Raw genomic sequence first — 113,227 nt, forward strand, 5'->3', positions numbered from 1 at the left:
GCTGTGGCCTAGGCATCAACAGCAGCTCCAATTCGACCCCTAGCCTGGGAACTTCCACATAGTGCAGGTGCAGCCCTTAAAAAAAAAAAAAAAAAAAAAAAAGGAAGAGAAAAGAAAAAGAAAGGGGGAACCAGTCCAGTCCAGTGTAAAGAGAAGCGTCCACCTCACAACCAGCTCCAAGTTTCTGCCTCTGCTCAGCTCAGGCTTGACCCAGGTTTGCAGAAGGAGGCGTTGCCCCCTCCCTCCTCTTCCTTCCTCCTTTCCTTCTTGCTTGATCCATCAGAGTTGGAGCAGGGAGAGAGGAAGTTAGGAGAAAAATGACAAAGGTCGATTTCCCTGGTGCAGAAGCAGAATAGCCATGGCAGCCTGTGTGCCGCTAGAAGAAAGTGCAGGCTTTCTGCACTGCATGTCCCGATGTGGGCAACCTATCTCTCAGTTTCTGGGGGTTCACCCCTACCTCCGGAGGTTCACCCCTACCTCTAACTGCGCCGGAAGCCCAGTTCTCTTTCATGGCCTCGACCCCCACCCCCCTCCAGCTGCCTCCTCTCCTGCTTCTGCATCTCAAGCTGTTCCAGCCTCAGCTTCCCACCTGCAAGTGTCTTAGGTGGGCAGTCAGCACCAGGATCAAGAAGCTCTCACCAGGGCCCAGTTTTGCTCTCTCCAGGATGGCAGGCCTGCAGCTGCCCCGTGAGAAGTTCATCCCTCCCCTTGAAGCTTTGCCATGCTCTCAAGAGTCCCTTGACTCTGCCCAGAGATGGGCACCTGTCCCCAGTGGGGAGGGGGGGGGCAGGGTGGAATGGACTGACCTCTGCTCTGGTTTCTATCAGAAAAAAAGAAATCCAGGGGTTTCTATTTCCTCCCATCCACAGGAGACCTGCCCCAGACCTAATTCCCTCCAGGAGCAGCCTCACCAGCAAGCATTTCCTGAGTGCCTGCTTGGTGCCAGGCTCTGTCCAGAGAGACTCAAAACCTTGCCTTTGCGTTTCTATCCTTGAAGAAGTCTCCTAAGGTGTGACATTCAAAATCCACGTGGAGTTTCTGAGTTCCCATGGTGGCTCAGTGGGTTAAGGACCCAGTGTATTCTCCTCGAGGATGCAGGTTCAATCCCTGGCCTTGCTCAGTGCGTTAAGGATCTAGCATTGCCACAAGCTGTGGCATAGGCTACAGACGCAGCTCAGATCCAGTGTTGCTGTGGCTGTGGATACGGTCTCAACTGCAGCTCTAATTCCACCCTTATAGCCAGAGAACTTTTATATACCACAGGTGGAGCTGTTTAAAAACAAACAAACAAACAAACAAAATACCTGTGGAGTTTCTAACCAACCCCAAGCACAAGTGTCTGGAGAGAACTGTATCTAAACACCCCTCCACTCAGTTTGGGGTCTGAAGGATTTTAGCTCTGAAAAAAAAAAAAGGAATAGCAGGCAGAGGCTGCAGCATCACACTTATTTCTGATAGAATTGAAGTGCGAGGTCCTAGCAAAGTGTGAGGCACAGGGGGCCTGCTGGCGGATCCCCAGAGCTAGGTGGCCTTGCTCTGTTGGTTAAGATGTATGCTCAGCTTCATAACAGGGAAACAAACTGCCAAAGTCCTAAACAGAATGGGCAGAATTTCTCCCATAGAAGAGCCAAGAAAAGCAGTTTAGGGACGCAAGCTTCCTTGTCTTGTGACTCTGCCATACCTCCACACGTAGCTTCCACCTGCTGGTTCCAGATGGTTGTTCCAGCTCAAGGCAAACACCCGCAGGCCATCCAGCAGGAAGGAAGAAAAGGCAAATGGATGCACCCTCTCTTTCCCACCAAAGGGACAATCTGAATGTTGAAAGTTGAAATTGTGCCTTTCACTTTTGCAAACATCCCATTGGCCAATGAAATGAAAGTGGGTTCTTTGAAATGAATCACACTAACCTGTCTCTAGCCAGACCGGGAAAAAGTAAACAATACACAAATTACAAGTATCAGGAATGAGAGAACCTGCAGCTATTTAAGGGAAATAAAGGAATAGTATGAACAATTGTGGCCAATAAATCCCGCTACTTAGAGGAAATGAATTTCTTGAAAGTCACCAACTATCAAAATTTATTCTAGAAAAGTAGATATTCCCTCTATCTAGCTACTGTATCAATTTCATATAAAGAAATTGAATTTGGAGTGAAGACCCGCAGAAACCAGCGGCTTAACCAGCCACCAAATGTGTGGGTGTTTTGTCACTGTGTTTCCCTGTGGTTTGTCACGCAGCGACGGATACATTAGTCTCCATTTCCATGCACACATGTATTCACTCTCCAGGAAAATGTTTCCTCTTCTGAGAAATTTTCTCCATATCCCTCCCACCCTGCTGCATCCCAAGCACCGTTGGTGGGTCCTTCCTCTACGACTCCCTTCCCTGTGCACAGCTTTTCAGACCACTCTGGTTAAAAGCCATCTGGATTTATGTAAATCCCTCTGCCCATCTTAGACTGTATTTGTCACTGACAAGAGCTAGGTTTCCTTGAGCCCTGCATATCCTCCACTCTGAACGGCACCTGGTACAGAGTAAGCATCCATAGATTTTTTTCTTTTTTTTTTCTTTTTTTCTTTTTTTTTTTTTAGGGCCTCACTCTCAGCATCTGGAAGTTCCCAGGCTAGGGATCGAATTGAAACTACAGCTGCCGGCCTATAGCACAGTCACAGCAATGCAGGATCCGATCCGCGTCTACAACCTACACCACAGCTCACAGCAATGCCGGATCGATCCTTAACCCCCTCAGCAAAGTCAGAGATCAAACTCGTATCTTCATGGAACCTAGTCGAGTTCGTTAACCGCTGTGCCACGAAGCGAACTCCCAGATCCATAAATATTTACTAAAGACCAAAGAAGTGAATGAAATTGCAGATAAATGAGTGAATGAAAGAATGTGATTACTAAGTGGAAGAACTTTAAAAATGGTAACATTTAACATTTATTAAGAGTGTAAAATCTGTTAGTCACTGTTCTAAGTTTTTTTTTTTTAATTTATTGAGCGGCTATTATGTGCCAGATTCTGTGCTCTATGTTTCACGTCCATTATCTTACTCGTTAGAGTTTTGCAGTTTTCCTTGTATAGATGTTGTACATAGTTTCTCAGAATTACATCCATTTCATTTTGGGGAGGTGATGCTACTGATGTTATTTTTTTTTTATTTGAAATTCCGCTTTTCATTAACAATATGTAAGAAGATGATTGATTTTTGGGGGGGTATTAACCTTAAATCCTGCAACCTTGCTATATTGCTTCTCAGTTCCAGGAGTGTGCTGTTGCTGTTCCTGCTGCTGATTATTTCAGATTTCTGCATAGATGATAACATCATTGGTGAACAAAGACAACTTTATTTCGGAGTTCTCATCGTGGTTCAGTGGTTAACAAGTCTGACTAGGAACCATGAGGTTGCGGGTTCGATCCCTGGCCTTGCTCAGTGGGTTAAGGATCCGGCATTGGCATGAGCTGTGGTGTAGGTTGCAGATGCAGCTCAGATCTCGTGTTGCTGTGGCTCTGGCATAGGCTGGTGGCTACAGCTCTGATTAGACCCCTAGCCTGGGAACCTCCACAGGCTGCAGGAGCAGTCCTAGAAATGGCAAAAACACACACACACACAAAGACAACTTTATTTCCTCCTTCTCAATCCGAATACCTTCCGTTTCCTTTTCTTGTTGCATTAGCTTGGACTTGCAGTACAATATTGAAAAGGAGTGGTGAGAGGGGAAATCTTTGGGGGATGCTTGTTCTTAGTAGGAGAGCTTCTAGTTTGATGCTAGCTATAGGCTTTTTGTAGATGTTCTTTGTCAAGTTGAGGAAGTTCCCCTCTATTCCTGGTTTACTGAAGGTTTGAATTTAGTGTCTCATTGTCAAATGCCTTTTCTGCATCTATTGATATGATCATATGGTTTTTCTTCTTTAGCCTATCAGTGTAATGGCTTACACTAATTTTTTTTTTAATGTAGAAGCAACAGTTCCTACCTAGGATAAATTCTGCTTGGTTATGGTACACAATTCTTTTTACACAATGTGGGATTCATATTGCTGATATTCTGTTGAGGATTTTTGTATCTATGTTCACAAGAGATATTAGTCTGTAGTGTTTTTTTCCTATAATGTCTTTGCCTGGTTTTGGTATTAGGGCAATACTGGCCTCATAGAAAAGTATTAGGAAGTAGTCTCTAGGCTTCTCTAAAGATTGTAGAAAAATGGAATGCACTAGTAAACCACCTGGGCTGGCACTTCTTATTTTGTAAGATTATTCAATATTGATTCAATTTATTTCATAGAAATGTGATCGATATAGACCTTTTCAGATTCTTCTGTGAGTTTTGGCAAATTGTGTCTTCGAGGAATTGGTCCATTTCATCTAGATTATAAAATTTGTGGACATAGAGTTATTCATAATATTCCTTTATTATCTTTTATATGCCCATGGGATCTGTAACGACATCCTCACTTTAATTTCTGATATTAGTAACTTGTGTCCTCTCTCTTTTTCTTATGTAGCCTGACTGAAAGCTTATCAGTTTTATTGGTCTTTTCAAAAAAAAAAAAAAAAAAAAGCTTTTGGTTTTATTGATTTTTCTCTTTTGACTTTTTGTTTTTTCTAAATTTTACTCCTCTTCTTTTGTTTACTTTGGATTTAATTTGCTCTTCTTCTTCTAGTTTCTTAAAGTAAAAAAGTTCAGATTATTAATTTCAGATCTCCCTTCTTTTCTACTATATGCATTCAGTAATATAAATTTTCTTCTAAGTACTACTTTTACTTCATCCCACAAATTTTGACAAGTTGTGTTTTTATTTGCATTTAGTTCAAAATATTTTAAAACTTCCCTTGAAATTTATTTGATCCATGCATTATTTAGAATTATGTTGTTTAATCTCCACGTATCTTGGGATTTTCCAGCTTTCTTTTTTTTTTTCATTAAAAATTTTTATTATAGGAGTTCCCGTCGTGGCGCAGTGGTTAACGAATCCGACTAGGAACCATGAGGTTGCGGGTTCGGTCCCTGCCCTTGCTCAGTGGGTTAACGATCCGGCGTTGCCGTGAGCTGTGGTGTAGGTTGCAGACGCGGCTCGGATCCCGCGGTTGCTGTGGCTCTGGCGTAGGCCGGTGGCTACAGCTCTGATTCAACCCCTAGCCCGGGAACATCCATATGCCGCAGGAGCGGCCCAAGAAATAGCAACAACAACAACAATAATGACAACAACAAAAAGACCAAAAAAAAAAATTTTATTATAATTTATTTACAATGTTGTGTCAATTTCTGCTGCACAGCAAAGTGACCCAGCTATACATCCTTATTTTTTTTTTCACATTATCCTCCATCATGCTCCATCACAAGTAATCCAATATTGTTCCCTGTGCTATATGACAGAATCTCATTGCTTATCCATTCCAAATGCAATAGTTTGCATCCACTGACCCCAAACTCCCAGTCCCCCCCACTCCCTCCCCATCCCTCTAGGCAACCACAAGTCTGTTCTCCATGTCCATGAGTGTATTTCTTTACTGTATCAGCTATCTTTCTGATGTTGATTTCTAGTTTAATTCTAGTGCGGTCTGAGAGCATACATTGAACGATTTCTATTCCTTTAATTTGTTAAGGTATGTTTTGTGGACCAGAATGTGGTCTACATTGGTGAATCTGAGAAAAATGTGACCTTGAGAAAAATGTGCATTCTGCCGTTGTTAGATGTAGTAGTGTCTAAATATTTATTATATCATGCTGATCGATGCCATTGTTGAATTCAGCTGTCATTATTAATTCCCTTCCTGCTAGATGTGCCCATTTCTGATAGTATGTATCGAAGTCTCCAACTAATAGACTATTCATCTATTTCTCCTTACAGTTTTATGAGCTTTTGTCACACATATTTTGATGCTCTGTCGTCAGACATGTGCATGATGAGGATTGCTACATTTCCTTGGAGAAATGACTCTTTTATCATTATGCGATGCCCTCCTTCTCTCTGATAAATTTCCTTGTTCTGTCTGAAAATAACACAGCTTCTCCCACTTTCTTTTGATTAGTATTAACATGGTGTAACTCTCTGTATTCATTTACTTTTAATGTATCCATGTCTCTATATTTGATGTGGGTTTCTTTGAGACAAAATACATTTGAGTCTTGTTTTTGATCAACTCTGACAATCTTTGTCTTCTAACTGGTATATTTAGACCACCGACATTCAAAGTAACTATGTATAGGGAGTTCCTGCGGTGGTGCAGGGGAAACCAATCCGACTAGGAACCATGAGGTTGCAGGTTCGATCCCTGGCCTCGCTCAGTGGGTTACAGATCTGGCTTGCGTGACCTGTGGCGTGTAGGTCGCAGACATGGCTCAGATCCAGCCTCACTGTGGTGTAGACTGGCAGCTGTAGCTCTGATTCGACCCCTAGCCTGGGAAACTCCATATGCCTCGGGTGCAGCCCTAAAAAGCAAAAGAAAAAAAGAAAAAACAGAAACTAGATACAGTCATAATGATATCTACCATATTTATTACTGTTTTGTATTTATTGCCTTTGTTCTGTATCCCTAATTTTGTCTCTCACTATTGTTTGCCTTTTGCAGTTGATTGATCATTTTACATTATTCCACTTTCTCTCCTTTTTATAATAGCATTTGTTCTTTTTTTGTAGTGCAGGTACCTTGTAAAAACCATCCGAATTCCTCCCTCCCGTCCCTTACATCACTGCTGTCCGTCATATCACTTATTATATAAGCGTACAAATATATAAGCACACATAATCAAATCTATTATTGCCATTATCATGTTGAACAAACTATCTTTCAGATCAATTAACAATAAGAAAAAAAAAGATTTTATTTTACCTTCTCTTACCTCTTCCCCAGTGCTCTTTCTTTCTTTACGTGGATCTGAGTTTCTAGCCTGTATCATTTTCCTTTTCACTATTGACCTTCTCTTGACATTTCTCGCAAGGCAGGTATACTGGCAACAAATTCCTTCAACTTTTCTTAGCCTGAAAAAGTCTCTAGTTCTCTGTCACGTTTGAAAGACACTTCACAGGGTAAAAAATTCTAGGTTAACGGATTTTTCTCTCATCATTTTAAACACTTCACTCTACTCCCTTCTTGCTTGTATGGTTTCTGAGGAGAAGGCAGATGTAATCCTTATATTTGCCCCTTTAAATTCCCTGCCCCTCCACCTGGGCTTCTATCAGGATTTTTTTTCTCTATCTTTGATTTTCTGTCTTTGAAAAGGACTTACCTTTGCGCAGATTTTTTAGTATTTATTCTGACTGGTATTTTCAGAGTTCCCTGGATCTCTTTTTTTCCTCCTTCTGGTATTCCCCTTACACAGATGGTACACTTTTTGTAGTCGCCCCGCAATTCTTGCATGTTCTGTTCTACTTTTTTTTTTCCAGTCTTTTTTCTCTTTGCTTTTCAGGTTTGGAGCTTGAGCTAGCTCAAGCTCAGAGACTCTCTCCTTAGCCATGTCCAGTCTACTAATAAGCCCATCAAAAGCATTCTTCATTTCTGCTACTTTTTTTTTTTTTTTTAATGTCTAGCATTTCTTTTTGGCTCTTAGGATTTCTATGCCTCTGCTTATATTGCCCGTCTTTTTTTTTTTTTTTGTCTTTTTGTCTTTTTGCCATTTCTAGGGCTGCTCCCGTGGCACATGGAGGTTCCCAGGCTAGGGTCCAATCGGAGCTGTAGCCACCGGCCTACACCAGGGCCACAGCAATGCGGGATCCGAGCCACGTCTGCAACCTACACCACAGCTCAGGGCAATGCCAGATCCTTAACCCACTGAGCAAGGCCAGGGATCGAACCTGCAACCTCATGGTTCCTAGTCGGATTTGTTAACCGCTGAGCCACAACAGGAACTCCTGCCCATCTGTTCTTGCATGCTGTCCACCTTATCCATTGAAGTCCTTAGCACATTAATCATAGCTGTTTTAAGTTCCTGGTGTGATAACGCCCGCATCCTTGCCGTACCTGAGACTGATTCCAATGCTTGCTCTCCCTCTTTCAATGTGTCTTTTGTCTTTTAGCATGTCTTGTAATTTTTTCTTTATAGCCAAACATGACACACTGGGTGAAATGTACTGCTGTAAGTAAATCTTTAGTAACATGGGGGAAAGTTGTGTTGGGGGGTGCGTTCTCTAGTCTTATGATTAAGTCTGCTCTTCAGTGAGGCTGTTCCTCTGTCATATGAACTTTACACACGTCTTCCAATCCTTTCTCCTCCGCCATAGGTAGGACACCAAGGTTAGAGTGTGCCAGAGCTGGTTTCCCGTCTCCCACGTGGAAGGCTAGGGAAGCTGAACTTGGGTATTTCTTCCAGGCCAGTTGGGCTCTGATTAAATAATTTCTCCTGAGAGAAGACCTTGTTAAGAAGAACAGAAAGGATTTCGTGGCTCAGTGGTTAACGAATCCGACTAGGAACCATGAGGTTGCGGGTTCAATCCCTGGCCTTGCTCGATGGGTTAAGGATCTGGTGTTGCCATGAGGTATGGTGTAGGCTGGCAGCTACAGCTCCAATTAGACCCCTAGCCTGGGAACTTCCATATGCCATAGGAGTGGCCCTAGAAAAGGCAAAAAAAAAAAAAAAAAAAGAGAAGAAGAACAGAAAGCTCAGATGTATTTAAAACTGGTCCTTTTCCCCTTCCCCTGCCTGAAACATGAGGGGATTTTTCTCTGATCTTCCCTGAGAAAACCTGGTATGCCTTCTGGAGGGAAGTGTTGCAGACCCTCCAAGACGGGGTCCTCCTGGAGTTTTTAACTCTTAAACATGTTACACACTGAGCCTCCATAAACAGCCGCTGTCTTTAGAGTAGTCCTGAAAATGGCCTTGTTTAAGATGAGTTTTTTAAATTAATCTTTAAACAAAGTTAAAAAAAAAATTCTTAGCTTTTTAGCCTCTTCGAGGCTGTTGCCTTAAGACACTTTAAGGCTTTCCTACCTCGGCACTCGTGCCCACAAATGCTGCTGTTCGTGGGTTTCTGCTTCTATAAGTTGGAGTTCCCCCTATTCACCTGTCTCCCCAGGCTGGAGGGCAGCCGTTTGCCTTGTGACCTCTCTTCTCTTATGCATCTGAGAAGAGTTGTTGATTTTTCACTTGGTTCACATTTTTACTTAGTGTTAGCACAAAGTGGCAACGTCCACGCTTCTTACACGCCAGACTGGAAGCCAGAAACCTGTTCTAATCATTTTATAGGTACTTGTTTACTTAAGCTTTCCAGCAATCCTTTGAGGAAAGGACAAATGTTACCTTTATTTTACTGATGATGGCACCGAGATGTCAAGAGTTAATTAGGTCACAGGAGAGTGAGTAAATGGCAGCGCTGGTACCCAGGTAGACTGGCTCTAGTGCTAACCTCTCTGTCATGCTGTGCCACCTACACAAATTCTGCAAAGGTATCCAGTGATAAATGCCATCACAGGTTTACAAAGAGACAGGGAGGTGAAAGATGCAGAAACTCCAGGAAGTGTGTCTCTGCCACGGCACCCAGCCCTGGAGAAGCATTCCTGGATGGCTCCTCCCAGATTACTTCCCTGAACTACCCAGTTACTGGCTCTCTCCTTCCTATGCTGAGAAAGTGCCATCAGCAGGGGAGCTCAGAGTCCCTCCTCCCAGAACAGCCTCTTCACCTGCCCTGCCTTTGGCTCCAGGCCACTCCTCCTCCCAGCCTTAATCACAGCTGCCTCGGAAGCCAACCTCAAACAGCTAAATTCAACCACCATTTCCTGGAGCCTACCCTGTAGTGAGGGCTCCCCTGCCACTGTGTCATTTCTCCTCCCTGCAACCTTCAAAGATGAACATTATTTGCCTGCCTTGCCACAGTTGGGGAAATGGGCTGAGAGCAAGTTCCCTCCATGATTTGCTCTCAAACTCGCCTTCACAGACCTTCATGACCCCCTACAGCCCTTTATGGCAATCATTTATTTATCTGTCCATAGTTAGCAATCTACAAGGTAGAAACATGGGCAAATGTGCATAAAGATGATGTATTGATTCCATGGTATAATATATATGTTCAGTTACACTGCATAAGTTCAACACGTTGAATTATTGCACAGCATAGTTGCTTGTGATCTGCAAAACTGCCGTGAGCTTGGAGTGTTAACTCAGCAATTCCATTAGTCCTGCATGCTACCGCATGGATGGCGGCCATGGGTGTTGGGCTGAGAAGTGGCGGAGAAGGCAGAACTCACCAAGCATCTCAATGTCATCACGTGGGATGTGAAGAAAGGAGGCGGGTAACTGACACCATCTATTAGCCTGAGCAATTCAGTGATTCCAGGTCTCAGAGAGCCCAGCTCTCTTGTGCTTCCTCCATCAGGTGAGCCCTGGAGGACCTGAAGATGGAAAACTCTTGACTTCCCCTCCAGGCTCACTCTGAACCCCCAGTGGCTACCTCTCTGTGTCTAACCTCCTTGCTCCTGTGCTGGGACCCTGGCCGAAGCCCACAAAGCATCTTGGGCTTTGGTTGATGTCCCAGGTTTTCAGAGTTCCGCACCGGTCCTGGAAGGAGGAACAGGTTTCAGAGGGAAAAGAAGTTTTGAGGTCTAGCTGGTGACCTGTCAAGCCAAGGCCCGGGCCAGCATGGCACATAGGCACAGCATCCCCACCGACTGAAATTCTCACTCATAAGAACAATAAATGGATGTTTTACACCACGGAGTTTGGAGCTAATTTGTTATGCATCAGTAGTAACTAGAGCAAGCATGTCAGCCTGATGAATGATTTCCCAGTGTCATTAATGTGTCCCTATTATTTCCATAGTTATCAATGTCTAAGTAGGCATTTGCCCAGGCATTAAGCCAGTTACAGCCTTTTATCTAACTATTATCTAATTATTGTACTTGGCTGGTGCCTGTTTGTTGGGAAGGTAGGCACTCCCACCCAGGGTAGGAACAATCCTTGTGGTTTAAGAATAGGGTTTTCTCCGAGTTCCCGTCATGGCTCAGTGGTTAACGAATCCGTCTAGGAACCATGAGGTTGCAGGTTCGATCCCTGGCCTTGCTCAGTGGGTTAAGGATCTGGCGTTGCCGTGAGCTGTGGTGTAGGTCATAGACGCAGCTCGGATCCCACGTTGCTCTGGCTCTAGTGTAGGCCGGCGGCTACAGCTCCGATTGGATCCCTAGCCTGGGAACCTCCATATGCCACACGGGAGTGGACCTAGAAAAGGCAAAAAGACAAGAACAGGGTTTTCTCTAGGAGTTTCTATTGTGGCTCAGCAGTAATGAACTCAACCAGTATCCATGAGGATGTGGGTTTGATCCTTGGCCTCGCTCAGTGGGTTAAGGAGCCAGCATTGCTGTGAGCTGTGGTATAGGCTGGTGGCTACAGCTCCAATTCAGCCCTAGGCTGGGAACTTCCATATGCCACAAGTGTGGCCCTGGAAAAAAAAAAAAAAAAAGAGGAGGGTTTTCTCTTCATGATACTCTCTTGTGGTCAACAACATGCCTGGTCATCACAGAGGACAAGAACTGGGAGACTCAAGGTGACTCCGGAGGAAGGAATGTGACCTGAGCTAAAGGGCTTATCTGCCCATCTGGTTCCTCTCAGGTCAGCTCACCCTAAAACAACCTCTCTGACCATCCCCACATCCACGAGTCATCTAAGCATCTATTTGATTACAGCCATCGTAAACACCTACCTGTGTCAGGCACTGTGCTGCACACGTGAGAACACAATGGTCCATAGTTTCATGCAGTTTACATCCTAAGGAGGAGCCAGACAGAAGCAGGTAAATGAATGAATAAAATACTAACAGTTTGTGAAACACAGGTATTGTCCTGCGCATGATAGGCCACTTCCCCTGTGGCCAGGGGAGGTCTCTCTGAGGAGGTGTTTCATCTCAGACCTGAAGGAACCAAGGAAGGTGGACCTGTCTGCAAGCAAAGCACCCCGACCCTGGATCAAGGAGAGGAGAAAATATTGAAAGGACACAGGGAAGGGAACTCAAACTAAGTGGAGCAGATGGAGGACCAGGGCAAGAAAATGAGCAGAAGCAAAGGGCAGCCACCCAGCCAGCATCACCGTCAAAACTGCATCACAGGGAAGAGGTTCAAGATCGTGACATAGGAAGAGCCTGAGCTCACCTCCTCCCACGGACACACCGAAGCGGCAACTACACGCAGAACAGTTTTCTCAGAAAAGACCTGGAGAGCAGCTCTTCCATAACAAAAGACCCCAAAAAGGCCCATCCAGATGGGTAAGAGAGGCAGAGATGCAGTCTTTCCAGGACACCACCCCCACCCCCAGTGTGGCGATCCACAAGCAGGAGGGATGTCACAATCACAGAGCCCCTCTCTGAGAAGCAAAGAGTTCAGCCCCCCCACACTGGGCACCTCAGCCTGTGGGACCTGCCCCGGAAAAGTGAGCCCCGCCCCCGGCCCCAAATGACTGGCTTTGAGGTCCAGGGAGGTTTATGTCTGGGAGAGCTAGAGGGTGGTAGGAAACCGAGACTCCACTCTGGAAGGGCTTGTGCATGGACTCGCTCACCCCCAATCCTGACACACAGGCAGTAGCTTGAGAAGTACCATGTATGAGGCAGATTCGCTGACTAGTCCTAGGATGTATATTGGAGGGCAAGGGTCTGTTGGCCATCTCTCCAGGGACAGAGGTGCTGGTGGGCGCCCTTTTTCTTACTCTCCTTCTCCCTGGTTAGCTCGGTGCTAGCCGGCATCATTTTTGGCACTCTCACTATCCCTCACTAGCACTGCTTGTCCAGCCGGGTGCTCACCCTCCACAGCCTCCACCCCATGAGACCTAGAGTGTGGCCTGACTCCAGTCCAGCATGCATCCAGCACAGCCCCTGCCCTGCCAGATCCAGCAGATGGGTTTGTCCCTTCCTCGTTCTCATCTACACCTGCCCCACCCACCAGATCTTGAAGGTGCATGCACCATACTCAGGGGACGCTGCTTGAAAAACTGGTGCTGGGAGCTGGCGGGGAGGGGGGTGTATTTCTGGGCCGCAGAGGACTGAAACAAGCAGAGAGACAGAACTTAGCAGGCTACCACCTGTCTTCCAAAGAAGACATGCTGGTGGCCAACTAACACATGAAAGCCATTAATTATTAGAGAAATCCAAATCACAGCCACAATAAGACATCACTTCATACATGGAAAGGTTATCATGGAAAAGACAAGAACAAGCATTGGAGAGGATGTGGAGAAAAGGGAATCTTTGCACACTGTTGGTGGGAATGTAAATCAGAGCAGCTACTATGGAAAAACTGTGTAAAGATCTCTCAAAAAGCAACAAATAGAATGACCATACAATTCAACCATTCCGCTTCTGGGTATATTTATGCAAATAACACAAAAACACTAATTTGATGTTTGTAGCAACATTATTTACTAAGTGTCCACCGAAGGATGAATGGATAAAGAAGACGTGGTATATATACACAATGGAATACTAATCAACCATAAAAAAGAATGAAATCTTGCCTTTTGCAAAACATGAATGGACCTTGAAGGAATTATGTTAAGTGAAATGAGTGAGAATGTGGAAGACAAAAGCCGTGTGATTTCACTCATCTTTAAAAGTAAAAAATTAACAAAAACAAACTCATAGACACAAAGTACAGATTGGTGGTTACAGAGGAGAAGGGGAGTGGGAAATGAGTGAAATGGGTGAAGGGGTCAAGTGTATGGTGAAAGATGGTTACACACTTTTTGGTGATGATCCCTTAATGATGTCAAGTCATAATGTCATATACCTGAAATTTACATAATGTCATATGCTAATTTTACCTCCATAAAAATTTGCATCACTAACCCATAGATTGAGGCCGTCAATGCTTGACCGGAGAATAATATGGCACTATAGCCCATTTTGGCCAAAAGAACCATCACCATTGTCTCCCAGAATGGAGACCCCATTGTCTCTGCTGCTTCTTTTCACCAGTTTCCAAAAATTCCAGGTGACAATTCAAATTTGGCTAAGCCTAAGTCCTGTGACTATCCTCTTGCTGCAACAAGGACTTGGAACTTTGGACCAGATATCTGGGCCTGCAGCAGCCTTCCTCTGACTATAAAGCAAAAAGCGTAAAGAAGAAGAGAGAATGGTCAAGGGTAGCATAACAGAAAGTTTGAAAGAACTAGGTCCTTGATGGCAATGCTGAGCCGCTATCCCAGTCTTGAGACCTTCTAGCTCTGGACATTTTGTTAAATAAATAATAAAGTTCTTTAGAATTTAAGTCACCATTGTCAGAGATTTTGTTACATGCAATCAAAGCATTTTAACCACTATAGGAGGGAAGGAGTTACATGCTGAATTAATTTTTGTCTATGGTGACTGGTAGGATGTGTTCTAATGGGTGGAGCGGGCAGAACAGCAAAGTTTTTCAAGCTTTTGTGTAAATCAGTATCAACTGGAGTGACTGCTAAACTGCAGATTCTCACAGCCCACCCTCCAAAATTGCTGGCTCAGAATCATGAGACATAACGCATTTTTTGGCATCCAGAGGCATCTGGTGTAGGCAGTCCACTGAACACACTTGAAGAATTCTGCCAACACCCATTTCCCACTCCTCTCTGAGTCCCAACTTCTCATCTGCAAAACAAAATGTGATAATGAATGCCAAGTAGCTAACAATACCTGGCCACAGAAACAGTGTAAAAAATAGTATTTCTTGTACCAGACGGCTTGGGAATTCTGGCTCTGTCTCTCAACTGACTGTATGACTTTGGGCAAATCACATAAACTCTCTGAGCCTCAGTTTCTTCATTTGTACAATGCAGATAAAAATAATACCCACCTCATAGTGTTGTGATGATCAGTGAGTTAAATATGTTGAACACTTAGAACAGTGGTTGGCAGAGAGTTTAGTGTTTAGAAAATGTCAGCTTTAATGATTATTGCCAGGGTCAGGCATTTGTCTGAGTCAAAGAAGTTCCCCACCCTGAATCCCACCCCCACCCCCACAGCATCAGCATTTGAAAATACCAGGGAGGACACAATTGCTCTGCCTGCAGGTCATTGGATTTTTGAAGGAGGCAAGATTTGATTCCCTTTTGGGTCAGAAGTGGTCTAATCAGGGCTGAGTCTGTGGCACCACGGAGAGATCGAGGCTGAGGCTCGACTCAGAGCTCTGAGGGCTTGCAGAGGAGAGCAGAGAGTTCCTTCTCTGGAGAATCATAGGGATAGATGCTGAGCGGCAACCTGACTGTTAAGGAAAGATTGAAGGATGCTGAAACTGGGGCGAACTCACTGCAATTTTAAACATCACCAACAGAGGGAGACCTAGACCAGAACCAGCTTCCAGAATTTAGCAACTGGCAAACGCCAGACTCAGGAAAGGAGGTGATTGCAATGTGCCGTCAAGATTGAGAACTAGCATCCTAAAGAGTGGGGAGCTTGCTATAATGATGCATTAATCCAACATGAGAGGGGGAGGCATAGAGAGAGTGGGGTAGAACATGGATGTATATCAGACACTCCAAATTCTCTTGGCCTCACCTGTCACTTGTCCCAGTTACTACTGCAGGAACTGACTCTGGCTTCTGACAATACTTGCCCTCATACCTTTATGTTAGACTCTCTTCCCCTGGCTATGGCTTGCCTTCTATGCTAAGGACCCAACTTAACATCCACTGAAATGTACCCTTAAAAATAGTTAAAATGGGGAGTTCCCATCATGGCTCAGTGGTTAACAAATCCAACTAGGAACCATGAGGTTGCGGGTTCGATCTCTGGCTTTGCTCAGTGGGTTAAGGATCCGGCGTTGCCGTGAGTTGTGGTGTAGGTTTCAGACACGGCTCGGATCCCGTGTTGCTGTGGTTCTGGCGTAGGCTGGCAGCTACAGCTCCATTTCAACCAGGCTAAAATGGTAAACTTTATGTATATTTTTTCTATATGTAATTATTTATTTAAAAATAAATAATTTTGAAACATTATAAAACAATAATAAAATGATGTTGGTGTACTTATAATGTATAAAGATATAATTTATATAATAATAAGTACAAGAAGGATTAGGGAGGAAATGGAACTATATTGGAATAAAGTTTCTATATGCAATTCACATTAAGTTAAAATTAACTCAAATTAGATTGTTTAACATTAAGATGCTAATTGCAACCCCAGAGCAATCATTAAGAATACAACTTAAAAAGTATAGTGAAAGAAACAACAAGGAAATTAAAATGGTACACTAGAAAATATCTATTTGAAACAAAGAAAGTCAAAAATAGAGGCGCAAAGGCAGAAGACAGAAAACAAACAGCAAAATGGCAAATCTAAATCCTGTCTTAATGATAATTACATCAAATGTAAATGGGTTAAACTCTCCAATTAAAAGGCAGAAGTTTTCAGAATGTATTTTTTTAATGACCAAACTACCTGCTGTCTATTTGAAGACACAAACATGTGTAAAATAAAAGGATGGAAAAATACATACCATGCAAAGAGTAACCAAGAGAGGTTAGAGTGGCTACACTGATATCAGACAAAAAGTTTTTTAAGACAAAAACTTTCACTAGAGACAAAATAATGCATGTTCCTGGTTCAAGATCTTTGTAGATGAAGCCAAGAAATACGTATATTTGCTTTCACTCAAGAAGATTCTCCTGAACACTAACATTTAAGAGTCATTGGTGACTGTAGTAAGCCAATGGAAGATTTAATTTGATCTATACAGTGTTGTTTTTTTTAATTACTCAATGAATTTTATTACATTTATAGTTGTACAATGATCATCACAACCCAGTTTTATCGCATTTCCATCCCAAACCCTCAGCGCATCCCCCCACCCCTCAACCTGTCTCCTTTGGTGACCAGAAGTTTTTCTAAGTCTGTAAGTCAGTATCTGTTCTGCAAAGAAGTTCACTGTGTCCTTTTTTTAGATTCCACATGTCAGTGATAGCACCTGACGTTGGTGTCTCACTGTCTGACTGACTTCACTTAGCATGATAATTTCTAGGTCCATCCATGTTGCTGCAAATGCTGTTATTTCTTTCCTTTTGATGGCTGAGTAACATTCCATTGTGTATATGTACCACATCTTCTGGATCCACTCCTCTGTCGATGGACATTTAGATTGTTTCCATGGCTATTTTATATAGTACTGCAAGGAACATTGGGGTACATGTATCTTTTTATACTTTGTTTCAAAGGCGTTTGGATTTACTGCTGATATGTAAAAACCAAGAGACTGACCATAACATTCACGCTTGCTGTGTCTCTTGAAAAGTCTGGCCACACTAGGTCTGCATTTCTGCTTAATAAATGTTGCCTCCAGCTAATACAAGCTTCCTTTATCAATAGGTCTGCTGCCCAATTCCCCATAGTTCCCAGCTGGAAGAGACTTGGAGTTTGGCCAGGCCAACATTCCCACCTACCTTTACTGGCCACTCTCATTTCATAGATGGGGAAACAGACCTAGCAAGGCAAGAGACCAGCCAAGAATCCCACAGGGAGGCTCAGGTGGGAGCAGCTGTACTGCTGCTGGTCACCATCTCCTCCATAGCACTTGCCATACCATAAAGAAGCAGAGATAACTGCCTTTCAACTTTTACCCTCCAAGTTGAGCTTATGAGGGCTCTCCTCCAGGTCTCCCCATTGTCTGGGGTCTCCGGTTCTTTCTCCCCCATAAAAACCATTTTAGGAGACCCCAGCAATCGCAGTAACACTGAGTTGCATGAGAGTAAATCAGGGAGGCTATTCTCAGGGGCTCTTGCCTCTTAACATAGATTCAGTCAAATGGACTGATTGAGATTCTAATGCTAGAATTTCAGGCACCTAACAGGGAACTGGGCTATACATTCATGCACATATTGGAAAGGGGAACACTTAGTAAATTCTCCTACTAGAGCTGAAAATGAAATCAGACTGAAAAAAGAATAGTCTTTTACATGATTTCAGCTCCAAAACACTTTCTTCAAGCCAAACAACTGATGGGACACAAATGTATACAAAATAACCAGGGAAGTTCTATGATTTGGTGGGCATGGGGGCCAGAAGCTGAGTTCACTCCCTCTTGTGGTGGATTCTTATGATGGACCACCTCTTCCTCTCAGCATAGCCGGGGTGGAGTCCTGTGCACCATTGCCAGGCTCTCACAGCAAGCGTGTGCCATGGTCAAGTCTTCGGCTCTGCGTTCAGATGAGTCTCAGAAGGCTGCTCAGCCGTGTGCAGGCACACTCCAGAAATGCGAGGCGTTGACACCTCTGGAGCTGGCCCACCACCAGCAGAGCCTGGACTCCCAGCTCTATCATCTTTTTGGAGGGACGGGTTGAAGGTGTAGTCCCTACAGTTCTTCAGAGAGTGTCCAGCAGGATTAAGCCCCCGTTGTTCATCGTAATGGCCTTAGTCTGTTTGGGCAGCTGCAACAACGTGCCATGGAGTGGATGGCTTATAAACAACAGAAGTGCATTTCTCACAGGACTAGAGGCTGAAGTAAAAGATCAGAATGAGTTTCTGCTAAGAGTCTGCTTCCAGATACAGAGTACTGTCTTCTCATTGCATCCTCACATGGAGGAAAGAGTGAGTGAACTCTCTAGGGTCCCTTTTATAAGGACACTAAACCACCCAATCATGAAGGCGGAGCCTGCTCAGAGGCCCCACCGCTAATATTATCACATCGGGGACTTGGATTTTGACGTATGAATTTGGAGTGGGACACTGACATTCAGTTCATAATGTTAATCCACTTATTAACACAATGACATGTCCAATGACATTCCTCTCTTTACCATTCTTAATGCTCCTTCACTTCTGCCTCCTTGGATCACCTCCCCAATCAACTCTAGGCACCCAAGCTCTTGACTTAGGTTCTGCTTTCAGGGAAATCAAAACTAAGACACCCGTCATCACAGCCCCCGATATGCCTCCCTGACACTTGCCAGGGCGCCTCTGTGTGGTGACAACCACTACCCTAAGCAAATCTAGATCCTGGGCTTCTTGACAACTGTGGCCTTGCTCCCTTCACCTCCAAGAAGCCATCTAGACTCAGAAAAAAGTAGCCCAAAGGAAAAGATCAATGCTATTGACTTGATACAACATTTAAAATTCTTTACATAAAACAAGAACACAAAAGGCCATGGTGACTAGAAGTGGGAATTGAGGAACAGAAGTAGAGGAAAGAGAGCCTCAGGCTTCTTGATGGGTTAGAGGCTGGGAAGAGAGGCCCACAGACTGAGGGGAGATGAAGAGACTGATCTTGGACATGTGTGTTTTGATGCCTGAGGGATAACCTGGTGGGTAGTTTCTAGGAAACTTTGGTTATCAGTTTCTGGAACCCAGGATAGAGATTTGAAAGACATCAAACTGTAAGTGATATTCAAAGTCAAGGGCATGGAGTTCCTGCTGTGGTGCAAAAGGATGGGTGGCAACGTGGGAGCTGGGACGCAGGTTTGATCCTTGGGTTAAGGATCTGGCGCTGCCGCAGCCATGGCTTAGGTCATGTCTGGGACTCAGATCTGATCTCTGGCCCAGGAACTCCATATGCCACCGGGCAGCCAAAAAAGAAAAATAAAAAAGGCATCAGCAAGGAAGAGATCACTCATGGTAACAGTTTAGAAGAGAAAAGAAGCAAAAAATCACTGTTTTAAAAAAGTAATTATGCAAAGAGGACATACAGATGGCCAAAAAAACACATGAAAAGATGTTCAACAGCACTAATTAGAGAAATGCAAATCAAAACTACTATGAAGTACCACCTTACATGGGTCAGAATGGCTGTCATCAAAATTCTACAAACAATAAATGCTGGAGAGGATGTGGAGAAAAGGGAACCCTATTCCACTGTTGGTGGGAATGTAAATTGGTACAACCACTGTGGAAAACAACGCAGAGATTCCTCCAAAAACTACTAATAGAATTACCATTTGATCCAACAATCCCACTCCTGGGCATCTATCCAGAGAAAACCACGACTCGAATAGATACATGTACTCCAATGTTCATTGCTGCACCATATGCAATAACCAAGACATGGAAACAACCTAAATGTCCATCGACAGAGGAGTGGATCCAGAAGATGTGGTACACACAATGGAATATTACTCAGCCATTAAAAGGAAAGAAATAACAGCATTTGCAGCAACATGGATGGACCTAGAAATTATTGTGCTAAGTGAAGTCAGTCAGTGAGACACCAACATCAGGTGCTATCACTGACATGTGGAATCTAAAAAAAGGACGCAGTGAACTTCTTTGCAGAACAGATACTGACTTACAGACTTAGAAAAACTTATGTTTTCCAAAGGAGAAAGGTTGAGGGGTGGGGGGATGCGCTGAGGGTTTGGGATGGAAATGCGATAAAACTGGGTTGTGATGATCATTGTACAACTATAAATGTAAAAAAATTCATTGAGTAAAAAAAATTTTAAGTTAAATAAATAAATAAAAAGTAACTATGGTGACTTATGGAAGGCAAAACTTTAATGGTAGTGGAATAAAGGAACTTCTATTTATAACTTTACACAGTTTTTTTCAGCTCTTACTGAAAATATTTTTGTGTTTATTTTTTGACTTTGTATTTATAATTTGTTATTATAAATAATTCGACTTTATTATTACAAATAATAGTACAAGATATTTAAAGCATACATGGTGGTGATTTGATAAACATATTCATTGTGAAAGGATTCCCCCTTCCCAGTTAACACATCCATCACCTCACACATTTGTCTCTCTCTCTCTTTTTCTGGTGAGAACATTTAAGTTGTGCGTTCTTAGCAAATTTCAATATACAGTACAGGGTTATCAATTATAGCCATCATGTTTTATATTAGATCCTCAGAGCTTGTGAGTCTTATAGCTAAAAATTTGTACACTTTGACGTGCCTCTCCCAATTTGCTCCACCCCCAACCCCTGAAAACCACTTTTCTACTTTCTGTTCCTGTGAGCGTGACTTTTTTTTGTTGTTGTTGTTTTTGTTTTTGTTTTTGGCCATGCCCATGGCCTGCAGATCTTCCTGGGCCAGGGATCAAACCCACACCATAGCAGTTACCTGAACCACAGCAGTGACAATACAAGATCCTTAACCCACTGAGCCATTGGGGAAATCCAGCATGACTTTTTAAATACACTTTTTAAAAAATTTTTATTTTTATTACAGAGTATAGTTGATTTACAGTGCTGTGTTAATTTCTGCTGTACAGCAAAGTGACCCAGTCACACATATAGACACATCCTTTTTCTCAGACTATCTTCCATCATGTTCTATCCCAAGAGACTGGATATAGTTCCCTGTGCTGTACAGTAGGACATTATTGCTTATCCATTCTAAATATAAGCATTTGCATCTAATAACCCCAAACTCCCTGTCATCCCACTTCTTCCCTGCCCCCTGGCAACCACAGTGTCTTCAAGGTTTATCTATATTCCATTCCTTTTCATGGCTGAATAATATTCCATTGTGTGCACCACCCACAGTTTGCTCATCCTTCATCCACTGATGGACAATTAGGTTGCCTCCCCTTTCGTCATTGTGAATTTTGGCACCATAAACTTGATGAATAATGTACATATCTGAGCATCTCTTTTCAATTCTTTTGAATATATTCCTAGGAGTAAAATTGTGAGGTCACAGGGTAATTTTCTCCTTAACCGTAAGGATCTGCCAAGCTGTTTTTCATGGATGTTGTTTTAAGCCACTAAGTTTATGATAATTTATTATGCAGAATTGCAAAACAAATACACTTCCCTTTTTTAACTGTGGTTTTAAAATTTTGCATCCATGTCTCCAAATACTGTGCTCTGAATAATTTAATCACTGCCACTTTATTTTTCAGAAATATAGGGACAACCATCTGGTGACTTCCCTCCATGGAAAATGAGGGTTAAGTCCTCTTAATTTCCATGACTAACACCCGAGTACAGCCTTCCAACCTCATCTTCCCAGGTCACATCATGATTTGGGGTAGATTATCCTGTGCTCTCTAGTTAACACGTGCTCTCTTTTCCTTTCCTGCACAAGCTTCTGTTTTCTCTGGAGTTCATGATTTAAAGTCTAAGCTTCGAATGTTCTTCATTTTCTTTGTATTCCTCACAATTTCAAAACCCAAACACTCTGCCAATTGTTGTAATAGGCTCTCCAGAGTTTCAGACATGACGGATATTCTGTCCAGTTTAACAGGTTGAAGAAGTTTTTCTCAGCACCTTCTGACCTCTGTATCCGGGCCCGGTTGTTTCATATGCCTAACGCCAGCTGGAGTCCTGGGGTTTCCCTTCTGGCTTATCCTGGAATTTGCCTCTCTTCTGTGCTGGAGCTCTTGTTTCCTGTATCAAATGTATTTTCTTCTTACCTAGCTTACTCCCTCTTTATTTACTTATTTATTTATTTATTTGGTCTTTTTAGGGCTGCACCTAAGGCATATGGAAGTTTCCAGGCTAGGGGTCTAATCAGAGCTGCAGCCGTCCGCCTACGTCGCAGCCATAGCAGCACTCCAAGCCGCATCTGTGATCTACACCACAGCTCACAGCAACACCGATCCTTAATCCACTGAGCAAGGCCAGGAATCGAACCCACGTCCTCAAGGATACTAGTTGGGTTCAATACACTGAGCCACGACAGGAACTCCAGCTTACTCCCTCTTTAATATTGGTGGATACCTTTAGCAATTTGCCAAGAAAGTGCCCTAGAGCTAAATCTTTTTGAGAACACACATACCTAAAAATGTTTTTGTTTTCCACTCACATTTGGCTTATGGTTTCCCTGAGTAGAGAATTCTAAAACTGGAAATTATTTTCCCTCCCAGATTTTTTTTTTTTTGGTCTTTTGTCTTTTTAGGGCCACACCCATGGCATATGGAGGTTCCCAGGCTAGGGGTCGAATCAGAGCTGTAGCCAGATCCAAGCTGTGTCTGTGACCTACACCACAGCTCACGGCAACACCGGATCCTTAATCCACTGTGCAAGGCCTGGGATCGAACCCATGTCCTCATGGATACTAGTCAGAGTCATTAACCACTGAGCCACGACCATAACTCCTCCATTTTGTTTAATTTATTTTTTTCTGGAGATAGTTTTGCTTCACATGTATAAGGTCATAATTTTTTCATTAACCACTGAGCCATGACGGAAACGCCTTCCCTCAGAATTTTCTATATTCTAAAATTTTACTTTTAGTACAAAATGACTAGATTTAAAGACTTTGGTTCAAACAAAACATGTACATGAATGTTCAGATCAGCAATATTTACCGTAGTCCCAAAGTGGAAACGACGCAACGTTCATCATTTGATGAACAGATAAACAAAATATGGTCTACCCACGCAGTGGAATATTATTTGGCCATAAAAAGGAATGGGGTGCAACAACAGGACAAAAATGTTCTGGAACTAAATAGTGGTGAAAGTTGTACAACATCGTGAATGTACCAAACACCATGGAATTGTACCATATAAAATTGTTAAAATGATCAATTTTATGCATGTGAGTTTTACCTTAATTTAAAAAAGATAAAGACTTTGGTGTATTTGCCAAAGTTTGGAATGTTACATACCAATGTTTTTACTGAGAAAATTGAAGCCACCTCCATTCCCATGTTTTTGTAGGTGAGCTATTGCTTTCTTCTGGAAGCTTGTAAGATCTTCCTTGTGTCTGGTATTCTGCAACCTCACAAGACTTGGATTATTCACCCATTAACCATTCTACTCAGCATTCAATGAGGCCTTTCAGTCTAGAACAGCTGTGTCCTGAGAAGGTTTCTTTAAATATTTTACTGATAATTTATCTCAACTGCTCTCTCTCCATCACTGTCTCTTTCTTTCTGAAACTCCAATTGGTCAGGTATTTACCTCATGAACTGCCTTTGAGTGTCCTTATTTTTTCCCTCTTGTGCCTACTTCCTTGTTTTTCTTTTTACACTACTTGCTGAGCAATGTCTTTGACTTTATTTTCTAGCACTTACTCAGATTTTTCATTTTCATCTTTGTTCACATTCACTTTCATTTTTGGAGTTCCCTTATAGTGAAGCAGGTTAAGGATCTGGCATTGTCACTGCAGCAGCTTGGGTAGCTGCTGCGTCAGGGTTCAATCCCTGGCCTGGGAATTTCCACATGCCACAGGTATGGCCGAGAAAAAAAAGAAAATATGTTTATTTTCATGTTCATATTTGTAGTCTCCTAGGGCTTTTGGGGAGGTGGATGCAGGCGGAGCTTGTGGACCTAGTGTCGTGCCGGGTGGCTGCTTGGCGCTGTTTCACTGGGGAAACTCCTGCTCAGTATGTTTAGGTCTTTCGTTTTGAGCTGGTCAGCCTCCTGAGAGGTGTCTCCGCCCAGCCACCCACATCATAGGTGGGAAGTATGAGAAGAAGGTAGAGGTGGGGTGGGCCAGCATCTCAGTGATCCCCTACAGAAACGTCCCCTCAGTGCCCCTAGTTTTAGTGAGGGACCCCAGCCTTCAACTGCACTTGCTGTGTGCCAGTCCCCGTGGACCTTCTGCAAGGCATAAAGCTATCTACAGACCAGAAAGAGACTCACAGACACACAGAACAAGACTTGTGGTTGCTGGTGGTGGGGTGGGGGTGGGGAGGGGTAGCGGAACGGACTGAGAGTTTGGGGTTCGTAGATGCAAACTTTTACATTTAGAATGGATAAGCAATGAGGTCCTGCTGCACAGCACAGGGAACTTTATCCAATCCCTTGTGATAGAACATGATAGAAGATAATATGAGAAAAAAAATATATGACTGGGTCACTTTGCTGTACAGCAGAAATTGGCACAACACTGTAAATCAACTATAATTTTAAAAAAGAAAAGAAAAAGCAAAAATGTTCCACTTAAGCCCAAACATATTAATAATGTAAATGGACTACATGCAAAAAGTGGCAGAAAAAAAAAAGGAAAAAGAAACTACCACAAAGAGCGAGTAGAAATATTCTAATGCCTCCCCAAGTAGTCAAACCTTATATGGGATTTTGTTTCTTTTTTAAGGCAAGGTAAATGCGGATTCTAAACAAACAAAGAAGAAAGCCTCAGGCTTTCCTGGGCCAGGAAAGAAGTCATTCAGTCACAGAAGTGGGGAGGCGCTCTGGGGCTACCTGCTTCATAAACAGACTTTCAACCAATTCTTATTTTGTTACCGTAAGCCTTCGCCCCAACCCGCATTTACAGAGGTGTCTGGCGTGTCACTTGCAGAGGCTTTGGGACCCCCTGCAATGACTACTGGGTTGATGTCTACCCAATGGCTTTCTCTGTTGTCAGGTTAGAAATAGTTTTATCAGGAGTTCCCGCTGTGGCTCAGAGGTAACGAATCTGACTAGTATCCATGAGGATGCGGGTTCCATCCCTGGCTCAGCTCAGTGGCTTAAGTATCTGGCATTGCTTTGCCGTGAGCTGTGGTGTAGGTCACAGATGCGGCTCGGATCCCGTGTTGCTGTGGCTGCGGTATAGGTCTGATTTGACCCCTAGCCCTAAAACGCAAAAAAGAAATAGGTTTTTGGTTTGGGTTTTCTTTCTTTTCTTTTTTTTTTTTTTTCAGATCTGCTAGTAATATGCCATTCTCTGTCAGCCAGGGTGCAAAGTTTGACTGCTATTACCTCCTCCCTGCTTCTCCCATCTTTGTGCATTTATGGGTTTTGCATAGAAACTCCTTCCTACCCTTTTAGCGGGGTTTCAGGAAATGACTGCATGGGTTCATTCACTCTCATATCCCTTCCTGGAAGCCCTCCTCTCACACTGCTCTTCTGCAAAGTTCTCCATAAGGTTCTGCGAGGAGACTCCACATCTGACTTGCTGGAGTGACCGGCCTGAGAACCATCCTGAGGTGCCAGCCTGAACACAGGCAGAGCCAGAAGAGTCTCCCTCCTGATTGTTTCATCTTTTTCTTCCTTTTTCATCTCCCTTGAGAGTTTGAAGAGTGCTTTGGGAGAGGAAATTGTGAAAATTGGGTGTGAGAGTATTTTTTTCCAGCGGGCTGGCTCCATTCGAGATTAAATTTTTAAAAAAGCACTCAGGAGTCACAGAGAGAACATCATTTTCCCAGCAGAATGAAATTACTTTTATTCTGTTTCCCATGAAACTCTGGTCTGAGCGAACACATTTTCTGTTTACGCATTTTTTTAGAGATCATTTATTTCTACCCTGTGTTATAGTTATTTTGTGTACTCGTTTTCTCTTTTTTACAGACATTGAGTTTCTTTAAGACTAGAGACGGTGTCTCACCCATTTTCAAAAATGTTTTTAATTGAAGTATTGTTGATTTACAATGTGTTCGTTTCAGATATACAGCAAAGCGATTCAGTTATACACATATATTGATATAATCGATACATTGATATATACATATGTGTGTGTGAGTGTGTGTATACATATACTTTTTCAGATTCTTTTCCCTTATAGCTTATTACAAAATATTGAGTATAGTTTCCTGTGTTATATATACAATAGGTCCTTTCTGGTTGTCTATTTTATATATAGTAGTGAGTCTCTATGAATCCCAAACTCCTAATTTATCTCTCCCCCTTGTCCCCACTGGTAATGCCGTAAGCTTGTTTTCTGTGTCCGTGGGGCTGTTTTGTAAATAAGTTCATTTGTATCATTTTTTTTTAAGATTCCACATATAAGCAATATCATATGGTATTTGTCTTTCTCTTTCCGGCTTACTCCACGTAGTATGATGCTCTCTAGATCCATCCATGTTGCTGAAATAATGGCATCGTTTCATTCTTTTTTATGCATTCCATTGTGTATATGTACCGCTTCTCTATCCAGTCGTCTGTCGATGGATGTTTTGATGGCTTCCATGTCCTCTATTGTAAAGAGCGCTGCAGCGAACTCTTATTTTTATCTCCACCCCAGACCTTTATTATCATTTTGCCAGGAGCAGGTGTTCATGAGCTTTCTGTACATGATTAAGTGAATGAATGAGTTGAAGAATTCTGAACCAGATAACACCTGGTGGCAAGAGTGGGTCTAACTCCTTAACCTTTCCCAGTGCCTCGCCCAGCATAGGCACGAGGACAGGTTCAGTGCCTTCCTTGCAAGAAGAAGTGTGGAATCGTAAACAGTGGTCACTGGACCACAGAGGCAAGAGCACGGCCATCTCCTTGTATTTCTGCTGTATTCTAGCTATGCCTGTTCCTTTCCCAACAAATAGCACCAGCTTTTTGTTGAAGAAATAAAGAAACAAGAGAATTGTAGTGATGCTGGAAATTTAATTCACTGCCTAACACCATAGTTAAGAACATAAGAATGTACATAAACAATAAGGTCCATCTGCGTAGGACGGGAAACTATATTCAATACCCTGTGATAAACCATAATAGAAAAGAATATGAAAAGGAATGTATATATATATGTGTGTGTGTGTGTGTATAACTGAGTCACTTTGCTGTACAGCAGAAATTAGCATAACATTGTAAAACAACTATATTTCAAAAAAAAAAACCTTTTTTTAAAGAACATAGGGAGTTCCCATTGTGGCTCAGCGGAAACAAATCTGACTAGCATCGATGAGGACGCGGGTTTGATCCCTGGCCTCGCTCAGTGGGTTAAGGATCCGGTGTTGCCGTGAGCTGTGATGTCGCTTGCAGACGTGGCTCGGATCTGGTGTTGCTGTGGCTGTGGTGTCGGCCAGAAGCTACGGTTCCGATTCAACCCCTAGCCTGGGAACCTCCGTATACTTTGGGTGTGGCCCTAAAGAAACAAAACAAACAAACAAACCCAAAAAAACAAAAAGCAAACAAAGATAAAAAGAAGAATATAGGCTCTAAATTCAGTTTTCACAGGTTCAAATCCTGATTCCACCAATATTCAACTTTGTGACCCTGGGAAATTTGTGTCCTTTCTGCAGCTCAGTTTCCTCTTCTGAGGAATGGTGCCAAATGATCCATAAGAAGCAGATTAGAGCGGTGGCACACAGGAATCACACAGTAAACGGCGGCTACTATAATTTCTCAAAAGGGTGAAGAACATACAGCTTTGAAATTTTCCATCACTGATCTAATCATTATGAGCCCTGGTCCTGCTGGGTCCCAGGAACAATTTTGAACTTGGGTCCATCGTACATTAAACCGTTGCAGCCCTGTGATCTACAGTGATGATTCAGCCCCTGCTAGAGGGATGCTCAGCCCCCCAGGTCTCTTTCTTCTCTTCCTGTTCCTCTCCAGGACTGCATCTGGGGGTCCTCGAGTGGGGGCTTACGTGAAGGAGTTCTCTGTTATTGAGAGGTTTATCTCATCTGCTCCTTGACTGCTGACTGTTGATGGGTGCTTGACCCCACCTGGTCTTCTGGGAATAAGACCGGCTCCCAGGACTGGTGGCTGTGGTCCCAGCCACGTGCCTCCAGTTGAGAAGTTCTAGCTCTCCATAGGCTCGCTCTCAGTCCTAAGCCTCCTCAGCTCCATCAGCCCCTTCACTTTTCCTATTGTGCTCTCCAAGCTACGGAGATATGTAAGGTGTCTGACCTTACTTCAGGGAAATTCTCATTCGTTATTAGTTCAAATAGTTCTCTGTTCCTCTTCCTCTTTCTTGTATTCTGATGTTCCCATTATGCCTACGTTACACCTTTTGTAGTTGTGCCACAATTCTTGAATATTCTTTTCTCTTCTTTCTCGTCTTTGCTTTTCCATTTTGGAAGTTTCTATTGACACAACCTCAAGCTCACTGAGTCTTCCCTCACCCATGTCCAGTCTAGTAATGAGCCTTCAAAGGTATTCTTCATTCCTGTTTTAGTGTTTCTAACTTTTCTTTTTGATCTTTCTCAGGATTTCCATCCTTCGGCTTACATTGCTAATCTGTTCTTACATGTCGCCTGCTTTTTCTTGCTAGGGCCCTTAACCTATACATCATGGTTATTTTAAATTCCCAGTCTGATAATTCCAACATCTTTGCCATATCCAAGTCTAGGTAATAACGTTTTCTCTGTGTTTTTGCCTTTTAGTATGCCTTGCGATTTTTTCGGTTGAAAGCTGGACTGGGAAAAAGGAACTCTGGCAAATAGGCCTGTAATGATGTGGTGGTAAGGGTGACAGTGAGGGGAGGCATTCTAGAATCCTTTGATTAGATTCGGGTTTTTAGCCGCCTGCATCTCTGGGCTGACTTTCACCAGCACTTCTTAATCCCTCCCCCACCTCTTGGGTGGGTCAGAGTGGCTGGGGGTTGGGGGTGGACGGGGGGCTCGAGTTGGGTATTTCCCTTGGCCCAGATCAGTTAGGTTCTTATAAAACCCTAGTAAGTTAGGGTCTGCTAAAATAGTTTCTTTTAAGGGTAAGTCTTGGGAGTTCCCAGTATGGTTCAGAGGATTTAGACCACTAGGTAGTCTCCATGAGGATGTGGGTTCAATTCCTGGCCTCGCTCAGTGGGTCAAGGATCCAACATTGCTGCAAGGTACAGCATAGGTCACAGATGCAGCTAGGATCTAGTGTTGCTGTAGCTGTGGCACAGGCCTGCAGATGCAGCTCTGGTTCGACCCCTAGCCTAGGAATTTCCACACACCACAGGTGTGGCCATAAAAATAAAAAAGGGAGGCAGGGGTAAGCCTTGTTAAGAATAGAATGCTGGAGTGTATTACAAAATAGTTCCTTGTCCCCTCCCCTCTGCCTGAAGCATGAGAGGATTCTTCTCCAACATTCACTGTAAGAGCCTGGTACAGCTCCTAGAGGTAAAACTCAAAAAAGTACCTGGTCCTTTCTATGAGTGACCTCCCTGGAGTTTTTCTCTCTCGGTCTCATCCGCATTGAGCCTCTAGCAATTCATCCATCACAGTTCAGGCTTTCCTATTCCAGCACTGGAGGTTTCTGCTAGTGGGTTTCTACTCCAGTAAATTGTCATTCTCTGTTCCTACTTGTCTGTTTCTCAAACTTAGGTGGGGGCAGCAATTGGCCATGTAACCTCACTTCTCTGATGGACCTAAGAAAAGCTGTTAATGTTCTATTGTTTACTTATTGTTAGATCAGCATGAAGACAGCCAAGCTCCTTACAGCTGGACCAGGAACCAGAAGTCCTCCTCCACGGGCCCTTTCAGCATCTCCACTTCCCTGGGTCAGGTGAGAGCATCTGGATCCTGCCTGAGAGGGTTATTTCAGGCCTGCATCTCAGGCCTCCTCTTTCTGCAACTGCTGTTTTCAGCAGAAAATGAGTTTGTTAAAGGGATAAGGAGGACCCACAAAATCATCAGAAGTACTCGGCTTCCAGGAATAATATCTGGAACCTCACACCTGGCCTCACAAGAAGAAAGAGTAGCTGCTCTGATGTGCCTACCCCTGCCCTGCAGATAGCACCTCTGGGATAGGAACTCATCCATCTCATTTTTTGGTACATTTCAGAGTAAACTGCAGCCATTGAGGGGTTCCCCTTCCGGCACAGTGGAAGTGAATCCAACTAGTATCCATGAGATTGCAGGGTCAATCCCTGGCCTTACTCAGTGGTCAAGGATCCAGCATTGCTGTGAGCTGTGGTGTAGGTCACAGACATGGCTCAGATTCTGCATTGCTCTGACTGTGGCATAGTCTGGCAGCTGTAGCTTTGATTCAATCCCTGGCCTGGGAACTTCCATATGCTGTTGGTGCAGCCCTAAAAAGCAAAAAAAAAAAAAAAAAAAAATTTGCACACATTGATATACTTCTGTCCAAATCCTTCAGCATGGTTATTATTAACTAGAGTTTGAAATTTGCTTACAGCATTATGCTCTTGGATATTAAATTCACGTAAAACAAAATATACAAATCTTAAGCGTATATGAATGAAAGTTTTAAAAATGTCTGTGCCACCAACGACCCAATCAACTATTCCAATCAAACTATCACACCAGAAAGTTCCTTCATGACCCTTCCCCAGTTTACCAGATAGACCCTGTCCACAATTTACCTCCAAAGGCAACTACTGTTCTGATCTTTTCCCACCAGGAATTTGTTGGCAAAAAACCTTTTTAATTTTTCCTTTTCCCTGAAAGTAGGAGTAACCAGCACTTCTCTGCCCACCTTCATGCCTCTCTGAAGTTTGGTCCAGAGAGGTGAGGTCAGGTGGAGAAATCAACCTGCATCTCCTCCTTTGATCTCCCTCGTCTCTCATAATCAGCAGAGGTGGGCTTTCTTTACTTCTCAGATGGAAAGGACAGCCCTTAAATTGTACATCCAGAGACCCTGGCCTTGGTTTCTAGTAACCTTGAGGGTCAAATCCATTAGGCCTGGCTGCTGATGGAAGTTTATGGAAGTTTAGGGTTTACTAAGCCCTTCTTTGGAAAAGCCTATCTTTAAAGATCATCGCCTTGTAAGAGACAAAACAAAGAGGAACCTGAACACCCAATCGGGCAGCCAATGCTGGACAATAGCCCATGGGGTCCTTGTCCCCTTCCACCTTGGCTTCCATGGCCGGGGAGTCCCAGGGCAACAGACGATTCATCTGAAAATACTCTGAAAACACTGTCCCCGTGGCAGTATGAGTGAATCAATAGGAAGCAAGCAGAGAATCTAGACATTGATAGAAAAAGTACAGCAAAAACTGACGTCTCTGTAGGTGCCACAGTGATTTTCTCTTTGGTGGGAATGAAGAAGTATTTGCTGAATGAATTTGGAAGGAAAAATGAATGTGTAAGTGCATAGTGGACCATGAGCACCCAAAGTAAGAACACAGTAAGCTCTGAATACTATATATCATCATAGCATCTTTTAGGTCCTGATGATATTAAACAGATCGGCAGATGATGCTCAGGGTAACACCTGGACACAGAGGGCCAGGTAAGACCACCTCCAGCCTCCCGGCTTGCCCTGCAGCTTCTGGCCCACACAAAGGGGGCAGTAACAAGGTTGGCTGATGATGGCAGAAGAGAGACTTGCCCTCTGGCTGGGGACAGACACCTCCCTCTGGCTGTCTATGTCACCATGGCTATTACTCTCAGGATGAGGTGATATAGTGATGAGTTAGAGCTTCACTGTCTTTTATTAGTTGCCCAGTGACCTCACGCAGTGGTGGGAGGGGAGCAGCAACATCTTCCGTTTTATAGCCTGGGTCGGCAGGAGCCCCGAGAGGGAAAGAGACAGCCTGTCACCAGACCAGTCCAGGTCTAGCTCTGATGGGTCCCTCTGACTCATTGTCCTATGAGGATCAGTCCCCAAGACAAGTAGGCAACTCCTGTCCTAAGCACACCGGGCATCGTATCTCCAGCTGGCTGCTCAAACCTTTGGGATTCACCCATGGGCAGCACCTGCCTGCGTTTGCTGGGGCCACGGGGCTCTTCAAACAAGGGCTTTCAGCACCAGAGAGTTCTGTGGGCTGCCCCATGCAGAGCACAGCTGCCCCTGGATTCTTCTGGCCTATCACCTCATCTTACTTGAGGCCACAACCTCTGGCCCCTCCTCTGTGATTTGGGTCAGCTTGTGGTTTTCTCTTGAAGGACAGAACTGAAATCCTAGAGAATAATCATTTCTAGATCAGCAATTCTCAAACATTTTGGTCTCAGGAACGTTTTATACTCTTTATTGAAAAAGCAACTTATTTCAAGATAATCATGGGACTGTTGTGATCGCCATAGGTTAAGGGCATTTCCAAAGAATCAAAAGGAAATCCTTTTTAAAAAAGATTTATTATAGTTGATTTACAATGTCTGTCAATTTCTGCTGTACAGCAAAGTGATCCAGTCATATATTTTTTTCTCATATTATCTTCTATCATGTTCTATCACAAGTGATTGGATAAAGCTCCCTGTGCTGTGCAGCAGGGCCTCATTGCTTATCCATTCTAAATGGAATAGTTTTCATCTATGAACCCCAAACTCCCAGTACATCCCAACCCCTCTCCCCTCCCCTTTGGCAACCACATGTCTGTTCTCCCTGTCTGTGAGTCTGCTCTATAGATAGGTTCACCTGTGCCATATTTTAGATTCCACGTTAAGTGATATCATATGGTATTTGTTTTTCTCTTTCGGACTTACCTCACTTAGTGTGAGCATGTGCATCCACGTTGCTACAAATGGAATTATTTTGTCCTTTTCTATTGCTGAGTAGTATTCCATTGTGTACATATGCCACATCTTCCTAATCCATTCATTTGTCAATGGACATTTATGTTTTTTCCATGTCTTGGCTATTGTGAATTGTTCTGCAATGAACATAGAGGTGCATGTATCTTTTGTCTGAATGTATGCCCAGGAGTGGGATTGCTGGGTCATATGGTAATTCTATATTCAGTTTTCTGAGGTGCCTCCATACTGTTTTCCAAAGTGGTTGTACCAATTTACATTCCCACCAACAGTGTAGGAAGGTTCCCCTTTTCTCCACACCATCTCCAGCATTTGTTATTTGTAGTCTTATTAATGATAGTCATTCTGACTGGTATATTCTTATTCTTATTCTGATATTCTTATTCTGGCTGGTATGAAGTGGTACCTCATTACAGCTTTGATTTGCATTTCTCCAATAATTAGTGATGCTGAGCATTTTTTCATGTGTCTGTTGATCGTCCATATGTCTTCTTTGGAGAAATGTCTAAATAGACATTTTAGGTCTTCTGCCCATTTTTCGACTGGGTCTTTTTTTTTTTTTCTGTTGAGTTGTATGTGTTTATACTCTTAAAAATTATTGAGGATTCCAAAGAGGGCTTGCTTATGTGGGAGATTTCTCTGGATAGTTACCAATTTGGAATTTTATGCTGAGAAACTTCCAAAATGTTTATTCATTAGCTCATTTAAAAAACTAATAAAACCCATTGCATCTTAACACAAATAACATGTATTTATGAAAAAAAAATTGCATTTCTAAAACAAAAATCATATTAGTAAAAGTACTGTTTTACTTTTTTTTGCACATCTCTTTAACTAAATAGAAAGATGTATTCTTGGATCTGCTTTTGCATTCAATTTTTTGCAACTTTTTGCAATATCATGTAGCATCTGGAAAACTCTACTGTATACTCATAAGAGAATGAGAGTGAACTAGGCCACCAAAAAGCTTTAATAATATTATGAAAATAGTTTTCACAGACTTCTCCACAAGAGGCTTGGGGACCTAGGCCTTCCTTCAAGAATAGCTGCTCTGAATAGAGCTTCCCTAATTTTTATATGCATGCAAATCACCCAGGGAACTGTTACAATGCAGATTCTGGTTCAGGGGTTCTGGGGTGGGGCCAAGGAGTCTACAGACCATTCTCAGGAACTCACAGCTCTGCTCTGACACTCTCAGAGGCAGGACCAGATCAATGCTCTGAGTCCTGAAAAAGTCATTGCCCTCCCCATTCCTATAATTAAAATTTGAAATTAAACAAATCCAACAAAGTTCTTATTTTTCCCAGGGTAATCACTTTGATTTTTTTTAATTTTTTAAAAATTATTTTTGGTGCTTACATTCTCCTGCTCATATATATCTATATATATATCTATATAAGATATATAGATATATATATATTTTTTAATGGCCATACCTGCAGCATATGGAAGTTTCTGGGCCAGAGACTGAATCCAAGCCACAGCTGTGATCTATGCCAGAACCCTTTAACCCACTGCCGGGCCAGGGATCAAACCCACACCTCCACAGAGCCGCTGCAGTCAGATTCTTAACCCACCGCACCGCAGCAGGAACTCCACTTTCCTCTTCTTAAGCATGTGAATAATCCATTACTGCTCAAAAGGCAGGAACCCTGCCCAGACCTCTACTGCTTTGCCTTCTGGAGAAAGCCCATACCCGCTCCTCCACTGCCCATTGAGAGACCCCTATTTTTCTATATCCCCCCCAACCCAAAGGGCAACTAAACATGACCTGCTAAATCCACCAGATCTAGGGCTTGGTGCTGGGGAGCAGGAATGAGGACGGGAAAGGCCAAAGCCCTCCAGATTTCTTTAGTCGAGGAGACTGAAATAAGAAGTACACAAAAATACTGGCCAAAATAGCACTACAGGGAGTTCCCATCGTGGCTCAGCGGTTAACGAACCCGACTAGTATCCATGAGGAGGCAGTTTCGATCCCTGACCTTGATCAGTGGGTTAAGGATCCAGGGTTGCCATGAGCTGTGGTGTAGGTTACAGATGCGACTCGGATCCCCAGTTGCTGTGGCTGGGGTGTAGGCTGGCAGTTGCAGCTCCGATTCGACCCCTAGCCTGGGAACTTCCATATGCCGCAGGTATGGCCCTAAAAATGACAAAAAAAAAAAAATAGCATTACATTTCTTTATAAAGAGAAAAATACTGGAAACGACCTAAATTTCCATCGATTTGGGAAGGCTTAGCTAAATTATGTAAATTCACACCTGAGATGCTACTATTGATAACAGTACATATCCACAGTCTGTGATTTGAAAAGGGAGCACAAAATGAGCGTAGTACGCAGTTAAGCAAAAAAAAGGCAGGTCACAAACCGGCTTCTCTGTACAATGGGATTTATGTAAATTAATTTACATATGTTTGCAGCAATGCACATGTATGCTTTCTTGTTTCTCTGTATGCTTTCTTGTTTCTACATGAGTATAGTTTATCTTTACAAGCAGAAAAATAATTAAACTATTTTTATTTTTTATTAAAATATAGTTGATTAACAATGTTGTACCAATTTCGGCTATACAGCAAAGTGACCCAGTCATACATACATACATATTCCCTTTCTCTTTTTTTTGTCTTTGTTTTCTTTTTTTTGTCTTTTTCTTTTTTTTTTTTTTTTTTTTGTCTTTTTAGGGCCACAATAGCAGCATAGGAAGGTTCCCAGGCTAGGGGTCTAATCATAGCTGTAGCTGCCAGCCTACACCACAGCCACAGCCACATCCACACCAGATCCAAGCCTCGTCTGCGACCTACACCACAGCTCACAGCAATGCCAGATCCTTAACCCACTGAGCGAGGCCAGGGATCAAACCTGAAACCTCATGGTTCCCAGTCAGATTCGTTTCTGCTGCGCCACGATGGGAATTCCCTCCCTTTCTTATATTATCTTCCATCATGTCTATCCCAAGAGATTGGACATAGTTCCCTGTGCTGTACAGCAGGACCTCATTGCTTATCCATTCTAAATGCAATAGCTTGCATCCACTAACCCCAAACTTCCAGTCCATCCCAGCCCCTCTTCCTCCCCCTTGGCTACCGCAAGTCTGTTCTCTATGTCTGTGAGTCTATTTCGGTTCTGTAGATAGGTTCATTTGTGTCATATTTTAGATTCCACAAATCGGTAGTATCATATGGTATTTGTCTTTCTCCTTCTGACTGACTTCACTTAGTATGATAATCTCTATTTTCATTCATGTTGTTGCAAATGGCATTATTTGGTTCTTTTGATGGCAGAGTAGTATTCCATTACATATATGTACCACATTGTCATTCCATTCATCTGTCAATGGACATTTAGTTTGCTTCCACGTCTTGGCTATTGTGAACGTACAGGTGCATGAATCTTTTGAATTGCAGTCTTGTCCAGATATTTGCCCAGGTTTGGGATTGCTGGATCATATGTTAGTTCTATTTTTAGTTTTCGGAGGTACCTCCACACTGTTTTCCATAGTGGTTGTACCAATTTACATTCCCACCAACAGTGCAGGAGGGTTCCCGTTTCTCTACACCCGCTCCAGCATTTGTTATTTGTAGACTTATTCATGATATGGCCACTCTGACCAGTGTGAGGGGGTACCTCACTGTAGTTTTGATTTGCACAATTAAACTATTTTTAAAACATCTGTTTGTTCTAGGCACAGATTTTAACTTGTGAAGCACCCTTTGCCTGCTGAATATTGGTCCAGTGACACTGGGGTATCCAGAGTTGCCCTGGTCTCTGGCTTCTGTCTGCCATCTCTATCCTGATCATTTAGACTCAGAGAATATTGGCACCAGTAAGACTCAGCCCATACTCTTATTTCATGGATGACGATCCAGAGGTTCAGAGAAAGTAAATGATTTACTGAGGGTCACACAGCCAGTTTCACCCAAAGATACCAGGGCCCAGTCTTCCGGCTCTCATCCCAGTGCTCTACTGCCAGGCTATGCTGCTCTTCCCTAAATCTGAGTATGAACTGTTGTTTAGGGTGGCTGGGGGCATGATTTTGAATGGTTTTCTGGGAGACCCAGTCCAGGCAAACCCAAGATGAAAGATAAAAGGGTCCTGGCTGAGGCTGTCATTAGTGGGGAGGAGTCTGACCCCACACAGGCAGAAGAGCAGCTCCAGTAGGGCCCGGGTGTGCCCAGCCACCGGGGCAGCAGGCTGCAGGGCATGAGGGAAGGGCCAGGTGCCAGATGTCAGTAATTAAAGGCGACGTGAGCCTGCAAATAGCCCATTAAAGATGTTTACCCTGCATCAAACCAGCAAGCAGACCTCAATCCCCTTTGCCACTTTCTATAAGAAAACCAACCACATCAAACACTTTGGGGTTTTTACGCACTTTCCCAAATGCTCGACTGATCACAGGGAGGAAGGGTGCACGGCGTACAGACCACCACCTGCCCCTGCGAGCCGAGGCAGGGAGCGACCTGCCTCCCACCTCCCCTTTTCTCCATGGCCCGCCCCACCCAGCCCCCGATGGCCCCGAGTCATCCTCTCAAGGCACTCCCCGGCAAAGAGAAACCTCCCTCCCAGCTCCCAGGAAAATAAAACTCCCTCCACTTCCTTCCACAGGCTTTAGATGCTTTGAAGTCCAGAGTCTTTGAGTCCTAGCCTCTGAGACTTTGAGCTAGAATGGCCCTTGAGCCTGTCGTAGCCCAGTCCCTTTTTGTTCACAGGGGGAGACTCCAGGCTTCGCAGATGGAGAAGTCTTGCCTGAGATCATGGGGCACCAGAGGCTGCCGGGTCTCTAAGCCGTGGGCTAGAGCCAGCTCACAAAGTTCAGGTGGATTCTCCTTGCCTTTGAACCAGAGAGCCTCTCCCTTCCTTATTATTCATGTAGGTTGACAGCACTCCTGGCCATTGGGTTGTCACAGGGAGGCCCTGCAAGGAGGCAAAGAGATGAAAGACCCCACAGGAAATCAGGCTGAGGGTCTCCTTTCAGTCCCCAGGTAGATGTCTCCCAGGCAGAGGCCAGACGACACACCTTCCCCATCTCCCAACCTCAGAGCTCAGAGGTCCCAAACACTGAAGGGACAGACACACTCAGGAACGGCCCATCCCCCAAAGGAGAGGTCATCTCAAGAGGGGAGCCAGGTGAGCCAGGCTCCCTAAACACTCAGGCCCTGTCCATGAGTTTTCTCATCACCTCCCACTCGCCAAATGAAGAGGGAGCGCTGTCTTCCTTTTCCTGAGGCCCGGGGAGCATCAGAGACCTCGCCAGGCTCAGAGTGACCCTGGGCGGGAGTTGGCCTCAAACCCAGGCAGCTGGGTCTCAAGTTCGTTCCCCTGAACCTGAGGGCTGCTCCACCCAGCCTGAGCCTGTGAGGGGAATGGGCAGGGGAGCGGGAGGGCGTGGCAGGGTGGGGGCATGTCCCTGGGAGAGGACGGTGGTTGCCGCCCCTGCGGGCACCACTGGAGCCCACACAGAAGAGAGAAGAACTGAGGTGCCCAGCCTCTGCTCTTCTCACTAAGGAGGGGAGAAAACAGCCCCAGACAGTGAGGTCTGGTCCCATCCTGGCTCTGCAGCTTGTAACCATGTACCATTAGGGTTCTCTCTCTAAGCTTCTGTTTCCTCATCTGAGATTATTGTTGTTATTGCTGTTTGTCTTTTGTCTTTTTTTGTTGTTTAGGGCCGCACCTGTGGCATACGGAGATTCCCAGACTAGGGGTTGAATCAGACCTGTAGCTGCCAACCTACACCACAGCCACAGCAACACTGGATCCGAGCCGCATCTGCGACCTACATCGGCGGCAGCGGATCCTTAACCACTGAGCAAGGCCAGGGACCGAACCTGCATCCTCATGGCTACTAGTCGGGTTCATTACCACTGCGCCACAACGGGAACTCCACGTGTGAGGTCATTGGGAGGGGTGAGAAGGATTGACCAGAAAAGTGGTTCCCAGCTGCATTCCTCTCCTTGCTCTGCTGTCCTTCAAGGCCCGGGACCCTTCTGGACCTGTTTCTCCCAAAGTCCAGCTGTCGACTCTGCACTTGGAAGGCCCTTTGGCTGGAGCCCCTCCCACATTGGACACCTTCGAGGTGCCAAGCAGGGCAATTACTGGGTGATTAGGTGTCACTGCTGGAGTGAGAAGGGCCACGCCTCCTCTTAAATTCCGACTGTCCTGCCTAGGAGTGTCCGAAGACCTGCCCTGTTAACGTGGGTCTGGCTGGCTGCTCAGAAACGCCATCCGGACAATCCACACACCCGGGTGCAGAGGAAACAAGGAGCTGGGCGGCCCTGGCATGGCAGGTGAGTGGGCACGGCCTGGGAGGGGGGGCCTCAGGGCACCAGGGTCCCTGAGAGGAGCTTCAGGAAAGGTGGTGTCTGTGGAAAGAAACATGGGTCACTGATTCTTAGCATCGCGGTGCTGCCCAGTCCATGAGCCGCTCCTTCATCTTCAGAAGGACACGGACGCCCAAAGATGGAAAGTCTGCCCCAACCACCCAGCACGCAAGTCTGAGACAGAGCCCTTCCTGGACCGGGGCCGGGCCTTCCCCGCACACCTTGCTGGATGGCAGAAGGGGGGGAGCAGAGACAATGTGAAATCTTCTCGCACCCCGTGTACATCACAAGATTCGGGAACATGTCTGGGCAGCGCTGGGGATCGGGCACTGGATGAGAAGAGAGGTGCCCCATGGGCTACATCCTCCTCTGGTTCCCACCCCAAAGATTCGAGGGAAAGTGCAGCTCTGTCCCAGGTGAAAAGAGGAGTGTGACCTTGAGCATGAGCTTTTGCCCTTGGTGTCTCCATTTTCTCATCTGTAAAATGGGAGTTCTAATTCAAATCATCTCACAGGCCTGCAGTGAGGAAGTGGGGGACCAAGTATGCTGTGCCGCCCAGAATCTTTCATGTGGGCCCTGTCAACAGTACACGCAGAAAATGGGCCTTACCCTGGGGCCCCAACACAGTGAGGGCCAAATTCCCCTCCCACCCCGGAACATGTCTGTTAGTTAGAAATTATGTATTTTCTACCTACTCTGTGCTGGAAGCTGAGGCCCAGGTGTGAGCAGGTCAGCAGAAGCAGGAGTCCTACCCTCATGGGCCTTAAAGGACTCTTTCTAATTCTGTGTCCCTATTTTCAATGGTTCAGCATTATGTGGCAATTATATGTGTCAAGTCCTGTTTATATTTTGACTTTCAGAGGCAAGTATTTTAATTTTCTTATCATATTTGAACTTCCTCTTCTTACCGCACCCTAGAAACTGGGAACATTACTGGCATCCTGGGCCTTTCTGGCCCTTGGGAGGGTCTGCTCCCTGAGGACCAGGCCTTGGCCCCCCAGCTCATTCCCCCAGACTTCGGTTTTAAGAGCTGAGGTGGTTTCTCCATGTAGTCCTGGGTTCGAGGCATGGCTTTGCTTCCTTCCGGATCTACCTTTTGGGGCTCACCTAGAGGTCTCCCTTCCCTAAGTATTTAATGTACCATCAGCCTTAAACCTGACCGAGTTTAATTGCTGAGAAAAGACCTTTCTAGGAGCAAAGTCAGTGATGGGGTTCTAATGTCAGGTCTGTTACTAACTTGATGGGTAATCATTTCTCTCTCTGAACCTCAACTTCTCCATCTGTAAAACATCACAATTGGATCCATCATGCCTAGTACACAAACCGACTATTAGGTTGAATTCCATTCCCCAGTCTTTTGGGTCTTCCTGGCTTCTTGGGAACCTGCTCCTCAGAGCAGTAGACCAAGCCTACTATGCAATCTGTGCATGAATGACTGAGACCTCAGATGGATGCTGCTCCCCCTCTGACACACTGCCCCTGACAGACATTACTAGTTGATGCCAGAGTGCTTCCCTATAGGAGGCTGGATGTGGCCTCAGAATTCTCTTTGAGTTCGTCAGGTAATCCCTACCAGGTGATCAGTGTTAGCAAGTGACCCTTTCACCATTGTTAAATTATAATAATCTTTTGGCTCAGAAATTCTAAGAACCAAGAAGACTCTGTGTGGGATTGGCTCTGTCTGCGACACTGGGTTGGGGTTGATGAGCCACTGCCTACTGGTGAGAGAGAAGCCAGCGGCTTCCAAGAGGACCAAGAAGGACAGGGAAATTGAGCAGCGGCCGCAGGCAACTCCCCAATTAATCATTTAGCTTCGAAGGTCGGGTATCCATGATGCACACTAAGGATAGGGTCATAATGGGGCCCATCAGAAACCAATTACCTTGAGTCCAGAGTCTGGGAAGTTTGCTGGCTTCCTCAGAGCCTCCTGGGTTCAGCCCCACTGGGTGCCATCCCCAGGCTGGAGCAGAGATCTAGGTAGCAGAGCATCATCCGCTCTTTGGTGTCACCCAAGGGCGGGAGGAGGAAGAACTGGGGGGAGCTAGGGCTGGAGTGGGAGGCAAGCCTCTGCACATGGACCCTTCTCTCCAAGTAGGACTCCTTCTTAGGCTGATCTTTGAGGCCAGCTGGTAAGCAGGTGAGCTGGAGAGGAGAAGGTGAGGATGGCAGGGGAGGAGCGGTAGGTGGTAGGTAGGGCCAGATTGTAACTTTGAATGCCAGCATAGCAGTCATGCGTTTGATGGCTCTTTGAGCAGGGGACATGATGTGCCGATCCTCATGCAATCAGGAAATCCCTTCTCCTCGCTGACCCTCAGTTTCTGCATAGTAACAGGATGGGTGGAACAGGTTGAGCTGAAAATGTTCTGAGGTTCTTGGGGCCATGAAGTGATTTAAGCAAGAGGTGAGAAGGGGAGAACAAAAAGAAAAATAATCGGTGTAGGTATGGGGAGGAGAGGACCAAAGTGGTCAAAGAGAAAGGAGGTGACGACGATATAAAACCCCCATCTATTGACCTCGTAACTGTGGACCCGACCCTGGGCTAAGTACCTTATAAGTAAGGAGACCACTCACCTGGCTGAACCTGTGGTCCTAGAGTGTTTGTTAATGGCTTCTCCTTTCACGTTCAGAATTTGCAGATTTAGGTGTTACATTTTCCCATTACCCTGTTCAATCATTCCCTCATCCTCTCCAAAACTCTTCTTGAGGAACGTATTGGGAAGGCATTACGTACTTGAGAGAGGTCCCCTGACTTATCCAGGACCACACAGCCAATAAGGGAAAGACTCAGGCTTGCGTTGATTGTCAGAACCCTGGAGTGGCAGCCAAGAGTTCTCCTGCAAATAGGATGAGAATAATGTGATTAATAACACGTGCATTTACTGAAAACCTCATATGTGCCAGTGCTATTCGAATTACTCTATGTGAGTTATTTCACTTAATCCTCACAACTCAAGGAGAAGGCTCCTATCATCCCTGCCATTTTCACCAGGGGAGTGAGGTTCAGAAGAGTTTGGTTGCCAAGGAGCAGCAAAGTTGGCATTTGAACTCAAGTGTGCACCTCTGAAATCAGGCTCCGAATCCCTGGGCAAGGTGGAAAGAAAGGCTGAGAGGGGAAGGCGGGAGGGGGAAGGGAAGGAGGGCAGGGGAGGGAAGGAAGCCAGGAAGGAAGGGCAGGTTTTAGAATGTGATGGCTTGAGAGAGAGGGATTATGGATGGGTGGGGAGGCAGGGGCGCGAGCCACGTGAGCAGCGTGAGGCATAGGTGCTGACCCTCCAGGGCGAGCCAGGAAACGGAGCATGAGCTGCTGTCCTCACAGCCTCCTCCCAGTCAAGAGTCAGGGAGTGACATCCCGTCCTTCATCCAACCACGAGCATCTACTACGCCCTGGGCTCCGAGCCAGGCTTCTAACAACCCAGAGAGAATGAGCCCCAGACCGTGCCGTCCTGGGGCCTACAATCCAATGGAGGAGAGAGACATGAGAGCAAACTTTTACAACCTGGCTCCCTGAAGGCTTCAGGGGGGACAGAAGCCTTAACCTCAAACAGGGAAATTCAAGCTGAGCACATGGAGGAGGTGATCCTGGATTTATTTTGATGCGGAGGGGGGTGGTCTAGAAACCATCCTACAGGCATATCTATCTCCCTGCTCTGGGCTTCCCTATACGTAGACTCCCCTCCCCTGTGTGCATCCGTCCCAGTGAGAGCTGGGGTGGACTCTGACTAAGGCAGAACTGGCTATAATCACCAGGACAGCTGCTTTCCCCCCTGCAGGATCCCGGTCCCCCACCCGGACCATCAGCCCACATATGTCAGGTCATGGGGGAGTGATGCTGATGAGTACAGGTGACTTAGGTCACCAAAGGAGCAGCTCTGGGGACAGATCTCCCAGGGACCAGAGCAGTGACTTCCTGGATTAGGGCAGGTATAGAACTGGTGGGGTGGCAGGCTGGGCTTTCTGTAAAACCATCAAGGGGTAAGAGGAACAGGTGTGTTCTGTGGGGATAACAGAGGACAAAAGTGGAGACAAGTGGGGAGATGTCGCAAGAAAAAAAACCTTGGTTTGACAGAAGGAAAGACTTAACATCTGGGCAACAGAGAAACTGCCTCTCAGAGGTATGAAGCTAAAACTGTGCTTAAGTATCCACTTAAAATTCAGCTGAGGGAATCTGACTTGGACAGGAAGTTATGCGAGAGACGGTCTCTGAGATTTGGGGGTAATGAGAATGGCAGTTCTGACTCATCCTACGCTACATGCTCCCCTGTGATGAGCCTATAGATGCCCCAAGGGTGGCGGGGGCTGGTTTGAGCTGTGACGGGGAAAGAGGGAGCTGAGATGGAATCCTCAGGGCTTGAATCCATGACCCAGGGTCCAGGAACCCTCATCACATGCTAAAGCCCCCTTGTAAGCAGCCCCCGGGGCATATCAGAGCTGAGATAATTACTACCCAATAACCTCATCCTCTCTCCTGACTCATCCCTTTTTTAAAAAATGTCATATGCTGTTCTGACGCGTCCCCACAAGGGTTGTGACTTGACTTCCTGGGCTGCAGATCCAACCTGCCCTTGGGCAGGACGTCCTTTTCCTCCCATCTCTGGGTCTCCGTTTCTGTCACTAATACGGAGACCTGGGCTTCTCATGGCCCTTGCAGCTCTGTTGATATTAGATTAGTAGACAATCCTATGTTCAAGATAAATGAGGATACTTTCTGGGTTTTCAGACTAAACAGAGACCACATGAGCTTAAATTTCTAGGACTTGAGAGATCTGCTCCTTCCCAAGGACTACTGGGCTCACTTGATATGAAGGCTTCAGTTCCACTTTTTTTTTTTTTTGTCTTTTCTATGGCCGCTCCTAAGGCACATGGAGGTTCCCAAGCTAGGGGTTTAATCGGAGCTGTAGCACCACAGCCACAGCAACGTGGGATCTGAGCCTATACCACAGCTCATGGTAATGCTGGATCCTTAACCCACTGAGTAAGGCCAGGGATCGAACCCTCAACCTCATGGTTCCTAGTCGGACTCGTTAACCACTGCGCCACGACGGGAACTCCTCAGTTCCACTTTCAAACGTGAACATGGGCCAGCCCACTGGGGGAGTCTCTGGCACTAGGGTCTGGCTCCTGCCTCACGGGGTCGCTGTTGAGCACTGGTCCTGCCCAGTCCTGGCTCACCCACCCCCAGTAGTGCCTGCAGGAAGGAGCTTTCAATCTGGGACACACGTGTCAGCTGTGTAAGTTCCTCTGTCACGTTCAGTCGTTAACCCCAAATCATGACGCCAGGCTATGCCTACCAGCCGAGGCCAAGCCAGAACTAGCCTTTTCCCTGAGTCTCAGGTTTGAGACAGTAGCACCAGCTCAGCTCCTCACAAGTGGAGACCAGTTAGAAAGCTGTTCCAGACGAACTAGAGATTCTCATACTAAGTGAAGTAAGTCAGAAAGAGAAAGACAAATACCGTAAGATCTCACTTATATGTGGAATTTAAATTATGGCACAGATGATCCTATCCAAAGCTGCTTGCCCTGAGAGAGAAATAGCCGGGTAGCGGCTGTATCCTGTTTATGTCTTAGCGTCGGAAGGCATGTGGTGTTCACAGTTTGCCGTATATGTTGTCAGAACAGTTTCAAGCTCCCCCCCAAAATCACGAAGAGAGAACATAGACCCCACCCTTCAGTGGGAGGGATTTCAGTCTCATTATAAGAAAAGCATGTTGGGGGAGATCCCATCGTGGCTCAGTGGTTAAAGAATCCGACTAGGAACCATGAGGTTGCAGGTTCAATCCCTGGCCTTGCTCAGTGGGTTAAGGTTCCGGCGTTGCCGTGAGCTGTGGTGTAGGTCACAGATGAGGCTCGGATCCCGCGTTGCTATGGCTGTGGCGTAGGCCGGTGGCTCCAGCTCCGATTAGACCCCTAGCCTGGGAACCTCCATATACCATGGGAAATGGCCCTGGAAAAGGCAAAAAGACAAAAAAGAAAAGAAAAGCATGTTGGGTGGAGTTCATCCATCCATCATCCACATCAATTAGCAAAGCCATCTTTGAAAAATACAATATTCCACACTCACCCAGGGTATTAGTCAGGGTTCTCCGGAGACAAAGGACTAACAGGATGTGTGTGTGTGTGTGTGTGTGTGTGTGTGTGTGTGTGTGTGTGTGTGTGTGTGTGTAGGGGTGGGGAGGGAGAGATTTGTTTAAGGAATTATTATTAGCTCATGTAATTATGGAGGCTGGCAAGTCCAAAATCTTCAGGGTAGGCTGGCAGGCTGGGGGACTTAGGGAAGACTTGCCATTCGAGTCCAGAGGCAATTTGCTGGCAGAATCCCTCCTTCCTCAGGGGACATCAGTGTTTGCTCTATTAAGGCCTTCAACTGATTGGATAAGGCCCACCCACTTTGTGGTGGGAAGTCTGCTTAAAGTCCACCAATTTAAATGTTCATCTCATCCAAAACAATCCTTCACCAAAACAGCCAGAATGATGTTTGAGCACCATGGCCCAGCCAAGTTGGTATATAAAGTTAACCATCACATCATGTAACAGGAGAAGGAACAAAATGGACATTCAATGAGCACCTGCTAAGTATTGAGTGCTGGTCACACATCATCTTATTCAACCTCATTATCAAAAGGGAGGCAAATTCATTATCATACCCACTTTATGGATGAGAGAGGTTAACTCATGCTGAGGGACACACAGTAAATGAATGCATATCTTGGACTCTGACCCAAGTCTGAGCAAGTCCAAGATTGCTTCTCTTGGATCCAGAAATGGGGAAATCAGGAGAGAAATGGGTGAATAACAGATTGGAAAGTGGGGCAAGCCCCAAGTGGAGGTCTCAAGAACCGGACTGAGGAATTGAGACTCTTCCTTGGGGGAGGAGAAACACCCCAAGGAGTCATGGAAGCCAGTCCTACTCCCTGGAGGTAGAGTGGATACATCATCACAGTTGACAGCTGACTGTGGCTGATGTGTAATTATTAGATACTGGTGGAGAATAATCCTGGAACCAGTTCCCAGGTCCCAGCTATAGGAGAAGAATGGGGAGAATTAGTCAGGCTAATTCAGGGCTCCCAGGCTGCACAGAGGACTTGGACTTGAGCTTGGCCATGAGAGGAGGCAGAGGTAAGCAGGGAAAGGCGCAGGAGCATATGGTATCCGAGTCTCGTCTTCCGCAGAGAGCTGATGAAAGAAAATGGCCTGTGCTGAGTGCCTGCCATGTGCCAAATGCCACAGCACTGCATTCCATGTAGGGGCAGTGTTTTTGGTTGAATCTTCCCAAGAATCCTGTGGTGTAGCTACAGTCATCATCTCTGTTTTTTAGATCAGGACACTGAGACCCAGAAAGGTGAGAGGACTTAGCCAAGGGCACATGAGAGATGGCCGAACTGGGGTCAGGGTCCAGGTTTGTCTGGCTCCAAAGCCTGTGCTTTCTCCATTCCACGCCCTGATTACTCAAGACTGGACAATGTATGTTCTCAGCCCATGACTATCAGAGAAGCAGGATAGTATAGAATTCTGATACCACCCCTAATAGCTGTGTGAACTTCATCAAGGTACTTAACCTCTCTGTGCCTCAGTTTCCTCATCTGCAAAAATGGAGTTGATAATAGTGTTTATTTACCTCAAAAGCTCATTTTCAAGATTAAATGAGCTTACAAATGTAAAGCACAGAGGACAGTGTCTGACTCAAAGTAAATATTATCTAAAGTAACTATTAGTCCTATTATTCTTATTATCATACTTGGGGACAGGGTGGCTTTCACATCACCTGGAATGGCCCTACCCAGCCTCTAGGTTAAGGTTTGTATGTTGGAGAAAAGCCAAATGTTATTATTGAAAAAGATTCTAAAGATTTGTCCAGACACCAAAGTTTCATGTTGAACAGTTCAGCAGATATGAATCAACAACCCAAACCTGGATGCCAAAGATATATTATGGAGTTTCTGTTGTGGCTCAGTGGTAACAAACCTGACTAGCATCCATGAGGACATGGGTTCGACCCATGGCCTTGCTCAGTGGGTTAGGGATCCAGCGTTGCCATCAGTTTCCTCATCTGCAAAAATGGAGTTGATAATAGTTTTTACCTCAAAAGCTTGTTTGCAAGATTAAATGAGTTTATAATTTAGGTGTGGTATAGTTCGCAGACACAGCTCGGATCTGGTATTGCTGTGGCTGTGGTATAGGCTGGCAGCTGCAGCTCTGATTTCACCTCTAGCCTGGGAACTTCCATATGCCGTGGGTGTGGCCCTAAAAAGACAAAAAAGGAAAAAGTCACATTTGCTGATATTACTTAAATTAAATCTAACTTTATGTCCTCATTCCACTGGACTTGTCAGAAAATTCCGTCCCAGTTATTACTGGGGCTCCCTCCACGTTTCAATCATCTATACTGTGGAAGAAACTACCCCAGCTCTTAGAGGCAATCGTTCTCTCACCTGCGAGCTGACAATTTCAGCAGAACTCAACGGGGACAGCTGGTCTCTGCTTCATCTGTTATGATGATGACATAGCTGGGGCAGCATGACTTGGGGTTGGGGGATTTGCTTGGTGGCTACTCCCACAGCTGCCAGGATGGTGCTGGGCTCAGTGGGCTATGGGTTGGGGTCTTGGTTCCTCTCTACATGGGCTTCTCTAAGGGCTCTTCGGCCTTCTTCATGGCATCAAGATCAAGAACTTGAGGGAACCAGGCAGAAGCTGTATCAACTTTTGTGATCTAGCCTTGGCAGTCATAAAGTGTTACTCTGTTTTAGCCACAAGGCCTCCCAGATTCAGGGGGAGGGGCTCTATATCCCACTTCTCCGTGAGAGGAGTGTCAATGTCATATCATAAAAACAGTATGAGGGATGGGAGACACTATTGCAACCATCTTTGGAAAGGGCAGGCTGCCTCTTCCCTAACCAAAAGGGTAAAATGAAGTTCTAGAGTCTTAAAAAAGGTGAGCATTTTGGCAGGCTCTCTCCAAACCTTGGCCCAGATGAGGCACGGCTCTGATATGCATGGTCCGAGCCCATGTTGTGTTTTAGGGTCTGGGACTTCTGGTTTGTGACTCCTTTGGGATCGAAAGGAAAGACAACATAGCCCAGGGGTGGGGTATGTTCCAGCCCCTTGAGCCTGGGCAGACCTTTATAACTGCCTTGACCAGTAGCATATGACAGAGGTGACAGTGGGTAGTTTCTGAGGTTAGGTCTTAAAAGAGATTGCAGCTTCCACCTTGGTCTCTTCGATCACTTGCTCAGGGGGGAAACAGGTGCCATGCCGTGAGGACCCTCAGCAGTGCCGTGGACAATCTACACAGAAAGGAACCATGGTCCCCAACCTACTTCCAGCACCAATTTGCCAGCCATGTGCAGGAGCCACCATGGAAGTGGCTCCTCCAGCCTCAGTCAAGCCTTCAGATGAGTGCAGCCCTGGATGACATGGAATTGCAACTGCTTGAGGGACTCCAAGCAAGAATTGGCCAGCTGAGCTCGTCCCAAGTTCCTGACCTACAGAAACCACAAGAGATAATATGTGATTATTGTTTTCTGGAGCTGCTGAGCTGTGGGCTGATGTGTTCATTGGCAATAGATATGTAGGAGTTCCCGTGGTGGCTCAGTGGTTAACGAATCCGACTAGGAACCATGAGGTTGTGGGTTCGATCCCTGGCTTTGCTCAGTGGGTTAAGGATCCAGCGTTGCCATGAGCTGTGGTGTAGGTCGCAGACGCGACTCGGATCCCGCGTTGCTGAGGCTCTGGCGTAGGCCAGCAGCTACAGCTCTGATTCGACCCCTAGCCTGAGAACCTCCATATGCCACAGGATCGGCTCAAGAAATGGCAAAAAGACAAAAAAAAAAAAGATATGTAAACATCAACTGGTTTTGTCTCTAATACCCTTGTATTATTACAAATATTTTATAATGCCCCTTCACTGTCCTGAAGTCAAATTGATGAATATTACCTACTTTCATGCATCACTTTAAAAGAATTATATTGTAACTATAATTAAACAGGCAGGTAAAAGGAAATCCATTTCTAGTTATTTAAATGCTTACGGACACTTTGCCAGAAGACGTGATGAAGTGGTCAGATGCCGTCCTAATGCTGAAGCACCATGGATACAACAGCTCCAACCTAGACTCAGCCTTGTGGGCTGGTCTGGGTCAACTCTGGTAGCAATGACATTTGTGACAGGACTTTCCAAAATTAGAGTGAGGAACCTGGGAACGTTCCAAAGAACGGATGGTACCATCTTCAATTCACACGATAGTTTCATTCTAATAAATTCAGCAAATTTTAAAACATTGCAAGCCTTACTTAATAAGTACATGCAAAACGGAATTGGATTATGGGCTCAGATAATAATATATAGGGTTCTCTCCACATGAAAGTCCAGCAGGGCAGTCGAATGCTGCATGGAACTTGGGATGACTATCCTAACCTTGGCATTTCAGGATGTCTGACAAATGGTCTCCCTCCACTAAAGGCCATCACTGTAGGAATCAAACAATGTTCCCAAATATTCAAAAGCCTCCCCTGGGTAGTCCTACCCCCCCCCCCACACACACACACACGAAATGGCTCTCTATAAGGAGGATTAAACTATAGCTGCTTTGGAGACTTCCCATTGTGGCTCAGCGGGTCAAGAACCCAACATAGTATCCATGAGGATGTGGGTTCGATCCCTGGCCTCACTCAGTGGTTTAAAGATCTGGCGTTGCCCCAAGCTGCAGCATAGGTCACAGATGCATCTCCAATTCAGCTGCCAGCCCAAGAATTTTCATATGCTGCAGGCGAGACCCTAAAAAGAAAAAAAAAAAAAGACAAGAAAACCCTTTGGCTGACCATAAACAATTTCAGAGAGCACCAGCATTAATTAGACCATGTGACAAGACAGTGATGGATCAAGACGAAAACAAGTGCATTCCATAATTGTGTGTGAACACAGACGAAAACATGAACATTGTCCACGCCCCAGAATGAGTAAAGATCCCTGTGTCCTGGCTAATGAGAGCTGCTTCTCCACCACTGACAACTTTGGCCTCCGTCCATTCCTCCCACCTCTACTTGAAAATGATTAAGACAAACATAGGCTTGTCCTGCTTCCTGATGGCACCTAGTCCGGAGCAGAGCCTGCTTCCCTGAACTCTCACCAAAATCACCAACACAAGCCCGAATCCCCCAATAAGCCCTCCAGCATCCTCTTCCAAAATGCTTCATCCTCCTCCCACAGATGAGATCTTTCTCCCCCGCCACAAGCCAGCTTGTTCAACTTCTGGTGTATTCTGGGTGGTCTTTCTCTCAAGAGTTTTGACAGAAAAGGACATTAAATGCCTGTATTTGGGAGTTCCCGTTGTAGCTCAGCAAGTTAAGAATCCGACATAGTGTCCATGAGGATGAGAGTTCTATCCCTGGCCTCCCTCAGTGGGTTAAGGATCCAGCATCCAAACTGTGGTGTAGGTCACAGATGCAGCTTGGATCCCCACATCGCTGTGGCTGTGGCAGTGGCATAGACCATCAGTGGCAGCTCCACTGGGGAACTTTCATATGACGCATGTGTGGCTATAAAAAAGAAACAAGAAAAAAATTCTGGGCATTCCCGTCGTGGCACAGCAGAAATGAATTCAACTAAGAACCATGAGGACACGGGTTCGATCCCTGGCCTCACTCAGTGGGTTAAGGATCTGGCCTTGCCGTGAGCTGTGGTGTAGGTCACAGATGCGGCTTGGATCCTGTGTTGCCGTGGCTGTGGCGTAGGCCGGCAGCTATAATGCTGATTCACCCCCTGGCCTGGGAACCTCCATATGCCACAGGTGCAGCCCTAAAAAAAAAGACAAAAAAAAAGTTCTGTATTTGTTATTCATGATAAGGGAAAATACTCGAGAAACTTCCATTTCGTTTTATCAACATCTGTACATGTGTATATGTTTGTGTGCCCTGGGACACCAGATGAAATTATTTCTTCAGTGGGTCACAGTCAAAAGAGTGAAAGCCAGCAGCCCAGTGGTCAAGAGCTGGGGACCAGCTCCCAGACTCAGCTGTGTGCTGGCCGGACTATGTGCCCTTTGGCAAGTAGCTTCATGTCCCATGGCCCCAGTTTCCTCATTCACCCAGGAAATATTTGTTGTGCCCCTTCCACAGATGAGGGGCTGACGTCGATGCTAAAGTTCCATTCTTGGCAAAACAGACACAATCCCGGCCCTGGTGGAGCTGGGTGTTCTAGGAAGGGGAGGCAGGCAATTTAAAAAAGAGAGAAAAACACTGAATGTGGGATGTCAAGGGCTGTGGAGAAAAAGAGTAGGGAAGAATGCGGGTCACAGTGCCGTGATTTGCAGTTTCTAAAAGGGTGGTCAGGGAAGATGCCACTGAAAATGCGACATCTGAGTAGAGACCTGAAGGAGCAGGTGGGGAGAAGCTTGGGCGGGTAACTCAGAGGAGCTTCTCATCAGGGGGACGGCATGGGCAGAGGCTCTGACCCGGAGCACGGTAGGCAGGTTCAAGGAACTGTAAGGAAGCCACTGTGACTAGAAAGGGCAGTGGAGGTGGGGGGGTGGGGACAGATGTCCCAAAAGGCCCGGTCAGAACAGTTATGAAGGGCCTGAGAGTGACTCAAGGGAGCTACCAGAGAGTCTGAAAGAAGTGAGGGGATCTTAGATTTTTTTATAAGGTTTTTAAAAGGATTTTTATGGGAGTCTATTGAGGTGATTTTAGATGTATTTATTTGTTTATTTATTCAGTCTTTCTAGGGCCCTACCCAAGACATATGGAAGTTCCCAGGCTAGGGGTCCAATTGGAGCTGCAGCTGCCGCCACAGCCACAGCCACAGCCAAGCTGGATCTGAGCCGCATCTACGACCCACACCACACCACACCACAGCAACCTCAGATCCTTAACCCACTGAACGGGGCCAGGGATCGAGTCCTCGTGGATACCAGTCAAGTTCGTTTCTGCTGCACCATGATGGGAACGCCATAGATCTTTTTTATTAAGGGTTGGTTGGGGTTTTTTTTGTCTTTTTTTTTTGCTATTTCTTTGGGCCGCTCCCTCGGCATATGGAGGTTCCCAAGCTAGGGGTCCAATCGGAGCTGCAGCCACCGGCCTACGCCAGAGCCACAGCAACGCGGGATCCGAGCCGAACCTACACCACAGCTCACGGCAACGCCAGATCGTTAACCCACTGAGCAAGGGCAGGGACCGAACCCGCAACCTCATGGTTCCTAGTCGGATTCGTTAACCACTGCGCCACGATGGGAACTCCTGTTTTTTTTTTTTAATTTCAGTATAGCGAGGTGATATTAGATCTTAACAGAATCCCCTGACAGCTGTATTGAAAACAGACCCTGGGGGCCCAGGGTGGGGGTGGGTCTAGAAAATAGGAAGGAAGGTCCTCGTCCCTCTTTCACTGGCTTGTCAGGAAGCATAAGCATGTGCAGACATGCCAAGCTCTAATATTGTTATTTTTATGATTCCAAATATAGCATTTGATTAAACACGGGAGAGGTGAACTCCAGCGGAAAGGCAGCGGTTTCTCCTCAGAGGTGGAGCCCAGGGACCTAGTGGGAAAGCCATGCTGGGGGCGGGGGGTGGGGGGGGTGACCCTGAGGACAGGAAGCTGCTGAGACAGCGAGCACAGGGGGAAGGGAGCTGAGGAGGGGGGCCGCAAGCTGGAAGGCAGGAAGCAGTGGGATCTGCAGAGCCCTTTGTGCAAGCTGGAGTCTGGATGGGTGGGAGGGGAAAACAGGGCATCCGGCAGAGTGCTGGGAGCAGGTGCGTGACAAGATGAAAGCAGCACGACAAAGAGCGACCCTTTGGGTCTCATTAGGTATCAATGATTAATCTCTCGCTCTGTGTCAGAGGGGTCTTCTCGAGGTGCAGCTCTGACCACGGCGCCCCTGCTGAAAACGTTCGTTGACTTTCCCCGTCACCCCCAGGAGAAAGGCCCCCACTCCGAGCTTGGCAGTCTGGCCATGCAGACTCCTCCTACCTCATTGCCTGCCCCACGCATGTGCTTTCTCTCGACTTTTTTTAAAAGTCACAGGACCTCCTCCTGCCTCTGAGCAGCCACAGGTCCTGCCTAGGGGCCAGGGCTGCACAAGCTCTGTATTCTATGTTTCTGGGGTCCCTATGCCTCTCCTTAGGGAACTTTCCAAAACTTGCTCTTTGCTGTGTGAGATGCATCTGCTTGGTGCCAAGAGCTGGCATGTCAATGGCCTGGCATCAGGGCTGGTGTCTATTTCATGGCCTGTGCTTATCAGGTCTGTGGCATCCAGCACAATGCCTGACCCCTGAATGAATGAACCCTGAATAAGCAGAGGTAGAGGGTGCTTGGGTTGAGGCTAGATATGCCACCCACCTCTCCTCCGGCAACATCCCGTCCAATTCGTGACTCAGCCTCAATACTGCTTTGACAAGCGAGCCTCTCTAGTCACCCTACTGTTAGATGTTCTTTCAGCTCCCTGTACTTTTGACTATATGTACCCAAATAGCAATTAGTTATCTGTGGACTCACCTATTTAGGTGTCACTCCTGCTTGTCTGGAATATAATGACTAACCATTATTGGGTGAGATGGTCTCAGGGCTCTGAATGGCAGGTAGTTATACTCACCATCAATCCACAAGATATTATTATCCCCACTCCACAGAAGGGAAAACAAGGGTGCAGGGAGGTCAAACAGAAGGTCATTTAGCAAGGAGATGACCAAGTCAGGATTTGAACCCCCATCAGCTGACCCCAGAGACTGTGCTCATAACCATTGAGCCACACGGCCTCACTGTGTGTCTTTCCAGCCAAGCCCCCATCTTTCTTGTTCACCAGTATATCCCAATGCCAGACATCAGCCTGGCGCAAAGAGTATATTTTCAGAGAATCCGTGTTTTGCAAATCAGTCTACCCACTGAAATTTATTTTTAACTCTAAATCAGTACTCTTGGTGCTCCCATGGGTATTTGCAGTCATGCACGCAGAGTGGTGAAAAACAGGGCCACCTGAAGTGCATATTTCCAACTGATGTCAAAAAAGGTGACGCTTTGCCTTCTCATTTCAACTCTCAGACTTAGACGATTGGCCTTTCACGGTCTGTTTAATGCCATGTTGTTTGCACTTTCATCCCTTGTGTTGGTGCTTTTGCTGTTTCAAATGGCCCTCAGCCCAGCTCTGAGGTGCTGTCCAGTGTTCCTAAGCCTAGCAAGGCGATGATGTGCCTTAAGGAAAAGACGCATGTGTTAGATAAGTTTATTCAGGTTTTATTAATAGTGCCATTGTCTGTAAGTTCAATGTCAATGAATCAACAATATATTCGTCTTTAAACAGAAACACCCAAAGGAGTGCCCATCGTGGCTCCACGGAAACAAATCTGACTCGCATCCATGAGGACGCAGGTTCAATCCCTGGCCTCGCTCAATGGGTTAAGGATCCAGGGTTGCTGTGTAGGTCACAGACCCAGCTCGGATCTGGCCTTGCTGTGGCTGTGGTATAGGCCATCGGCTACATCTCCAATTCGACCCCTAGCCTGGAAACCTCCATATACCATGGGTACAGCCCTAAAAAGACAAAAAAAAAAAAAAAGAAAAGAAAAGAAAAGAAATACACATAAAATATGGTAATGTATTGTTCCATTGACGAAAAAGTTGTGATCAGAAGCTCTCAGGCACCCAGCCCTATACCTTCCCTTGGAAGCAACAGTTCTATACTGGCTAATTCGGTGTCCACAGAGACCCAGTAGAACACAGTGACCATGAATAACCAGAAATGACGGGGTATGGTAAACAGTGGCTCTGTGAGCAAATGACGGGCAGGTTGAAGCAGATGGGAGGGCAAGCCAGGCATGGATGGGAAACATCCCAGAGCCGAGTCTCATCTCCCTGTGCTCTCTCTGCCCAGGGATCAGAGTGACCAAGGTGGACTGGCAGCGACTGAGGAACGGTGCCGCCCACCACACCCAGGAGTACCCCTGCCCTGAGCTGGTGGTCCGCAGGGGCCAGAAGTTCACCTTCACACTGGGGCTGAACAAATCCCTGGAGTACACAGAGACCCTCATCTTCACCGTGGAGACAGGTGCCTGGCTGGCCAGCATCCTCTGCTAGTCTGCCGTGGGGAAGACGGGTCTTGTGACCAATGAGTTCAGATCCGGTGTCATCAGCCCAAACAAGTCTCATAGGTGGGCTGAGCCCCAAGCCCTGGAGACTTTTGTTGGCAGCTTTCTGGGGATGGTTGGAAGGTGCTGCCAGCAGGCAGTAGGACAGAGGAAATGACAAATCTGGAATCATATGCTCATGACGGCATCCAGGGCTCTGGAAGGAGATAGAAATTCATTAGACACTTTTTTTTTTTTTAATGGCCACACCCATGGAACATGGAAGTTCCCAGGCTAGGGATTGAATGCGAGCCCCTATAGCAATCCGATCTGGAAACGCCAGATCCTTTAACCCACTGTGCTGGGCCGGGGATCGAACCCATGCCTCCACCGTGATCCGAGCCACGGCAGTTGGATTCTTCACCCACAGCCCCATAGCAGGAACTCCCCATCAAGAACTTTTGAGCCCGTGCTTTCCTTTCCTGACCAGATAGGAGGCAGACTTTGGTTTCAGAGAGTGCCAATTCCTTCTTGATCTGGGAAGTGGGTGGGAGTCAGGACAGCAGAGGTGGACCCCACTCTGCCACTGGCCCTCTTGCGTCTTGGTCGGGTCCTTCCCCACAGCAGTCTCCCAGCAGGTGGCGGGGGGTGAGAGTCCGCCTTCCAGGCCTGCAGCTTCTCCAGACCTGAGCATCCTGGGGGGCGGAGGTGGCTGGATCTCCTGATCCCCACTCCTCTCTGCTAGGACCCCAAGCTTCTGAGGCCCTGCGCACCAAGGCTGTGTTCCAGACATCAGAGCTAGCGGTGGATGACAGCTGGACAGCAGTGAAGGAGGCCCAGACAGAGAACGCCACGACCGTCAGCCTCACCAGCCCTCCCGATGCCGTCATTGGCCGCTACCAGCTAAGCGCCAGGGTTTCCTCCCGCCGCAAACACAATGACCGGAAGCTGGGCGAGTTTGTTCTCCTTTTCAACCCATGGTGCCCGGGTAGGAGCCCCTGAGTCCAAGGCCGAGGTTTTCCCAGAAGTGGTCCTTCAGGAGGCCTGGGAGGCAGGTTAAGGGACTGGGAGGTGAATGCTAAGAGCTTGGCAAGAGCCAGGCCCAGGTGGAGGCAGGCACTGGGCAGAGGAGGGTGGTAGCAGCTGGTGCCCGAGAGGCAGGAATTAGTGGGTTCTGGTATGTGGAGGCCAGGGGGCGAGGATGGGGCCTAATGGCAGGACAGGCCCAGGAGTGAGGAAGAGCCAGGCTTTAGCCATCACTCAGCTTTGGTTCAGTCCCAGCTCTGCTAAGCTGCTTCCCTCGGTGAGTCTCAGTTTCCTTACCTATTAGATGGAACTAATAATGGTACCTCCTCATTAGGGTTATGGTGAGAATTCATAAAGTTAATGCTTGCAATACGCCAGGCACATCATAAGGGGTGCTGGGGTCAATATTCTTACTAAGGGGTAAGTCAGTAACAGTAGCCTGGATCAGTATTCTTATTAATATTTAAGAAATATGAGGCTTCTGTTGGCATTAAGTCAGGTCAACCAAAGGCATCAGGACTCCTAAAATCCTTCCACCTTGGGCTGGTTGGGTTGGTCTCCGCCTGAAGAAAGACCAACCAGGAGGAGTGGGGTGGGGCCGGAAGGCAGCCTGGGAGCCCCTCTTGCGCTCTCCTGCTCCTGCAGCCTCTAGGCACCTGACCTACGCATCCTGCACCTGACCCCTGATATAGCCCCTTCCCCAGGGCAGCAAGGCCAGAGCCCCTGCCCACACAGAACCTGCCCACTGTCTTTCAGAGGACGACGTGTTTCTGGCCTCAGAGGAAGAGAGACAGGAGTACGTGCTCAACGACAGTGGAATCATTTTCCGAGGCGTGGAGAAACACATCCGAGCCCAAGGCTGGAACTTCGGGCAGGTCTCCAGGGGCACAGGCCTGGGACGGGGGTGGGGATGGGGGCATTGAGAAGCATGAGAGGCAGAAGTGGGGCTGGGGGCATGAGAAAAGTTAGCTCAGGAGTTCCCATCGCGGTTCAGTGGTTGATGAACCCAACTAGTGTCCATGAGGATGAGGGTTCGATCCCTGGCCTTGCTCACTGCATTAAGGATCTGGCATTGCCATGGGCTATGGTATAGGTTGCAGACACAGCTCGGATCCCGCATTGCTGTAGCTGTGGCCGTCAGCTATTGCTCTGATTTGACCCCTAGTCTGGGAACTTCCATATGCCGAGGGTACAGCCCTAAAAAGCAAAAAAAAAAAAAAAAAAAGTTCAGCCCAGAAGCCCTCTGTCTGCCCACTTCGTCCCAGGAGAGACAAGCTGAGCCAATGCATTCATCCACTGTTAGTTGTGCAATGGCCTGCCCTGGGTCCTTAGGAAGGGAAGGTGCACTGGATGTATTTGGAAACAGAACAAGTCAGCTTAGATCAGGGGCTCTCAATCTTGAGCGTGCAGGGGAACCCACGGAGGGCTGGTTAAAACATACAGGTGGCTGGGCACCAGCCCCAGAGTTGCTGATTCACTAAGTCGGAAGTGGGGCCTGAGTTTGCACCTCTAGCAAGTCCAGAGGTGCTGCTGCTGCTGGCCTGGGACCACACTCTGAGAGCCCCTGGCTTAGATAAATAGTTACAGTACAAGGTGTGAAGCTGAAGGAGGGGGCAGGTGGCTCAGAATGGTGGAGATGGGAGCAGAGGGAATTCAGAAGAGCGTGAAGGGAAACCCCACGTCAGGGATTGCGGAAGGCTTCGGGATATCGGGCTGGAACCCCCACAGTCAGGCAGGATCTGGACAGGCAGAGGGAAGGGCAGGGAGAGCGCCATGGAGGAGGGGTGTCAGGATATAGGGGAGGTTCTGCCACAGGAGCTCTGGCTGCCTGGCTCTGCGGACCCAGCCAGAAGAAGATTCCACCCAAGTCAGGAACCTCGACTGTCAGGCTGAGGAGCTGGGGATTGAAGGCATTTGGGGCTCTGGGCCTGGGCTGGGGTGATCTGCTGGAGAGTTTAGGGTCCATCTAAGGAGTAAACCCACCCATCTCAGCACCCACTTCTTATTGCCATGTGAGAAAGTAAACCCAGGGTTCCCGGACCGTCCCAATTTTCAGAGACCAGAAATCTTAATTCGTATGTGAACCCCTCCCCAGCTTTTATAGGTTGTCAATTAATCCATGACAGTGTACTTGTAAAACTCATGTGAAAAATCATCTGGGGTAGATGTGGCTCCAGAGTCACCGATTTACCGCGAACTTCCCTGTGGGTCATAGGGAGCCACTGGGGCTATTGAACAGGGTAGGGAGGTGATTAAAGCTGAGCTCCTGGTTCCTGGGTGACTCTTTGAGGAGGGGTTTCTGAGACTTGGGGGTGCACAGTGTTGTCCTCGGCCAGGGGTGGGGGCAGGGAGTAGGCAAACTTCCCTGCACAACACAAGCGACGGACGGAGGTAGGGTCTTGAGAGGCTCTGAGGCTCTGGTCTCTGAGAGCAGCCTCTCTGGGGACAGTTTGAGGAGGACATCCTGCATATCTGCCTCTCCATCCTGGACCGAAGTCCCAGTCACCAAGACGACCCAGCCACCGATGTGTCCCGCCGCCATGACCCCATCTATGTCACCAGAGCTGTCAGTGCCATGGTGAGGCGTCCCGCCATCCCTGCATGCACACTCCTTCATGGGTCCCCGGGCCATACCCTCTGCTTTTTCCCAAGTCACCTTTGTTGTAATTCTCTATTGCACCATACAAACCACCCCAAAACTCAATGGTATAAAACCGCCATTTATTATGTGGATCCTTTTGCAAATGAGGGACTTGGGCAGGGCACGGAGCGGAGGGCTCATCTCTGTTAAGAGATGCTTCAGCTGGGGGGTGTCTGAGCGTCTGAAGATGTCTGGGATGGTTTGACAGGACCACCTCTCTAGGGCCCTGGTTCCAGCAGTCGCTGTCTCCTTGGTTCTCCTCCGTGCCAGGTCTGCTGGAGCTGGCATGTCCAGGTGGCTTGCTCACTCTCATGTCTGGCCCCTGGGCCAGGCTTGTTTGAAGAACTGGGGCTGGCTGGTCATCCCTCTGTCTCACCATGAAGCCATTCCACGTGGCGAGGTTGGGCTTCCTCACAGCATGGCAGCCTCAGGGTCATCAGACAAGACAGCTGGCTTATCCCCAGACAATTATTCTAAAAAGACAAGGAGATGCTACCCAGATCCACCTTTCTATGGGAAGAGGGCTTCCTCCTCAGAAAGGAGCCAGAGGGCCTACCAGCTCTCTCAAAGGCAGGAAGGCGTTCAGCTCAATAGCTGGGTATCTGTAATTACAAAAGTTAACAAAGTTGTTTTTCACATAATTGATACTCTCAATTTCTCAAGACTTCAGAGAGATGTTGGAGCACAGAGAATCAAAAGCAGTGACCAGTCCCAACCAGCAGAGCATTACAGTCCCATGGGGTAGTGGTACAGGCTCCCAAGACAAAGTCCTAAACTGGTGGGTCACCCATTCTTGCTAATTTGCTGTGTGCATTGAGCAAGTTCCTTAACCTCTCTGAATCGGTTTTCTCATTTGAAAAAAAAAAGAAAGAAAGAAAGAAAGGAAATTAGTAGAACCTATACTGTAGACATAAAAGATTAATATAGTGTGTGGTAAGCCCTTAGAATAGAGCCTAGCACACAGCAAACATGTGACGAATGTTAACTGTCTTATAATGATTATTACCAACAGTCCTCAAAAACAGATCACTTAAAACAGGAAGTTCTCTAAAACCACATATGATTTTCAGCAATAGAGAATCCCAGTGGAAGGTAATTGAAAATGATACACAGTACCAAAAAGGAGCTATTTTAAGACAGCACAGGTTTCCAACTTTCAGACAATTGAAAAGCAAGGGGTGGCCCCAAATAACTGGGTGACCCAAAGTTGGAGATGATTTTACAATGGCGAGGTTCCTGAAGCAGGCAGCCCTGCCTGGTGGTGGACCCATGGCCTCCTCTGCCCAGGTGAACAGCAACAACGACCGGGGCGTGGTGCAAGGCCAGTGGAAGGGCAAGTACGGCGGCGGCACCAGCCCATTGCAGTGGCGTGGCAGCGTGGCCATTCTGCACAAGTGGTTCAAGGGCAGGTTCAAGCCAGTCAAATACGGCCAGTGCTGGGTCTTCGCTGGAGTCATGTGCACAGGTACCCAGGGAAAGACGGTCCTCAACCCCTAGCCAGTTCATCTTGCCTTCATTTGCATATATTTGCACAGGCATCTCCCCCTCGCAAAATCTTTATTAGTGATGGGGAAATAGAATCTGGTTAATGAAGAGAGAAATCAGATCCCTCACCAAAGTGACTTTTGGTTTTTTTTTGTTGTTGTTGTTTTTGTCTTTTTGCCTTTTTCTAAGGCCACTCCTACGGCATATGGAGGTTCCCAGGCTAGGGGTTTAATCGGAGTTGTAGCCACCGGCCTATGCCAGAGCCACAGCAATGCCAGATCTGAGCCACGTCTGCGACCTACACCACAGCTCACAGCAACACCGGAACCTTAACCCACTGAGCAAGGCCAGGGATCGAATCCACAACCTCATGGTTCCTAGTTGGCTTCGTTAACCACTGAGCCACAACGGGAACACCCAACTTTTGATGTTTTATTTTGCAGGTGTCCCACCTCTCTCTGCCTCAAGCTCATTGAGGGCTCTTGGGTGGGTCCTGCGGCCCTGGGCCCACAGCCCCCTCAGGCTATTATGGCTATTATAGGGCTATTATACAGCTTCCAAGGTCCTGCCAGCCTCAGAGCCTGTCTACTCAAATGGGTGGTGTCTCCAGAAGTCCTCTGAGAGGAGGTATCTCTGAGAGTGGAGACAAGAGTCAGCCCTGGCAAAGCAAAGACAGGGAGGGGGTGTGGCCAGACATGAGGCCAGCAGCCTGCTGGGGGAGGGCTGACCCCACCCCCCACCCCCCGCCGAGTCTGGGGTCCCAGCCTGTCCTGCAGCCTCGAGAGCTTCCTGATCTTCAGTCCTTAGGTGCCTGGGGATCGCGACCCGGATTGTGTCCAACTTTAACTCTGCCCATGACACAGACAGGAACCTGAGTGTGGATAAGTACGTGGACTCCTTCGGGCGGACGCTGGAGGACCTGACGGAAGACAGCATGTGGTGGGTCCTTGGCCACTGGGTCCCAGGGGTTCCCCGAGGCCGACCCATATCTGGAGCCCAGCTCTGCTGAGTCTGAGCCAGTTCTGGAAGGAGTGACAGGCACCCTGTGGCAGGGGTGGGGGTGGGAGGTCCTGAGCAGAGGCTCTGCTGAGCTCCAGGGGTTTACAGACATGTGACTCAGAGGTCAAGAGGGGGGCTCAAGATTTGACCACCTTGACCCCACCCCTGCTCCCTGTCCGCCCTGTGCTACATCTCAGGTGGGAAACAGGCTCCTTTGGGCAGCTCAAACAAAAACTCTTCCAGCAAAGCTTTACAAAGTTAAGCTTAATGTAATTTTTTAAAGTAGGAGATACATTTATGTATTTATGTGCTTTCATGTTCAAAAGGTTTAAAATGGGCTACAGTGGTCAGTCTCCCTCCTGCCTGTTTCCAGCCTCCCCAGCCTCCCCACCAGATGCAACACTGTAACTAATTTCTTACACTGCTTTTCAGAGAGAGGCCCTGCAGGTCCGGGGGCCCTGGCACACACAATGCCTCCAAGCTCCCTCTTTTCCCCACAAACATCAGTAATGTAATACTGTTCATCCTGCTCTACATTTAACAATTTCATATCAGTACACACTAATTTCTTATAGTGTTTAATATAGCAATAACACCATGCTAAGCGAGCACCCAGTCTATGTCAGGCCCAGTTCTAAGTGCTGTACATGCAGGCTTACCTTGTTCTACTGGGCTTCACCAATACTACAAATCTTTTTTTTTTTTTAATGAGAGTTGCAATGTTTATTTCAGGTTCTCTCTTGTTTGTTTGTTTGTTTGTTTGGGGGTTTTTCTTGTATTTTTTTTTTTCTTTTTTGCCACACAGGCAGTATGTGGGAACTCCTGGGCCAGGGATTGAACCTGCGCCACACAGCAGCAACCAGAGCCACAGCTGTGAGAACGCAGGAGCCTCAACCCGCTAGGCCATCAGAGAACTCCCACCAATACTACAAATTTTTTTAAAAATTGAAGGTTTGTGGCAATCCTGTGTTGAGCAAGTCCATCAGCACCATTTTTCCAACAGTTTTACTTTTTAATTAAGGTATGTATATTGCTTTTTTTAGACATGATGTCATTACACACTTAACAGACCACAGTGTAGTGTAAACACAACTCTTATATGCACTTGGAACCCCCCCAAAAAAAAATGCATTAAAAATCGTCTTACATCCTTGATTTGTAAAAAATGCAAAGCACCGTAAAGTGAAGCACAATAGATAAAGGTCTGCCTCGACCTAATATGAATGATATGTGCTCATCGATACAGCTGAACAAATCATTCAAAGATTCAGCCACAGCTCGTGCAGAGCAGGGCCCAGGGCCTGGCTGGCAGGAGGAGCCGTTCTGCTCACCAGAGGCCACCCTGCCCCATCCCCTCTCTGCGGCAGGAATTTCCATGTGTGGAATGAGAGCTGGTTTGCTCGGCAGGACCTGGGCTCCTCTTACAATGGCTGGCAGGTTCTGGATGCCACCCCCCAGGAGGAGAGCGAAGGTACAGGCTCAGCGGGGCGGGCCCCACACCCTCGCTGTTCCTCCCGCCGGGCCGCTCACGCACACCCGTCCTGCGCAGGCGTGTTCCGGTGCGGACCGGCCTCAGTCACTGCCATCCGGGAGGGCGACGTGCACCTGGCCCACGACGGTCCCTTTGTGTTTGCGGAGGTCAACGCGGACTACATCACCTGGCTCTGGAATGAGGATGAGAGCCGGGAGCGTGTGTACTCAGACACCAAGAAGATCGGGAGGTGCATCAGCACCAAGGCAGTGGGCAGCGACACCCGCGTGGACATCACCAGCCTCTACAAGTATCCAGAAGGTAAGGATATCAGCCTCTGCAGTGACCAGACTGCTGCAGAAGGGCAACCGCGGGCCCCCTTGGGGGACAGGCCCTGTGCCATATCAGGGGGTGGTCATGGCCCAGTTCAGCACTGCCTCCTTGCTTTGAGCCAAGTGCCTTAAGCTTATATTAAGCGGCCTCTGTTTGCCAAGTAGAAGGTTTCCCACATCTAATAATAACAATAGCGTTGGCGTTCTCCTCCTGGCTCAGTGGTAAAACCCGACTAGTATCTATGAGGATGAAGGATCGATCCCTGGCCTCGCTCGGTGGGTTAAGGATCCAGCATTGCCATGCTCTGTGGTGTAGGTCGCAGATGCAGCATAGATCCCACTTTGCTGTGGTGGTGGGGTAGGCCGGCAGCCATAGCTCTGATCTGACCCCTAGCCTGGGAACTTCCATATGCAACAGGTCCAGCCCTAAAAAGACAAAAAGAAAAAAGAAAAAAAATCCAATGGCTTTAACACTTCTATGTTCCAGGTACTATATCAGGTATGCTCATATGTGATAATAATTACTAACAAGAGTGAAGGAGTTCCCATCATGGCGCAGTGGGAACAAGTCTGACTAGAAACCATGAGGTCGCAGGTTCAATCCCTGGCCTCGCTCACTGGGTTAAGGATCTGGCGTTGCCATGAGCTGTGATGTAGGTCGAAGACGTGGCTCAGATCTGGCGTTGCTGTGGCTCTGGTGTAGGCCAGCGGCTACAGCTCCAATTAGATCCCTAGCCTGGGAACTTCTATATGCATGGTGTGGCACTAAAAAGACAAAAAAAAAAAAAAAAAGAGTGAGGGCAGTAGCTGCTACTATGTATTGAACACCTAGACTACATAGCACTAGGCCCCACTCAAAATAATAGTAATAGCAGCTCCTGTTTATCATCTGCCAAGGCCTATGCCATAGTCACTAATTTATGGTCACTGGTTTACTGAAGAACTTGTACTCTTTGGCTTAAAGGTAATGCATGTTATCTTTCTAGTAGCTGCCTCCAGCTTTAAAAATTACCTTTCTTGCTTTTTCCATTGGAACAGGTGAATGTCTACCTCTATACTTTAAAAGTTACCCTTTCCTACTAAATAACAGATCCCTTAGAAATGCCACTATCTGATACATACATTCTCTGGTTAAAACAATGTTACTCAGGTAATCAGGACTTTAAGTTCAGGAGTTCCCATTGTGGCTTAGCAGGTTAAGAACCCAACTAGTATCCATGAAGATGCAGGTTCAATCCCTGGCCTCACTCTATGCGTTAAGGATCCAGCGTGGCCGCAAGCTACAGCATGAGTCGCAGATGGGACTCAGATCCCGCATTGCTGTGGCTGTGGTGTAGGCCAGCAGCTGCAGCTCCAATTTGACCCCTGGCCTGGGAACTTCCATATGCCATGAGTGCCAGGCTCTTTTATGTGCTTTAGAAATAGAGCACCTCCTAAGTGTCAGGCATGACTCAGAGGCAGGGGAGAAAGACAAGTGCCCAGAGAACTTGGCATCTGGTGAGCCGACAGTGGGAGGACAGTACAGGGTGATCAGCACCGTGCTGGGGAGGCCAGGAGGCAGAAGAAGCACAGAGGAGGGTTCCCTAACCCAGCCAGGGAGGAGATGTCAAGAAGAGCATCCCAGAGTTCCTGTTGTGGCTCAGCGGGTTAAGAACCCAACATAGTGTCCATGAGGATGTGGGTTCGATCCCTGTCCTTGCTCAGTGGGTTAAGGATCCACCATTGCTACAAGCTGCAGCATAGGTCACAGCTGCAGCTCAGCAGCTCAGATTTGACCCCCTAACCTGGGAACTTCCATATGCACAAGTGCAGCCATTAACAACAACAACAAAGGCACACATCCCATGGGAGGGGATCCTGAAGGGAGTAAGACTTAGCCAGGAGATGAAGGATGGAGAAGGCATTCCAGGAAGACAGGACCCTATGCATCCTGATTGCAGGGTCTCTCTAAAGCAGCGCTGTTTGTCCAAACCATGGGCATCCTGTTCCATGGGTGAGATGACAGGGCCTGTCTGCTGGCTCTGTCCACTGAAGCAGGATACGTTATGGGATAGAGCACACATATCAGAGCCCCTGGGGGTGATGTGCTTTGGCCCTACCCCTGAGTTAGCCTGGATACTGAACAAAAAGGGAGCCAGCCTTCCAAGCAAAGGAATGTGTGTGTGCAGAAACACACTGGCTTCCTGCAACAGGCTTCAGGTAGGGTGGAGGAAGGCAGACTCCCCCACTGATATTCAGCCAGAGGGACTGAATGTGGGGGCAAGATTTTTGAGGCTGGTGCCAGGGGCCACCAGGAGAGCCAGGTGGGCAATTCAGCTGTCTGCCTCTGGGCCTTCATGTTAGCTTCCAAGGGTTGCCATAACAAATTACCACCAATGTAGCAGCTTAAAACACCAGAAAGTTATTCTCTTATAGTTCTGGAGGCTGAAAGTCCAAAATCAATACTCTATTTTGATACTCTCTAGAGCTCTAGGGGAGAATGCGTCCTTGATGCTACCAGCTTCTGGGGGGGGGGGGGGGGGCTGCATTCTTTGGCTTGCAGCTTCATCACTCCAGCCTCTGCCTACATCTCCACACAGCCTTCTTTCCTCCTGTGTGTCTCAAATCGCCATCACCTTCCTCTTAAAATGATACCGATCGTTGGATTTTGGTCCTCCTTGAAATCCAGGTTGATCTCATCCCAGAATCCTTAATTGCATCAACAAAGACCCTATTTCCAAATAAGGTTATATTCATAGGCACCAGGGGTTAGGACTTGGACATATCATTTAGAGGGACACTCTCCTGCCCACTACAGCCTGTTGCCGGGTGGGAGATGGAGCACCTGCTGCTCAGGACCTGGCCAGCCAGGCAGGCAGAGGACAGCATGTCCAGTGGCTGTGGGCTGGACCTGAGAGGCTGATCCACAGACCCAGAGACCAGCCCCCAGAACTCCGCTCCCACCCTCTCTGTCTCCCTGTCTGTTACTCTGCTGTCCATCTCTTGTTCCACTTCTCCCTTCCTCTTGCATTTAGTGGGTACCCTCAAGTGCCAGGTAGGAGAGTGGACAAATGGACAGGAGAGCAGGCAATCACAGCACACTGGGATGCTGTCTGCCTGCCAAGGTGCAGAATGGCCAAGGGACCAGCGGAGAGGAAGGCACTGCTGTTCAGGTAACAGCAAGAGTGAAAGCGCCCCTGGAGGCTCTTTTATACTGAAAGGACATTGCACTGGATGCTTTCCCTGCCTGGGACAGGCCTGCTGACTTTACCCCAAGGCTTTGTCTGGCTAGGACCCTACTGGTTTCCCTCTGAGTACATACCACAATTTAATATTTGGTTGAATCTTTATTGTCTCCCCACCAACTATACTGTGTGGCTGGAAACCTGTTTTGTCTACTGCTGTATCTCCAGTTCCTATTGCAGCACAGTGGGTGTTCAGTACAGATTTGTGGAATAAGCGAAGGCAGGCTGATAGCACATAAAGGGCTTCGAATGCATAAGGACTTTGATCTGCATGTAGGAAGGCCTTGCTTTATTGCTTGTAGGACTGGCCTGTGTTACAAGATTCACAAGGCACATTTTCACATTTCTCTGCATGAACATGTATTTATAGAACATCTACTGTGTGCCAGGCATCCAGAAAGCAAAACATGTATGACCCCTGCTTTTAAAGGAGCTAACGTCTTGAGTTTCTGTTGTGGCTCAGCAGGTTAAGAACCCAGCTAGAATCCATAAGCATTCAGGCTTAATCCCTGGCCTCCCTCAGTGAGTTAAAGGATCCAGCATTGCCGTGAGCTGTGGTGTAGGTCGCAGACACGGCTTAGATCCTGCATTGCTGTGGCTGAGGTATAGGCTGCCAGCCGCAGCTCCTCAACCGCTAGCCCAGAAACTTCTACATGCCACAGGTGCAGCCCTTAAAAAAATAGTTTTAAAAAAAATTAAATAAAGGAACTAACATTCTAGTGGGGCAGGTAGACGTAAAGAAAAAGTAAAATAAATAGCATCTCAGATGGTGATAAGTATTCTGGAGGAAAATAAAGCAGGGAATGAGTTTAGGAACAGATTGGGAGGAAGTGAGAATTGTCGTTTAAAATCAGGTGCTCACTAACAGCTAACTATAGAAGACCCACCCCGTAGCAGCAGAATACACTTTCTTGGCAAGTACAAATAGAACATAATCCAGGACTGACCATATGTTCATTTGTAAAACCCGCCTCAGTAAATTTTAAAGAATTAAAATCATACAAAGTGTATTCTCTGATCACAATGGAATAAAACTAAAAGTCAAAATCAGAAGGGTCGGGAGTTCCCGTCGTGGTGACAAACCAACTAGTATCCCGGAGGATGTGTGTTCAGTCCCTGGCCTTGCTCAGTGGGTTGGGGGTCCGGCATGAGCTGTGGTGCAGGTCAAGGATGCAGCTTGGATCCTGTGTTGCTGTGGCTGTGCTGTAGGTTGCCGGTTGCAGCTCCAATTCGACCCCTAGCCTGGGAACTTCCATGTGCCACTGGTACAGCCCTAAAAAGACAAAAAAGAAAAAGAAAAAAAAATCCAGTGTAATTTGGAGAATTCACAGTTATGTGGAAATTCAGCAATACATACACCTAAATAATCATTGGGTCAAAGAAGAAATCACAAGTGAGATTAGATGATATGTTAAGATGAAAGAAAATGAAAATACAACGTGCCAAAATTTATGGGGGGAGGTTGGAGTTCCCTGGTGGCCTAGTGGGCTAAGGATCTGGCATTGTCATTGCTGTGGCTCAGGTCACTGCTTGTGGCATGGGTTCGATTCCTGGCCCAGGGAATTTCTGCATGCCACTGACATGGCCAAAAGAAAAAAAAAAAATATGGGGTGAAGTAAAGCGGTACCTAGAGAGAATTTTATAGCTGTAAATACTTACATTAAAGAAGCAGGATCTTGGAGTTCCTGTCTGATGCAGCAGTTAACAAGTATCCATGAGGATGCGAGTAGTTAACTAGTATCCATGAGGACACAAGTTCAATCCCTGGTCTCGCTCAGTGGGTTAAGCATCCAGCGTTGCCGTGAGCTGTGGTGTAAGTCCCAGATGTAGCTCAGATCCCACATTGCTGTGGCTGTGGTGTAGGCCGGCGGCTACAGCTCTGATTAGACCCCTAGCTTGGGAACCTCCATACGCCTCGGGTGCAGCCCTAAAATGACAAAAGACAAAAAAAAAAAAAAAAGAAGGATTTCAAGTAAGTAACCTAACCTTCCACCTTAAGAAACTAGAAAAAGAGCAAATTAAACCCAAAGGAAGTAGAAAGAGGAAATAAGAAAGATTAGAGTGGAAGTAAATTGAAAACAATGGAGAAAATCAACCAAATCAAAAGTTGATTTTTTGAAAACAGCAACAAAACTGACAACTCTTCAGCTAGACTGAAAGAAGGCTCAAATTACTAAGGTCAGAGAGGCCATTACTACCAGCCTTAACGAAAAAAATTGTAAGAGGTGTCTTTGTCTCCAGTTCCTGGACACAGCCCCTAAAACCCTTGAATCTCTGGAGTGTAAGTGTCTTTTTTTATGGTAATGAGATGAGTGGTGGCTGGGGGTCCCAGACAGCTCAGGATGGGGACTGGTTATCAGAAAGACCCAACCATGATTGGAAGATTAGAATTTTCCACTTCTCCAGCCTCTGGGGATGGGAGAGGGATGGGAGATTGAGTTAAAAACCAGTGGCCAATAATTTAATCAACCTTGCCTATATAATGAAACCTCCATAAAAACCCCTAAACATGGGTGCAGAGAGCTGCCAGGGTGGCAAACATCTCCAAATGCTGGGAAGGTTGACCTCCCAAACCCAGCATGGAAGCTCCATGCTACCCTCCACCTTTTCCTATGTGTCTCTCCTATCTGGTTATTCCTGAGTTATATCCTTAAATATAAACTGGTAATAATAAGTAAACTGTTTTCCTGACTTCCATGAACTGTTCTAGAAAATTATTGACCCTGAGGCCAGGATGGTCATGGTAACCCCCAATGTGAAACCAAGTCAAGCAGAAGTACAGGTAACTGGGGCGCCCAGTACTTTGGTGGATTGGTGCCCAAAGTGAGGGCAGTCTTGGACTGAACCTTGAAACCTGTGGAATCTGACACTAAATCCAGGTAGTTAGTGTCTGGATTAAGTTGATGTGCAGGACACCCGTTGGTGAGCAGAGAATTGGAGATATGGCTGATGTGGGGAAATGCCCACATATTTGGGGTCAGAAGAGTTGTGAATAAAACTGTTCATGAGGAGATGCTATGAACAGCTGTTTACCAACATACCAACATATCAAATAAAAGACAAATTCCTCGAAGAATTAGAAAATCTGGGAGTTCCCTTCATGGTGCAGTGGTTAACAAATCCGACTAGGAACCATGAGGTTTGGGGTTCGATCCCTGGCCTCACTCAGTGGGTTAAGGATCCAGCATTGCTGTGAGTGGTGGTGTAGGTCGCAGACATGGCTTGGATCCTGCGTTGCTGTGGCTGTGGGGTAGGCCTGCGGCTACAGCTCCAATTAGACTCCTAGCCTAGGAGCCTCCACATGCCATGAGTGCGGCCCAAGAAAAGACAAAAACAAACCTATTAGAATTAGAAAATCTGAATAGATTAATAAGAGATTGAAGTAGTAACTAAAAACTACCCACAAAGAACCAGACCCTTGTAATGTCACAGGTGAATTCTATCAAACATTAAAGGAAGAATTAATACCAAGTCTTCACAAACTTACCCCAAAAATATAGAAGAGGAAGTAACATTTCCCAGTTTGTTCTGAGGTTAGTATTATTCTGATACCAAAACCAGGTGATGGCATCACAAGAAGAGAAAACTAGATAGCAGGATCCCTCATGAACACAGGAGAAAAAAATGTCCACAAAAATACTGAAAACTGAATTCAGCAACATAGAAAATGGAAAATATGCCATGAGTAAGTGGATTTATCACCGGAATGGAAGATGGGTTTAACATGGAAAATTAATTAATACAATACTCCATATCAATAGGGGAAGAAAAGGACAAAAACCACAGGATCATCTCAATAGATACAGAAAAGGTATTTAGCAAAATCCAACATTCCTTCATGATAAAAATGCTTCGTCAACAAACTAAGGATGGAAGTGTACTTCTTGAGTGTGATAAAAGTCTTCTATATGAAAATGAAGTTAACATCAAACTTAATGGTAAAAGATTGAATGGTTTCCCCCTAAGATCAGGAAAAGGCAAGGATGTTCACCCCTCCTGTTTTGATTCAACATTGTGATGGAAGTGTTAGCCAAGGAAGTTAGGCAAGAAAAAAAAAAATAGAGATATTGGGAAAACTGGATATCCACATAGAGAAGAATGAAGTTGGACCCTTCCCTTACACCATACACAAAAATTAGCTCAAACTGGATCAAAGACCTAAATGTAAGACCTAAAACTCTAAAACTCATAAAAAGAAACATAGACTCAAAGCTTCATGGCATTGGATTTGGCAGTGATTTCTTGGATATGACACCAAAGGCACAGGCAACAAAAGACAAATTGGATTTTCTCAAAGTGTAAAACTTTTGTGACATTATCTATAGAATAAAAAGGCAACCTGTTGAATGGGAGGAAATACTTTCAAATCACACATCTGCAAAGAGGTTACTATCCAGAATATATAGAGAACTCTAAACAACAACAACAAAACGATACAACCAAAAACAATGGACAAATGACTCGAAGTGCCATTTCACTAAAGACGGTATACACGTGGCCAATAAGAATGTGAAAAGATGCTCACGTCACTGAGCATTATGGAAATGAAAATGAAAACCACAAAGAGGTACCACCTCATACCCATTAGGGTGGCTACTATCAAAAAAAGAAAGGGAGGGAAGGAAGAAGACAGTAAGAAAAGAAAAGAGCAAGTGTTGGTGAGGATGTGGAGAGATCAGAACACGTGTACACTGTTGCTGGGAATTATAAATGGTACAGCCACTGTGGAAAACAGCATGGTAGTTCCTCATAATATTAAAAATGTAATTATTAGATGATCCACCAATTCCACTTTTGGATATAGACCTGAAGAGATATTACATCCATGTTCATAGCGGCATTATTTACAGTAGGTAAAAACATATGGAAGTAATGCAGGTGTCCATGGACGGATGAATGGATAAACAAAATGTAGTAGATACATACAATGGAGGACCACTCAGGCTTAAGAAGGAAAGAAATTCTGGAGTTCCCATCGTGGCTCAGCAGTTAGTGAACCCGACTGGCATCCATGAGGATTCGGGTTTGATCCCTGGCTTTAGGTTAAGGATCCGGTGTGGCTGTGGCGTAGGCCAGTGGCTACAGCTCCAATGGGACCCCTAGCCTGGGAACCTCCACATGCTGCGAGTGTGGCTCTAAAAAGATAAAAAGACCAAAAAAAAAAAAAAGGAAAGACATTCTGACACATGCTACCATGTGGATGAAGCTTGAAGATATGATGTTAAGTGAAATAAGCCAGTCCCACAAGGGCAAATACCATACAGTCCCACTTATATGAGGCACCTAGGATAGTCACATTCATGAAGACAGGAAGTTGAATGGTGGATGCCAGTGGTTGGGAGAGGCAGGAATGGAACATTTAAAGGATGCAGAGTTTCAGTTCTGCAAGGTGAAAGGAGTTCCGGAAATGGATGGCGGTGAAGATAATCCAACAGGAATGTACCTGATGCCACTGACGTGCACACTTAAAAGTGGTCAGGCTGGTAAATTTTACATTGTGTATATTTTGTCACAATCTAAAAACTATAAAAATAAAGAAGGAAAAAAGAAAAGAAAAGAAAAGAAGGATAAAAGGAAGAAAGGGAGGGAGGGAAGGAGAGCAAATAAAGAAATAGAAGAGTTTGCAAATTGGAAAGGAGATAAAACTATCTCTATTTGCACACGTTAAGATCCTGTATGCATTAAAATCCTAAGGAACTCACCAAATGTTATTAGAGCCAAAAAACAAGTTCAGAAAAACTGTGGAACACGAGAGCAGTTTTTAAAAATTAATTGTATTTCAGGACACTAGCGATGTGTAATCTGAACATGAAATTAAGAAAACAAATCCATCTATAATAACATCAAAAAGAATAAAATACTTGGGAATAAATTTAACAAAAGAAGAGCAAGTCTAGTACGGTGAAAAATACAAAACATTTTCGAAGATTACAGACTCAAATGGAAAGACATCCCATTTTCAGGGATTGAAGGACTTTATGTTTGTAAGATGACTATTCTCCCAGTTGACCTACAGACTCCATGAAATCCCTCTCAAAGTTCTGGCTGAGTTTTCTTCCAAAATTGACAAACTGTTCCTAGAATTCACTTAGAAATTCGAGAAACTCACAATAGCCAAAATAATCTTGGAAAAGAACAAAGTTGGAGGGCTCAAACTTCCCAAATTCAAAACTTACTATACACATACAATAACCCAGATACTGTGATACTAGCATAAAAATGGACATATCGGTCAATGGAATAGAACCAGGAGTCCAGAAATAAACACTTAAAATTATGCTCAATTGATCTTGACAAGGGTGCCAAGACAATTCAGGGAGGAAAGAACAAGAATAGTCTTTTCAACAGATGGTGCTGGGACCACTGATTATCCAGAAGCATAAGAATAAAATGGGCCTCCTACATCTCACCACACACAAAAAATTAACACAAATGGATCACTGACCCATATCTAAAAGCTAAAATTACAAGCTTTTAGACAAAAACAGGAGTTAGTTTTCATGAGCTTGAGTGAAGCAGAGTCTTTTCAGATATGACATCAAGTGGACAAGTGACAATAGGAAAAATTGACAAATTGGATGTCATCAAAATTAAAAACTTAGGGACTTCCCACTGTGGCACAGTGGGTTCATGATCCATCTGGTCTCTGTGGAGGTGCTGGTTTGTGGCGTACGTCACAGCTCCAGCTCGGATTTGATCCCTGGCCCCAGAATTTCAATATGCTACAGGAGCAGCCAAGAAAGAAAAAAGAAAGAAAAAAAACTTGTACTACAAATGATGCCATCAGGAAAGCAGAAAAATAGCCCACAGAACAGAAAATACTTTCAAATCATGTGTCTAATTAGGGACACATAAAGAATTCTTCTAGCTCAATAATAAAAAGATAATTAATCCAATTTTAAAGTGGGCAAAGAGAGTTCCCATCATGGCTCAGTGGTTAACGAATCCGACTAGCATCCATGAGGTTGTGGGTTCGATCCTTGGCCTTGCTCAGAGCGTTAAGGATCCGGTGTTGCCATGAGCTGTGGTGTAGGCTGCAGATGCGGCTCGGGTCCCGCGTTGCTGTGGCTCTGGCGTAGGCCAGCAGCTACAGCTCTGATTCGACCCCTAGCTTGGGAACCTCCATATGCTGCGGGAAGCGGCCCTAGAAAAAGGCAAAAATAAATAAATAAATAAATAAATAAATAAAGTGGGCAAAGGATTTGAGTAGACTTTTCTCCAAGGACCATATATGAAGGACCAATAAACATATGAAAAGATGTTGATCATTAATCATTAGGAAAATGCAAATTCAAAATCACAGCGTACTACTCCACATCCACCAGGACTGCTATAATCAAAAAAAAGACAATAAGAGTTGGTGAGATTGTGGAATTATTGAAACACTCATGCATTGCTAGTGAGAATGTAAAATGGTACAAGCACTTTGGAAAACAGTTTGACAGTTCCTCTCAACGTTAAACACAGGGTTACCATATACACCCAAGAGAAATGAAGACAAACATCCACCCAAAATCTTGTACATGGACATTCATAGCAATATTATTCAAAGTATCTAGAGTGGAACAACCCTAACATCCACCAGTGGATAAATAAAATGTGGTCTGTCCATACAATGGAATAGTATTCAGCAATAAAAATAAATCAAGGGAGTTCCGGTTGTGGCCTAGCAGATTATAACTTGACTAGTATCCAGGATGCAGGTTCGATCCCTGGCCTCGCTCAGTGGGTTAAGGATCTGGCATTGCTGTGAGCTAGGATGTAGGTTGCAGACTCAGCTGGGATCCAGTGTTGCTGTGGCTGTGGTGTCAGCTAGCAGCTGTAACTCTGATTCGACCCCTAGCCTAGGAACTTCCCTATGCTGCAAGCGTGGCTCTAAAAAGCAAAAAAATAAAAAATAAATAGAAATCAAGTACTGATGTATGCTACAACACAGATGAACCTTAAAGCTGTTATGTTAAGTGAAAAAAAGAGCCAGTCACAAAAGACCACATCTTGAATGATTCCCTTTTTTGAAATGCCCGGAATAGGCAATTTAGAAATTCATGTAGTAGTTGCCTAGGGCTGGGGTTGGGGCAGGGAGGGATGGGAAGTGACTATTGATGGTGACAAGGATTCTTTTGGGATGACAGACGTTGTTTTGAAATTAGATTGTGGTGATGGGTGCATGACTCTGTGAATATACTAAAAACATTGACGTAGTCTTTAAAAGGGTGAATTGTATGTGGAATTAATGTATATCTGAATAAAGCTGTTTTAAAAAATCAGATGTCCAGGAGTTCCCATTGTGGCTTAGCACGTTACAAACCCAACTAGTATCCATGAGAATGTGGGTTCGATCCCTGGCCTCACTCGTGGGTTAAGGATCTGGCCTTGCTGCAGCTTTGGTGTAGTTCACATATGCGACTCGGATTCCACGTTGCTGTGGCTATGGCATAAACCAGCAGCTGTAGCTCCAATTGGACTCATAGCCTGGGAACTTCCATAAGCCATGGGAGCAGCCCTAAAAAGCAAAAAAATAAATTAAAAATAAAATAAAATAAAAGATCAGATGGTCAGAGAAAGCCTTTCTGAGAAAGTGACATTAGATTATTGGGGCAGGAAAATGAAACATTTTCATAGTAAAAATATGAGTACATTATAAAGTGAAAAATTCACTTGCATTTTAATGACACATGACATGTTAAAGACCCAAAGATTCTTTAACTCCCAAGAATTCCCACGGTAGCTTAGCAGGTTAAGAACCCAAGGTAGTGTCCGTGAGGATGTGGGTTCAATTCCTGGCCTCATGGGTTTGATTCCATATGCCGCAAGTGCAGCCATTAAAAACCAAAAAAGCTTTAGATCTGTGTGGTCCTTCAAGCCAAGGCCACACAGTAGTGAGGTCCCTGGGAAGACCGTCCGGGAGGAACCCGTGTGGGAGATGGCTCAGCCCAGGTTTCAAGGGGGTGAAGTGGAACCATCGGAGTTGGATCTGGGAAAGATCAGAGAGGAAAAAGGACTGGAGTGGGCGTGGAACCCACGTTGCCAGGAAGGGAGGGGACATTCTGCACCTCTTGGCCCCACGTCATGGGTGGGAAACTGAGATTTGGGGGGACTAGGTAATGATACTAGTAGTGAAAGGCCACAGTCATCTGGTGGCAAGTTGACTTGATGGTGAGACCATTTATATGGTAGCCTGAGGGGAAAAGAATGATGGGAGAAGGGGGAAGATTCCAGATCAGTGAGGATGTTTGGCTGAACCTGTTGACTTTTCAGTTATGGGCCATAAGCGTGACAGTACCGGTTTCCGGTGTGTACACTGAGTGAACGCTGGAACCCTTTGCTGGGTGAAGCACTGGGTGATCAGTGGAGCTGTTTGCTGAAATGGGGAATTCTGGGCAGAAGATGGCATGTTTGGTTGGACATGAGGCACCTGTGGGACGTGCTGGGGGTGGAGGTGGGGGATGTCCAAGGATCAAAAAGAGAGAGAGCAAGAGAGAGAGGGGTGCGCTAGCAACAGGGAAAGTCAGGGATCGGGGGTCCTAAACTCGCATGTGTTCAGGAGCCTTGCAGATGATGGCATCCCCACCCCATGAGTGCAGCCAGCCGGTGGGCGAATTACAGGTGGAGACCATGAAGAACCAGCAAGTACATTCTCAGCCGGAGCGAGCACCCCTTACTCAGCTTTAGACCCTTCCTGCCGTGTACAGTGTACAGAGTGCAAGGGGAACAGGGTTGAGAATGTGGAAATTGGAGCCAGACTGCCTAGGTTTTCATTCCAGCGCTGTTACAAGTTGCTTTACTTCTCTGTGCCTTGAGTTCCTTATCTATAAAATAGGGATGATAACAGTACCTTCTTTCTAGGGGGGATAAATATATAGCACCTAGATGCAGTGCCTGGCAAAAGTCTACACAAGTGTTAGCTCTCATTATCTTACGAGATTTCAGAAGCAGCTGGCGAAGGAGCTACAAATCTATATTGTCATGTGAATTGTTCCGATCTGAAGTTGTTGACAATTGAGTAAAAAATTATTTAAGAAGTTCCATTTGTGGCTCAGTGGGTTAAGCATCCCACATTGTCTCTATGAAGATGCAGGTTCAATCCCTGGCCTTGCCCAGTGGGTTAAGGATCCCACATTGCTATGGCTGTGGTGTAGGCCTCAGCTGTCACTCCGATTCAACCCCAGGAACTTCCATATGCCTCAAGTGCAGCCATAAAAAGAAAAAACAAAAAAGAAAAGGAAAAAAAAAAGGAAAATGATTAAATTGTCTCAGAACCAAATACAACACATATGGCTGAGGTCTGCTTATGGATCTTGGGCTGCCAGTTGGAGACCTCCAACAGCTCTGGTACCTGAAACTGGGGGTGGCTGGGGGTTTTGCCTGGAGAAGAGGATTAATGAGAAGGGGCTGAAGGAGAGGGTGCCTGCCTTATGATGTCCACTGCCCCACAGGGTCCCGGAAGGAGAGGCAGGTGTACAGCAAAGCTGTGAAGAAGCTGTTTGGTGTGGAAGCCTCTGGAAGGAGGGCCCGGGTCCGCAGGGCAGGAGGCCGTGGTCTCCGGTGTGATGACCTCCTGAAGCCTGCCACCAAGCCCAGCATCGCAGGCAAGTTCAAGGTGCTGGAGCCGCCCCTGCTGGGCCACGATCTGAGGCTGGCCCTGTGCTTGGCCAACCTCACCTCCAGAAGCCAGCGAGTCCACGTGAACCTGAGTGGAGCCACCATCCTTTACACCCGCAGGCCGGTGGCAGAGATCCTGCACGAATCCCACGCAGTGAAGCTGGGGCCGGAAGAAGGTAAGGACGGTAGGAACGCCACCGCTGGGTGGGACCTGGTCGGCCCAGCCCCTTTTCCAGGAAGGTTAGAGGCAGGGTAGCAGAGAGGACTTCTCAGCATCCCACGTTTATTTGAGGAGAGAAGGAGATATTTCTGAGCATTTGTTCTTGTCCCCACTTAGGAAGGAGAGAGCTGAGGCTCAGAGGGGCTAAATAATGAGAATAGTGGAAAAAAAAAAAAAAAAGTCCACAATCATCTGGTGGCAAACGTCCTGGTCAGGTGATTCCCACTTAGTATGAATAGTTATACACGAAATAAATACCTGCCGGGAGCATTTTGTAATATGTAGAGTATACCTTGTGTGACCTTTTCTAAAATCCAACAAATTCTGGAGCCCATTTGGCTCCAGGTGTTCCGTATGAGAGGCGTGGACCAGTAAGAGGTGCTTATTAAGTGTCTACATGTTGGAGTTCCCATCACAGCGCAGTGGTTAACGAATCCGAATAGGAACCATGAGATTGCGGGTTTGATCCCTGGCCTTGCTCAGTGGGTTAAGGATCCAGTGTTGCCCGTGAGCTGTGGTGTAGGTTGCAGACACGGCTCGGATCTGGCATTGCTGTGGCTCTGGCAAAGGCTGGCGGCTACAGCTCCCATTCGACCCCTAGCCTGGGAACCTCCATGTGCCTCGGGAGCAGCCCAAGAAATGGCAAAAAGACAAAAAAAAACCGTGTCTACATGTGCCAGCCTCTGTCCTGAGAATTCCACAGACAACAGCCACAGCTCTACAACCACTCCGCTTCCCCCTCCTCCCCCACTTCCCTCCCCTCCCCCTCTCTTTCCCTCCTCCCCCTCCGCTCCCCTCCCCCCCCACCTCCAAGTACATTCTGAAGGCAAAGGTTTCTGTTAAACAAAGCAATTGTTCCTCTGAACCAGTTTCTGCTAAGTGAAGCTTGTGTGTTTTGACAAGGTGTGAAAATACGTGGAGGTGTCACATGTTTTTTGCTTTTTTGTCCTTTATTTTTCACAACATCGAAATCACAAAATAACTTTTCACAAGGAGATATTCATTAACATACACATTCTCCTGGCTTTTTTTCATATTAAAAGTAATACATATTCATTAAAGAGTTTCACAGCACAAGAGAAAGATCACCTATGATCCTGCCACCCACCTACAAATTAACATGTTTTTCCTCCAAACCTTTATTAATACCTGTTGCTTTTTGAAAAACAGTTCTAATTATATCGCCAACACTCATTAGTGCCCTGCTCTTTACACATTACATCGTAGTTTAAATATTTTTATATGCTCTTCATTCACATCTTTTTTTTTTTTTTGGTCTTTTTGTCTTTTTTAGGGATGCTCTTGTGGCATATGGAGGTTCCCAGGCTAGGGGTCTACTCGGAGCTGCAGCCGCCAGCCTACACCACAGCCACAGCAACACGGGATCCGAGCCATGTCTGTGACCTACACCACAGCTCACGGCAACACGGGATCCCCAACCCACTGAGCGAGGTCAGGGATCGAACCGCATCTTCATGGATGGTAGTCAGTTCGTGAACCGCTGAGCCACGACCAGAACTCCCATTCACATCATTTTAATGGATGTATAATCTCTAAATAAATATACGGTGATTTATTTTATCTCTTCCCTTCTTTTGGATAATTGTCAGCTGTTGAATCTTGGTGGTGGAAAAAAATTTCCCTTTATTGATCTAGATTTTGGACTGTTAGAATAGATTCCGGAAAAAATGGAATTACTGAGCCAATGGTATAACTATTAAATATATAATTTTGTAAAGTAATGGACTTTTTTTTTTTTTTTAGCAGTTTTGGTGTCAGAAAAAAACGAGCAATGAGTTCAAAGAGTTCCCACGTTCCATCTTCCCTTATTACTCTCTTGAATTAGTGTGGTACATTTGTTACAGTTGCTGAGCACCTTATTATTATTAACTCAAGTCTGTAGTCTACATTAGGGTTCCCTCTGTATTGCACATTCTGTGGGTGTTGACAAATGTATGATGTTATGTATCTACCATTAGAGTATCACACGGAATAATTTCATTGCCGTAAAATTCTCTGTTCTTCACCTATTCATTCTCCCTCCCTCTCCTCAAACCCCTGGCAATCAGTGATCTTTCTACTGTCGCCTCAGTTTCGCCTTTCCCTAGGTGTCATGTAGTTGAAATCGTCCAGAATGCAGCCTTTTCAGATGGGCTTCTTTCACTTAGAAATACACATTTAACATTTCTCCATAGTTTTTTCCTAACTTGATAGCTCCTTTCTTGTTATCACGGAAAATATTCCTTTACATGGATGTATCAGAGTTGATTGATCCATTCACCTACTGAAGAATATCTTGGTTACGTCCAAGTTTGGACAGTTATGAATCAAGTTGCAATAAATATCCATGTGCAGGTTTTGCGTGAACATGAGTTTTCAGTTTATATGGGTAAGTACTGAGGAGTATGATTGCTGATGGTATAATAATGTGTTCAGTTATCTAAGAAACTACCAAAGTATCTTCCAAAGTGGCTATAGCATTTTGTATTCTCACCATAAATGAATGAGAATTCCTGTTCCTCTATATTCTCTCCAACATTTGATGTCGTCAGTATTTTGGATTTTTACCATTCTAATAGGTATGTGGTAGTATCTCTCATTGTCATCGTTGTATTAATTTGAAAATTTTTAAATTTTATTTATTTATTTTTACTTTTCAGGGCTGCACCTGCAGCATATGGAAGGTCCCAAGCTAGGGGCTGAATCAGAGCAGAGTTACCGCTGCTGGCCTACTTCACAGCCACAGCAATGCAGGATCTGAGCCGTGACTACACCACAGCTCATAGTAACATGGGATCCTTAACTCACTGAGCAAGACCAGGGATCGAACCTGCATTCTCATGGATGCTAGTTGTGTTCGTTACTGCTGAGCTGCAACAAGACCTTCCTAATTTGAAATTTCTTGATAATGTATGATATGAGCATCTTTAATATGCATCTGTACATCTTCTTTGGTACAGCGTCTTTTTTAATTGTGTTGTTCATTTTCTTTTGGTTGAATTTTAAGTATTCTTTGTATATTTTATCTAATAGTCCCTTATCAGATGTGTCTTTTGCAAATATTTTCTTCCAGTCTATGGCTTGTCTTATTCTCTTCACTGGCCTTTCACAGAGCAGAAGTTTTTTGGTTTTTTTTTTGTTTTTTGGGTTTTTTTTGTTTTTTGTCTTTTGTCTTTTTAGGGCTGCACCTGCAGCATATGGAGGTTCCCAGGCTAGGGGTCTAATGCGAGCTGTAGCCACCGGCCTACGCCTCAGCCACAGCAACGCAGGATCCGAGCCACATCTACAACCTACACCACTGCTCATGGCAATGCTAGATCCTTAACCCGCTGAGCGAGGCCAGGGATCAAACCCACAACGTCATGGTTCCTAGTTGGATTCATTTCTACTGCACCATCACAGGAACTCCAAAGAAGTTTTTAATTTTAATAAAGTACAACCTGTCAGTTTTTTATTCCTTTGGTGTTATGTCTAAAAACTTAATTGTCACAATACGCAAAATTATCTAGGTTTTTTCCTATGTTATTGTCTAGGAGTTTTATATTTCACATTTTACATTTAGGCTTATGATGCATTTTGAGGTCATTTTTGTAACGGGTATGAGGTATGTGTCCAGATGTCTTTTATATGAATGTCCAGGTGTTTCCGATCATTTATTGAAAAGGCTACCTTTTCTCCATTTTATTTCCTTTGCTCCTTTATCAAAGATCTATATTTCATGGGTCTATTTCTGGGCTCTCTTTTGTTCTACTGGTTTGTCTGTTCTTTCCCCACTATCACACTGTTTTGATTCCTGTAGTTTTAGAGTAAGTATTGAAGTCGGGGAGGGTCAGTCTCCTGATGTCATTCTCCTCCTTGAACATTGTGTTGGAAGTTCTGGGTCTTTTGTCCCTCTGCCTAAACTTAGGATCACTTTGTCAATACCCATTAAATAACTGGCTAGGATTTTGATGGGCTTGCCTTGAATCTATGGATCAAGTTGGGAATAACTGACATCTTCACAATATTGAGTCTCACTATGCATGAGCGTGAAATATCTCTCCATTAATATAGTTATTCTTTAATTTCTTTCATCAGCTTTTTTTTTAGTTTTCTTTCTTTCTTTTTTTTTTTTTGATTTTGTTTGTTTGTTTTTTTGCTTTTTAGGGCCGCATGCGTGGCATATGGAGGTTCCCAGGCTAGGGGTCCAATGGGAGCTACAGCTGCTGGCCTACCCCACAGCCACAGCCACAGCACAGCAACGCCGGATCTTTAATCCACTGAGCAAGGCCAGGGATCGAACCTGCAACCTCATGGTTCCCAGTAGGATTTGTTTCTGCTGTGCCATGACAGGAACTCCTAGTTTCCTTTAATATATGTACATGTCTTATATTTCTGGATTAATGGATGCCTAATTTTTTAGATTAATTTGTTTGGGGTGTGCTTATATAAGTGGTATTTTTAATTTCACATTCCACTTGTTTATTGCTTGTGTATAAATAAGTGATGAATTTTGTATGTGAATCTTATATCCTCTGACTTTGCTATAATTAGTAATTAGTATAATTAGTTCCAAGAGCTTTTGTTGTTGATTCTTTCAGATTTTATGCATAGATGATCATATCATCTGTGAACAGAGAAAGTTTTATTTCTTCCAAGTCTGTATAACTTTATTTCCTTTTCTTGTCTTGTTGCCTTAGCTGGAACTTCCAGTCCAATGTTGATAAGGAGCACTGAGAAGACATCCTTACCTTGTCTCTATTCTAGTGGGAAAGTTTTAAGTTTCTCACTGTTAAGTGTGCTGTTAACCGTAGGTTTTTGGTTTTTTTAATAGATGTTCTCTGTCAAATTGAGAAAGTTCCTCAACTATTCCTAGTTTGCTGAGAATTTTAATCATGAATAAGTATTGGATTTTTGTCAAATGCTTTTTCTGCATCTACTGATATGACCATATGACTTTTCTTCTTTAGTCCATTGATGTGATGGTCACATTAATTGACTTTTGAAGGTTGAACCAACCTATGTACCTATGATCCCACTTGATCAAGGTATAGAATTCTTTTTATATAGTGTTAGATTCAATTTGCTAATATTTTTCTGAGGATTGTGGCATCAGTGTTTATGAGAGATGGCAGTCTGTCATTTCCTTTTCCTGTAATGTCTTTGTCTGGTTTTAGTATTAGAGTAATGCTGCCCTCATAAAATGAGTTAAGAAGTATTCTCTCTGCTTCTATCTTTGGAAGAGCTTGTACAAAACTGATGTTATTTCTTCCTTAAATCTTTGGTAGATTTTACCAGTGAATTCATCTGGGCCCAGTGTTTTCTGTTTTGGAAGGTTATTCACTATCAATTTTTTGATTCCCTATTGATTTCTTTAATAAATGTAGACCTATTCAGATTGTGTATTTCTTCTCCTGTGACTTTTGACAGGTTGTGTCTTCAAGGAATTGGTGCATTTTATCTAGATTGTCAAATTCGTGGGCATAGCGTTGTTCATAATATTCCCTATTTATCCTTTTAATGTCTGTAAGATCTGTGGTGATATCCCCTTTTTTCATTTCTGATATTAGTAATTTCTGTCTTCTCTCTTTATTTCTTATTTAGCCTGGGTAGAGGCTTATCAGTTTTATTGATCTTTTCAAAGAATCTGCTTTTGGTTTTGTTGGTTTTCTCTTTTGATTTCTTATTTTCAATTTATTGATTCTGCTTTATTTTTTAAGTTTTAGTTGTCATTTCACTTACTTTGGATTTCATTTGCTCTTCTATTTCTAGTTTCTTAAAGTGGAAACTTAGTTTTGTTTTTTGTTTTGTTTTGTCTTTTTAGGGCTGTACCCACAGCATATGGAGGCTCCCAGGCTAGGGGTCGAATTGGAGCTGTAGCTGCTGGCCTACACCAGAGCCACAACACCAGATCCAAGTCAAGTCTGTGACCTACATAGCAGCTCAGGGCAACACCAGATCCTTAACCCACTGATCGAGGCCAGGTATCGAACCTGCATCCTCATGGATACTAGTCAGATTCTTTTTCACTGAGCCACGACAGGAACTCCAGAAACTTAGATTATTGATTTCAGATCTTTCTTCTTTTCTAATATATGTATACAGTGCTATATATTTCCATCGAAGTACCACTTTGCTGCATCCCACAAATTTTAAGTTATATTTTCACTTGGTTCAAAATATTTTTAAATTTCTTTTGAGATATCGTCTTTGGCCTAAGTGTTATTTAGACATGTGTGGTTTAAACTCTAACTATTTTGGAGTCTTCCAGTCTTCTTTCTGTTTATGATATCTAGTTTAATTCTGCTGTAGTCTGAAAGCATGCATTGCATGATCTTTATTCCTTTCAGTTTGGTAATGGGTTACCCTTGGCCCAGAATGTGGTCTATCTTGGTGAATATTCCTTATGAGCTGGAGAAGAATGTGTATTCTGCTGTTGTTGGATGAAGTGTTCTCTAGTTATCTGTTATATCCAGTGATTCCTATTGCTATTGACAACATTATTCCAGGAAAAGGGTCTTAGATTGTACGTGGAGTCCATGGCCCAGAGAATTTCAAGAAGCTCTCTTCTGAATACTGTAAGGAACAGTCTTTCTCCTCCCTTCTCCGTGATCTAAATTAATGTTCAAAGCTCTGTCCGTGTGCATGATCGGGAGCATCTGGTGGTTCTTCACTCTGGAGCCTTAGAATTTGCACTTCTAACAAGTTCTCCGGTGATACTAATGCTGCTGGTCCCAGGACCACACTATAAGAACCACTTCACCTCCCACCATCCAAGGAGTGAATGATATAACATACATAAACTATTTGGCCAAATTCCTACCACCTAATGAATATTTAATTTATGGTAGTGATTGTATTATTGATATTATTACAAGTTGCAGATAATAACGCTGGCTCATGGAATTATCGTGAGGACTGAATAAGCTAATCCATGACTGTGCTTCCAAGGGCCCAATACACTTTAATCCCTCCGTAAAAGTTTGCTTTTAAAATGAATAATTATTACTGTTATTGTAGTAAGAGTTCTCCTAGCGATGATCTACAGGACTCAGGGAGCCCATAAAACAAGGTAGAACTTTGACACATGGATCAGCTATGGGCATTCAGGAAGCATCTACTATATGCAAAGCTCTGGGGAGACAGAGCATTTGAATCCTTTAAGGATCTTTTCCATAGGCTAAAAACTCAGATACTTTCAGAGGCAGGAAGGAAACAGAAATAAAGGAAGCAGTGGTCACAAAGCAGTAAGGGGATGGTAGAGACTGAGGCACATTGGAAATGACATGTGTGCCTAAAAGAAAAACATATATGGTGGGCAAGCATATATGTGACCCCTGCTCAAAAGAAGAGACTATATAGGCAGGTGTTTGCGGCTGATGAGACAGAGACAGAAAAGGCCAGAACCACAGGAGCTCAGAAGGCACAGGGCACAAGATCCATGGGTGAGGGCACCAGTGAAAGCTTCACAGTTGGCGGACCTGACCAGAGCTGGGCTTTCGTGGGGAGAGAGGATTCAGAAAGGCTGTGAGGAAGCTGGCCTCCTCCCTGGGTTGGAACTGAAGGTAGGCCTTTAGCCTCCCTCTTCTCTGCACCTAACACAGAGTAGGTGCTCAGTGAACAGTGAGTGAATTCCTGATGGGATGACTAGTTGGTGGACTGAGAGATTTCCATCTGGAATGATTGGGAGAATTTTAAACACAGCTCTGGAAGCTCTTCGAGAGACAATCTGGTGTCGTGGCAGCTGGTGGGCCTGAATTTGAATCCTACCTTATCTTGGCTCCTTGATTTACATGCTGTGTGACATTGGACAAGACATTACCCTCTCTGAGCCTTAGAGTTCTTAATCTATAAACTGATAATAATGACTGTCTGATTGATTGCAAGGACCAGAGAGCATATAACTGTGATCTGAGCCTTGCCTTACTCTTGCTGGGTTGCTTTGAAAAAGAACATTGGACTCCCAATTCCCACCTCTGCTTTCCCTTCCAGAGAAAAAGATCCCAGTTGAAATATCTTACTCTCAGTATAAGGAAGACCTGACAGAGGACAAGAAGATCCTGTTGGCCGCCCTGTGCCTTGTCACCAAAGGAGAGAAGCTCCTGGTGGAGAAGGACATTACTCTGGAGGACGTCATCACCATCAAGGTGACTCCTGTCTGCACCCGCCATCGGTTCCTGGCAGGCCCCGTAGAGCTTTGGGAGGCCAGCAGAGGCTGGTGGGGCAGGTTGTGCTTTCAGCTCTGGCTTCAGCGCTCAAGCTTGGGGGTGAGGGGTGTGGATGCCAGGGGAGGAATGTAATGATAGATCTCAGTAACAGGGTAGGTAGAAGCAAGGGGTAGACAAGATTAACTCCCCATCCTTTGAACCAGCCAGGATCCTGGGTTTCCTGGAAGAATGGGGAGGAGGCGGGGTGACTTATGGGTGTTGCCCCTCCAGGTGCTTGGCCCGGCCATGGTGGGGGTGGCGGTTGCCGTGGAAGTGATGGTGGTGAACCCCCTCCTGGAGAAAGTGGAGGACTGTGTGCTGATGGTGGAGGGGAGTGGCCTTCTCCAGGGACAGCTCAGCATCAAGTAAGTGTCAGCCTGGGACTGGGAGGGCTGCCTTCCTTATAAAATGGGCCGTAAAGAAGCTACCAGCAGGGAGAGAGAGAGAGAGAGATTTCGGGTCCCCGGGAATCAGCCTTCTTTCATTTCTTTATTCCTTTATTTATTTCATCATTAACTTATTTGATCATATACCTCATCCCCTCATCGCATCACATTATGTTTTCTCTTCACATCCTTCCTCTTTTCTCTCATTTATCCGTTTACTTATTCATTTACTCTCGCCTTTACTCATTCATTCATTTGCTCTTTTACTCATGTTTTCCTTATTATTCACTTCTCATTATCTACTCCATTCAGTTTTGATGGGTTCATTCATCTACTCATTCTTCCATTCATTTGCTCACTCATTTACCTAACCATTCACTCCTTTATGCACTCATTCACTCATATTCCATTTATTCCTGCACTCATTTATTATTCCTCCTCAATTATTCTCTCCCTCATTCATTCTTTCATTCATTTGCTCACGCACACTCATGGTCCTTGATCATACTGACCCGTGCTGAGGACACCAAAATGAACAGATGGGGTTCTATCTGGGGAAGAGCTCTCAGTGACATAGGGCCTTTCAAATGAAGGCAGTGTGATTTGTGCGGAGGGATGGGTCCCCAAGGTCCAGGGGCTCAGAGGCAGCCCTTGAGTGGGGGTAGGGTGGGACCCGAGGAAAGCCCCAGGGGAGCTGATATTTAAGCTGAGCCTTAACCAATGAATTGAGGAGCTTTTCAGATATCGATAAGGGAGTTCCCATCGTGGTTCAGTGGTTAACGAATCCGACTAGGAACCATGAGGTTGCGGGTTCGATCCCTGGCCTTGCTCAGTGGGTTAAGGATCCGGCATTGCTGTGAGCTGTGGTGTAGGTCGCAGACCACGGCTTGGATCCTGTGTTGCTGTGGCTCTGGCATAGACCGGCAGCTACAGCTCTGATTCGACCCCTAGCCTGGGAACCTCCATATGTCGCAGGAGTGGCCCTAGAAAAGGCAAAAAGACAAAAAAAAATCGATAAGGATGCAGAGCTTCCCAGTCAGAGGTCTCCGTGGCTGGTATAGTCAGGGAAGGTCTCCTGGAAGAAGAAAATCTTCATCTGGGCCTTGGACGTGATTGGAATGGGAAGGGCATCCTGAGTAGGAGAAACAGTCCAGACAAAAGCCCGGAGGAGGAGAAGCATAAGGTATGTTCAGGGCACAGGGGGGAGACTAGCCTGGCTGGTGGGAGAAGTGGTACAAGAGACGACTAAGCTGAAAGCAAGTTGGAAGTTATAAATGTCAAACCACAAGGTGTGATGTTGATCCCAAGGGCTCTGAAGAGTCATGGACAAGCAGACCAGGCTCGGGAAGGAGAGAGGGCTGACTCCGGGCTTCTCTAACGTGAATTACTGAGTAAATTTTATGTCACAGTATTTTTTCCCATGTTATTCCCATTTTCTTCTGCAGAAGCTAGGTTCTCCATTTTTAATTTTTTAACTCAAGTATAGTTGGTGTATAATATTATATAAATTATAGTGTACAATGTAATGATTCACAATTTAAAAATAAGTTCGGAGTTCCCATCGTGGCTCAGTGGTTAATGAATTCAACTAGGAACCATGAGGTTGTGGGTTCGATCCCTGGCCTCGCTCAGTGGGTCAAGGATCCAGCGTTGCCATGAGCTGTGGTGTAGGCCGCAGACGTGGGCTCAGATCCCACATTGCTGTGTGTCTCTGGTGAAGGCCGGTGGCAACAGCTCCAATTAGACCCCTAGCCTGGGAACCTCCATATGCCATGGGTGAGGCCCTAGAAAAGGCAAAAAGATAAAATCAAATCAAATCAAATCAAATCAAAGGAGACAGGGCTGAGGGTCTGCCTTTCTCCATTTCCTTTCTGCAGTGTGCCCAGCCTGGAGCCCCAGGAGAGAGCCTCCGTTCATTTCAGCATCACCCCCTCCAAGAGTGGCTCGCGGCAGCTGCAGGTGGACCTCGTCAGCCCCCGCTTCCCAGACATCAAGGGCTTTGTGATCATCCACGTGGCCACAGCCAAGTGATGGGTTGTGAAGGGCCAAGAGGGGAGGAGATGGTCTCTGTCCCCATATGGGAGCCAGAGGGCCTGGGTCTCAGTCCTGCCTCAGCTTCTGCCCCAAGTCCCTCCCCTCCTAGCCCTCAGTTTCCCTATCTGTAAAATGAGGTGTTCGACCCAGGCATCCTTAAACTTCTGGACAATGATGGATGATGTCAGGAGACTCTGCCACCTTCATTGCATCACCCTCATTCCTGGGAGACTGATGGACCAAGCATCACAGTAACCTTGGCCCACCTGGCTCTGCCACCTCCTGCCAGCCAGTCCATCCTCACCCCAGCTGACCTCCGGGCTTTCCTTGTTTGTCTCGCACCTCTTCAGTGTTCTGACCGCATCCAGACCCAAGAATCTCCTCCCAGCTCTGACATCCAAACATCCCTCGACACTCCTGGTTTACAGAGAGGGGAGAGCCTTGCCTGTGGCCACAGGGCGAGCTAGAGGCAGAGCTGGGGCCCACGTGTATGCCATTTACACTGGCCAAGTTGTACCGCAGAGTCGTGTTCCCACAAAGCATTGAGTTTGAAGTGATGGGAGAAGTTCCCCCAATGAAGACACAGGCCCAGCCGCTGGGGGGGCAGCTACTGCTGCCTGCAAGAGGCTGAAGATAGAGGAGGGGCCATCAAGCCTGGTGGCATTTGGGGATAGAGCCCCAAATCTGATCTAGCACATCATCAGGGATCTCATCTGACCTGCCCAACGGTTCCCAGTGTTTATTTACTTCTTTGGAACCAGGACAGTGTTGGCCTTGGAAAACATCCCCAGCAGCTCACCCTACACACAAGCATGCTCTTGGCATCAAAACAGAACAGAGGAGTTTCCATCATGGCGCAGTGGTTAACGAATCTGACTAGGAACCATGAGGTTGCGGGTTCGGTCCCTGCCCTTGCTCAGTGGGTTGATGATCTGGCCTTGCCGTGAGCTGTGGTGTAGGTTGCAGACGCGGCTCGGATCCCGCGTTGCTGTGGCTCTGGCGTAGGCCGGTGGCTACAGTTCCTATTGGACCCCTAGCCTGGGAACCTCCATATGCCGCGGGAGCAGCCCAAGAAATAGCAACAACAACAACAACAACAAAGACAAAAGACAAAAAAAAAAAAACAGAACAGAGACTTCTAGGACAAGGACCAGAGTGGGGACCACCAGGCTCTGAAGATAACTGCCCCAGACATGGGAATCAGCTCTGAAATGTTCCAGATAGCCAAGGGATTCTAACTGATCACAGAGTGGAAGTAATCTGAACAACAACAGAACAGGCACATCTGCAGTGAGACACCTCCTGGACCTGACTCGAGTGAGAACAATTCATGTTCTTTTCTTTGCAAAGAAAGGGCAAACACGTGCACGGTGTCTGATGGCTGATCGTTGTGACCAAGGCATTTGTCTGATGATTCCACTCCACCTAGGGGGCAGCTCGGAGAGCCCAGAGGAGTGGGTGCATTTGATGAGCCAGGCCCTGGGGCTGCCTTGGCTCCAGAACGCCTCCCCAAACCCTCCACAGGTTTTGGAGGTGGATTGTGTGTAAGGAGGGCAGCGCGGGCAGTCATTTCCTCAAGACGGAGCCACAGAGGGGGGCCCTGGGGGCTGAATCAACAGGAGGCTGTCTCCCATTCTTAGTGCGAAGGACACTCCTGTCAGCAGCAAGACTGAAATGGGGACCCCAGACTCCTCGCTCTCCCAGCAAACACCAACTGCCCATCTTCCTCAAGCTCAACTGTTTGAGGCTGATTTGCCCTCCACAGGCAGCTCTCTGGAGCTAGAATGGCCTGTAAGAGTGTGTGTGTGTATGTGTGTGTGAGAAGAGGGGAAAGTAGAAAGTAGCCAGAGGTGGAGTTCCCGGCATGGTGCAGCGGAAACGAATCCGACTAGGAACCATGAGGTTGCAGGTTCGATCCCTGGTTTCGCTCCGTGGGTTAAGGATCCGGCATTGCCATGAGCTGTGCTGTAGGTCGCAGATGTGGCTCGGATCCCACTTTGCTGTGGCTGTGGCCTAGGCCAGCAGCTGTAGCTCCGATTAGACCTCTAACCTGGGAAGCTTCATGTGCAGCGGGTACAGCCCTATAAGGAAAAAAGCCCCCCCCCCCAAAAAAAAAAGAAAGAAAGAAAAAGTAGCCAGCCAGAGGTGATGAGGGCACCTGCCGGACAGCTCTGGCTCCACTCCAGCCCCCTTGCCCTCAGACCTCTCAGCGGAGGTGAGGTAGTGCTTCCCTGGGGAACCAAACTGGCCCCACAGGCCCTTCCAGCTCCAGCTGAAAGCAGAAACCACCCCAGCAGCCAATGAGAGGGCCTGGTTGGGGTGGGATGGGTGGAGACATTGACAGCAGACGGCCCATAGGAGTGTGTGGATCCTGCTCTGGAGGCTGCCAAGAGAAGTGAGCAGGGAGGGCAGACCCGCCGGGTGGGGGGGCAATCCCCAGACAGTGCCCAGAGGAAGGGCACTGAAAGCCTTAGCGTCTGCTGGCTGTGGGGACCCAGAAGGGCACCAGCAACAGGGCTCTACCTGCTTGCTTTGAACCCCTTGGCCTCTTAGATGCCACCATGACCTTCAAGGAAGCTCATGCCAGGGAGCCTTCAGAACAGGGATTGGCCAGCTTTCACTGTCAAGGACCAGATGGTTAGTAACTGTCTGGGGCTTTGCAGGCTGTATGGTCTCCATTCCAGCCACTCTACTCTGCTTTTTTAGCTTAAACCTAGCCATAGACAAGGTGGAGGCAAAAGAGTATCAGTGTATTGCAACAAATTTTTGTTACAAAAACGGGGCAGGCCAGGTTTAGCCCAGAGGTTGTGGTTTGCTGACCCTGCTGCCAACCAACCTGCTGACTCAGCTGCTTGCTCCTGAGTCCCGACGCCAGGCTACACCCAGCCTCGGATCAAGCCCAACCCTGGACTGAGGCCAAACCTTTAGCAGGCCCTGCAAGGAAAGTCAGATGAGGTTCCAGCGTGTGCCCATGGCCTTAGATAGAGCCGTCACTCAGGCGAGCCCAGCCAGCCTTGGTCGTGACCTTGATGCTAGAAGGAGTCCTAAACCTAAGCCTCACACTAAATTCTGGCTCCTACCACAGCTAGACCATGACTTGACTCTGGCCCTGGATCAAGCCCTGCCCCAACCTGGGACAGTCCTGGCCCCAGACCAAGCTCCAATCCTTGTCTCTGATTGAGCCCTGAACTTAGGCTGAGCCCGGATGCCAGGCAGAACCCTGATCCTGGACTGAGCTCTGACCCCAAACTGGGCCCTGATCCAGCCTCAGGCCAAGTCCTGACCTCTGTCAGACCCCAGCCAGACCGAACTCCAGGCCTTGGCTTTGGATTTCTCAGTCCAGGACAGAGCTTCTCAAATGGGGGCCCACACACTCCTGTGCTGTATGTGATGCCACCGGGCAAACACGACCTGGCTTCTTGCACCCACACACCTTCCTTTGCCTTTGTACTTGGGGAGACATATCTGAGAAGCATGATGACCTTCTGGATCCTTCTAGCTCTCTCGTGCCCTGAGAGTCTGCATTCACAGCCCAGTCCTCCAGGAGTAAATGCAAAAGCCTAGCAGCTGACCACGGCTCTCTCCGCCACTCCTGGGCGTTCACCTCTCCTACGCATTTGCCAAGAGCAGAAGGAGCTCTGCTCGACACCTGCCACCAAAGCGGGAGGCGACCTCCCACCCTTAGTAGAGGACACTCCTGTCAGTAGGGAAGCGCCACACGTTGTCCAAGATGGTCTCCCCTTGAGGGGGGCCCCAGACCCCCGCACTCCCAGCAAACACCCACAGTGCATCTGCATCAAGCTCGGCTGTTGCAGGCTGAGCTTCCCAGGAAGCTGACTCTGAGATGGAGCTTAGGTTGGTTGAGGGGGTGACCTGGGGATCAACCCCTGTGGAAGGGATGGAGAGGAAGGAGGAAGGGATGGAAGGAGGAATCAACCCACGATGAGTCTCAGTGGCAGCCTGGGTGCACCGCACGGGCAGCTCTGGAGCTAGAATGGCCTGTCACAGTGTCCCAGGTTTGGCCGAGATGGCTGGGTCTTTCTGTGCATCCATCACCAATCACCCCAGAAGAGGTGTGACTTCGGGCAAGAGAGCATCACTCTACAACTGAGGCCATCCCTGAAGTGGCCGACAGTTGAGGGTCATCTGCAGGCAGCACTCCTAGCAGTTGGGGCAACAAGCCCTCCACTGAAGGAGGGACTGGACGGCGTGTCCCCCACCCAGCAGTCTGTTCAACCCAAGAGCAGAGCTGGGAGAGCCCAAGTTCTCTGCATTTGCGGGGATCACCTTCCAGCAGGTGTGCACAGGGATTCAGTCACCTTTTAAAAGGTATAAAAAGTAAAATGAGGAGTTCCTGTCATGGCTTAGTGGTTAGCGAACCCGACTAGCATCCATGAGGACACAGGTTCGATCCCTGGCCTTGCTCAGTGGGTTAAAGATCCAGCGTTGCCCTGAGCTGTGGTGTATGTCGCAGACGTGGCTCAGATCCCACGTTGCTGTGCCTGTGGCATAGGCTGGCAGCTACAGCTCTGATTCAACCCCTAGCCTGGGAACTTCCATATGCCACAGGTGTGGCCCTAAAAAGAAAAAAAAGGTAAAATGAGAAATACAAATAAACAAGTAAGCACATCTTTGAATAAATAAGCTAATTAAATGTAGTGACTCGTGACAAAAAGAAAATAAAACTTAATGGAATTCCCACTGTGGCACAGTGGGTTCAGACTGGAACAGCCCAGGTTGCTATGGAGTTATGGGTTCAATCCCTGGCTGGGCACACTGGGTTAAGAGATCTGGCAGTGGAAGTTTGCACTGTGGCTCAGCAGGTAAAGAGTCCAACTAGTATCCATGAGGATGCAGGTTTGAATCCTGGCCTCACTCAGTGTGTTAAGGATCCAGCGTTGCTGCAAGCTTTGATGTAGGTCACAGACGGCAGCTCAAATATGGTGTTGCTGTGGCTGTGGTGTAGGCTGGCAGCTACAGCTCCAGTTCAGCCCCTAGCCTGGGAACATCCATATGCTGCAGTTGCAGCCCTAAAAAGACGAAAAATAAAATAAAATAAAAAATAAAAACTACAGAAGGAAAAATGGAAAAAGAACAAACACCTGGAGAATAAACATGCTACTAGAAAACCAGTAGGTCAATGGAGAAATAAAAGAAGAAATCAGGAAATACCTCGAGACAAATGAAAATGAAACACAACACTCCAGGATCCATAGAATGCAGAAAAGGAGCTCTGAGAGAAGAAATTCATAGTAATGCAGGCTTTCCTTAAGAAACAAGAAAATCAAACAACCCAACCTACCACCTAAAAGAGTTAGGAAAAGAAGAGCAAAAAAAAGAAAAAAATGCCAAAGTCATCAGAAGGAAGGAAATAATAACAAAGAGGAAATCAATAAAATAGAGATGAAAAACAACGGGAAAAAAATCAATGAGACTAAGAGCTGGGTTTTTGAAAAGGTAAATTGACAAAGCTTTAGCCAGGTTCACCAAGAAGAAAAGAGAATCCAAGTAAACAAAATAATAGATGAAAGTGGAGAAATAAGAACCAATATCACAGAGGTACAAAAAAGAAATCCTAAGAGAATACTATGAACAGTTATATGCGGAGTTCCCATCGTGGCTCAGTGGTTAACGAACCCAACTACTATCCACGAGGACACAGGTTCAATTCCTGGCCTCTCTCAGTGGGTTAAGGATCCGGCGTTGCCATGAGCTGTGGTGCATATCACAGACACTGCTTGGATCCAGCGTTGCTGTGGCTGTGGTGTTGGCTGGCAGCTGCAGCTCCGGTTTGACCCCTAGCCTGGGAACTTCCATATATCACAAAAAAAAAAAAAAAAAAGAGGAAAACCCTGTAACTATAGATCTCATTCCTTTGGCGGGGGGGGGGGGGGTGAATCGAAATTTATATTCAAAAGAAAAATAAACTTTTAAATCTAGAACTGAAAGACTCGAGCATAGCAATAATAATGGCACTTATCTACTGACTGCTTCTGCAAGGCCAGGGTACAGTTCTTTTTTTCAAGAAAGCTGCGGGCGCCCTCTCTTGGCACTTGCGGGAAGTTCAAGCCCTTTAGCAGGACTTCACCACAGTCCCATCTCCACCCCATCACAATGAAATGGGACCGTCACCTCACAGTGCTCTCTCAAGCCATTTTCAGACCTGCTTGGGACCCTGCCCTGCCCTCCCCAGATAGCCTCATTATAGGACAGAGATATCCTTTCAAACCCTCCTGGGTAATATAAATACAGTGTCATCAGTCTCAAATATTTATTATTAATTTTTTTTTTAGGGCTGCACCCGCCATATGTGGAGGTTCCCAGGCTAGGGGTCTAATCGGAGCTCTAGCCGCTGGCCTACACCACAACCATAGCAATGCCAGATCTGAGGCGAGTCTCTGACCTACACCAGAGCTCATGGCAACACCGGTTCCTTAACCCATTGAGCGAGGCCAGGGATCCAACCCACTACCTCATGGTTCCTAGTTGGATTCGTTTCCACTGCGCCACTACGGGGACGCCCAAATATTTAAACCAAATTTGGTGGAGGACCCAATCCTGCCCCCTTAGAAGCCAACAACAAGACACGTTCCTATTTTATAGATGAGGAAAGTGGAGCTCAAGAAAGTTATTTATCACTCATTCATTCAACAAACGTGTTCAGTGCACAGAGCAGTGTCAAATAACATCGATGAATTCCCAGCCCTCCATAGAGCAGGTGGAGTAGTTCACAGAAAAACAAATGTAAATTGCTTTTAAATAGATGAAAACATAACTAGTGGTCCTTATAGCTAAATATGCACTAATTAAAACAAGGAGATATCTTTAACTTAGTTTGAACGAGACCTAACATGGTAAAAATACACTGCATTGGAAAGGACCTTAGAAAGAGCCACCCGCACACACTGTTATGAATGGAGTAGGATGATTCAACTGGAGGGCGACTCGGGAGATCCATCCACCTTTTCAATGTGGCCCCCTCTCCCTCAGGAATTCTTCTTGTAGGAATTCATGCGTATAGACAAAGATATGGCCCTACAGCTAAAGAGAGGCAGGGCTTGACACTTCCTTCTCTCCTTAAAGTGTATTTTATTTCTGTGTAAGTCTTTGTAGAAAATTAGAACAACGCAGAGTATTAGGAAGGGAAAAAAACAACCCAGGATCCCAGGATCCGTGAGTGAGACAAGAGTCCACACATTTGTTATTTCCTTCCTCTTGACAGAGCAATGCTGCCTCCTGGTGGATCTATTGGTTTAAGTACCTTATCATTTATCATTCACCATTTTTAATGTATCATTTCACCATTTTTAATTTTTTAAAAAATTTAAATTATCATTTCACCATTTTTAATTTTTAATGTACTTAATTTTTTAAGCTAGGTAATGCATTCACCTATTTCAATATTTTAAACCTTCTAAGTCGTATACAGTGGAAACTCTCCCATCCATTCCTATTCCCCCTGAACTAGAGTCCTTTTCCCAGAAGCAGCCAACCTGGCCAATTCCTCACTTACAGCGTTCCAGAGAGATTTTATGCACACACTTGGATCCATTTGATGAGTTTCTTTCTTTCTATTGCCTACCTTTGAATCATGAATATCACTCCTAAAAACTTAGGAAATCAAAGTAGAAAATATTTCTACAGAAAATATTCATCACTGCCTGATTAGTAGTCATGGAAAACCAGAGATATTATGAATTTCCCAAATAGGAAGAAAGACTAAATTATATTATACTCACTAGATGTACATCCAGTGCTCATTATGAAGATTTATGTAATAACATGGAAAAAATGTGTATCAAAATTTATTTTTAAGACAACACACAAAGGAAGAAATAAACCCAAATCCTTACTTTGAAATTTTTTAAAAGAAACAGTGATATATCATATTCATCTGTCAAACTAGAAAAAGTATATTTCTTCTGAATGATAATTATCCATTCTGAGAAGCACGCTGTAAAAAGTGTAGTTGTGGAGTTCCCGTCTTGGCGCAGTGGAAACGAATCTGACTAGGAACCATGAGGTTGAGGGTTCGATCCCTCCACTCCCTCAGTGGGTTAAGGATCTGGCATCACCATGAGCTGTGGTATAGGTCGCAGACGTGGCTCAGATCCTGCACTGCTGTGACTGTGGCGTAGGTCGGCAGCTACAGCTCCAACTGGACCCCTAGCCTGGGAACCTCCATATGCCCCTTGCCCCAAAAAGACAAAAAAAGGTGTAATTGTGCCTGTTTTATAACAGAGTAAATTGACTCAAGTTTAAAGATGGTGAATTAAACCACTGACATCTTTGAGTCAGATTCTTTTTTAAATTATCTAAATATAGAATAATCTTGATGCAAAATATGGTTATCACATTATTTGTTAATGAGAAAACAAATCAATATCCATCTACAGAGAATTGGCTAGGTAAATAGTGGTGTGTTCACTTAATGAGATATTAAAGTAATTGTTTGCGGAGTTCCCGTCGTGGCGCAGTTGTTAACGAATCCGACTAGGAACCATGAGGTTGTGGGTTCGGTCCCTGCCCTTGCTCAGTGGGTTAACGATCCGGCGTTGCCGTGAGCTGTGGTGTAGGTTGCGGACGCGGCTCGGATCCCGCGTTGCTGTGGCTCTGGCGTAGGCCGGTGGCTACAGCTCCGATTCGACCCCTAGCCTGGGAACCTCTATATGCCGCAGGAGCGGCCCAAGAAATAGCAACAACAACAACAGTAACAACAACAACAAAAAGACAAAAATAAAAATAAAAAAAATAAAGTAATTGTTTGCAAAGATTTGGCATTATTTTGATGTTAAAAGAAATAGAAAGCTGGAGTTCCTTTGTGGCGAGTAGGTTAAGGGTCCAGCATTATCACTGCAGCAGCTCGGGTCACTACTGTGGCACAGGTTTGATCTCTGGCTCAGGAACTTCCACATGCCACAGGTGTGGGGAAAAAAAAGAAAGAAAGAAAAAGAAATAGAAAGTTGAGCATGTAATGAGATCATAAAACTCAACAAGGAGAAAAGGCTAACATTGAATATTTTGAATCTTAGAACCCTAATTTCTTTCTATAGTCATTCTTTACGAGCATTTATGTAATAAAATATTCTTAAAGAAACAAGAAGGAATACATAACCTATAGAAGAGTACACATGTGAGTCTGACCAAACACAATTTAGACTTAAATCCAGCAGCAATGTTTTATGATCTCATTTAGTCCTCACAGCCTAAATTTACTAAGTGCACTGATGCTATAGAGGCTTAATATGAAAACTGGAAAGGAGCAAAGTCTGTAAACAGGTCAAAGCACATTTGAATTCTCCACCCAACCCTTTCGCCTCCAAGAACTTAGGAGTTCTCTTCAAGATGCAATGGTCAGAAGGCCCCAGGGTCTGATGGCAGACTTCTCCTTTTGTTCTCTTAGTCAATGGGTCTCAGAAGCAGGTGTGACATAAAGATTATTCTATGTAGGACTGAATGCACAGAAACATATAGACCATACATACTTCAAGAGGGTTTTAGTTGATCTTCAAGAACAGCCTTGGGCATCCAGGGTTTTTACTTTGCTGACCCCCTAGGCAATGTGGGGGTCTTTGTTTTTCCTTAGTAGCCTGTGCTCATTTATGAGATAGAGAAGTCCCAGCTTTTCAGCACAGGCTAGGAGTACAAAACCCTTCTGCATCATGCCTGGCAGGTAAATGGGAGGCGAGACAGTCCTTCTCGTGATATATGTTCCTGTGACATTGTCTGAGCCAACAACTGACTCTTTTGCCTAAAGCCACTGCCAAGCTCACCTCCCTAATGCCCTGATTTCTCGGCCTTCTTCCGTGGGACTATCCTTCCCACAATAAAAAGCCTTAGTAAACCCTTTCCATGAAGACTCTTTATTTTTTGAGATGAAGTCACATAACATACAATGACTTTAGTTTACCCATTACGACTCAATACTAGTTAGTGCATTCACAATGTTGTGACGTGCATAGAGAGCTGGAAAGCTCTTGCTATTTTCAAAAACTTTTTCATCACCACATAAAACATCCTGTACCCTTAAGTAACCACTCTCCATCTCCCCCATTCCAATCTCATCCCTTGGTAACAGCCATCAACAGATGAATGGCTAAAGCTGTGATATGTGTGTGTACACACACACACACAATGGAATACTACTCAGCCATAAAAAAGAAGCAAATTTTGCCATTTTTGCAGCAACATGGATGGATTTGGAGGGCATTATGCTAAGTGAAATAAGTCAAGACAGAGAAAGACAAATTCTGTATATCACTTGTATGTGAAATCTAAAAAATACAACAAACTAGTGAATATAACAAAAAGAAGCAGACTCACTCTCACAGAGAATAAACCAGGGGTTACCAGCAGGGAGAGGAAAGGGGGGAGGGACAGTAAAGGGGTAAGGAATTAAGAGGCACAAAGTATTAGGTATAAAATAAGCTGCAAGTATACATACACTCAGGGAATATAGCAAATATTTTCTTTTATAATACCTAAAAATGTAGTATGCCCTTTAAAAATTATAAATCACTATATTGAACACCTTTAACTTATATAACACTATATATAATCAACTATACTTCAATTTAAAAAATATATGAGTTCCTGCCATGGCTCAGCAGTAATGAACCTGGCTAGGATCCATGAGGACATAGGTTCAATCCCTGGCCCTGCTCAGTGGGTTAAGAATTTGGCAGATGTAGCTCAGATCCTATGCTGCTGTGGTGTAGGCAGGCAGCTACAGCTCCCATTCGACCCCTAGCCTGGAAACTTCCATTTGCCACAGGTTCAGCCCTAAAAAAAAAATATATATATATATACATACATATATTTTTTTAAAGAAAAAAAGGAATCATATATGCCCTTCTGTGTGTGGCTTCTTAGCACAATACTTTCAGGGTTCATCCAAGTAGTAGCAGGAATCAATACTTTACTCCTTTCACACCTAATGCTCCACTGAATGTGTAGCACACAATTAATCTATCCATTCATCCACTGATGGACAGCTGGGTCGTTTCCACCTTTTGCTATTATGAATAATGCTACCAACAGTTGTGTACGAGTTTCTGTACATATATTTTCATTTCTCTTGGATATATACCTAGGAGTAGGATTGTTGGATCATAAGGTAATTGTTTATTTTTTTGAGGAACTGCCAAACCATTTTACACAGTGGCTGCAACATTCTACATTCTCACCAGCAAAGCACAATTTCTCCACATCCTTACCAACTTCTTACTCTCCCATTAAAGCCATCCTAGTGGGCTGAAGAGGTATCTCATTGCAGGTTTGATTTGAATTTCTTTAATGACGGATTATGTTGAACAGTTTTCATGTGTTGGTATATCTCTTTTGAAGACATTGTACACAATTTCTTTGTTGACTTAATTGGGCTGTTTCTACTGTTAAGTTGTAAAAGCTTTTTGTTTGTTTGTTTGTTTTGCTTATTAGGGCCACACCCACAGCATATGGAGGTTCCCAGGCTAGGGGTCTGATTGGAGCTACAGCTGCCAGCTTACACCACAGCCACGGCAATGCCAGATTGGAGCCACATCTGCAACCTACACCACAGCTCACAGAAATGCCGGATCCTTAACCCACTGAGCAAGGCCAGGGATCGAACCCGCAACCTCATGGTTCCTAGTTGGATTAGTTTCCACTGCACCACAACGGGAACTCTGTAGAAGTTCTTTACATGGTCTGGATATTAAACGCAAATTAGATATATGACTTGCAAATATTTTCTCCCATTCTGTAGGTCACATTCTCACATTCTTGATGTTATCCTTTGATAGTTTCTACTTTTGAAGTCCAATTTTTTCTTCTTTGTGCTTCTGGTGTCAAATCTAGAATTTATCACCAAACCCAAAGTCATCAAGACATTTTCTTCTAGTAACTTAGTTCTAGTTCTTATAGATTGTTGACCCACTTTGAGTTAACGAATGACCTATGAAGCGAGGTAGGTGTCCAACTTCATTCTTTTTCATATTGTTTTCTAATTGTCCTAGCACCACCTGTGGGAGACTATTTTCCCAGGGAAAGGTCTTGGCATTTTTGTGACCATAAATGCAAGGGCTTATTTCTGGACTCCCAATTCTACTCCATTGGTCTATCTTATGCTAGTATCGCAGTTTTAATTACTCAGGATTTGTAATAACTTTTTTTTTTTTTGCTTTTGCTTTTTAGGTAGGGCCCTATCTGTGGCATATGGAAGTTGCCAGGCTAGGGGTTGAATTGGGGCTACAGCTGCTGGCCTACACCACAGCCACAGCAACTCGGGATCCAAGCTGCATCTGTGACCTACGCCACAGCTCCCGGCAACAGATTCCCGACCCACTGAGCAAGGCCAGGGATCAAACCCATATCCTCATGGCATCCTCATGGTTACTAGTCAGATTCATTTCTGCTTCACAACAGGAACTCCTATAGTAGGTTTTCAAATCAGGGTGTGAGATGTCCAGATTGTTCTTGCCATGAGCTTCTCAATTTCTGCAAAAAAAAAGCCATTGGAATTTTGGTAGACATTGCATTTAACCTCTAGATCACTTTGGGAAATAAATACTACCATTTAAACAACAGTCTTCTAATCCGCAAACATTTATTTAGGTTTTATTTAGTTTTTATTTATTTTAGTTTTTATTTTTATTTTATTTATTTATTTATTTATTTAGGTTTTATTTAGGTTTTATTTTAGGTTTTCTTTCAGGATGTTAGTGATTTTCAGTGTATAAATCTTACACCTTCATGGTTAAATTGATGATTTTATTCTTTTGGATGCTACTATAAACATGGTTAAAAATTTTTTCAGACTGTCGCTGGTATGTAGAAATACAACAGACTGTGTGCTATCTCATACCCTGCAATTTTGCCTAATTCGTTTATCAGCTCTAGCTTTCTTAGGGATTCTTTGGGTTTTCTACATAGACGGTCATATTTAGGAAGTTTTACTTCTTCCTTTCCAATTCGGCTTTTATTTTTCTTAATGGCTCTGGCTCTGGCTAGACCTTCCAGTATAACTTTGAATAGCAGTGGTAAAAGGGAACAGCCTTGTCTTGTTCCTAATCTTAAGGGTAGTTTCCAGCCTTTCACTATTAGGTCAGCTGTGTTTTGTTTTTCTTTCATAAATCCCTGTATCGTGTTTATACATTTCCCTTCTATTCCTAACAAGTGTTTAAATTTTATCTACATCTCCTGAGACAATCATAAGGCTTTTTTGTTTTATTAACTAGGTACATTTGATTTGATTTGATGCTGACCCACCCTTATGTTCCTGAAGAAACACACTAGTCTTTTTTTTGTCTTTTTTTGTCATTTCTTGGGCCGCTCCCGCGGCATATGGAGGTTCCCAGGCTAGGGGTCAAATCGGAGCTGTAGCCACCAGCCTACACCAGAGCCACAGCAACGCAGGATCCGAGCCGCATCTGCAACCTACACCACAGCTCACGGCAATGCCAGATCCTTAACCCACTGAGCAAGGGCAGGGACCGAACCCGCAACCTCATGGTTCCTAGTCGGATTCGTTAACCACTGCGCCACGACGGGAACTCCTAGTCTCTTCTTTTTTAAGGTCTCCCTTGTATTTAGAATAGTCCTCCCACCAGGATAGTTACTATGTCACATCATGTCATGTCATTTATTGGCTGTACCCACTGCATGTGGAAGTTCCTGGGCCAGGGACGAATCTGCACCACAGCAGTGATCCAAGCTGCTGCAGTAACAATACTGGATCCTTAACCCACTGCACCACAGGACAACTCCCAGACAGTAATTTCAAAAGTATCTACGTTATTTCTGTATCCTTCAAGCATGAAATGTACTAGAGTACTGTTTAGTGACCTATCCACTAAACAGACATTTGGTGAAAGAATAACAGATGCCCCACAACTCAAAAGTGGGATTAGATTACATGTATGCATGTGACCCCAGAAGAAAGTTATACCAATGTTGTTCCTCTTCCAATAAAATTTACATTTTTAGCTTTTGCTTCATACTTCACTGTAGAAAACACAATAATCTGAAGTACTGCTCAAGGGAGTTCCCGTCATGGCGCAGTGGAAACAAATCCGACTAGGAACTATATGAGGTTGTGGGTTCGATCCCTGGCCTTGCTCAGTGGGTTAAGGATCCGGCGTTGCTGTGAGCTGTGGTGTTAGGTTGCAGACGTGGCTCAGATCCTGCATTGCTGTGGCTGTGGTGTAGGCCAGCGGCTACAGTTCCCATTAGACCCCCTGCCTGGGAACCTCCATATGCTGCAGGTGCAGCCCTAAAAAGACAAAAAAATAAAATAAAGTACTACTCAGGAAGTTATATAGGGAGTTCCCTTGTGGCACAGTGGGTTAAGGATCCAGCATTGTCACTGTGACAGCCTGGGTCTCTGTCTTGGCTCAGGTTTATCCCTGGACCAGAAACTTCCATGTGCTGCTGGTGGAAAGACAAAGAAAAGCAAAAAAGACAAAGGGAAAAAAAAAAGATGTTACCTAGATTAGTGCCTTTCAAAGAAAACAGAGCAAGTCACAACCCTCACCATAGGATATGAATGTTTTATTTCAACAAAATGATTTTTGCCAGTTTGACAAGTGAAAAGAATTTCCTTGTAGTTCAATTGTGTAATTCTCTTTGATGAAGCTGTGCATCTCTGCAAAAGAATATAGTATTTTACAAGGGAAGCAACTAAGGATTAGGGCTCATTTTTCCAAGGCAACCCTTCCTCTTATTTAAGCACCCGGTATATCAAAGATTTTTCTGAAAACAAACAAACATACCAGGTGCATTTATAGCACTGCATTCTCTTAAGAGTTTATTATAAACTAGTTTCACAGGCCACAAGGAAGTAAAAGGACTATGTACAGCCTTACGGGAAACAGGCAGGGAGCTGAGGAGGGCCAAGATGAGTCTAGGGCCTTGGTGGGCGCATTCCTGGGGGAGGGGGCCCTGTAAGGGAAACCAGACAATCCGGTGAGACTCCGGCGGAACAACGGCTTAACAAACAAACAGGTGTGGTAATGTGGCCCTGGGGGATCGGGCCCACGCCTCTGTGGAGCTACTTCCATAATTCTGTGGCCAAGGTCAAAGAAGGCCTGAAGTAAGAGTAAGAAGTTTAGTCAGTGCCTGATCTGCAACTCAAATCCCCACCCTGCCCCAGCCTCCCTCACCCTGCAATTATCAAGTAATCAAAGGGGGACTTCCCTGGTCCCACTGGGTTCCAATGCTTATAAAGCCCTTAAGTGGCAAACTCAAACCAGAGACACAGTGCTTAGCAAGCTTGGTTGTAGGCTAACTTAGAGGCCACTGTGGCTTGGTGGAAAGAACAATGGTCTGGAACTGAGCTCTCTCCTCATCCATAAAATGAGAGAGCTCATCTACATCAGCATTTCTCAAACCAGATTTAAACAGCATAGTACAGCAAAGCCCAGAGCCCCTCCTTAATTATTACACACTCCCAAACCAAAGGGCATAAGATCTTTGCTGGTCATGCAACAGAATGCATTATTTCACATGACCTGAGAACTACTGCCTTGAACAATGGGAAGCCTTGTGTACAGGGCTGCTCTCACTGTTCTGAGAAAGAGGGTCAATTTAAGAAATGCTTGTTCCCTCCTTCCTTCCTGGGCAAAGCTGTCCTCTTTAAGAGTTCACTTCTCTAGGCCTAAGGCCTAAAAACCCAAAAGGTATGGTCAAAGTCCAATCTTCCCTCATTTCCCATCCTGACATGGCTCTAGGGAAGAAAAGCCAACACCACTGCTGCAGGTACTTACCTCGCATCCCTGGGGGAGGGGGCCGCATTCCGGGTGGGGGCATGCCCATTGGAGTTCCTCGTCCAGGGGGGATTCCCATGGGGGGACCCATGGGAGGCCTCATACCAGGAGGTGGGCCCATCATGCCTACAAGAGAAAAGCCCCAAGAATACAGCTCAAGTGTCTGTCTTGAAAAGGTAGCAGGAAATGTACAAAATTTCCACCAAGGTCTGAGACAGATGGACAATTCCACCTTCCCAGGCCCTCCTAGCAAACTAGGACTTGAGCCAAAGAGGTGTGGCTCTTTCCCAGCTAGCTCCACGGTCAACGAGGCTGGATCTCAGAGTAATCCTGCTTAATTAAACAAACTCATCATCAGTTTCAGTCAAGGTTATATCTCATCATGAATCCAGCTAAGATATCAAAGTCCATCAACTAGCAATGATCTCCTTATGGGCTCCTCACCTGGAGGGGGGGCTCCTCGGCCCATAGGCGGGGGAGGACCTGCTCGGCCAGGTGGGTACTGGGTTGGGGCCCCTGCAATACTGGCTGTGGCAGCAGCTGCAGCTGCTGCAACAGTGCCTCTTCCTTGCGGGGTCATCACCTAAGAGTACACAGGAAAGAAGTTAGGCAGAATGGTACTGTGCAATGTAGTGTCCCACTCTCCTCCCTAAATTGGTAAAGAAACAGCAGACACCAAATCCCCTGAGCTACAACTCACAGCATCACACTTCCTATCTAAAACTATCTGCCAGAGGATACCAAGCTTGAATGTGCAATTCCTATTTTCCCGGAACACCCAATCCAAATTAGTTAAGGCACCCACGTTTTCAAATAGGATTGATCACAGCTTGTAAGAGCTACAGTACAGCTAACCCTTAAACATGGGTTTAAACTGCTGGGATCCACTCATGAAGATTTTTCTCAATAAATACATACTACAGTACTATACACAATCTTGGCTGAATCCATGGCTAGAAGGCCAACTGTCAAGTTTATGCAGACTTTTGCCTGCACAGAGTTGGCACCCCTAACCCCAGCATTGTTCAAGGGTCAACTGTATGTTTCAAATGTTGTCATGCAAACACTCTGCTCCACTACAGTTGGCCAAAATACTTTCTATGTAGCTCCCTAATAGCATCAACATAACTCATAACAGCAAGTTTTCCTTTTTAGCTGACCCTGGGACTACGTATGAAGCACAGTGAATCACTGATAGGCTGATAAACCACAGGTTGGCGAGCCAGTGTGGACTATTCCCAAACTGTGAACCCTCACTCTATCCTTTAACCGCCAGAAGCTAGTACCCACTTCCTCAACTCCTTACCTGTTGGGATGGCCCACCAACCCCACGGACCGGCCCGGCAAGTCCTGCAGGAGCCTGGGGCATAGGAACACCAGCTGGGATTCCCCTGCCAGCAGCTCTGCCAATCCCTGGGCCCCCAGCAGCTCCAGCTAGTGGCACTCGGGCAATGCCAGTCTGCAAAATAAAGACATGTGCTGAAATGTTTGTGGCCTGGAGAATCAGAAGTACACTTTGGAATATCACTGCCAAAAGAACCCTTCAGATTTACAGGTTAACGAAACACCTTATAAACACGACACCCATCCATATGTTAACACCATTCCTCCTCCATCCAAGACTCCGTGCCTAGCAGGCTACAAGAACTTAAAGAGTAAGGCAAGAGAAACACGCACAACTCAACCTATATGCACTCCTAGGAAAGTTAAACCAACAAGCAGCCAGGGCTCCATTCAGAAAGGTGTGTATGGTAGATAAGAGCATTTGAGCTGGCACCAAAGAGACCTGAGGTCCAGTCCCAGCTCTGGTTCTCACCCTCTGAGTGACAGTGGGCAACTAATCCCACCATTCTAGGACTGTTTCCTCATCCGTAAATAATGGGTTATGACAAAACAGGTTGTGGTCATAAAGGGTTATAATGGGTTACATTAGAGTAGCAAGTTCTACTGGAAAAAGATACCAAGAGTATCTATACTGTGAACCAAAAATATGCTAACATCCCTTGCAGACATTTACCAAGGGGAAAAACTTCAAGGTGAGAGTTTAAAAAGACGTAAATGACTAAGACAAACTAATCGCTTGAGAGCATCTTTAAGTCACTAACATGACTTTTGAAAAGTATACAGCCACTGGAAAAATGTTTACAACGTTAAAGTGAAAAAATAGAATATATTAAGTGTTGGAGTTCCCGTCGTGGCACAGCAGAAACGAATCTGACTAGGAACCATGAGGTCATGGGTTCGATCCCTGGCCTCGCTCAGAGGATTAAGGATCCGGCGTTGCCGTGAGCTGTGATATAGGTCGCAGACACGGCTCGGATCTGGTGTTGCTGTGGCTCTGGCGTAGGCTGGCAGCTACAGCTCCGATTTGACCCCTAGCCTGGGAACCTCCATATGCCGCATGCACAGCACTAAAAAGACAAAAAAAAGAAAGAAAGAAAGAAAAAAAGAATATATTGCATGTTAAGTAAATATATATACATATATGTAGAAAAATTAAAACAAGGTAAGAGGTTTTTTTAAACAAATAATGTCTTTAAATGAAAAAAAGGAAAACAAAATAATCTGGTTAAATTCTCAATTTGGTTAAATTTCTAAAGGTAGGCTGATGTTAATGAACCAAGACTGCCTGGAATTAAATGCCAGTTTCACCACTTACTAGCTGTGACACCTTCAGTAAGTTACTAAGCCTCAGTTTGTATTATCTGTAAAGCATAATTTATCTCAAAAGACTGTTAGAAGGATTAAGAAAATATTGAAGAGCTTGGCACATAGCATATCCTGAATACATGTAAACTATTATTCTATAACGGTATAAGATACATATATGTATTTTATTGTTTGGAGTTATGACTTTTTACATCCAACTAGACTGTCATCACATTAAGAACTGACCCAGATGGTCTCAGGTGCCTCTTCTATTGACTATGTACATCAACTAAGGCTTTTGAAGTTAGAAACCCACAAATTCTAGTTCCTTAGCTCTACTTCCTACTTGTGAGGTAATCTCTTCTAAGATTCTGTTTATTATCTGTAAAAGGGGCACAGAAACCAGCAGATGCCTATGAATACTGCAATGAAATAGAGAACCCCGCACAGAGCCTGGCTGGGGGCTCCTTTGCACAAGGTTCCTGCCCTTGCACTGGCTCTCTGCTCTGACTTACATCTTTGGGAGGTGGTCCCTCTACCGTCATTGAGACCAGGTTCTCCCCTCGAAGTAGCACCAGACCAAGGACTCGCTTCTCTTCTCTCTCCGCTTGTTTTGAGTTCTTTGGTCTAAAGACAGGTTGAGGAGAAGAAACAAAAACAAGCATTAGAAAAAGGGTAAAGTTCATGTTCACCTACCTAGAAGCCCTCCAAGATCTGTTTTGTACTCTATCTACTCACAGATGATAATAAACTTTCCTTAAGACGGCTCCTCTGGACAGTCTTCACTGGCTGAACTTGTAACCCCTTAGGTGACTGTCTCCCATGCCAAGAAGATGTACCAATCAAGACACAGGACAAGTCAAGAAAGCCCAGCCCCGGCTCACTTGTAGCCACTCTGAGGGCCTTTCCACAGTAAACTCTTTCTTTGCTTACTCTTTCCTGCCCTTCAGCTTAAGGTTCCCCAGTGTCAGGAGGAGCCCAAACAATTCCTCAAGTCAACCGCCATCTCACTCACTCCACTTACATGCAGTATCCTTCCAGTACCAATTCAACCCCACAGGCCTAGAACTCCATCACTCACCTCACATTAGATATAGAAGCCATAAAGGAAAAGGTTAAGAGTTAACTACATAGAAATTACACCTTTGTCTTCAAAGAACAAAAACAAATCTCCAAACAGCCACAACCAGGAAAAGGATGAACAAAACATAAATAAATATAAACTGGGAAAAATAATGCAACAAGATAGGGAAAGAAAAGCCAATGACAATTTCCTAAAAATAAAGGAAACACAAAATACTGATTTTTAAAAATAACTTAAAATTTTCATTTTAATGATATCTTATAATAAATTGACAGCGGTTTTCTATGGGTGTCACTTTTTCGGCTTATCTATCTATATTTCTTATTTTTTAATGAAAGTATGTACTGCCCTTTCACGATTAAAAAAAAAAACTTTCTGGATATTTTAAATTTTCTCAAATACTTTTAGGTATTTTTAATAATTATTTTCTAATAGGTACTTTTTTTATTATCAGAATAAAGTTAGCTTCATTTGATAACACAGCAGAGAACCATATGAAATAGCTCTACACTGACCTGTTGGCCGCTCCCTAATGTGCACCTGGCCCTCAGCCATCCCCACCACATTTTCTGTCCTATGCTTCTTGACCTCATGCCACAAAGAAAACAACAGTCCCAAAGGAATCAAAAGGAATTCACAGCCACTGGCGACATACTGTGGACACTGCACATGGCAAAAGAGAGCTGGATGGAAGTCACCTAACTTCTTTGGGCCTCAAGATGCCTTCAATGTAAAACAGAATAAAACACTAGACCACATCTTTTAATTGGCTTGAAACTTAAGATCTGTGAGTCCTAAGACAAGGGAATTGCCTAATAACTTATGGAATCATGGGAAAGTAGAAAATATCTCCAATTGTTTCTCTAAATGTCAACAAAAATCACTGGCCCCAAACCCATAAGGGGAGCTGAGCACTTACCCTGAAGAGGGTCAGAGGCTTCTTAAAGCAGTTTCAGACCAGGCTGCATTGGGAGAGCCCTTTAGGCTACAGCTTTACAAATAGGCAATGAGGCCAGAAAATCAAGCTCTCCCCCCTTACACACCTGTGGGGAGAACATGAGAGCCCTTTACCCCAGTACCCAGGGGTATGCAAAGTCAGAGAAACAAAAAGCCTAGGAGCCCTCCTTACAACTTGTACTCTGCGAGAAGTAGAGAACAAGACTAAGGAAAGAGATTTCTTAGTGTCCAACGTCCCCGTTTAAATCTGCCCTCTAAAACAGGAGAGCAAACCAAGAGGAACCAGCTAGCTACATCACCACCTGTCACTTGGCCCACCCACCCAATCCACTCCCCATCCACCCAATCCCTCCCCCCATAGCCCACTCCTCACTTGATCTTTCTGAACTCGTCACAGTCACAGAGGATCAAATTCATATGCTTGTCAAAAGCTTTAAAGGTGCCAATGAAGATACGGCCGTCTTGCAGGATGCACCTCATCCTGTAGTCGATGTGCTGCAGCATCTTGCTGCTCTTGCCCACAGTCTGCAATGAGAAACCGACAGGAATGAGACTCAGCTCTTTTGGATCCACATACCCCTGATCTTTCCTTAAAACTTCTGCTGCAGCCTTCTTTTCCATGCCTGTCTTTCTCAATACAGTCTCAGTTCTGTCCTCCAGCCACAGCCCTTTCCTGGGAATTCTCCCATGTCACGCTGTTTTCAGCCCTGACCTGTTTCACCCCCCTCTCCTGCCACTTCCCTGAAAGTCATTACAAATGCCTTTGTCTATGTTCTCTGCATACATTCCAAGGATGAGAGGATAAAATGACACCAAACTAATGAAACCCAATCACATCAGAGATTAGCCATCTGCCACTGCAGATTACAGCTGTGACTCCAGTGCTATGGAACACCAACATCCCATTAAAAAGATGAGTAAAGGAGTTCCTGCTGTGGCACAGTGGGTTAGGGATCCAGGGTTCTGTGCAGCTGTGGCTGAGATTTGATCCCTGGTCCAGGAACTTCCATATGCCACAGGCAAGGCCAAAAAAGGGGACAGGAAGGGAAAAAAAACCACTGAGTAGAAGAGCTGGAATGGGCCTGGCACTAAGAATCCAATCAACAAAGAGCTTGTTATTAGCAAAGCGCTGATCAGCTAGAAAGTGAGAATGGAATCCCCAAACCAATCACTTGTCGTGTATCTCTAAGACTACCTTTGGGAGAGAAAAACTTTCTGGGGGCCAGAGTGCTAATGCGTTTGACTACATAAAGATAATATATAACTTGCCTGACTCCTTAAGTAATCCAGCCACCTCTTCTGCTTGCAACATAGTTTTGCTCTATAGACTCAAAATGCAAACTGTCACATGCCCTTGGCAGTTACATTTCTCTCTAGAAATAAAAGGCATCAGCCTCCCATCAGTCTCACTGCTGTGGGCCAGTCCCAACTCACTCAAGGGCCTTCTAGGTACCAAGCGCTGTGCTTGCTATTCAACTCTGTGAGCTTGGACAAACAGGTTTCTAAACCTACAAACGTTAAAGATCAGCATCTCGACTCCTGCCACCCTGGAGATGCAGTTTATGTGGTTCGCTCTCTTGGAGACCATTTTAACCAAACTGTAATTACAGCTTCTAACCACACAGGTCTGACCCTTTAGGCTGACATTCATTGGTCCATCTGCCTTGTTTAGCTAAATCTTACCGGGTGTTCTCTGGCAGGCACTGCCATAAGCACTATTCATCTCAACCTTTAATCAGATTTTACAGATAAGGCCATTGACGCTCTAGGAGGTTAAGCTGTGTTGGAAGCTGATGAGCCTGAATGCAATTCTTCCAAACAATATCCTAAGTTTCCCTGCTTCCAGTTCACCCAATAAATAACAGGTACAGAACAGAGTTATCGTTCTAAAACAACTAAATTCATGTCACTTGGCTGGTTAAAAAATCCTTCAATGGCACTCCTCAGTACCAAGATTAAGTAGCATGTAAAGCTTTTAATAACCAGGCTCTTGCCGATTCCGCCCACCTCTTACTCCAGGAACTTTCAATAGCACTACCCTTCATGCTTTGCTCCTGCAATCCTTCGGATCTATACTATTCCCTCCCATTTTCTCTGGGAAAACGCCTGACAATCTTTTACGACTCCACTAGGAATCATCTACCCCAGAAAGCATCCACAGCCTGCCCCTCGCCGTTACTTTTACTGAATGCTGAATTACCCTTCCGTGTCCCCAAACAGACAGCGAACTCAGTGAGGAAAGGAAAACACTTGTGTAGTCCCAGCGCCTGAAAAGTCAGACATACTCAACCATACACATACGCTGAACAAACGAGCGGAACTTTTCCTCCACTCCTCCATTCTCCGTTCCCTCCTCTCCATCTAACAGAACCAAGACTCTAGTTTCAGCCACAAGCCCTTCCACTTCTTTCCGCAACTCGCCTTCACAAGTCTGAACCTCTCGCCGAGTCTTGCCCTGTCCTCCTGCGGCTCTCGTGCCTGCTCCAAAGCCCGACATATATTTATGCTGTAAAGTTTACTCGGCGCCCACAAGATCCCGAGCACTGTGGCCACAGCGGCGTGGGGAGCCGCAGTTTTAACCTCGCCCACACCGAGCGACCCCGGCCTCAGCCCCTCAATTCCCAACCTTCCCCTCCCCCACCCCGCCGAACTACCAAGGTCCCGATCTTCCCTTGCCCGGAAAGAGGGGCCGCGGCCCGGGCCTTCGCCGCCCGGAGCAGCCAACCCAAGGCCTCCTCCCCGGTCAGTTGCGGTCCCCATTCCACAACAGACTCAGAAGCTCCCGCGCCTCCGGCCTGCGACTCCTCACCATGGTGGCGGTTCTGATGGCTCCGATTCCCGCCGGATTCGCCCCGGTAGAGGCCTAGAGGCCCGCCAGTAGACCGCTTCCCGCCGCCGTTACCGGAAATACGACCACTGACAAAATGAGGTCGGGTAGAAAACTGCTTCCGGTCCCGGAGCCCGGCGCTAGAGTTCCGGCCACATAGAGGAGCTGTGAGCTGGGGGCGGGGCGGGGCGGGGCGGGGCGGGGCGGGGCGGGGCTTGGGGAGGCGCTAACATCAAACTGATCTGTGAGGGGTTTATGATCTGCTTTATTGGACACCTTCCCAGCTTCTGTCGGCGCTAGAGCTGCTCTTCTTCACCCTCACCACCCACCCCCCTGCACCCGCCCCATTAACTTTCGGGGCTCATCTCCAGACCCTCTACCCTGGCTCCCTCCTCTGCAGCCACTATCCCTGCTTTTCCGTGAACTTACCTGGACCTGCTTGTTTCAACACCTTTGCGTTTGCTGTTGCCTCTGCCTGGAATCTAGCCGTCCAGGTACGTGCACGCCTTACGCCACCTTCAAGGCTTAAGCTCAAAGGACATTTTCCCACTGAGGACTTCCCTGGCTGTCCTGTTTAAAACTGCAACCTTTCCACCCATCTCTGCTTTATTATTCTCCTTAACATTGACTGTTAACATACTATGTATATTTGTTTATTATCACTCCCCATTAGAAGGTAAGTTGCAAGAGTATTGAATTTTTCTTTGGGTATTGCTCATTGCTTAAGTGCCTAGATGAACACTGCTAAGCACAAAATAAAGGCTTAATAAGAACTTGAATGAATAAATCGACCCATCCCAAACAGTCCCATAACTTTCAAATGATACCTATATGTTCAGACTTTACAAATTTATTCCTCTAACCCTAGGTTCTTCATTTAACAATTGGCTTTTAATATCCATAGACATGGATGTCTAATAGGTATACTGAATTTAACATGTTGAAAACTGAATTCTTGCTTCTATTCACTATTCTTCCCAAAACCACTTCTTACCAGTGCTCCCCATCTCAGAAGTTTCTTGGGTTAAAAAAAACAAAATAACAAACTTGGCAGCATCCTTGATTCCTCTGTTTCTCTCCCATCTCATAATCAGTCCACCAGAAAATCCCCTGGACCTCACCTTCAAAATGTCTTGACTCAGACTACTGTGTGCTGCTCCACTGCTGCTAGTCCTAGCCACCATCATCTCAGTCACGGATCATCAAGGCCCTAACTGGTCTCTTTGCTCCCTCGCTTGCTTTCACAGCAGCCAGAAGGATCCTTCTATAATGTGCTGGGATTATATCCGATGACATCATTGCCCTGCTCTCCTCCTTCCCAAAAGTTCCCAGCACACATACAATAAAATCCAGCCCTGCATCCCTCTCTAACCTCATCTCCCTCAACATTCGCTTCATTTGTTATCTTCCGGCTACACTAGCCTCCTCCCTCTTCCTCAAACCCAGGAAATCTTCTACCCTAGGACTTTTTCATCCTCACACCAGACCTAAGATCTGTCATCCTTATTTCTGCCAACCTGTAGATTAAGGGATGGAGGCTCAGAAAGATGAATTATCTTGTCCAAGGTGGAAGAGTCAGAATAGGAATACGGTGCCATTTGTCTCCTCAGCTGCTCCCAAGTTACCCTACCTCCTAATATTATCACTCATGCGTGCATTTTAAAAAAATACTTATTTACCACCTACTAAGGCCATGCACTGTTACTGGTATGGCAAGTCCCTTCCCCAAAGGAATTTATGTTCTAGTAAGAAAGGTTGACAGTTAACCAAACCAATACATATGATGTGAAAAAAATTAGAGTGATGTGAAAAAAATTAGGAGGAACTGAGAGTAATGGGTTGCAAGTTTGGCTAGATGTTCAGGGAAAGCCTCTCTGAAGAGTAGCAGGTGAGCAGAGAGCTACATCAAGTGAAAGACATTCCAAACATTTCAATAAAGGGAATTATAATATGTGGTCTTTTGTAACTGCCTTCTTTCACTTAGCATGATGGTCTCACGGCTCATCCATGCTGTAGCATGTATCAGTACTTCATTTCTTTTTACGGCTGAATACTATTCCATTGTATGGACAGACCACTTTTCTTTATCTATTCATCAGTCAGCAGACATTTGGGTTGTTTCCACCTTTGGCTATCATGAACGGTGCTGCTATAAACA

General features: G+C 45.6%; 2 protein-coding genes across 2 annotated transcripts; one reads left to right on the forward strand and one right to left on the reverse strand.

The window, feature by feature from the left end:
- Positions 1-39,041: 39,041 nt before the first annotated feature.
- Positions 39,042-88,680, forward strand: TGM6 (transglutaminase 6). The gene is made up of 13 exons (XM_047770349.1): positions 39,042-39,129; positions 55,011-55,184; positions 55,949-56,191; positions 56,986-57,104; positions 58,679-58,807; positions 60,158-60,335; positions 61,156-61,294; positions 62,722-62,825; positions 62,904-63,146; positions 76,818-77,159; positions 85,175-85,329; positions 85,621-85,754; positions 87,653-88,680. Exons 1-13 carry the CDS (start codon positions 39,123-39,125, stop codon positions 87,804-87,806), a joined length of 2,121 nt encoding a protein of 706 aa, XP_047626305.1. The 5' UTR covers positions 39,042-39,122; the 3' UTR covers positions 87,807-88,680.
- Positions 88,681-102,323: 13,643 nt separating this feature from the next.
- On the reverse strand, positions 102,324-111,187 carry SNRPB (small nuclear ribonucleoprotein polypeptides B and B1). The gene is made up of 7 exons (XM_047771455.1): positions 111,052-111,187; positions 108,616-108,767; positions 106,717-106,828; positions 104,859-105,011; positions 103,997-104,135; positions 103,553-103,678; positions 102,324-102,874 (listed from the first exon to the last, which is right to left on the reverse strand). The coding sequence occupies exons 1-7, from the start codon at positions 111,052-111,054 to the stop codon at positions 102,864-102,866; spliced, it is 696 nt and encodes a 231-aa protein (XP_047627411.1). The 5' UTR covers positions 111,055-111,187; the 3' UTR covers positions 102,324-102,863.
- Between the last annotated feature and the right edge of the window lie 2,040 nt (positions 111,188-113,227).

Source organism: Phacochoerus africanus, chromosome 3, assembly GCF_016906955.1.
Source record: "Phacochoerus africanus isolate WHEZ1 chromosome 3, ROS_Pafr_v1, whole genome shotgun sequence".
Lineage (NCBI taxonomy): Eukaryota > Metazoa > Chordata > Mammalia > Artiodactyla > Suidae > Phacochoerus > Phacochoerus africanus.

Coding starts and splice junctions, on each gene's coding strand:
- TGM6 (XM_047770349.1), top strand. Junction 62,826..62,903: donor CCCCCAGGAGGAGAGCGAAG/GTACAGGCTCAG, acceptor CGTCCTGCGCAG/GCGTGTTCCGGTGCGGACCG. Junction 85,755..87,652: donor CAGGGACAGCTCAGCATCAA/GTAAGTGTCAGC, acceptor TCCTTTCTGCAG/TGTGCCCAGCCTGGAGCCCC.
- SNRPB (XM_047771455.1), bottom strand. Junction 106,829..108,615: donor GACGAGTTCAGAAAGATCAA/GTGAGGAGTGGG, acceptor ACCTGTCTTTAG/ACCAAAGAACTCAAAACAAG. Junction 103,679..103,996: donor CCGAGGAGCCCCCCCTCCAG/GTGAGGAGCCCA, acceptor TTTCTCTTGTAG/GCATGATGGGCCCACCTCCT.